A 144,179-nucleotide genomic window follows, 5' to 3' on the forward strand; every position below is an offset into this window, starting at 1 on the left:
GCCGCCTCCGCCGCCGCCGGATCACTATCCCTATGTCGAGCTTTCTGCGACAAAAGTCGCGGGCTCGACAAAAACTAAAAGATATAGAATTATAGAAACGATCTTTGATCTGAAACCCCTACCCTCACACACACACCATAACCATTACTGCAAATACTCGCATATATACATCCCTATACGAATATCAAAATTTGAACCTACCCCCCCCCCCCCCCCCAAACCCTCTAGACACCGAGGTTTTGGATCCGCCCCTGTTAAATGTGTCTAATTATATACATTTTGTACGGGTCTAGATAATAGCTAAAAGTACAATCATATAATTTGTTGGATACCTAATTATATTATATAATGTGTCACAAAATAAACTTGTATACCCCCCTTCCCAATGCAGTATTGAAAAGTAAATCATTTAAAAGTCCTGAAGATAAAATATGTTTTGAAATATGCCCTGCATACTTATTTATGCAAACTGAGACATATAGTAATTATTGAACTACTGTGGGGCTTGAAAAAAAATCTATTTAAGGGATTCGGAGACGAGAACAGTAAAAAAAAGCTCAGCAACGAATCCTAAATGTAAAATGGTTTGCAGCATAAGACATGAGAGCACATATTATAGATAGTATTAAATATGAAGTTCACGCCTCATATAGTGAAGTCCTATGTCATAGGACTATTGTTGTAACATGTTTTTGTAACTGGTTCCAATTTATCCTGAATTGTCCGCTTTATTAAAGAATTAGTTCCGGAGTATAACAGCTTGTGTCTCTACTTGTGGGTTTCTGGTTCTGCTGTCGTAATTAGGTATTTTTTTTTCTACATGTAGTAAAAAAGAGGGGGCTTAGTCCAAATAATTGTAACGTCCTGGATGCTTTTTATTCTTTTTTCATGTGTGCCTTCCTGCAACGTCTCTGAGGATCAAGAAAAGTAAAAAATGATATAGCACTAAAGAACGTCATGATTACATGTATCTGGACTTAGAAGGGGGAGGGGGGCTAGCTATGTATTTTTTTTTATTTCAATGTGTAGACTGTAGGAGAGTTTCTTCAGAAAAGGTTTTCATTGGAGGTGTTTTTGCCATGCACGCAGGCATCTGTTTCTATCCATGAACAAGTTGTGTGTCAAATTAATTATTATTACTTGTCACTCGCATTTTTTGCTCGTCCTGGCCATTATCGGCATTAACAGCCAGTGCACAAACTCGCACGAACGCCAAATTTAGTTAGAGGGGCGATATTCTGACGCGTTTTTTAATTCTTGGTCACTCAAGTTTAGAAAGAAAGGGGAGAAATCCAGACAATTACCGACCAATCACAAACGTTGTTGCAAATTTGACCTAATGACGTCAAAGAATTTCCCATAATGCAATTATTGCATATAAATAAAAAAAATTACTATACCAATTGAATAAAAAATATTGCATTCAAATGACATTTTATACCAATTGAATAAAAACTATTGCATTTGAATGAAAATTATACCATTTGAATGAAAAATTATACCATTTGAATGAAAAATTATACCATCTGAATAAAAAATATTGCATTTAAATGAAAAAATATACCATTCAAATAAAAAAATATTGCATTTAAATGAAGAAATATACCAATTACATAAGAAATATTGCATTTAAATGAAAAATATCAAATTTTTGCAACCAATACCATGCCATACTCGTAGTCGATTTTGGCAGAACATAAAAATCAACTTTTACAAGCTATTTTATAATACACATTCTATTCAATTGTCACCTCAATAAGTCTTAAGTTGTACTCCCCTTTCCTATTTTTCCCTGACTTATGCTTTACTGTGTTTTTTCACAATTAAATTGTGCATTTTCTGAAATTTGGTAAATAAGAATATAGATTTGTTTCAATGTTTGTGTTCAGATGTTTGTTCTAAGTACAGTTGTAAGGTTTAGTAACTTTTGATGTGTTTTTATTCTTGTTTGTTTTTTTTCAAATGTAATTTTAAACCACATTGGAACAGATCCGAATTAATCCGGAAGTGATGGGCAGTCCTGATTCCATTGTCATAGGTCCTGTTATAAAGCCTATACATGTACACATAGAATTGATTTTTCTAACATTTGAATTAGGGAAAAAACAATGCTCAACAGTGTGTGCAAAATGTTCCGCGGATGACAACTTGCGTTAAAACACGCTCCATGATATTACCATCAGACTGGTTCAAATGTTTATTATGCAGACAAAAGTCACTAAAATGAGATAAGCAATAAGGCATGTCTAGTCGATTGAGCGTGCCAATTATGGTTTAAATGCCACAAAGCACCAGTCCGACTAGCCAATGGTATGTTTATTCTCTATAGATTTCTCGAAGAACGAGGCGCTGAATCATTCAGCATGCATTGTTAACTACATGCTGAATTGAAATATTGAAATTGCTTCTGATGCTTCAAATTGTTTGAAAAGCAGTTTACGATCGTTCGAAATTTCAAATGATTACATCCACCTCTGACAGAAGTTTTTATTCCTACAACTTTAGAATTTACTCCTACCTCTCTGATAAATATTTTTGCCTGGTAAGTAGACAATTCTTTTCATATAGAGAATGATTACAATGCACTCTCATGTGATACTGTACGGAAATGTATAGCTTTAGCTGAGTGTGTTATATCTCTGCATTAAAAACCAACATACACCTGATCAGAGATAGTAGTGTATTGTACAAATTGGAATAGAGAATGGAAACGGGGAATGTGTCAAAGAGACAGTAACCCGACCAAAGAGCAGAAAACAGTCAAAGGCCACCAATGGATTTGCAACGCAGAGAGAAAATCCTGCGCCCGGATTGGTTCAGTTGACCCCTTAACAATAATGTTTACTAATTTTTAACACATAAAGTCTTTATGCAAGAAGGTACAACAGATTTGGAGATGTGGCCAAGGACAACTGTAAAACCGTAATAGCTTATTTTGAAAACTTTGAGTGTGCCGTGGACGTGTCTGATCGGTATTATGTGGAACATTCTACAAAATCAGCAGAAAGAATAATGAGGTCTATTTCAAACGGTGGTAGATCTAAGGTTATTTATGTCATTGAAGGCAGATTAATTAGAGATTGTGAGACACCCGGAAATAAAAAAAGGGTTGATAAAACTTTCAGGTGACTATGCACTCCCGCACTACAATGAATTTGATTTGCAAGACCAGGACAAATATTCCTAGCGGGATCTTTTTGAAAATCGAGAGACTGTGGGACAATTTTGTGCCGGAACTGTTAGTGACTGTAATCAGTTGTTCAGTATACACAGGAAGAGACAACTACATGAATTATTCTGCCGTCTATGTTTGCTAATGAACAGATGATAAAAAGTAATTCCAGGGGTATTAAAATTAACAGACACTTGTGAATTACTTTTTGTATAAGGTATTTTCCACAGATGTCAAACATAATGTTTTTTTGTGCTGTCAAACTGCATGCGTTTCTTTAACTATAAGGTGTCGAAATAAAACTCATGCATTGAATCAAAGTTTGTCAATCTGACTGGTTCTAATATTGACACTTCTGTTGTAATGGAAAGTCAATTCATCGTTGATCTTAATGACCACAGAGACAATGCTCAATCAGTTCTTGGTGATCTCAATAAACTCAAGAGTGAAGTCGGGCATCTAAGGATGCTTTCTTAGTCAGACTACCTCCCTCAGAGGCATCATTCAGACAATACGTTCTTCGAGTTTCACTCTAAGTTTACGTCTGGATGAATGCTTTAATCACCAAACCATCACCTAGATCACCTGGATGGAAAATGGGGAATAACTCCATAGTTCCAGTATATTTTGAAGGTCCGGTGTCCTCTGACTTTTTACAGGACCTTGTTTTTACATGCAAAGGCAAAACTATTTGTAGCAAATCTTGGAACAGGATGTGTCGTGCACAAGCATTTATTGTTGTCATGGCAGTGGTGATTGTAGAAACAAGCTTACTCGTCAGACTGTTTTAGGAGATTGCTACAATAAGGATGATGATTGACTTATGTATCTCGATGCCTAATATTTCATGCTTTTTTGCTGCTAGTGGCCTCCAACTTGACGTGGTTTGGAAAAATAAAAAAAAAATAACAAACAAACAGACCTGCCCTTGGTCTCTCCGGTCTTGACGCGGTTGGTGCGCTTTCAAAACAACTAGAGATATTTTTGTATCAAATATTTCGGAAGTAATACATACAATGACATCGACATATGTGTTTAGTAGTATTCCGTTCCCTTTTCAAATGTACGTGCATACTCATGTCTAATGTTAGTGTAATATATATTTAGACATCTTCCTTTAAATCGTAATCTCTGTGAATCGTGTTTATTTGTAAATCACATAAAATGTATATAGATGGCTCTAAAAGCGATTGAGTCAAGTCTGCTTTATTGCTTGTGTTGTTTTATAAAAAGGGGGGCACACGTTTTCAATATGCTATTACTCATGTACTGATTGACCTATTTGCATAAAAAACCTTCATATACTATCGTATTTATGCTGACATTTATGCATCAAGAACAGTTTTTTATAGATCCAACATTATTTTGGGTTTAAATAACCAATCCTGATTTTCATCATTTTTTTCATTGAATCATGAACCGGGTGTTAACTTTACAGTACTTATTTCTTCTATGTTCTTTATGGCATGTTAACAAAACTTTCCAAAAAATGTCTTTATATGTTGTCATATATTATTGCGTAGCTAAATATAAAATACAGATATTTTTTTCGATAATTTCCGTAGATAAAGATAATTTTTTCATTTTCTTACATGTTGAAAGCGGGGGTATTCATCACAAATCTCTGGCAATCAGGCATAAATATGACAAACTGAATTTGTTTAACATTTCCAGAGCATGACTGCATAGACATTTTTTTTCAGTTATCATGAGGGGTCACCGAGATATTGTCTAAAATGTCAAAAAATTGTGATTATTTAAAATCCACCTTCTGACCTTGCACCACAGTTTTAAAAAAATCTGCACCACTTTGACACTCTACGACAGGCCTTAATAAAAGAGCATTATATTTATCTTCAAAATAAGACCAAAATTAGCCGTGAGGTATTTTAGTCCATTATTTTTTTAATTTACCTTATTTGTCAGCGTACTTTATGCTGTTTATAAAATGTTATATATTCGATACACTAAGGTTTTACTACAGGTATAGATTGCCTAAGCCGAATTTGCACAATTTTTCGGAATTTACAGTTGTAATGATCTTTAACTTCGTTTTTGATTTAACCATCAACATATTATGATTCAAACGCCTCTGATGAGTCTTTTGTAGACGTAACGCTCGTCTGGCTTTACCAATTATAAGCCTTGTATCTTCAATGAGTTATTACAATCACATGGTTGATGAAACTGTTGGTGAACGTTTTATCCCGTAGGGTATCACCAGCCCAGTAGTCAGCACTCCTGTGTTGCTATGAAATATCATTGAAACTGTCATTTTCTGTAAATGTATTGTTTCGAAACACTTAGGCTTCTACCCAAGGCAGAGATGAACTTAGACAAATTTGGCACAACTTTTTGGCATATTTCGTTTTTGATTTGATTTGAGCACTGATGAGTCGTATGTATACGAAATGTCCATATGGCTTACCGAATCATAAGTCTGACATATATGATCAGTTTTACAATATTTTTTTATAATATCCGATCCCTACTTTAAGAGTTTATCAACTGATGAAAATAACACTAATAGTACATGTACTAGTATATAAATTTGATGCGTCCAAAGCCCTTTTCTGAAGTTACCCTCACCAGGAACGGGCAAACAAAAAACTTTGAAAGCCCCGGATGTATAAGAACTTGGATATGTGAGGAACTATAGGACCAAAAGGGAGGTAATAGAATAGCCTAATCCATTTTAGGTCAACTTTGCTCCAGGGAGTTTATATTCAATTAATTCTCCCTTTTACAGTTGTTATTTCACCATACGTTTTTTCCTACACCATTTGAAGACACGTTTAATATGATCTTACATGTGAAACCGTTATAATAAATAAAAAAAGACTTTGAAGAGAAAAAATTACAAATAATAGAAAATGAAAACTTTACTACAACTAAAGACGTGTAGCGAGAAATATTTCGATCATTTACAATACTATGTACGTTGATTTAGACATTGTCACCAGGACAATACAAGGAGGTCAGACAAAAATAATACTATGTAAGCTTATTGAATAAAGATTAGAAGTATGTACAAAAAACAACTTTGTGTGATCCGAAGTGTTTTATTTTCAAATTTCAAGATATTTCAGATGTGTATGCATAAGAGTAGGACTATGACACTTCTGTTGGATAATAATCATTATATCACAACAACAAAAAGAAATCTTGCATCATCAAGATCAAAATTTAGTCCATCCATTAATAGCTTATCAACAGATACAGATGAATTACATTCTATGTGATATTTATAAACCTTTTAATATTGTAAGACAGTTTGAAAATTGAGCATGCTGTAAAAAGTTTAATGGTGTTTGTGTTGATACTGGATGAAATAAGAATATCACAATGTAAGCTGAATTCAATATCACAGATTGATTGTAGAGTATTGGTATTAGGCAGATCGAGGTATAAATTTCAGCCTGAGTGGTCTGTCGGGTGTCATAACTGTGTTCAGAACTGGCTCGATATCCTCGTTGTCATATTCCAGTTTAAAATTCTGAACAATCTGGAAACAAACATTGAGAAATATTAAATATATGTTACCCAAACTTACTATTATATGTAAACTGGAAGCCTTCGAACAAATATGAGTGGTCTTTTTAAATCCTTTGAAAAACAAAACAAGAGTAACTGTATGTCGATAACGTATACATCTGTTCTGCTCAGTCTTTTTATATGTAGTGTTTTGTCTAAATATTCTGTATGTGTAAACGTATGATGTCTTTGTGTATTTTGTATGTATTTGTAGGGTTGTTCTCTAATTGCCTTGACGTTGACTTTTATCTCCTCTAATTCATAAGTAACACCTAACCACTGGTCTTAAACAATAACCGTAATCTCGCACCATACTATTATTAGCAAAGAACACAAAACAATATATATAACAATGGAACTGCATACTTAAACATATTGATCACAAAAATAATTATCTTTAAATACCAAAAAATATTAAAATAGGATGATGTGGTGTGGTTGTCAATCCAAAGACAAAGACATTCACTGGACTTCAGTATCTACACATAACAATCCCTAGACTAAATGTTCCTGAAATGACAATCATTGAACTACAAGTTCCTGACACAGCAATCATAATACTACAAGTTCAGGCATTGTGTGCCAATGCACTACAAGTTTCTGACAAAGGAAACAGCGTGACTACAAGTCCCTGGTGTTAGACTAGGCTTCTATACACGGTATTATCTAGAGTAGCATAGTTAAGGAAAAGTGAAACCTACAAAAGTAACTCTCTAAAGATACGATGCGTATAATTTTGTACGCCAGACGCACGTTTCGTCTACAAAAGACTCATCGGTGACGCACGAATGAAAAAAGCTCAAAGGCCAAATCAAGTACAAAATTGTAGAACATTGAGGACCCGAAAATTACGAAAGGTTTAGCTAAATACAGCTAAGGTAGACACCCCACCCTTCCTATCTTACAACAGTTGCAAAACATCTAATATAAAATTCTACATTATATCAACATTAATTACCTTCGTTAACATAATATGAATTTCCTGTTCCGCAAATCTCCTACCTAAAACGTGAGTAAATACAAAAAATATATATTGTATAGATAATAATTAATCACCCCATATTTATGCTTATTCTTTTTATGTATATCTTCAGAAAAAGTAGATATGCTTCAACCCTATTTTTTTTAATAGTAGATATGCTTCCATCCTCGTGGTTAAACAATAGTTAGCTTCAATCCTTCAGTTTAAACGGAACATATTATTCAGCCCTCTTGATTAAACAGTAGATATGCTTTAGCCCTCTTGTTTAAACTCTATATGCTTCAACCCTCGTGCTTAAACAGTAGATATGCTTCAATCAACTTGTTTATACAGTCAGTTGATTTCAATGTAATTTTCGAACATTTTATTTAATCTGTACTTCCATTTTTATCAAACATATATCTTTTGAACTTCACAAAACAACCATGATTTTTAATTTTTAGACTATTTTACACGGTGAACAATAGTGTTCTGTAATATATGTTATTTTTTTATGCAGACACTTGTGTAAATAATTAATACTTTTATTGTGCATTGTTATTGTACAATTTCTCTATTTGTTAATGGAGGATTAAACATGAGATTACATAACGCGTTCGAAAATAAAAAGCTTCCCTAAAATCATGTCTCTGAGCTAACCAGATGAAATTTATCATGTAAGTACTTCTTCACTGTCTTTACCCCTTTACTGCCGAAAGACATCTTGCACGTATTGGTATGCAGTAAACTGTTTTTTTCTAGATGCAACGGTATATAATAGAGATTGTAGAGACATGAGTCCCTTTCTGCGACTATGAATATTGTAACCAGTTGATATAAAATATAAATGTATTTGCTTCCCATAAATATGCTTACCTATACACATTCTAGCGCCATGACCCCAAACCAGATTTGACAGTGACTTTAGTGTTCTGTCCATTTCTCCCTGTAACCACCTCTCTGGTTTGAAACTCTCGGGGTCTGGGTACAGTTCAGGGTCATGGAACATCCCATATAAATTTGCTTGGACATGTGTCTACAATTAAAGGGTAAATAAAGGCAATAGTAGTATATCGCTGTTCAATAGTCATAAATCGATTTAACTGAAACAAATCCGGGTCACAAACCAAAACTGAGGGAAACACATCAACTATAAGAGGAAACAAAACCGAACAACAGAAACACTGAACTGCTACAAAAACAAACGCCAACATACATAAAAACGGACTATGTGATGACAATTGCCATATTCCTGACTTGGTATAGGATATTTTAAGAAAAAATGGTGGGTTGAACCTGGTTTTATGGCTAGCCAAACCTCCCGCTTATATAGCAAGTGAGTTGTCTCATTGGCACTCATACCACATCTTATATTTATGTTAAAAATACCGCTAAAATGACAACATTACGTGACAGGAATAAAGTACAAATAAATACAAGAACATTCAGGACAGAGAGATACATAAATAAATAATATAATAGTCCATTTCAACATGTAAACCACATAATGACAACGAACACCTAAAATTAATTTACGACAGAACACAAATACAGCACAATAGAATAATGAACTGTGCGTCACACGAATGTATCAACGCCACAAAAAATGACGTCACAGGTAAATTTCTAAAAATACAATATGAAATTGGGATTAAGTTTATAATGGTGTTATTTGATGTTTTATCTAACCATTACAAGAATATCAATATAGAATTGTGTTAGTAATGGTGTAATTATTTGTATTTTATAACTATGGTTTTTCCTCTAAATCAAACTGTGAAAAAACAAATGAATCCTGTGCATATAGTTGCTTTTAACCTAAAAATCTTATAAATGAACTAGGTGGTTAATATCTTTACTTTTACATACATAAAGAAAAAGAAAAATAGAATTCAAACCACAAACGATAAAACATAAAACAACATTCAACCAGAATTACAAATGGAACATCATAACTAAATACATGAATGTTGGATGTACAAATACCGAGACACGTCTAATAGCAATAATACGTATACGTAAATGACAAAAAAAACGAAAATAAATTTAAAAAAAAAACATTTCAGATTAATACAAATACAACAAAAGTCTCCAGCTTCTAATATTTTCAATGTACTGTATTTTCTAAGTATTCGTATATGTATGTATTTGCATTCATCGACTGTGATGTTCTGTTGAGAATTTCATGACAAAAGGGATTCTTTTTGTTCTATGTATACCCTAGGTGTATCCTACAACATTAACTGTATATAATCATCTTGGAGATATCATTTGAGACTACTAACCCCAGCTGGAAGCATATATCCACCAACTTCTAATTTGTCCTCTATATGTCTGCTAGTGGCAAATGTAATGGGATATAATCTGAATTGAAAGTTCAAAGTATGAATTTAAGTGGATTGGATACCACTGAACGGGGTTTCGTACTACATTACTTCTGTATTATTTGTTTTACAATTGGGTTGGTCGGTCGTGTCGACCTTTCAAAACTGTTATTTCAGTTAACGGTACCGGAAATTGGTCAATACAACTGATGATGGTTTTCATCTGTCTAGTAGTAATTTATTCGACGATTACTAAATATTAAAGACACCATATTTGAATTGTTATGTGTGTGTTTTCCGTTTGAACATCTTGTCTAGATAGAGGGTTAGGTTCCGTCAGTCTAATTCGAGCACATTTTTACCGTTTGTAAAATCGAGCATCTATGAATAAAAGAAGATGAAAGTTAAACGTCAATGATACAGCAACCTAACGATAAAAATAACGAAAAGACATCTAGAAGACAAGAGACTGGTATTTATATAATATGTCAACCTCTAAATCTATAAAAGTTGGGAATAAATTTTTCAGGAACAATAACAAATCTGGCAACAACACCAATTCTCAAAGTAACGAAAAACATTAAAATGTGACATACGAGACTACTGGTGAGGTTCCTGACTTTGGACATGCACAAACTAATGTGGCAGGGTTAAACTATTTTTTCGATATATCTACCCTTCTTCTTTTTAGCTTCGACCAATAGATTATTACTGAACATCTACCAAACATTTTCTCCTTTATTACTCATCTGCGTTGTATCATGTTTTTCTCTAAGACGTACTGGTTGTAAGGTTGGTTTATTTTGTAAGCGAAAAATATTTCTAGGAGTTTCCTTTATAAAAATGAGATTTGGTATGATGGCCAATGAGACAACTATCCACCACAGTTCAATGACGTGGATGTAAGCTATTATTGGTCACTGTAAGTCCTTCAAAAATGTGAAAAAACCCATATCGTATAGTCCGCTATAAATAGCCCCACCTGAAATATGTGAAACAATTCAAACGAAAAACTAACGACCTAATTAATATATCCATGAAATTTATAAAGTGTTGTTTTCATTCCTATAACAGTTCGATTAACGAAAAACAAATATGACAGACATGCATCAACGACGACCACTGAATTACAGACTCCTGACTTGGGACAGGCAAATAAAGAATGTGCCAGGGTTAATAGATATAAGAAGATGTGATATCAGTGCCAATGAGACAACTCTCCATCGAAGTCAAAATTTATAAAAGTAAACCATTATAGGTCAAAGTACGGTCCTCAACACGGAGCCTTGGCTCACACCGAACAGCAAGCTATAAAGGGCCCCAAAAATTACTAGTGTAAAACCATTCAAACGGGGAAACCAACGGTCTACTCTATATAAAAAACGAGAAACACTTATGAACCACATCAACAAACGACAACTACTGAACATCAGATTCATGACTTAGGACAGGTGCAAACAATTGCAGCGGGTTTAAACGTTGTAATGGTAATAAACCTTCACCCTTATCTGAAACAATAGTGTAACATCACAACATAGAAAGACACACTATAAAATATCAATTGAAATTAAACATGTTTATGAGCCCTCAATCCTCCCCGTAATCTGGAACTGTGGTGAAATAGCACAACATAAGAACAAACTTGAAAATAATTGTATTTTTTTCGAATACATTTATTAATTAAGCGTTTTTGAATTTCGGGTTCCCTTGTCCATAGATTGTTGAATATATTTCCAGTATTTTTAAAGGTTAAATCAAAACGGATTCTAAAGTCGAAAAAATACTGAAAAATTTGAATATTGCTAAAGCAATGGGCACACACAATATTGACAAAAGAGTGCTAAAATAGCTACAACTGAACTCTCGGAGGTCATGGCTTAAATTATTCAACAATCTATGGACAAGGGAACCATACCATTTGAGTAGAAAAGATCAAACATCTGCCATCTATACTAGTCAACAAAAGTAACGATACACAAGTTTGAACTCCAATTTATCATAAAATATTATAAATAGGAAAAACGGTTAAGTTATCCAATGAAAAACATTCATTTGCAAAGCAAATGCATTTGATTAAAAGAATCTGACCAAATTGGAAAGTGAGAAAATACCGTGTAATCGAACACAGGGGTCAAATTTATTTTGCGGAAAATGATGACAAAAGTCGGCACTTAATTTCGAAGATGAGAATTAAGTATACAAATATCTGCAAAGGCATTCTAAATTTTAAGCAGACCATGTTTAAGTTTAAAGTTTTAAGTTCTAATATCGTTTTTTGAATTTTTGGGTGAAAATACGATTTTTGAAATAACAAAAATTGCAAAAAGAAACAAAAATTCGCGTATTTGTCTTAAATCAATGGTTTTGATAAGAAAATAACACTCTGTAAATATTAGACCAATTGGGCAATTATTTATATTGGTACAGTGTATCCAATTTCATTATATATGGAAAATACATTGCGTTGTATCGTTTCTTTTGTTGACTAGTATATTTAAGAAAAATGATAGACCAATCCAAAGTTATTATAGACCGGTCTTCCTCCCGTGTATTTTATGGAAACTGTTGGAACATATCATTTGCTCAAAGATGCAATATTTCGAAAGGAACAAAAGACTAATTCGACTTATCATAGAATACGAGCACAGCATGGGATCCTTTTCAAATGTATTTATAGGTCAAACTAGAAAACGTTGAGAAAAGAGCAGCAATATCCATAACATGTAACTACTGTTACGAACCAGATAGTATGACTTCAATCCTAAACCAGATTAAACTAGAACCCCTGAAAGATAGGCGAAACAAACTTAACTGATTTTATTTTGAAAAGGCATACACTATCTAGCCGAATTATCAACAGAAAATCTTTGAAGAACAGCGAGCGAAGAACATGCATAGTCAACACTTTCTCCGAATTCCAGTCCAGACGGTCACTTTGAAATTCAGTATCCTACTTAATACAATTATAGATTGGAACCTCTACCTCCGGATATTACCACCAAAATCAATTCACGGAAAAATCAGCTAAGTTGTGGACAGAATTGTATTGGTGGTCCTAAATTGTAAGTAAGTTATTAACCTTGACTCACGCGCGATGTAGTAATGTCCAAGGACGTGACATCGTTTACAATCAAGATCAAGATCAAGATTGTGATTTTTAATTCCTTATTTATAATTTATGTCCATGATTTCAATTCCTATCACTTTTGCATTAGTATATGTGATTGGTGGTGGTCTAAACTAACCTGAATGTCTCTTTTACTACAGCCTTTACATAAGACAACTGACTAAGTTTTTCAGGCGTTATCGACTCGTTGTCCTGAAGTATATTTTTTGTTTCTCTGTAAAGTTTTTCTTGAACCTCTGGATTCTTTGCTAAGTTATATAAAACCCATAAAGAACCAGTTGTTGTCTGCAAGATATAAGAATGCATATGTCATATATAATAAAGCATATTTGTAATAAAAGGGAAGTATCCTCATTGTTTTATCCCTTTAATTTCTTAATTCGACTTATATATTTATAATTCTGTCATCCAATTCAAGTTCCATAACAATCCTACTTCGATCTTTCTTAGTGTTTTGTACCTTCGTGTGTATTAATTGTTTCTTTTGTTTCTCGTGTACGAATTTGTTTGAGATTATCTGCCTCATATCTTGACTTACATCTAGAAATTGACAATGCGGGTCGGTTGAAAACAAAACTTTACGCCAAAAGAGATGATCTCAGCTTCCCGATTGTGAACTTTCCATTTCTATGTAGCAACATTTCAGCAGCGCTTGTATACGGAGTATATCTCCCAGTTGATACGATACTCCAAGGCTTGCGTTTCCTATCATGATTTCATTAAAAGAGGGTTGCTGCTCACAAGGAAGCTATTAAACCAAGAGTTCCAAGTGGTGAAGTTGAAATCATCCCTTCGTAAATTTTACGGACGCCATCGCGAGTTGGTTGACCGTATTGGAATATATATGTTTGACAGATGACGACGGATATGTTCAATTTGTCGTAACCACAATCCCGTCCTCTTTTCCCCGAATGAGACCAACAGAATTAGACCTTAGCACCGGGTTTGTACTTACATGAGGAACAATGCGGATGCCACATGTGGAGCAGGATCTGCTCACTCTTTCCGGAGCACCTGAGATCACCACCGGATTTTGGTGGGGTTCGTGTTGCTCAGTCTTTAGTTTTCTATGTTGCGTTTTGTGTACTGTTGTTTGTTTTTTTATCTTTTTCTTTTTTTTTTGCCATGACGTTGTCAGTTTATTTCCGACATATGAGTTTGAATGTCCCTTTGGTATCTTTCGCCTCTCTTTTGTTAGAACTTGTAAATACCATCTGATAGAGGAGCTTAGTACATACAAGTATGTGCACTTGGAAAAGTTTTAAATCATGACAGGACCTAAAAGTGAATGCTACAGACAGGAGGGCAACAAACGCTCTCCACATATGCTACGGTCTAAAATTATTGATATCAAATTAAAGAGACTATAAACGATCTGCCGTCAACTTCACATTCTCCAATAAGTTAAAAAAAAATAGAAGAAGAAAACACAAGACAACCACTAATGAGCTTCTTGAATAAACACTTTATTTTAGTCCTCAAATTCAAAATAAGCCAACTCAGACAGTAAGTGATTGATAATTTTCACCTTTTTCTTGTTAAACAATAATTAGGAATACACTACTGAAAACGTTACATATTACTAAGATAAAGAATGAATGTTTGCGAATTTCCATACCGTTTCTGTTGCCCCGACTAGAAGATCGACTGCCGTTGATAAAGCCTCGTCTGGTGTGAGTGATTGCTGTGAAAGCAAATATGTCAGAAATGATACACGATCATCATCTTGTGTTCCTGCAGTCTGAAGCTGTGCAACTTTCTGAAAAATCAGGATTGTTGACTTATATATATATATCATGTTGTAAATAAATGTAAATCATACAATTTATCCATACATGACTTCATATGTAAAGGAAATGTCTTACTCACCTCCGAAACCTCATAATATTTGTCAACGTTTCCAAGAAAAACCAAACAAACAAGCATACACACAAAAACATATATTATTCTTTGACATTTAACAGTTGATTATCATTAGTTGTTCAACATCAATTTCCACGATCTAAAAAGCTGGCACCGCCAACTGAGGCTCCCGGAACTGCACATTTTATCTTAATTAAAAAAAAACATGTTTTTCAGTGGTTCCCATCCACTACGCTCAGAGGGACAAATAAACATGTACTGGTATTGCTATTGTTCAACTATACATATTGAAAAGTTAGTTGTGAGATAATCTTTAAAAGTTTGAAAACAATACAAGTTAATTTGATATACAGACGTCCCATATTTCAGAAAGATTCATTAAATCTTTTATCCATTATATGTATATAATTATTTTTTACCAGCATATATTTAAAAACTACCCTTTACTTAAAAAATCTCAATATTTCAATTTTCTAAAGAAAATTTTATTTCAACTGATATTTTTGGACATTCATTTGTATTTAAGAATATTACAATTATCGTATATGCCACTTTTTGTAAGCACCGTTTTGGTGGTATTGAGGTAGAGTGCTCATTTCGAGTTTTTTGTGGGAGCCCCGATAGCTCATAAAAACTGGTATTTGCTGATACTTCGCTAAACACGCAGAATTTAGAAGTTAGAGTAAAGACTGGACGGCTCGGAATCGTAATAATTTTGTCCAGAAAGGGTGACATATCTTCCGTCGTAGAGGGTCGGTCTGGTACAAAACAGGGTTTGCATTCATATCATAATATCGTATCCTCGTTCTATGTATATGCATGCTATAGTTGGCACTGGACATTCAACAACCATCCATAATTCTTTTTTGTTCATTAGAAAGTTTAATACTTATAACTTTATCTTAATTTATTCAAATTTTCTGGCTTCCACCACTTGGATTAACCGAACGGAAACAAACCAATAAACAGTAAAGCTAACAACGCTGAAAACTATATAAATATTTGTAATCGAAAAATTGATTTTAGTATGTATAGTTAGAGCATACCTTGTCAACAAATGAACGTCCTATTCTTAGAATATTGTCTGTATATTCTTCATATTGTCTCCATGTTTTGGTGGGGTATATTTTGTATAATGGAACATTATACATCAATGGTTGCATCAATTTAAAGAAACCTTGTAGATTAACGATGAAGTCCTGAGCTTGTTGAGGAGTTTTTTCTCCAAGACACCCAATTCGTTCTTCAAATAAAAAAGTGCCTATAGCTGAAACGGAAATAGGTTGCAACTATATAAAGAGAATAATTTTTAGTACATATCCTTAAATTTCTAAACGTATTTAAACTTAATATTATTGCTTCTATGCATATTACTGGTATTGAAATATCGTATGGCTAAGAGCAAGAACACATTTAATAAGTGAAAATAGGTTAAAATATCAAAGAACATTTACCAAAAAAAAAAAGAAATGAGGGGTCAATGCCCCAAGCGCCATAACTTCAAGACTTACTAAAGAAATCAATATCATTATACACGAAACAAATTTGGATACAGTACAACTAAACTGTACATAAAATTAAATAACTGACATATCCATTTATTTCTTTACATCGAATTTCAAATTTGCTTTGAATTTAGAAATAGTTATCAATTAAGCGTTTTGATAACTAGAAGAGAAATAGCATCAAATAGAAATTGATATGTGAGCAAAAAATCCTATACTCATACATTCCATGGCCCATTTGAAGATGTCTGTTTCAAGCCCTTGGATCTCGTACTGGTTATCTCGTCTCGACATAAGATGTTTCATGAAGTCGTCTGCTACAGTATCCATTTCGCCACAGTAGCTCAACACCTCTTTCATTTTCAACATTTTCTTACTTACTACTGTTCTATGTTTATGCCATTCTTCCCCTTGCCTGCAGAAAAAAAAGCCAGTTTTGTGGTTTTACTAGTACATGTTTTTGTATATGCATAGGTGTTTACTCGTTTTTCATTTTATTTCTATTCGAAAAGACTGTTAAAAAATTCTATGGTTATCATATAATACGGTGATGTTCCTATAGATAGATTGAAAATAGAATGGTTGGTCTGTAATTTTGCGATCTTTTCTATGAACGGTTACAAAAGGTTAGTGGTGGGTAATACAGCGATTCACTGTCTACAAGATAGTAGAAAAATTAAAAGATCAGATTATGACCATAAAAGGAATCGGTCAAAATGATAATCCACAAAACAATAAGTTAGCTGCTAAAAAGGTAGACTTAGCTTTTAAATAATATTAACGCATCCAGACAGATTTCAATATTTTACATTGATCACCATAACGAGTAATGTGTGACATTTTTTATAGCTAAAAGGTATACCTACGCATTTACTAGTCCTAAGCCCATGTTTCTTTTCCTTCTATAGTGTGCCATTGGTTCCATTTCTCTCCTGTTTGGGTACTTGCGTTCTGCACGAATGACCTTGTTATACTCCAAGGGATCACTTATAATTACTGATGATATTGGACCAATTTTCTCTTTATATATTGGCCCGTATTCTATAGCTCGTTGTTTGTATGCCTATAGATAAATACCCACCACAAAATATAAAAACTTATTTTCGAACTAACATTCAATAAACATATTATCTATATTTATACAACATGTTCAATGAATCTGCATTTGCGTCACAGTTTCTAAACACCAAAAGTTGTCATGTATAGGTGTCTATTTTGACTCATTCTAAACTCGAAATATTGGTATTAACCAGACAATTGATATTAACCAATTGGAATTAGATATGTTGCGTTCAAAGCTCTCTGATCTAACTTTACCGGAAACGTTCAGAAAAGTGTCATAAGTTGCTGAAACTATTGAACGAATGAATTATCAGTTCGAACTTTTATGAGACTCAAAGAAACCAGGGCGGACATATTGTCTGTTATAAAGAATTAACAACTTACCTCGAACATTTTATTGAACCTAGGTCCATCTTTCTTGAAGTAATCAAATAATGTTCCTACGATGGGTAACCCTTTTGGTCCTGGTACATTTTGAAACGATTGTATTTCACTCTTTGGGATTAAAGGTTTTATTTCTTCTGTTGGTCTCAAAACGCTTTCAATTTTGTCCAGTGACTTTCTGAATGGACACTAGAAAGGACAATCGATTGTTCTTTATGCATAACTGTTGATGTTTAGTTTAAACATATTTTACTTTGCAAAATATCATAAAAAGGAATAGACACAAGTTAGTCCAACTTAGATCGTCTTCTACTAAGATACACTATTAATCAATAGAACTGTTGATGTGATATGAAGTTTCTAAATAAAAATTAACACTAATCCTATTTGAATAAAAAATTCGAGTTTGGCTTAACTCAGATTTAATTTGTTTTTATATTTAATTCTAAAAGTGGAAGTTATTTTCCAAACGTGTTGTATACGTCAAGTCGGAATGCAAACGTAAAATAACTCTCGCAACATATGTTTGAGGTGACTAAAAATGATACGTTGCAAAGTTTTCCCACTCAACAAATTTGATGTACATGGTTATTCAAATTTGTCAATTCGTTTGACAAATTTTGCAGATTTATTTTATAATGGTATAAATTATCATCGCCCTAAATGCAGGAATTGTTTTCCTTGGTACAACAGTGAATCAAGGATCGAACATCTTCATCTGTCAGGTTTTCATATTAATTTTATATAAAAAATCAAATATATGCCAATTCCAAAAATATCTTATCGTCATTTAATACAGTTTAAAAAAAATATCACGTTCAAACAAGCCTGAAAACACTTTTTGTATGTGAGATATCTCATCATTTTGAATTATGTTGTTGAGAAAAACAAATTATTAACAACATGCTTAATATTTCTTTATTTTTTCCTTGACTGATTCGGAGGTTAAAAAAGAAGCTAATTTTCAAAATACTCTGTGTATATGACGTACAGTTTGTGCTGTTACTTCATCAATCGTTAGTACTTTTGTGCTTTGTTTGCTGGCTGTTGTTGTTGAGACTACCCGCTGTGAGTTCTTTGTAATAGCATGAATAAGGTTACTTCCGTTTCTCATTCTATAAAATATGCATTTAAAGAATTACGATCATGCTCAAATTTTGGCTAATGTATATATGTGTGTGTTTTATTTTTTATTTTGTACTGCTGTCATGATGATGTTGTTTTTATAAACTGTATGAACTGTAAAGTATTCTCTTTGAGTGTAATTTGAATAATTCTTATTAATTGTATGATCTGTAAAGTATCCTCTTTGAGCGTAATTTGAATTGTTCTTATAAATTGTATGTCCTGTAAAGTATCCTCTTTGAGTTTAATTTGAATTGTTCTTATAAATTGTATGAACTGTAAAGTATCCTCTTTGTGTGTAATTTGAACTGAATAAAGAATAGATTCTTTATATATACTCGGTGGCTATTGTTAAGCATTTGTAGAACAGATCTCCAATTTGACAAACCGGTTACTTAAAAAAATTATTAAATTAGGAAATTGGTTTTTACCTAATTTGAAACTTTTAAAATCTGAGTATGGTTCGTGTAGTTCAAACTTTTCTGTGTAGTGTTTTTTTTTTACTGTTGTTAGTCGGTTTGTTTTCCCTTGGCCATAGTGTTATCTGTCTTACTTTGACTAATGATGCATGATTGCACCATTGGTGTTTTCATCCCTGATACATGATTGCACCATTAGTGTTTTCATCCCTGATGTATGATTGCACCATTGGTGTTTTCATCCCTGATGCATGATTGCACCATTGGGTTTTCATCCCATTTATTTTTTAGTTTCAATATATTGATTAATGTCATTTTATAATGATAACTTTTTATATAATAAACTCAGTATAGATACCAGGATTAAACTGTACATGATACTCCTGAGCGAGGAATTTAGTATTGAGAATAAAGAGGTAGGGACACTGGAACTTTCTTTAAGTTTTGTTCTTTTGCAGCAAGACGCTAGCTTTATCAAAACCTTTTCGCCATAGAGGAGTGTTCCATTATCTCTATATGTTCATAACAGATATTTTATATTGAAAAAGCCTAAGAATACAACATCACAAACGTTTGAGATAGATGAAACCTTGCCAATCGGAATCATTTGAGATTTAGTTAACTTAAATCTTTGGAACTTGGTTTCTGGTAAAGCACGACCTGAAACTAATTGGTTTAAATACTGACTATTGTATCAGTGTAAATGAAAATAATAAATGTAAATGCATTGACAATGATGGGCGAAAAAAAATGATTTCAATATTTCCAATTTATCAATGAGAATTGGTCTGCGTAAGTAATATTTGTAGCACTATTTTAAAAATATAATCATTGTTCTGACAAAAATGGAGGAATTGGATATTCTTCTTTTATACAAGCAAACACATAACAATAGCCAATTCTCCGTCGAAGTCCTGCAATTTTTTCCTGATTAAATTTGGTTCCATATAAGGTATATTAAACGATAAAACTTTTAAAACAGTGCTATCAGTTGGGTTCACGCAATGAAATTGTGCCCGGCTGTATTGGCTTTTAATGATCCCTCTTAAACAATTAATTTTGATGAGTTATTGCACTAGTTTATTATTAAAACATTGACTTATAGTTGTTAATTTCTGTGTCATTTGGTCTCTTTTGGAGTGTTGTCTCATTGGCAATCATACCACATCTTCTTATTTTTATATTTAATACTGTATACACTTATTTCAATTTCTGTTGGTAATATTGTTGACCATAGTAAACGAAGCACCACAATTTAAGGGTTGGCGTAAATAAAATACAAATTCCGTACATGGACAAATATAGATTCTTAGTTTTACGGCATTCCTTCATGTGCAAAACAATGGTTTAATAAATAACAAAAAAATAAGTTAAGAAATGAAATAGGATTTAGCACTCCAAATCATTCATCGGTTAAATCTTTAATATAAGATACTCGTTGCCATTAAGCATTACAGATTCTTTAAATGTGTTATCTAAATCCGCTAATTTGTTCTGTGGGAGTAGCGGACGGAAACAAAGTGTGGACAGGTCGAAATAATAATAATAATAATAATAATAATAATAATGATAATAATAATAATAATAATAATAATAAATTATCCAAATAGCTCCTTAATACCAACAATTCTTAAGAAATGAATACAATTAATAAGTGATAATGAAAAAGAACATCTTCGCCGAAATTGCAAAAAAAGGAGGGGGTGGCAAAAAAAACATCATTTAAAATGCAAAAATTAGTTTGAAAGAGAGTTCCGTTGAAACTATAAAGGAAGCAAATAACAATGATATCATTATAAATTTACTTACATTGTTGTTTCAGTTTCTTCTTGTGTTTCCTTCTTTTTGTCTTTTTGTACAGCGGGTATCCAGCACACTTTGATGTTACTTTTTGTCGAGTACAGAGGCATCTTTCTAATGTTCATTTATATAACAAGCCAGTGAGATATATGTCCATTATTATTGGTCAATACCCACAGCTCCAATCTGAATGAAAACACCTGATCACCAAGTTCCATCACCTCCTGTGCAAATCGTGTAAGTAGATTTACCATTGCTTACGCCTTCGGAATGAATATCACACCTAACTGTCTAGAAATCACAGTTGGCTACTTGACGTCAATGAATAACTGATTATAAAATAACAGATTATAAACATCATATTTTTATTACTTTTTGTAGAAAAAAAAATATCAACAGTAATTCAGAGGATTTCTGGTTACATAAACAACAAAATGCAAAAGAAATATTTGTTCGTGCAGCCATAATCGTGTTCTTTTAAACCACACATATTTTGAGTTGCGAAGACGACCAAAGGGTCAGATCTTCAAAACCAATTTACTTTAAGAAATCCATGAATGTCGAATAAAGTGCAGCAGTATACTTTCCAGTGATATGTATAAACAGGACTCAGTGAATTGGGAAAAAATCAACCAGAATAAAAATTTTCTTATTTATAAGTGTTTGTAACATATGTACGTTATGCATCAAGGTAAAGATAATATCTGAGGAGTTTACATTATTAAATAAGACAGGCTCTCTTTTGCCAGATTTTATTACATACATGTATAAATACATAATATTTTATAATATTTAAATAAAATTTGCTTACTTACTCACATTAATTTAGTAAGAATATCATTTTGAATAAGCATTTTAGAATACATTTCATTTACGCATTAGATTCGAGACCATTGCAAAAATATGTATTACGTAGTCAAGAAAGTGATGTTGCTAAGAACTTCTGGGTTGCTTTCGTCGCTTTTTATAAAACAACGTATGTAATAGCTAATATTTAAATATTAACAATCAAGCAATATGAAAGGAAGCAAGGTATCAGTGTAACACAACTGTGTAAGATAAAAAAAAATCCACTAAAAGATTGAAGTACTACCAAGTGAACTAAAGACAATTAAACGAATCCCTGTGGATACTTAAATTGTGAAGTTTAAAGGTATTGAAAAATATATAGATTTTCCGAAATTGGAATAGGTTTATCAGTGAGGTTATGTGCGATTTTCATGGAATAGGCATAATTTTGTACTTTAAATATGTTAGAAATAAATCTTGGTTAGCCAAAAAGAAGGGTGTAAGTTCTGGTTCTAATACCTAGAACAATGGATACCAAATGGTTAGGACAGATGTGACTGATCCCAGAGAGACGACCAATACTACAAGTTTATTGAGTAACATGTACCTAGGGCTAGATACATTAACAACTTAATAGTGAAACTGTATTGTTAAACCATCACAACGTTGCCGACTGAACTAGCTAGCGAGAAAACACCCCTGTAAAAAACTGTGTATGAAAAAATCCAAAAGAAAGAATATGAACTGTGTATATAGAATTGTATTGCAAACTTTTAAAATTATGTGAACTGTATATTATAATGGTGGCGGAAGAATTATGACAAGAAACTATAGATATAAAAAACAAGGATTTGTATAGTATACAAATCCTTGTAAAAAAAGTATAACAAAAATACCGAATTACAAAGTAAATTCAAAAGGGGAAGTCCTTAAAAACGTTTTTAACCAACGGAACGAGTGAAAAATAAATGTCATATTCCTGCCTTGGTACAGGCATTTTCCGAAAAAATGGTGGATTAAACCTGGTTTTACATATAGCTAAACCTCCCACTTGTATGACAGGTTATTGACAAAATTTGGTGAACAACCCAAACAGGCATAATAGGCTAATGTGACAATAATTAGGATCCAGCAGTCAAAACTGTGAAAACATACATAACAGACATACAACACAACTGACTAAAAAATTAATACAAACATAAAAATAAATCTAACAAAGTCACCAACAAAAATGGTGTTGTAGCACTACAAACTGCTCAGAGTCTAAAAAGACCATATTTTGTGCTCGACCAGTAAGGTCGAGCACAGAAGTTACTTGATAAGACTCGACATAATCTCGACAGTACTTAACTGTACTCGACTTTGGTCTCGACTTTACTTAATAAGTCTGATTAAGTACTTGATAATTTTGGTATAGTCTGAATATGGTCCTGACCAGTCTCGACCAGTTTCGACTCAGTCTTGACCAGTCTCGACCTGTCTCGACCAGTCTTGACCTGTCTCGACCAGTCTTGACCTGTCTCGACTCAGTTTTGATCTTTAAATTGAGCCTAGACTGGTCTGAATCAGCCCATCTAACTCAATTTTAAATTGGTCTTACAAAATTCAAGATTATTTGGTAGTTTGTTGTATTGCTATCAAATTTAAGGATTTAATTAATAGGTAAAAAAAGCTATAATTTTCCGTTCAGACTAAATTCAGATAGTCACCTTTAAATTTTTTTATTACTTTTCCAAATCAACATGAATTTTATAAAACTTTGCAGTTATCTCAATTATAAATTGATCTTACAGAATGCCAGGTTGTTTGGTAGTTTGGTGTATTGCTGTCAATTTTAAGGATTTAATAAATAGGTAAAAAAAGCTAGCAATACACCAAACTACCAAACAACCTGGCATTCTGTAAGATCAATATTTAATTGAGATAGATGGATAGTTATATGAAAATCCAAGTTGATTTGCAAAAGTTATAAAAAAAATTAAAGGTGTCTATCTAAATTTAGTCCGAACTGAAAATTCAAGCTTTTTTTACCTACAAATTAAATCATAGAATTTAACAGAAATACACCAAACTGCCAAACAACCTAGCATTCTGTAAGAACAATTTATAATTGAGATAGCTGTTTAGTTTGATGAAAACCAAGTTGATTTGAAAAAGTTATAAAAAAATTTAAAGGTGAATATCTGAATTTAGTCTGAACGGAAAATTCTAGCTTTTTTTATCTATCAATTAAATCCTTAAATTTGACAGCAATACACCAAACTACCAAATAACCTTTAGCCATATCCTGCATGTAATGATTTTTTTTTATTAACAATTCGTTTCATCTGTATCGATTACTGTAGTCTATAACATTTTTAGCTTTGACACGCGAGACACGATATTACTTTGAAATCTTGGTGCAGATGCATAGCAAGAGATATATACCCAGTGGTTTCAGTCAGTAAGTAAACTAAGTTAATCAATGCTATACTGTGACAGCTGCGTTACTGATTAGACTTTGTCACCTGTTTTGTTCTTGACATCTATTTCCAGAATGGCACCTTTTTTCGTACTATCGTTTAACACTGTGAATCAAGATAACTAATACTATTACATATACTTTGTCTGAAATATTGCCAGACAATGCTAGATCTGCAAATTTTCAGTTTTTAAATTTTTGTTCTTCCCTAGACGGGATTTGAACTCATGCTTCTGTATATACATTATATTATATAAATTGCAAAAATTGCGGTTTGTATCCAACGCAATCATAGGTTTGAACGTTGTTTTCAATTTAGACTTGTTTATATTTTTTCGTTTGGGCTTGTATTATATTTTCTTTCGGGTTTATATGGTCCGTTCATCCTTTTTCGACTCTTTAAAATTCAAGAGTCTATCCTAAATTGAGGTAAATTTTATGGCCTTCCAAATACTGTTTCGATCCCTAACATCACTGAAGAGACATTGATTGTCGAAATCCGGATATGGTGTACTAATTTTTGCACCTTTTGTTTGCGGTATACCATCTTTACTGCAAGTTTATTGTTTTCTGTTTGGTATTAAATTCATATTAAAGATCCATTTTGTTACATCTTGTGATCCGTTTATTTGGCAATCGCCAATGGCAGTCAGCAGGGTTTAAGAACATCAGTTGTTCGACCTGTTAGTCAAATGCGTTTTGTTAAAATATACTTTTTCACTCTTTTGGTCATTTGGAAAATGTTGTTTGTGCTGTATTTCGACCCCTCTACCAAGAAATTTGTTTTGCATGCACACGTATAAAAATTGCGGTTTTTATCCAACGCAATCATAGGTTTGAACGTTGTTTTCAATTTAGACTTGTTTATATTTTTTCGTTTGGGCTTGTATTATATTTGCCTTCGGGTTTATATGATCCGTTCATCCTATTTTGACTCCTCAAAATTCAAGAGTCTATCCTAAATTGAGGTAAATTATGTGGCCTTCCAATAACCGTTTCGATTCCTAACATCACTGAAGAGACATTAATTGTCGAAATCCGGATATGGTGTACAAAAAATCTTTGCACCTTTGTTTGCGGTATACCATCTTCGCCGCAAGTTTATTGTTTTCTGTTTTGTATTAAATTTATAGTTAAGATCCATTTATTACACCTTGTGATCCGTTTATTTGGCAATCGCCAATGGCAGTCAGCAGGATTTAAGAACATTTGTTGTTCGACCTGTTAGTCAAATGCGTTTTGTTAAAATATACTTTTTCACTTTTTTGGTCTTTTGGAAAATGTTGTTTGTGCTGTATTTATACCCCTCTAACAAGAAATTTGTTTTGCATGCACATGTATAAAAATTGCGGTTTTTATCCAACGCAATCATAGGTTTGAACGTTGTTTTCAATTTAGACTTGTTTATATTTTTTCGTTTGGGCTTGTATTATATTTGCCTTCGGGTTTATATGATCCGTTCATCCTATTTTGACTCCTCAAAATTCAAGAGTCTGTCCTAAATTGAGGTAAATTATGTGGCCTTCCAATAACCGTTTCGATTCCTAACATCACTGAAGAGACATTAATTGTCGAAATCCGGATATGGTGTACAAAAAATCTTTGCACCTTTGTTTGCGGTATACCATCTTCGCCGCAAGTTTATTGTTTTCTGTTTTGTATTAAATTTATAGTTAAGATCCATTTATTACACCTTGTGATCCGTTTATTTGGCAATCGCCAATGGCAGTCAGCAGGATTTAAGAACATTTGTTGTTCGACCTGTTAGTCAAATGCGTTTTGTTAAAATATACCTTTTCACTTTTTTGGTCTTTTGGAAAATGTTGGTTGTGCTGTATTTAGACACCTCTAACAAGAAATTTGTTTTGCATGCACACGTATAAAAATTGCGGTTTTTATCCAACGCAATCATAGGTTTGAACGTTGTTTTCAATTTAGACTTGTTTATATATATATATATATATATATATATAACCCAAAGGTTTTATACCGACTTGATATTGCATGCAAATTTGGTTTTAGTTAAGAAAGTACTTTTTGTACATTTCTTTTTACAGTTACTCAAATTCAGCCAAAAAACTGGCAAAACTGAAGATATGTACTGGATTTAACTTAAAAATTAAAATGATTTGAATTATCTTGACAAACGAAAGTCTTAAAACTATTGATTGTGATCAGAAAAATAACAAGTCGTTTAATCTCAACGTGGATTCAAACTGATGTTTGATCAATATCTATCTGTTTGACGTTGTCTGAAAGTGGTATTAAGGTGGATGGGGGTCTTGATTAAAATCCATAGAATTTTTTAAAAATTTGTCAAAATGTGTTTTTATCATGCTTTTTTCCAAAATGTCTACAGGTTGTGCAAAATTGTCAGATTTTGTATAAATTATGCATGGAAAATTCAATTTTGTGTGATAAAAATTAAAACTACACCATAGAATTTGAAGATAAAATGTGAGAAGATAGCTCCTTTAACATGCTTTCAGATAAGAAAAAGAAAAAAATGGGGTCACCGGACTTGTTTTCTTGCTACATATTAAAATAGGTAAATTCACAACATTTTCTATAATAAAAATTACTTTATCTGAGTTATCTCCCCTTATGAGGCGAAGTTGAAAAAAAATGAATCAAACAAAATTAATGTGTTTTTTTTTAGATAAACAGCCGTAAATATGATAAAACACATAATTTTCTATATTAACATAAAAAGTCCTACACATGAATTACCTACTACTCTCGAAATTTGCACATTTTATTAAAGATCTAGACCAATTGTCATCTGCTACTTCAAAATCCAAGATGGAGGAAGACACCCCAGACGGCCCGAGAACACAGTTATTTCGTAGTGCATTTCTTTTAGACAATAAATTCAAATTAAAAAAATCGCACCTGCTCTATCTCAAAAAGATTTTTACAGTGTAGTGTACTACTATTGATACAAATAATATCAAAATTATAGAAACTTCTACCAGCTCTAACTCAAAATATTGACAATTCTGTGTTAAGGGGGGCTAAAATTCAGTTTGACAGCTTCAGACATTCTAATTTTTGACCTTTTTTAACTGGACCAAATCACTACTTAACATTAAGATTCAGCACCCAAATTTTTTTAACATGTAATTTCATCCCCTTACTTAATATTTCATGCATAAAATATCAAGAAATAAATTGGGAAAGTGTATCAAAAAAAAAAATGCAAGTTATACACTGTTCACACTAGGGACTATATTCGTAGACAACGAAAATCAAAGGACGATAACTGTGTCCTTGGACCAGACACCTTAAAGGCCAATTTCACTTGAATCAATTAAGTACTTTATCAAGTCCTTCAATCCTTACTACATTTACAGTATTATTTAAATGCATGTATACTATAAGGTTTTAACAACATATCGGCGTTTTTCAGAGCATGTCTTTTAATAGTGCATGCTCAATTAGTGTTATCTCTCAGAAAATAACCGTATAAAAACAAAAAGGAGATTATCAAATTGAATATCAACTTCTGTAAACTACATGGTTAAAGTAAAGTTATATAAACGACATAGATCTAACAGTAAATCAGGAACGAAGAAAAGTACAACTCGCGTTTTAAAAGGTTATATTTGACAAGACAGTTGAATAAGGTTTACCAATTTTTTAAGCCACCAACGTAGTAGCTTCATCTGGGAGAGATAATATAGAGAACTAATTTTTCCATGAAAGTCTATAGTAGCTCTTAATTCAGACACAGAAACACGGCGATCCATAGAGCAACTTATATGTCGTATAAAAACTTCGTCTATTGGGCTTACAATATTAGTTTTACAATAACCTTATTTGTAACCTTATTTATTGAATAAAACTTAACACTCAAAACATGTAATGATAAGGGTGGTTTTTAACGACCTTGACTACCCATGAGGGTCTTGCAAGGTCTTCTAAAACATGCATCATTTTAATCATGCCTTTACCCAAAATATTGGTTTCAATTTAGTTACATAGTTTTACTGACATGCTTAGACGTTTTTTAGTTGTTCTGTTTAAGTCCTTTTGGTTTTATGTGATAAATGCAAAGTTTTGGTGTCAAACTCGTGTTGTGCCCATGGAAATCGAATCATACTTTTTTACGGAGAAATTGTATTATAAATACTTCGCAGTTACCTTATATTCCTAATTTGCAACAGATATTTTTCCAGAGGAAATGGTTTGGTTGAATAAATTTACAGCATCATACAATTCACTATATAGCAACAGTTAAATGATGTTGTTTACTTGCATCTTTTTACACCCACTTATGGCGTACAAATTTACAAGACTGGTATCTTTGATGTGTTTTTTTTTTATTATGCAGAAGGTTAAAGGCAGTATATGTCTTTACATTTAATTACAATTGTTATATTATAATTTTGTCTTTACTATAACGTTGTTATAGTAAAATTTACGAATTGCCAAAGACAAATATTTTATGTAGCGTAATTAACGTTAGTCAAATATTTTTACTGAACAATTACATGAAATATCTGTTTTGGTTTCGTTAAAGATATAATTTGTCTGTTATATGCCAGAAATCAATTCTAATACAATATCTTGGCGAGAGAAAAATGTATATTATCTTGCAAATATTTTCTAGGTTTAAGTATATTTTTAAAATTCATTTTGTTTAGTTGTGAAATATTTCTGTTGTTTTGAAAGTACCATTCTTCTTTGGTTTTGCTTATTAGACAGTAATAACATTGTTACCATCAAAACTTGATCATAAAATTATAAATATGACGAAATGTATAACGGTTCATTGAATTTGTCATATCTCAGATTGTTTTCTCCACCAGAAATATACAAAAATCTTATTGTATAATCTGTGAAAATCTATAATAAACAAGTTTTCATATTGTGAAAAACTATTTTTTATTACAGGAACCATTTGATACTGTACAAAAATTTGAAGAAATTAGAAAAAAAAACTTTAAGATTTTAGTTTCTTTGGAAAGGGGATTAAAAATTGAGTTTTCCACAAATTATCTTTTTATTTATTAAACAAATTTCCCCTTTCCCTGTTCACCCTTATGTTGTACTTTGTTGCAGGTTATACAAGCTGTATGACTAGACATTTCTGACCTATCATGCAGAGATGTCTAAACCCTGATTAATTGTCCATCCATTCTAATCAAGGACAAATGAAATTTATCCGTCTGAATTCTGTTGTCAAGGTTGCTAATTAGTAGTTACAGAGAAGAATAAGCCAGCACTGACATACATTTTGATAACAGAAAAAAAAATTCCATTGATGCTATGAAGATGACTTGGAGTGGGGTTTGTTGTTCTATGCATACCCCCCATTCAATTTAATATGATTCGTTTAACCATTTGCTCTGACTGGTCCTAAAGGAGGTTTATACCCTAGAAATAGATTTAATGCGCTAATGGTACATCATGTAACTATGCATATTTTTTATAATTATAATTTTAATGTTCTAAAGATATATATATAAAGTTGCTGATGGGGTTACATAGGTATGACCAATTTCTCCTGAATTCTTTTCCTCTCAGGATAAAAAAAAATGTTAAAAGCTATTGGAGTTTCATTAATCGCAGATTAACGGCTAATGCGTGCAGTTAATTGTGAACAGGTACGAAAAAAAATTGAAATCATGTCTTGCACTGTCTTCATTCATCTTCGTATACAAAGAAAATAGATAGATTGACATTGTAAAGATATATTATTAAAATAAGTTAAATTACATAAATACCAAACTCCAAGGAAAATTCAAAACGGAAAGTTCCTAATCAAATGGGAAAATCAAAACTCAAACACATGAAACGAATGGAATACAACTGTCATATTCCTGACTTGGTACAGACATTTCCTTATGTAGAAAATGGTAGATTAAACCTGGTTTTATAGATAGTCAAACCTCTTACTTGTATGACAGTCGCATGGAATTCAATTATATTGACAACAATGTGTGATCAAATCACACAACTTACACTGTTATTGCATATCATTTTAACTTATATTTAAAGTATTGTCAGTGTATTGTATTATAATTGGTCTATATTGTATTATTCTCGGTATACGTTGTGTATTTATTTGGAAAGTAATTACATAACTAGTTGTGAAAAAGCATTATTGTGTTTAAATAGATTAAAAAATAGAGACTGTTTATTGTAAAATCCTTGGTAAAAGTAGACTACATGTATTTGGTTATGCATGTATGATGTATAGAAAAGGTCCGTTTAATTGTTTAGTTTTGTTTGGAATTCAAACCAGAGCTTAACTTAATTTTTATTAAAAGTTTGGAAACAGATGTGTTTATATTTTTGTATTTCTTTTTATTTAATGAAAGGAAAAAACGCTGTTCCTATTTTTTCTTTAAATTGATTTCCAATCATTGAAATTCATTATTTGAGCATATTCATTTCTCTAGAAATTTTATTAAACATTATTTGGAGTAATACTGTACTATCTTAAATGCGAAACTTTTTTTTTATTTTCTGTTTTGCATTGTGTCATATTATAATATTGTCTAAAATTGTTGTGTTATTGTAGATATGCATTGATATTCTTGCAATTGTTTAATACAGAAAAAAATGAATATAAGTGCAAATAAGCGAAAGCGAATCCCACTTAGCATTAGACGCGTTTTTTTTTTTTTATAAAGAATAACATCAGGTAAAAAGTACATTCTAGCATAACACTAGAAGTATAAGAAGTCGTATTATACATGTAGCACTATAGAATTTGAGATATCCATACACACCAGGTTAGAAATCAGTAAGCCATACCAAGTTGTTGTAGTTGTTCTTTGGTTTTATGTGTCCTTTTGTCAGTCAGATTGTTTTGAGTGCCATCAGTTACACTGAGTAAGTATATCAGTACAGTAACTGCATTTACTTGTGGAAGTATATAAGTGCGGGTGCGGGATTTTCTCGCTGTGTTGAAGACCCATTGGTGGCCTTCGGCTGTTTTCTGCTCTTTGGTCGGGTTGTTGTCTCTTTGACACATTCCCCGTTTCCATTCTCAATTTCATACATGACTTATAAAAGTTAATCCTACAGTCGAAATAGGTATTCACGATAGGAAAGTGTAACTTTAATTTATGAAGACAAGGATCAGTTGTGTTTATTAAACAGAAGTTGTAAGTACCATGTATTTATTGATTTGGTCTAGCTACTGTTATCTTTGGTTATTGTGACTGGTGTTTACGACTGAATTGTATAGTTGTACATCTTTGTAGTTGCACTTTCTTATTACTAAGTGTTACTTTGTCTTGTTTTATAGTGATGTTTTGTGACAACACATACGGTTAGATAACTAATGTGTGATTGGAGACACAGATGAATTACAAAAGTAAGGAAAGTAATCAGCTTTATGAATTTTGTAAATTAGATTACTTTATATTTGAGGATTAGTGGTTTTGTATAGAAGAGTTGATATATTAGGTTCACATTATTTAGTTTATAGTTAAACAAGCACTTTTTAATCAGGGTACTGTCATTGTTTTTACTATTCCTACTTCTTTCTTTTGGGTATACCCCAATGTTATTTTCAGATAGTATATATTACTTGTAGTTCATTTCTACTATAAACTTCAGATTATTAATACATAATTTATTTTAGTTTTGTCTTGAATTATAGGTACTTAATATTTAATAAAAAAAAATGATATTCATTATAGCATTGATTAGTATATAACTTTCAGAACATTTTTGTTCTTCTTACAATGAGTTTATTTCAGTTGTCTTTAACCATGAATATGTCAGTTAATTTAACAGAAGAGGAAGTTCGGAACATCATTGCTGCCTTTACAGATATGCATATGAAGCCAAATGCAGAATCTTCAGATGCATTTAAAGGTTGGATAAAGGTGTTATCAACACAGAAATTAGTATGCACTGGATACATCATAGTGATTTTTATATTCTCCGGAGATCATAAAGGAGACAAAACATATGTCTGAATGTATCAAATGTTATGGTTAATCATTGAGAACTACCGGCACTTTGGGTAATTGCTCAGGCCATTAAACGTTCACTTACTTGGCCTTTTAACGTTCTTGATTCTAACGTCACTAATGATTCTTTTGTAGAGGAAATGCGCATCAGGCTTAGAACATTATAAGCCTGGTATCTTTGATGAGTTTTTAAGAGGAGAACCAAGCAAAGTAGTCCTGTGACTATGCCCGAAAGCTACTCTCTATGATATCATCGACAAAATGAATAGCATTTATGGAAAAGGGAGAGTTATTGACACAATTCTACACAGCAAGACAACACAAGATGAAGATGTTTCTACCTGGTGATGCCGCCCAAAAGACATTTTCATTTTCAAGGAAGATGAAGAAGATATGCTACAATCAGAGTTTTAAAACGGATAAAAACCGGAACTCAAGAGAATTTCAGGATATAAATTTGATATCATCAAGGATTAAAACCATTTATTTTTAATGAGACGAGAATTGGAACACCAACAAAAATAACATACCAAAGAAAACAAATTTACATTAAAAAAAAATTATCGACTAAGCTAGCGAATGTACCAGAAAGCAAGGTGAATAACGACCTCGTGATCGTAGATAAGCGATTGATGTCACAAATTGATCGTCTAGAGTAACGAAAAGAGCCACCAGTCAACAACAGTACGCATAGCAGGACAGATCCGAAACACCGAACACCTGATGATTCTTTCTTTTTTTTCTTTTTTTTTTGAAAATTGAATATTTTAATGACATAGATTTTTTATTTTATTTTGGACAATGATCACAAATTCTATGATTTCAATTAATCAGCCTAATCAACAATCATGATTATTTAGTTAAAATTTGAAATTAATTATCACATTTTCTGCCGGCTCAGCAGTAAAACAGTTAATTCATAAGGTCTAACTTAATTTCATAATTATAAGGCAAAAAACAAATTCACAGTTATCATATACATATAATTTGTTTAACCAAAAAACAGCAACTACTTATATATGAAATTACAGACATTTTTCAAAGGAAATGTTGGGATAAACCTGGTTTTATAGCTAGTAAAACCTACCACTTGTATGACAGTTGTTTATAATTACGTAATATTACCCAAACAGACATAATTGGGTTGTTGGAAACCTCATGATCATCGGTTCTAACAATCAATCAGTCACTTTACAACAGACGATCTACACCGATTGAACCATTTACCCGTATATTGAAAAAGGACCAATATCTATTTGCGCCAAAAATGAATCAATTTGTGCCACTGATTATTTTCGCCAATGCTACTTCTGCGCCACTTCATTTTGAAAACCATACGTTTCATATGCGCCATTAATAATCATAAAATTGCACCAATTTTATCAATTTATTTATTTTTACATATTATTTATATATATCTACTAAATGATTGACTTCCCTCCTCCTGTATCATCCACATCCACATCTCCTGGTTTAAGAAACGCTAATCCGACAAAAATGGTGTAACCATTTATAATGTCAGTTCAATTTTTCTTGTATTCTTTTGCAAGACCTAAATTCTGTAGACGAATCTACAAGACTGAAGGACGACGTTTGGAAGCATGTCTTTTACTATTTTATGCATTCGTTCTGCAAATCTAGATGAATTGTGTTAAAGTTCATTAGTGACTGGGTAATAGAAATGACAGTTTTAGTCATAAAAGGAGTTGTTTCTATGAGAAAATGAATTGTCTGTTTCACCCAAGTGCAATCTTTAGATTCAGATTTCAGATTCAATATTTTATTATAGTCTCACTACTTGCAATACATAAATATACCATACATACAGAGTATATACACAATATAAATCAGACAATTTACAAATATAAAATACAAGTACCATTCTATTAAGAATTATGAGAGACTGTAAAATAGATTCTATATAAAACTATTTAGATGGTAATACTCTAATGATGCCATATCTAAAAGTTGATAATAGGGTTGTTATCCGTGATGGGTTTTTTTCTTTTGTTTGACAAGACTATCTGGTTCATTTTGCAATCACATGATTCGTCACATTTAAAAAGGTTAAAGATTTAGCAAAGAAAAATAATAAATAAACATTGTACATCATTTAGTCAATGCTTTCCGTAGTAACAATGTTTTCCCTAAGTATAATGTTGACAATTTTTCACTAAGAAACCCAAACAGACATAACTGAGTTGTTGGATACCTCATGATCATCGGTTCTAACAATCAATTAGTCACTTTACAACAGACGATCTACACCGATTGAACCATTTACCAGCATATTGAAAATAGGACCAATATCTATTTGCGCCAAAAATGAATCAATTTTCACCACTTCTAATTTTCGCCAATGCTACTTTTGTGCCCCTTCAATTTGAAAACCATACGTTTCATTTGCGCCATCAAATCAATCATACAATTGCACCAATTTTATAAATTTATTTATTTTTACATATTATTTATATATATCTACTAAATGATTGACTTCTCTCCTCCTGTATCATCCGCATCCACATCTCCTGGTTTAAGAAACGCTAATTCGACAAAAATGGTGTAACCATTTATAATGTCAGTTCAATTTTTCCTGTATTCTTTTGCAAGACCTAAATTCTGCAGACGAATCTACAAGACTTAAGGATGACGTTTGGAAACATGTATCTTACTGTTTTGTGCATTCGTTCTTCAAAATCTAGATGAATGGTGTTAATTTTCAAGGGTGATTGGGGAATAAAAATATGGTAACTTTTGGTCTTCTTCCGACCGGCAATAAAATCCTTGGAAAAGTGGGGAGTCCGTTTGGCTGTGCAGGATTTACAAGAACGCAATCACGTCCAGTCAGAATGGGGACTTTAAATCCGACGCCTCGTTTAAAGAGAGTGCCACACTCTCTACACGATAAGAACCCTTCGAGGGGTCCGTATGTGACCTGTTGAAAGCCCAAATGTCTGTCCCTATCCAATATGCCCTCATTTATCAGTGGTAGTCTAAATTTCCCCGAACTTCATCCCGGACGGCCTCTATTACAGGACATACCTATTGAATTTATTGTTAAATTGTTCTCGTCCTGAACATGCATGAAATATTTGCCACTGGACGTTAAACCTATAACAATCAATCAAGTTAATGTTCAAGGTCAGATTAATTTTGATTAATAGTCAGTTTAAAGTCGATATGTTTAATATCAGTACTTAGAATATAGCAAAGTACTCTCGTTAAAAAAATATACAGGTAAATGTGGGGCAAATTTATACCATCTATTGGCGCAATTAATACCATCAGAAAAATAGAGTGAGCGCAATTGATAGCTTTTTAAAAATGTAATTGGCGCAAATTGATTCTGGCCGAAAATAGAAAGTGTCATATATTGAAAATAGAAAGTGCTATATATTGAAAATAGAAAATACCATATATTGAGAATAGAGTGTGACATGTATTGAAAATAGAAAGTGTCATATATTGAAATAGAAAGTTAATGATAAACTACACTGTAAAAGTGGTGTTTAGATCCTAAACACAATTCTAAGCACATTTTTTGTGCAATTTTTTTTACAAGTTTTGGTCTAAACGTGTCTCAGTACAATGTGTTAAGAATTGTGTTTAGGATCGTGTTTAGCTTAGAAATAAGTGTTTTATTCCTAAACACTTTCATTCTAAAACATATTTTAAAGTGTTTAAATTCAAGACATGTTTACATTTAATGTGCTTACTGAGAAATGTGTTTAGAAATTAAACACAATCCTAAACACGTTTAGATTTAAACATGTAATCCAAGTGTTAAATTTCTAAGCACGATTTTTACAGTGTATAAATATAAAATCTTGTTCTATATAAAGGGTTATATTTGAGGACAACGAGAAAAATATATTTGAAAAGAAAAAGTATTAGGGCGATATATTTACATCGATCCATTGTTGATCTGTCTTTTATACATTAATATATGACTTAGTAATATATCCTAAACAAAGCTAAAAAATAAAAAGAAATAAAACTTATGCTCAAAATCTACATTGGACGTATTTACTTCAGTGGTTTTAATTGTATTACTTTAAAGTTATCAATTAATGGCAAATATAATTATGCATTTTAATGTTATTCTTGGGGTAAAATCATGACATAATTTCATAAAGAATTTAAAAATAAGATAACAAAAGAAGCATTGCTCTTTTGGATTATAAATTTTAAAAGTCATTCAGAATCATTGTTTTGACATCATAGTATTCACATATCTTTGTGTGGGTGTGTGTTTTGAATTTCTGTATGTCACTATCTAGAATGTATGTACCCATGAGTAATCTAGCTTTGTTTTGTTCCTTTTTTTTAAACTTCGTATGTAACTGATGGTAAGGAGTTCAATACTGGATGTATTTTGAGTTCTGTTCTGTACAAAATTTAACTGAGTTTTTTTCTTTCATTTCGGCTTTTAGCTTACTTGTCTATTTATTGGCAATGGTTCAGTTGATTTGTTTCTTCCATTATAATTTTGTTGGGACGCTTTTTCTCAGTTCGTGAATCGGCATTAAATTACTATATTGTAGAATGTCTTGTACTCTTGGAAAGAAGCTTTCTGGATTATCTGAGTTGGCAATCAGCTGTCTCTCTGGTTATCTAAAGTCTTAGTTTTGTATTTTCACTTCTTTGGATGGAGTAAAGTAAGCTAAGCTGTCTTTTATGAAGCTCTGCTTCGATTGGTGCCAATACTTTGTCCATGTACATATTTTTAATCACTTGTCTTTTTTTTTTCTTGCAAATATCACTTATCAAGTAATCTGCAAATTTAAAAAAAAATTGTTGTGTAACTATAATTTCAATATTTTTAACCACATACTCCGCGCATGCAACAGTTCGTAATCTTCACTTATATGAAGCCGATACAGTATATCTGAAGAAGAAGAAGAAGCTTTAACGTGAGAGTACCCAAATTGCACCTATTTTGACAGTTTTTTCACCTACGTTTAATTATGATCCAGACAAAAGTTTCCCGCATTCTGTGTTTATTTTGTAGATGTATTCTTATTTACTATATAGTTCCACCAATTTAATTTTGAATCCACATTGAATTATAGAAAAATGGGTTTGAACCGACCTCCAAACGATCCATGATTCTGTAATGAGGAGTACCCAAATTGCATCCATGCTTAAATTCACATTCTTAAAAATCGAATAACAGATATTTTGTTTTATATTTCCTCAAATATTTAGAACAATGTGACATTAGTCAATGCTTACTTTTTATTTTTTAAGAAATGGATGCTTGTAACATGTTTTATTTGCTAATTTTTAAAAGATGACTTTTAGTGAACGTCGCATGGCGACGTTTCCATAGATTTTACTTTTTCCAGTGAATTCTTCATCTGATGATATATACAGTGACAATTTTTTTTTTTGCTAAAAAGGTGCAATTTGGGTACTCGATGCAATTTGGGTACTGTGACGTTACATGAATCTGCTTCGTCTGTGGACATCAGTACAATATGTCATAGCATGACAGAATACTCTTATCCTTAAAAGCAAATGTGTACAGTAAAAAACAGTCACTGTGCATTTCACATATTACCAAATCAAATCAAATCAAATCAAATATTTTATTGTCTTATAAACTTTACAGTTTGTGACCAACATGTATTAACACAATAAACATATATACATATATATCAAACAAACACAATAAAAACAGCATCAAAATTTATAAAAACAAACAAGTTGTTAAGAGTCCCTTGCCCTCAGTTCTAATGACTTTTTCAAGAAGGATCCTAACTTATTTGTTTGTAAAGGCGTTGATGGATTTAGTAAATAATGAATTTTTTCTTCTTCATTTAAATTATTAAAGTTATTATTTTCAGTACATATGTGTTCAAAAAAGGCATTTCTTAGTGTTTTATTATAATCACAATAGAGTAAAAAATGTTTCTCATCCTCTAGTATTTTACATTTATGACAAAGTCGTTCCTCTCTTGGGATTTTAAAATATCTCCCCTTTTCAATTAAGAGGGAGTGATCACTTAGTCTAAATTTACCATTAGCGTTTCTCTCCCCATACTCGTTACTCCCTAAAATCATTAGAAACGACAAACGAGTTAGTGGTGTACAGGTATATCACAGACAAAAAATAAACAAATAATTATCATCAACATCATCATCAATCATATAAAATTGCGTATTGTCTACCCGGACAGCATCTGGGTGCAGCCCAGCTGGTCCACCCAAGGCATGCCTTAAAAATAATCCACTCACTCTTACAGAGTAACATTTGTGGTGAAAATACGTACATATTTGACTAAAGGTTATGAGGAACCTTAAATTGGTTTCAGTTGAAGAGTCCTAGTTATAGTAGTCTCAAGTTTCCAGTTTTATACAGAAAATACAAGGATAAACTTTTTATAATAATCTTTATTTTCTAACCATTTCTGTTTAACAGGTTGGGAACAACCCCTCAAACCCCTCAATGTAATGACTATCCCTTTTATGAGGGGTACATTTCAAGTGATAAAATTTTTTTTTTTGTAAAAACCACTTTTTAGTACAAATGAGCAAATATTTATATTATTTCAAGAAACTTTTCCCAAAGAACTATACATCTATCTGGTATTATATGGTCAAAACATGTCCAAGAATTCTGTAATATTCCAGGACTTATATCTTCCTTATTATTATAAATAAGTGGAACCCTCTTCTAGAAAAGTTGTTCCAAATATAATAAATTTTTCCCTTTTTAAGTTGAAAAATCGAAGTTTTTCTTTTTTACAATAGTAAAACAACCCCTTGTCTCAGGGACAGTCCCTCATTTTAAGGGATATCCCTCATTTTGGGGGGTTGTTCCCAACCTCTTAAAAGGGGCACTAGCTACGAGATGTATAAAAAATCTAAAGTATGATTTTTTTTTTGTTCAATCATTAATGAAAGTGAAATAGTGAAATAATAATCCGCTTTTAGCAGCCAATATGGTTCAATTTTGTCAAATTAAGCTAAGAAACATTCATGATGAATTATTCACTTGCAAGTGAATAATTCGACCTCATTAAATTCGTATTCATGTAAACTTCAATTTAACCCCTTAGCTAGAGATGGATAACGCATGAATTGTGCGTGTTCGGTTATTTAAAGGAAATGAATGTCAACATTGAAAGTGAAACAAAGGTAAATCATTTGATTGACTGATTCGATCCACAAAAAATCATTCTTATACAGGTAAAAACGATGATTAACATATATTTTTAATCTATAATATGAAATTAAACAGACCTAGAAAAATCCAATTGCACGAGTTCGCTTTCTATTTATATCTATATTTATGTTAATATCGCTTATATGACCATCGGAGGTCAACTCGATAGTTAATTAGATGGCGTCAAGAATAAAATACACACAAAACGTAGCTACATATTATCGAGCCCATGCCCTGTAAATTGTTTATTTTAGACTTTTTATAATTTGGATAAATGTTTTACATGGTTATAAATCAAATTTGAGTCAAATCGGTGAACATGAATTTGACAGCTAGTGCCCCTAGTGGCTAAAAAACCTAAAAATTTACTCGAGTACAGACAGTTAAATAAAATTCAAAAATATTTTCTGTTATAGAAAATTAAAAATTTAACAGGATTTTGCAGTGCACTTTTTTTCATTCCTCCAGAAAGTGCCAAAATAAACTAAGTTGGGAAAGAGCTAGGTTTGAGAACTTCCCCACAGGTAATAATTGAAGTGAACTGTATTGATTGACATGGACAATAGATACCTGAAAATAATTGGTGATTTAAACTGTGTACCTGAGTGGACCATATCAAGTGAAACTCAACTGTTTGTTAATTTTATCATCTTCTGCAGGGAAGAAGAAAAGTGCACTGCAAAATCCAGTTAAGATTAAAATTTTCTAAAACATACAATGCATTTGAAATTAATTTATCTAGGGTATGCTATGCCTTAAAACTTTTCCAGATGCACAGGTTTGTCTGTACTCGGAGTAAATTTTGAGGTGAAAACGCAGCCATTTAGGTCAAAGGGTCCACATAAACCTTAAAACTTGAAACTTTGAATATGATTTGAGGAAAAAAACAAGTGGCTTTCTTTAAAAAAAGAAAAGCAATATGTGAACCCAAGACCGCTGACTAGTCACCAAAAAATTGTTGTTGAAGTTTTGTTTGCTTTTGAATTGAAATAATTGGCTGTGAATAGAATAAGATAATGATGATGTTAAAACACCTATACTGTGGATTCATTTATTTTCGTGGGTATCAATTTTCGTGGATAGAGAAAAAAAGACGTTTCGTGGTATACGTAAATTCGTGGATTGCTGATTAAAAAAAAAAAATTCAGATACGTAATTCGTGGATTTCTTTTTGATTTAGGAGATCATATAACCTCCTTGGTTTGATCAATAATAAAACAAAGAAAAAAGAAGGAATTCATTGAAAAAGTTTTGAATTGTCAAAATCCTCGCTTGGTCATTCTAGGTTAAAGTGTTCATTGAAAACTTCTATTACAATAATGGACAGAGACAAATAATTATTTGTTTGTTTTTACAATTTATAAATTCTTGTCGGAATTTTATAAGGCATTCAAAACTCTATGATTGAAAGCTCATTTCCCTAATCAGATATAATAAACAGTCATATAAGTAAAAGGTGTGAAAATAAATGTTCATGTCATAAACAATATTACCTACGGGCAATATCCCCGTACTTAATCCTATTGATTTTTTAATCACCAGTAAACCAAACTATGACACGATAATTAAGAACTTGCAGTTATTTTCCATGAAAAGTTTTAATCAATTTTAAAATGTAAATTATCACTGGTATTCGATATATTTATTATTGATTTAACCAAAATACTTGTATCTTCTTTCAATAAAAACTCGTGTTATGTTACAATGTTTATCGCTAGTCAACACTATACTAGAACTACATAACATAACCGGAAATAAACATCCGACTCCATACACATTTCTCAAGATTATTCTTCGTTGAATTCTTAAATTCGTGGTTCGCTGTGACCCACGAAACCCACGAAAATTGGTATACCACGAATAAAAATGAATCCACAGTATTAAAAATGTGTAATTGTGTGTAAATTCTTGCACAAGTCAGTTGAGAGCAATGTTGGATAGTTGTGAATAGAAAAGTGTATATATACAGCTACCATTTCAATTTACATTTTAAGGCTCGACTATTTTAATTATTACTTGGGAGTGTACATCATTTTTTCATAATCCTATTGCAAATCCCAGTTTCTGCAAACCGGATGTCTAATGCAAATTGCACAAACCAATCGCAATATAGATTTAAGCACTCAGTTTGCTTTATAATCTGGATGCATTAATTTTATCTATCATGTTCATATTTTGTTTCCTGGATGCATTCAATTATTCTTAACTCGTTATTTAAGCTGTCTGTACTCATGGTAGATGTGCATAGATAAATTTAAAGTCCAATTTTCATGTGAAGTGAAACCCTGTGGCATGCAACTTATAAGAAGGTTTCATATATTTTTCCTGAGAGTAACACACAAGCTTTATTAGGACCTCTTATTTAGAGACTTATTTTGGTCTCATAAAACATCTCAAATTTTAAGGATTTCCTGATTTTACATAAATCAATCCAAATATTCTACAGGAAAACTTGGTTTTAAAGAATATCTTATTTTCAGAAGTTTTATGAATACCTGAACATACTCTCAAAAAACCAATTTATATAAAAAGATATGTAGATATAAAAAGATACCAGGATTAAAATGTTGTACGCCAGACGCGAGTTAAATCTACAAAGAAACATCAGTGACGCTCGAATAAAAAAAGGTAAAAAGGCCAAATAAAGTTCAAAGTTGAAAGGAATTCAGGACCCAAAATTTCGGAACAAAGGTTTTGCCAAATACATCTAAAGTAATCTATTCCTGGGGTAGAAAATCCTTAGCATTTCGAAAATGTCAAAGTTTATAATAGGACAGTGACTCAAAAAAGAAAAGAAAAGAGACACAGCTAGAGGTCAGAATACCGTAAGTAATGATGACCGTGCTTGAAAGTCACATGTCAAGCTCTTACTGCCATGTTCTGAATTTAGATAAGAAAAGCAAAAATTCACATTCGCGAGCGAAATTAATATTTATGCATACAAATGATATTTTTGCGCAAGAAATAGTAAATAGAAAGCATACGCACTGATACTTTGGATAAGAATACGCATTTGCGTCATCACATATCATGCATATATTAATCTAATAGTTGAATTTCGGATGTCACCTACCTACCTCAAGTGTTTTGACTCAGGATTCATTGCCATTTAATCTGGAATTTGTGTGAACACAAACCAATAGCATGCGTGTGAACAGGGGGATATATAATGTGAATGAACTAAGACGTGTAGGATAGCTGGTCAATACAATGAATACAATTTTCAAAATCGTACCATAGTGCAAATATTTAGATGCTATAAGGTTGAACTATTAAAACAAACAAACAAAAAAGGAAATTGAAATTTTATAATTAACATACATTCCTGTTAATGATTTTTTTCCAAAATTTAGAATATGATATTAATAAACACAAACATCAAGTATTTACGGAAGGACATTTTATTTATCAAATCAATCTCTTCTTAAAGTCTAACATTCCACTATATGAATATATTGCTATACAAAATATAAGCAGAGACTTATAAATCCATACTAAAACAGTATAAAATAATTAACATTATGATAGTAATTAAATTTTGTTATGATTATTGTAAAATATTAGTTACGTTTTTTGTGATATGCAAAGATTTAAAATCCTTGTGAATTGAAACCATGCAAGTATTTTTTCATTCACGACCGTTTAAAATTTAGATATTTAGCTAACTTTGGGTACGCATCCCTGCTCATTGATGCTCATACGTTGCATATAATTTTCATAAATGTAATGACTGTTCAAACCTGTGAGACATGATGCACGTATATATGACAATTTTAATTATATTCTATTAAGAATAAATTCAGTCTCAGTTTAAACTTAATAATGAATATTCTCTTGGTCTGGTAGTATCTATTAACGAAATTAGATATTTTGACAGAAAAATCCTTTTGTTTAATTATCTTTCTGCTTTCAGACCACTGTGTTTCCAACCTAAGATAAATATTTATAACAGAAATATCGTTTTCTTAATTTTATTCATGCTTTCCGACATTTTCCCATGCTATGATTGAAATACAAATTATCAAATGATAAACATTCAGGAGAAATAATCAGTTTATTCTGGGACATTATATATCAATAAACTATTCCAAGGTTTATTGTCACAATGCACAACAGCACACTGTATTAAATACTACACACACAACGCATACAAGGACCGTCTCAAAGCATGAATTAAATAATTGCGTTATTATTATACTTGATATTTAATTAGCATTCGCATTATCAAAAACACATATGTTTTGTCAAAAGGCAAATAGGTTCTAACATATAAATTATTTTTGACTGCAACCTAGTCTTTATTGTTTTACTATCCAATCTACAAATGAACTTTGATTGTTGAAATATACAATGTCACGTGGTAGCCTATCCATAGAGGGACCGTATCAAAGACATAGATAACAATACCTGTATAAATGATTGAAAATTTTCGAGACGTTCCAACAATCTTGATTCCGAGGATATCGAATGGTCCTTAGAAACTTCCAAAACTCACCAATATATAGGCGTGAATGAGGGGTTCACGCCTATATTCAAATCTTCATAGTAAAAGTGCAACAGTTTTAGTCATAAAAAGGAGTTTCTATGAGAAATTGAATTGTCTGTTTTACACAAGTGCAATCTTTAGATGGTAATACTCTAATGATGCCATATTTAAAAGTTGATAATAGGGTTGTTATCCTTGATGTTTTGTTTGTCAAGACTATCTAATTCATTTTGCAATAACATGACTCTCTTAAAAAAGGTTATACTGTTAATTAAAGTTCGTTACTTTAGATAACTATTTGTTAATAAAATTACGTCTTTTGGAGTGTGCCTGGACAATGTATTTGGTCAGTTTTCGGGTATGATTCAACATTAACAATTTAACTTTTTTGTTACTGTTCATACATATGAAAGAAGACGTTGTCAAAAGTTCACCAAACAAATGTTCTCAGATACCAGTATAGAATGAACAGTCCAATAAAAAATGAGTCTCGGATTCAGTCACTTCATCAGCGCAAAATCTACAGAGTCTTTCTGCTGGTCATTCACCGATATAACGTCCAGTTTCTATCCTCGAAGGCAATATTCCACATCTGAATTGTGCTAAATGTGAACGTTCTACTTTGTCCAAATTTAGCTTAACATATTGTTCTTGTTCAAAAAAAGTTTTGAAAGTTATATGATTATTTTGTAATTTCTAACTGCTTCTGAATAACTATTGTATTTGTATAAGAACTGAAGAATAAAGGATTGTTATATTTAAGTGAACAAATGTCACAATATAACTTTTTATTTTCCTATTTTCCAACTTGTCAAATGGAAAAATAAATACCAAGGCATATCTTATTTGTAAAATTGTCCAATTAAACACTGTTTACATGTATATTAAATTTCCCCCTCATCTTCTAATAAAACCACCCTTGTATAGATGGTTCTCATGAGTTTACATCTATTTATTTTACTCAAATGACTAAGTATTGAATAAATAGATGATACCAGGCACCTGTTAGTATTCGCAATATGATTTAAAATACAACAAGTTTAAATTTGAATTATTTATTTATTCAATTAAATCCCTATCTATGTGTTGTATGATTTAATACAGACACATTATACACAGAAAGGAGCATACACTTGTAAATTATCAAATGATAAGCAAGTACACTTAAAATGTAGCCAAACAAAAGATTTTACAATATGCAAGGATTTGTATGTGGTGGGATCGCTATAATACAAATCCTTGCAATATGTCAGCAATTATAATTTTATCAATGATAATAAAAATGGAAACTTACAAATAATTATTTAAAGATTAAATGTTGATTCCTATAAAAAAAGAATCGTGTTGTATTTAACATGACAACAAAAGTAGTTAGTTCATTCAGTGTTAACATTTAGAACATTCATCATCTTCCTTAAAATAATTTCTACTCACTACTATACAGGTTTGGGCAAATTTTTGGAGTACCACAGTTTTGCAGATCTATGTAATTTTGTCTTTGGCTATATTTGCCAATTATGTTTGCATCTAATTGGAATTATAATTAAACTGTGGATTTACTTGGCCCAAACCTGTATTTAGTTTTTATTCAGCCTCAAGTAAATGTAATGGTTTCTTCACTAGACTCTGAACTAGTTATTTGAATTGGTTCAGGACCTGGTTGAGACTCCTTATACAGAAGTTGCATACTCACATTTACACTAGGAAAATACAAGCAGAGATAACCAATAAATATACATGTAGGATTTTGTCTGAGAGGTGGTAGCAGCACAGCAAATCTTACCAGGGGGCAAAAAAGGGTGGGGTTAGGGGGGGGGGGGGTTAAGAGTTATGATTGGATTAATATAATTTTATCAATGATAATAAAAATGGAAACTTACAAATAATTATTTAAAGATTAAATGTTGATACCTATAAAAAAGAATCGTGTTGTATTTAACATGACAACAAAAGTAGTTAGTTCATTCAGTGTTAACATTTAGAACATTCAAGCCTCAGTTACTTGTTTTTTAATTCATGTTTACCTGTCACAGTTGATTGACTTACTTCATTCTATAAACCTTGATTTAAATACTCACATACTTATTTTTAGATTCCTTTGGGCGTGACAACCTTAAAGATTGGTGAAATATTTTCTTTGAATAGATATTGATGGATTTATAGCCTGTTTTCAAATTGGACGTTTGTTCTTGTGAAGGAAGCTGCAAATATTTCTACTGGTGTCTTGTACAAGTATGTAATTATGATGAATTATTTTGAGATATATCATTCTGTAGTTTATTGAACTATTTATAAATAAAATAAATAATACACAAAATCCAAACCAAATCAGGAGAACACAATTGATGTTTTGTTATAATTATATGTAAACTGAAACAACACAGAAGATAGAAAGTAATTAAAGAGAACATTGTATTATACTACTTTTCTTAAAGAATAATATAAAACTGAGGTTACAAAATGGATTGATTGTTGTTTGCTTAATGTTGATTGGCAAATATTTCATGCATACTCAGCACATATTAAAAAAAAATCCTTTATTTTCTAAAAAAAACAAACATGTCAATGGATCTCTACATTAATTACTCTTAATATTACCTTACAAAGAATGAAGACTTTGAACTGATTTTCTTCCAATTAGGAAACAAAGAAATGTCTGAATATTTACAAATAAAAACCAGCTCATACATTGTTAGTTATACAATAAATTTATTGTTGTTAAGAAACTTGTGTTTTCTTCAGATTAGACACATTACATGTTACGTTTTCAATTGATTTTTATAGTTTGTTCTTATGTTCTGTTACACCACTGTCTCAGGTTTGGATAGAGTTTGGTGCTAAAAGTTTTAAGATAAAATATAATTGAGGGAATAGTTCAAATGTTATTTTCAACCATTTTTAGCACTTTTTTTATCTACAGCAATTTTTTTGATTTTTCAAGTTAAATCTACCTTATTTGGAATTTTTTTTTTTACACTTGTAACAAACGTGGTGTAACTTTTCAGTTTGGCACCCTGTGGTGAAATTAATGGTTATTTCTAAATCCCCATGGCTTGTTAGATAAAAAACCTATTATAGGTCAAGAAGTTGTATATTAAAATGTAAAATCTTGTTGTTATTAGGGCACCCAGCTGCATAATTTACTGTCATCTCCAAATCCCCTATAGTTGAATATTAGCTACAATAAACTGAGACATTGTGGGAAATTCACATGACTTACCTTTTCTATCAAACTGAAATATTTCAGTTGTAGGTAATTTGGAGATTTATTCACATCAGCCATGATGTGATTTTTTAATGAAAATAATAATATTAATATTAAACAAAATTAACAAATATAATTAGATAAAAATAAAATCATTTGTTCTTTTTATACGACCGCAAAAAAATTTTTGTGGTCGTATATTGGTATGACGTTGGCGTCCGGCGGCGTCCGGCGTCGTCCTGCGTCGTCCAAAGACATATTGGTTTTCGCACTCTAACTTTAGTTTAAGTGAATGGATCTCTATGAAATTTTACCACAAGGTTCAATACCACAAAAGGAAGGTTGGGATTGATTTTGGGGGTTATGGTACCAACAGTAAAGGAATTAGGGGCCAAAAAGGGGCCAAAAATAAGCATTTTTGTAACTTCAAAGACATAACTTGTGTGTTAGTGTATGGATCTCTCTGACATTGTACCACAAGGTTCCATATCACAAAAGGAATGCTGGGATTGATTTTGGGGGTAATTGCCTCAAAATTTTAGGAATTAGGGGCCAAAAAAGGGGCAAAAAACAAGCATTTTTCTAGTTTCATGACAATAACTTGTGTGTCAGTGTATGGATCTTTCTGAAATTGTACTACAAGGTTCCATATCACAAAGGGAAAGCTGGAATTGAGTTTGGGGGTAATTGTCGAAACATTTAGGAATTGGGGGCCAAAAAGGGGCCAAAAATAAGCATTTTTCTAGCTTCCAGACAATAACTTGTGTTCAAGTGTATGGATCTCTCTGAAATTGTACTGCAAGGTACCATACCACAAAGGGAAGGCTGGGATTGATGACGGGGGTAATTGCCTCAATATTTTATGAATTAGGGGCCAAAAAGGGGCAAAAAACAAGTATTTTTCTAGTTTCAGGACAATAACTTGTGTGTTAGTGTATGGATCTTTCTGAAATTGTACTACAAGGTTCCATATCACAAAGGGAAAGCTGGAATTGAGTTTGGGGGTAATTGCCGAAACATTTAGGAATTGGGGGCCAAAAAGGGGCCAAAAATAAGCATTTTTCTAGCTTCCAGACAATAACTTGTGTTCAAGTGTATGGATCTCTCTGAAATTGTACTGCAAGGTACCATACCACAAAGGGAAGGCTGGGATTGATGATGGGGGTAATTGCCTCAATATTTTATGAATTAGGGGCCAAAAAGGGGCAAAAAACAAGTATTTTTCTAGTTTCAGGACAATAACTTGTGTGTTAGTGTATGGATCTTTCTGAAATTGTACTACAAGGTTCCATATCACAAAGGGAAAGCTGGGTTTGAGTTTGGGGGTAATTGCCCTAAACATTTAGGAATTTGGGGCCAAAAAGGGGCCAAAAAACACATTTTTCTAGTTTCCAGACAATAACTTGTGTTCAAGTGTATGGATCTCTCTGAAATTGTACTGCAAGGTACCATACCACAAAGGGAAGGCTGGGATTGAGTTTGGGGGTGATGAATCAAAAGGGGGTTCAAAAAATTTGGGGGGGGGGGGGATTTTTTTTTTTTTTTCATTTTTTTTCTTTTTTTCCTTTTTTTTATCTTTTAAAATTTTCCATTTTAAGTTGGTTATTTCTGATTTATATTTAAAAGCAAATAATAATGATATGATAGGAGATACACATCAAACAGGATGTGTAAATTATTATATAATAAGTATTGTGCAATAGCAAGAAATTTTCAATTGCACAGTATTGCACAATAGCAAGAAATCTTCAATTGCACAGTATTGCGCAATAGCAAGAAATCTTCAATTGCACAGTATTGCGCAATAGCAAGAAATATCCAATAGCACAATATTGCGCAATAGCAAGAAATTGTCAATTGTACAGTATTGCTCAATAGCAAGAAATATTTAATTGCACAGTATTGTGCAAAAGAAGATACTTCGTATAAATTGCTTATTTCTTGACCAATTTCAATGGGGTTTTATTCTTGAATTCTTGGGGTTCTTTAATATGCTGAATCTAACCGTGTATTTAGTTTTTGGATTTTGGGGCCCGTTTTTAAATTGGTCCACATTGAGGTCCAAAGGGTCCAAAATTTAAACTTTGTTTGATTTCATCAAAAATTGAATTATTGGGGTTCTTTGATATGCCGAATCTAACCGTGTATTTAGATTCTTAATTTTTGGTTCCGTTTTCAAATTGGTCTACATTAAGGTCCAAAAGGTCCAAAATTAAACTTAGTTTGATTTTAACAAAAATTGAATTCTTAGGGTTCTTTGATATGCTGAATCTAAACATGTATTTAGATTTTTGATTTTGAGCCCAGTTTTCAAGTTGGTCCAAATCGGGGTCCAAAATTAAACTTAGTTTGATTTTAACAAAAATTGAATTCTTAGGGTTCTTGGATATGCTGAATCTAACCATGTATTTAGATTTTTGATTTTTGGGCCCCGTTATCAACTTTGTCCACATTGAGGTCAAAAGGGTCCAAAATTAAACTTTGTTTGATTTCATCAAAAATTGAATTCTTGGGGTTCTTTGATATGCTGAATCTAACCACGTATTTAGATTTTGGATATTGGACCATAATAGGTGAATGTCCAATTTAAAATTTTTCAGTTCTTAGACCACATTCATTCTGTGTCAGAAACCTATGCTGTGTCAAATTTTTAATCACAATCCAAATGCAAAGCTGTATCAAGCTTGAATGTTGTGTCCATACTTGCCCCAACTGTTCAGGGTTCGACCTCTGCTGTCGTATCAAGCTGCGCCCTGCGGAGCATTTTATTCAACTTATTTTGATACGGTAATTAGTAATAATACCAGGTAATGATTAGCCACTTTAATAATAATTCCCAGCAATGATCATTTAAAAGCGGCTACATTGATAATTTATCATTTGCTACGGGCAAAAACAAAATTTGAAGTACCTAGCTAAACATTTGATAAGTCACGGTTTTGACATGATATCGCAAGTGACCAATCTCTGTGTTATAGTAATATTCAGTATAGAATAAGGAGATGTGGTTTGATTGCCAATGAGACAACTCTCCACCAGAGACCAAATGACATAGATGTTAGCAACTATAGGTGACTTGTCGCTGTTTGGCCTTCAACAATGAGCGAAACCCATACCACATAGTATGCTATATAAGGTCCTGACATAACAAAATGTAAAATAATTAAAATGAGAAAACCAACGGCCTGATTTATGTACAAAATAACAAATGAAAAACAAATATGATAAACAGTCACAAACAACAACCATTGAAATACAGGCTCCTGACTTGGTACAGTCACATACAGTCACAAAGGCAGAGTTAAATTTATGTTTTATAAGGTTGCATGGAAGTGTAGTGCAGAGAGTCAAAAATTTCAATTCTGTCATTATTGTCAATCTAATAGACCACTTTCGAGTTATGTCCTTCACTGGAAAAGTTCGTCAATTATAGGCGCCTTTATGACGTCATTTATCAGATAGAGGAGATCGCCTGTATCCATGCACTATTAAAGTTCATCAAGCGTCTTTGTGATCGTCATTATGCAGGATAAACTAGAAATAATGTTTGTTCTGTAGGTACTTAATAACAATTCCCTAATGACAGCAGTGCTGATTATCAATTATAAGAATTTAATTTGTCGAATAATTCGTGCAATATAGTATCATATTTTTTCAACCACTCGCTCAACATGGAAAGGAAGTGACGATGCCCCTCAATGCACGAATGATGTTCACTAAAACCAAAGTTTTTGACGGAATGCAACGAACTCGAAAGTGGTCTATTGAAAGAATGTCATTTATCTAAAACATTCAAAGATTTTTTTTACACCAAAAATGATTAAATTCCATATTTCACAAATCATTTTTTTTAAACTATTAAACTAATAAACTTTAGAAATAACAGTAGTATTATATTCATCAATAAAAGTAACATCAAGCTTTTCCACTAACTTTTACAGTTCAATCTAATGTGCTGTTACACCCTTGTCTCAGGTTTTGGTGAAAGTTTTTTTTTATGTCCCCGATAAAAAGCCAGACGCTTGTAGGAGTGGTTGATGTTGGTTTCTGTCTGTCATAATTGTTTTTATGCCCTGCTTATGATTGTAAGGGCATTATGTTATCTGGTCTGTTTGTTGATCCCTCCCTTCTTACAGTGTACATTTCTTACTGAAGGTCGTTGTTCTCTCCGGGCAATTCGGCTTCCTCCACCAATAAAAACTGACCGCCACGAAATAGCACAATAGTGTTGAAAGTGGCATTAAACACCAATCAATCAATCAATCAATCTTACAGTGTACATGTGCATTCCTTATCAGTTTAAAGTTTTGGTTGACGGTACATTAACCTTGTAGTATATATGCCTTTTAAGAGTACATCTTCAATTATTTTAGACCTTGGATGCATTCATTTTAAGTTAGCATAAAGGTTTTTCAAAGTATGAAACTGTGAAACTGTTAATTGACGGAATATGGAGAAGAACTGAGTTAAGCTGACAGGTTTTTCAAAGTTCTCATTCTTCGAAATAATTCTTTCCATATAATTAAACCATCCACGACCCAGATCCTCTGATGGATGTACACCATCCACTAGCTTAGAAAACATACACTTTATCTTATCACCCTTCTTCTTTTGTACATAAGTGTGTAGGAACGGAGTGATCATATTGTTTCTACAATTAAGCTCAGTAATGAACTTATTGATTTCCCGCAAGATCTCGTGTAATTTTTCTTGCATTTTCGGATAATCATCTTCATACAGAAGTTATTTTGTTTTATTCATTATGTTTGTGTGTGTGTGTGTAAAGAATTTGTCATTGCAATGTCTTATGGCAGATGATTTTACTTACCATTATGTTTTCCTTTTGAACTAGTCATGTTAGGAGATAAAATTTCAGGGACGAAATTTTCTCCATGGGCTGAGAATGTGTCACCGTAGCTATTTATCAGAAGAGTACAGCTATATACTAGTACTATACTATATGTTGTGTGTACTATGTTTACTACCATTTACACATTCATTCATACATTCATTCATTAGTTCATTCAATCGTTCATTGACAGACAGTTAGAAAAAGACTTTAGTCTATGTTCTACTCTGCACGAATTTATAATGCATGCAACCCCGCCACTTTATCTAGTACTATATATACAGTGTACTCGTACTAATGTGAGTTTCACACTTTAGCACGCACGAGCTACATATGGGACATATAACTTTTTTCCCTATTTTCAGGTAAGCACATTTACTTTTGTAGGCCTTATAATGCATGTACTTCTATCCAATTCACAGTTCATATTAAAAGGAAACCAAGTTAACATTTGAAATAAATGTTTATTACAATTATGTATTTTCAGTGTTTCAACTTTATTATCATCACTATAATCCATGCCCTAATAATAAGAACCAAGTGGCCATTTACCCTGTGACATTAAATTACAAATTATATCAATTATTTATGATTATACTTTATTATTGATTATCAATAGATGAATTCTCTCCACAGAACAATATTGATTACAACTTAATTGATTTTGAAATTTTGCTATGGATTATTAAATAGACAAATATCCATTACAATTTTTTTCATTGTCAAAGTTTACTTGGATTATTTGATGGATTCCTTTAACAGTCCACTATCTATTATAAAACTTGAGATTGATTGATGTTTGCTCAAGTGGCAAGTGTTAACACTTGAGGGTCATTAGAACATCACTAAAATATTCTTTCGAAAAATGTACATAATCATTGGTTAGGTACAAAAAAATGTTAAGTCTAGGTTGAACTTTTGTTCAAGTCCACTCTATAATATCTGTACAATTAAGAAGCCAACTTTGGTTTTACTGCATTTCAGATTAAATTAACTATGGAGGTCATGTGACAGCCATTGCTAGATTCAACTGAGACAAGTCCATAGCTTGAAAAGAGTTGTATTAAATCAATTTGATACATTGCATTGGTAGCAAGGAAATGCAATGATTTCCCAGTAAAATGAAAAGGGATAATTTCACATGTGAAATGAATTTGATAATTTTAGTCCTCTGTCATCAAACAACAATGGATGTTGGTCAAGACATCATCATGTTGTATCAAAAGAATGGAGAATGCATAGAAAAAGATATAGCCCCTTGCATTTTCTATTTTAATTCAATTGAAAAGTATTTGGTCAATGTAATAAAAAGAATAAGTTATCCAAGAACTCAAATATAAAAAAATATTATACTTGTGACCAAATAACACAGATTATTAACTCATGTGCTACACACAATTGTGAATTAATGTTTTCAGTCATTCATTTAATATTTTTCTGTATTTGAACTGTTAGATTTTTTATTCTATAATAAAACCAATATGTTTGTACACTACTTGAATTTCTAAAGAAATTTTTTTCTCAGGTTTTCATTCTATTAACTTTAAATATATTCTACATTAGAGGGTAGCAATAACAAGAACTTCTTAAGAGCTGGTTCTTTGTTAGAGGGTAGCAATAACAAGAACTTCTTCAGAGCTTGTTCTTTTTTAGAGGGTAGCAATAACAAGAACTTCTTCAGGCTTGTTCTTTGTTAGAGGGTAGCAATAACAAGAACTTCTTCAGAGCTTGTTCTACATTAGAGGGTAGCAATAACAAGAACTTCTTAAGAGCTGGTTCTACCTTAAAGGGTAGCAATAACAAGAACTTCTTAAGAGCTTGTTCTACGTTAGAGAGCAGCAATAACAAGAACTTCTTAAGAGCTTTTTCTACATTAGAGGTAGCAACAGCAAGAACTTCTTAAGAGCTTGTTCTACATTAGAGGGTAGCAATAACAAAAACTTCTTAAGAGCTTGTTCTACATTAGAGGGTAGCAATAACAAAAACTACTTAAGAGCTTGTTCTAAGTTAGAGGGTAGCAATAACAAGAACTTCTTAAGAGCTTGTTCTACGTTAGAGGGTAGCAATAACAAGAACTTCTTAAGAGCTGGTTCTACCTCAGTGGGTAGCAATAACAAGAACTTCTTAAGAGCTTGTTCTATGTTAGAGGGTAGCAATAACAAGAACTTCTTGAGAGCTTGTTCTACAAGTGTTTGCAGAAATGAACTTTTGTTTAATCAGTCAGATAGGATTGGTAAATTTGTACATGTAATTGGTATTTTTGAAGCAAAATGACGTTTTTCCAGACAGTTGATGAAGTCTTGTCTGTCTCATTTATCAGAATAAATAGAAATCACACGGTCAGTCACAAACTAAGCTAAAATTGTTTTCAGCTTATTTTTCACTTATAATTAACTGATATAAGCTGTTACATTTGTGGGCAGGAACTGACAATAAGCTTTAACAACTATTGGTATCAAGGTTATCGAGGCATTATTAAAGGTATATTAATTAGTCTGAACTTTGATTAAATAAATGGAGTGTGGGTAGAATCAGGTTATAATAAACTACAATAGTTAAAGGTTCATTTTATCAGTTGTTACTATTTTTAGCCCTATATTTAAATATGTTTTGACTAGTTAACACATACTGCATACTCTTTCAAACTTTCTCAAAAGCTACCCCACTGTCACCACTAGCACCATATTCTGCAATTTCTGTAATATTTTTTTTTTATGCAGTATGACAGTAAATGAGAAAATATATTTTACAAACATATATATGGCCATAATTGTTTCTGTCATTGTAAGCCTTTCAATTGGTCAATGTCTGAGATATCTTGATCACAATAGTACATTGTTCTCAAACAATTATTAAAGTCATTGAAAATAGTAGTGGCTTGGGCCAGAGGAGAGATATCACTGTGACCATGCATGTGTGTCAGGATCACTGTGACCATGCATGTGTGTCAGAATCACTGTGTTTTCAGTGGTTGTCTTATGTTATATCTTAATATTTTTTTTTTATATTTTGAGAATCCTTGTTGATGGCAGATATTTTATGGTTGTTTCTATTTAAGTTTTGCACAACTATTTTAAACTCAGAACAGTTTACAGCATAACATGCATGTTTGACCATACTGCTGTGACCATGCATTTATGACCATACCATTGTGACCATACATGTACATGTTTGACCATACTGCTGTGATTATGCATGTATGACCATACCACTCTGACCATGCATGTATGACCATACCATTGTGACCATACATGTACATGTTTGACCATACTGCTGTGACCATGCATGTATGACCATACCACTCTGACCATGCATGTATGACCATACCACTCTGACCATGCATGTATGACCATACCACTGTGACCATACATGTACATGTTTGACCATACTGCTGTGATTATGCATGTATGACCATACCACTCTGACCATGCATGTATGACCATACCATTGTGACCATACATGTACATGTTTGACCATACTGCTGTGATTATGCATGTATGACCATACCACTGTGACCATGCATGTATGACCATACCACTATGACCATACATGTACATGTTTGACCATACTGCTGTGATTATGCATGTATGACCATACCACTCTGACCATACATGTATGACCATGGTCACCATACCACTGTGACCATACATGTATAATCATATAGCTGTGACCATGCATGTTTGTCAATACCACTGTGTTGTCAATGGTTGTCTTATGTTTTTTTTTAGAATATGTTTTTTATATTTTGAGAATTGTTTTTGATGGCAGATATTTTATGGTTGTTTCTGTTTAAGTTTTGCACAACTTTTTTAGACTCAGACTGATTTACGGCATAACATATTGTAGACACCTATTGATAGTTAGAAGACTGTACAATGTTGTTGTCTTCTAGATTTCTTTAAAATATTTTAGATTTGATTGCTGTCTAATCCTATTTTATTCATATCCAGATTGTATTTTCCACTTTAAGAAATTACTATCAGTTAAATGTCATAGGTTGTTACTTTTAACAATTTGAATCATTCTAGATATACAGTATCAAAGGCTTTGTTTTTACTTGTCTATTTTTTCTTTGCTTGCAGCAGCCAAAAATTTGTACATTTAACCTTCAATATGATAATTATCTAGTAAAATTACAGAAGCACTGTCGTAACCAAGCATGTATAACCATACCTCTTGATATCATATTGCTGTGAGCTTTATGTTTCATATGAAAAAGAATTACAGGTTACATTACCACAAAGTGATAATCTTATTCATTTGGATATTTTCTTTATAATTTCAGGTATAAACAATGGGAAGATTTGTATATTACTTACTGGCATTTTGTATACTGAGTAAATCTTTAGTGAGTCTTGATTAATTTAGAGTTAAATACAATCAGAATGGACGCATTACATTTGCACCAATTTTTACAAAATCCAATCTTTCATTTGCACCACAAGGTTATGTTTCATTTGCGTAAAAAAATACAACTACATTTGCACCATTTTACAGGTAACATATAACGGAAAACTTTAAATATTCATTGCTGTATCGAGAATAAGATTTTTTTTACAACTTTGAACGAACACAACCATGGTTACTAGTGCAACTTATCGGTGTATAGGGCATTCATTATGGTTTTATAATGACTAATTTCTGCTAAAATATGTTTTATTATGCAAACAAAAACTGTGTTTTAAAGTTATTATTAAAAGTTTCTTTGGAATAAATCTAGTTTTATACTATTTATCTTTATTAACCTTTACTATTGGCGCAAATGAAATGTTTTATTTTTGGCGCAAATGAAATGTTTTATTTTTGGCGCAAATGCAATGTTGTATTTTTGGCGCAAATGAAATATGGTTTGTGGCACAAATGAAAGATTTTTTTGGCGCAAAAGCATAGCATCGATCAGAACACAATGGGGGGAGGTATATTATGACTATTTGCTATCATTAATGATTAAGAATTCATTAAAAAATCATTTCAATACTGAAAGCAGTTAACATATCAATTTTTGTCTTGCCTGTGATGACAGTCACGGAAAGCAAGACATAGCGATTGCTTTTCCAGCGACGACCATGGCTCTTGCTCCGGCGTCAACAATTGTTAAGTTTTCTGCTTAAGTTAGTTTGATAGGAACTACTTGTGATAGATCATTGATATTTACTACGAAGTTGCATTACTATCAGTACATATCAGTTTGACGATTATTTTGGGCCCTGCCCCTTAGGACATGGTTCAGTGACTTTGAATTAATTAGCAATTTTCAATGTTAAGTTTTCCGCTTAAGTAAGTTTGATAGGATCTACTGGTGATAGATCAATGATATTTTGTATGAAGTCGCATTACTATCAGTACATATCAGTTTGACGACTATTTTGAGGCCCTGCCCCCTAGGACATGGTCCAGTGACTTTGAATTAATTAGCAATTTTCAATGTTAAGTTTTTCTGCTTAAGTTATATTGAAAGGAACTATTTACAATAAACAACTATATTTTCTATAAAGTTACATTACTGTCTGTACATCTCAGTTTGTCGACCATTTTCAGGCCCTGCCCACTAGATCATGGTCCAGTGACTGAATTAATAAATAAGCAATGTTGCTGTCCATCAGATTGTCTTTCTGAATTTTATCGAGACATATCTCTGTTTCAACAGTTTATTAATGTTTTTTACTTATTTACATTTGCTTATTTCACCTTTACTCTTCAGAAGTTTTTAATTCTTTGCTGTTGTGGTTTGATTAAGTTTAATACAAAAAAGTGATACATGCATATGGTCATTCAAACTCACTGATTATGTCCTATTATTCTTTGGCCCCATGTCAATAAAAGTATTCTGTCCCTATCCAATATACCCTTATTTTCCAGTGGCATTCCAAATTTCCTGCCTCCATCCTGGTCAACCCCTTATTGCAGAACCTACATATTGTATTTATTGTTATTTTTTTCTTGTCCTGAACATGCATGATATTTTTGCCATTGAATGTATAGCAAACAACAATCAATCAATCAATAAAAGGAGATGTATGGGTATATGTCAATGTAACACAACCTAACGAAACAGAACCCAAAAGACATCTAAAGGTCAACATAAGGTCTAAGAGACAAGTGTCTAGATACAAGAGACATCTAAATATCAACATAAGGTCTAAGAGACAAGTGTCTAGATACAAAAGACATCTAAATATCAACATAAGGTCTAAGAGACAGGTGTCTAGATACAAAAGACATCTAAATATCAACATAAGGCCTAAGAGACAAATGTCTAGATACAAAAGACATCTAAATATCAACATAAGGCCTAAGAGACAAGTGTCTAGATACAAAAGACATATAAATGTCAACATAAGGTCTAAGAGACAGGTGTCTAGATACAAAAGACATCTAAATATCAACAGAAGGTCTAAGAGACAAGTGTCTAGATACAAAAGACATCTAAATATCAACAGAAGGTCTAAGAGACAAGTGTCTAGATACAAAAGACATCTAAAGGTCAACATAAGGTCTAAGAGACAAGTGTCTAGATACAAAAGACATCTAAATATCAACATAAGGTCTTAGAGACAGGTGTCTAGATACAAAAGACATCTAAAGGTCAACATAAGGTCTAAGAGACAAATGTCTAGATACAAAAGACATCTAAAGGTCAACATAAGGTCTAAGAGACAGGTTTCTAGATACAAAAGACATCTAAATATCAACATAAGGTCTAAGAGACAAATGTCTAGATACAAAAGACATCTAAAGGTCAACATAAGGTCTAAGAGACAGGTGTCTAGATACAAAAGACATCTAAAGGTCAACATAAGGTCTAAGAGACATGTGTCTAGAAACAAAATGTCAAGTACTAAATAATACTTAGTCAAGAAAACTTTTGAATATATATTGTATACAAATTAAAAATGACAGACTAGCTACATTTGAACAATACATAATAACTTCTACAAGTTTATTGAATGACCAATGTGTTCAAGAATTTAAACAAAGAGCATTATATTTGTTTCGAGAGATCCATGAAAGTCCTTGAAGGAGAGAGGAGCATTACTTCCTGTCACCAGAAACAATTGCAAATATTTGTTTGTTACACTTCCACTTAGGTTGACAAAAGTATGCATGGAGATGTGCTTATGAATAGACCTAATCACTTTACATTCAATGACACCCAATGGTCCAAATATTCAAATCCTTATAGATGTGAGAAATATATATTTGAGAATGTTAAATTACTGTCTGCAGTGATTAAAACAGCACTTTTATCATAGGTCGCATTTAAAAAGAATACAGACTGTGGATCAAGTGTAGGATGCTATAGTGATTGTTCAGGGGATTGTACATTTGAAGTTACATGGAGAGAGATAGGAACAAAGATCGAGATTAGCATGAAGGCTTCATTGGCTTCATTGTCTAGTGGTGGTGACTGGATTTCTGTGGCTTTGTCCAGTGATGACAAAATGGTAAAAGTTTATATCATGTAAACTAAACCTATCAATATGTATGTAAAAAGTTGAACATATACATGTATTTTAACTTCATTAAACATGGAACTCTTATATGCTGTACCATGGTAATGATAGTGGCATAGACCCTTGATCAGTTTCTAAAACACAACTTTGAAGAATGTAAAAATGGTAAAGTTTAATTACTCTCCAAGAGAGGAGTACAATCCATCTAAGATATTGGCATGAACCCTATTTCATTTCTAATTGACATTCATGGTAAGGTTAGCAGTCTGATTCTATTATCAAAAGAGAGTACAATCCTTCTAAGATAATGACATGAACCCCATTTAATTTCTAATTGACATTCATGGTGAGGTTAGCAGTCTGAGTCTATATTCAAGAGAGTACAATCCTTCTAAGATAATGACATGAACCCCATTTAATTTCTAATTGACATTCATGGTGAGGTTAGAAGTCTTGAGTCTATATTCAAGAGAGTACAATCCTTCTAAGATAATTACATGAACCCCATTTAATTTCTAATTGACATTCATGGTGAGGTTAACAGTCTGAGTCTATATCACCAACAAAAAAAACATCATTTTCATTGGCAATAATTTTATATGAATGTGTTTAATAAATCTGTATATTCCTAAGTTTATCATGCTAAATTTCAGTACTTGCGACGAATATGTCAAAACTGAGTAGTAACTTGTTACTACTTTTTACATGTATCAAAAATGTCATAATTTGGCATTCAATATAAATTATACTGGATAAGGGTATTTGGGTAAAATTGTGAAATTGTTTTTATCACCTTTAAAAGATGAACAAGAAATTGATTGTCAGTCAAATAACAAAGAACTAGCACTTGTAAGCTAATAAGCTAGTTCCTATTTTAGATAAGATATAGATGTTTTAATTTCTTACATAATTAATCCTTTAGTTTAACAGTGTTAGTGATAAAAAGGTTATCTAAGGGAACATAGCTCAATAAGTGAAATTAAAAGAATAACCCTTCCCTTTTCGGGAGTAATGTATATTGATTGGTTAGGTTGTTAATAATATAAAATGAATGATTTTTATTTGAAAGGGCAGTTAAGGGCTGAGAATAATAAGATAGCACTGAAAAAAGTGATATTCCAAAAAAATATTGCTATGAACTCTTTAGACGTGAAGTTTACGAGATTAAGGATTGTATCAAAATAAGGTGACTTAGAGTTGTTCAAGTCAAATACATGCTATGTACATGTGTATGATATATCTGTTGTGTGAATAATTAATATATGAACATCCAACTTAGTGTTTTATTGATTATTAATTGATTGCCAAAGAAAGCTGGACCTAATGCTCTACCAACCCAAAGCTCTGAGTTAGTTCCCCTGCAGAATAATATGATCAGAGCTGGGCCACAGAATGTCATCTAGCACCCCACCAATTGACATGTGGTCCAGCCTGGTCATATCTATATTCAAGAGAGTACAATCCTTCTAAGATAATGGCATGAACCCCATTTCATTTCTAATTGACATTCATGGTGAAGTTAACAGTCTTAGTCTTTATTCAAGAGAGTACAATCCTCCTAAGATAATAGAGGTGAGGTGGGTGGGAAAAAAAGGCCAAGTCCCCAGAACATGAAAAGTTAATTGTGGTAAAAATGCGTTGTAGAATAGATGGTGTAATGGGTAATTTCCTATTACTAACAGTGCCAAGTACCCTCTTAGCTCCTTGTAAAACAGAATCTCTTAATCGGCGCGAGGCTGTTTACATGTTACACATATCGGCAAAATAGCATTTGTGTTGCAAAATACTGTAAATTCAGAAATTATTGCGATGTTTTTATTATTGAGAAAAATGCGACAGGGTTATAATCGCAATAATTTAAACTCGCATTTTGAAATTTTTGATATGAATTTAACAGGATTTTTCTCAATATCGCAAAAATTTAAATCGCATTTTAGTCTAAAAAGACAAAATTACAATAATAAATGCACGCAATAATTTCTGAATTTACAGTATGCATCCCATGCAACAAGTGGCACAGTCTAGTTTTAAAGACCACAAAGCCCGAGAAAGATCGTTCTCTGTTTCGGTCAGGTAGTAATCCAATGATGAAATTTCTTCCTGGGACAGACGGAACCACTCTGGAATTCCCAATAAAAGTTTAAATTGTTCCAAAACAGCGGCCATAGTAGGAAAATGTTCTAGACTTACATATCATTTATGAATGCTTAAGATTCCTGTATGTTAAAATAACTCAAAAATAGTTTCTGCTGAAAACTTTGCTGCTTACAGCCACGCCAAATTGAAAGTGAAGTGAGCACACTTTGTTTCAAACAATTTCTTAAAAAGTCATGTGACTGGTCAACATGAGAACCACCTTCCCATTGGTTTCAGTCAGTCTCTTGACCAAATATGGACTGACATCCGAGAGGCAGACATGCCCCAGCTGTAATCCAACACCACCTTTGTATGTTGTGGAGTTTCCCTTATCAGTGCCCCATAGGATGCATACGTCTGATAGTGATTTTATTTTGATTAATAATATATTTAACTAAATACCCCGTCGAACATATACTGGTACATAGTTCAAAGAGGTGAAAGGTTTTGATAACAGTATGGCACTATATACTGTATTGCATTGTTTACTTTTTCATCTGTGTATATGATTAATTTTTGGTGTATTTTCTCTCTTATCCACCGTATAATTTTGAATTAAAAGAATAAGTCAGGGTCTGCTTCAACTTATCAAGGACCTTTCTATAACTATAAATATTAACTATATAGTTCTTGTGTCCATAAGAAATCCTCATGGATCAATAAGTGAAAGAAAATATTCAATGAAGTCTTAAGTGGAATTTCTTAATATATATATTTACCAATTGTTAACATGCATGTTTTTATTATTCAGGGATCAGACACTGTGTTTGATTGTATAACTGATGGTAGTCAGGTCTTTGTACAAAGGTCCACAAACCCAGGCAAATACAATACTCAAATATCTCCAGTAAGTAGAATTGAGGGTTGGACAGGGGTAAGGGAAGATGGGAATGAGGGGGCGGTAAGTGCGATTTAGGGGCTGGAACCAGGGAAGAGGGTGAGTAAAAATGGGTATATTCTGAAAAAAATTTTGAACGATTTTCATCTGGGAGCAAGGGGGAGGGAAGTGGAAGTAAGGTGGGAGGGAATTGGTAGTAGAGTGGGAAGGGAAATGGGAACTGGGGGTAGAGAAGTGGAAATCAGAGACCCCTATCCGTCCCCTAACCTCATAAATATCTAATTGTGTAACTATAGGTAGTCCAGTCTTTGTAAAAAGGTCCTCAAACAATGGGAAAAGCAATAGTGCAATAGCTCATGTAAGTAGAAATATCTAATTGTGTAACTATAGGTAGTCCGGTCTTTGTAAAAAGGTACTCAAACAATGGGAAAAGCAATAGTGCAATAGCTCATGTAAGTAGAAATATCTAATTGTGTAACTATAGGTAGTCCGGTCTTTGTAAAAAGGTCCTCAAACAATGGGAAAAGCAATAGCGCAATAACTCATGTAAGTAGAAATATCTAGTTGTGTAACTATAGGTAGTCTGGTCTTTGTACAAAGGTCCACAAACAATGGGTAAAAGCAATAGTGCAATAGCTAATGTAAGTATAATTATCATTTGACACTGAAACTTTATATAATAAAACACCCAGATAAAATGGTTTTAACTATATTTGATAATTATAGTGAGAAGAAGAGAATTTTTTAATATGCATTCAACTTTTCCTGCATCTTTTTACTTTCTCAATTTTGTAGTAGGGACCCTCTTTAAATGAATGTTATAACATCTTGTTTTGCAATTGGTATTCAACACCTAAAATTTTTTGTTATATATAATATTTCATATAAAACTATGTTTTCCCAAAAAATATTGTGAGGTCATTTTCAATTAAATGTATTCTACTTGTTCCCAATAGAAGCAGAATTGTTTTATTATATTTGGTTATATTTTTCTCGTGAAGCAATCTCATTTTTGAATAATATAAACACAAGTACTATTAAAAGTCCAGATTTGTGTTATAGATTATACCATTAGAATTGAATTGGTTATTTGTCCGATTGAAATTTAAGAGTAAAGCCACAGATTATTTCAAGGACGACACCTCGAAACCATCAGTTATTTTTGTAAAGTTTAAGACGAAACCAGTATTGTTTTGGTCAAGTTTTTATTAGTAGATTCTGATATTCATTGAAAAATAGAACAATTTTGTTTTTGAACTAGAATTCATTTTTCCAGTTAGATCCCTGGATTACAGTAAAAGCAAATAGTTACTCTGCAGGGATTCTGATGTGTTCATTTGATGCTGAGAAGAGTAATGCAGCAGGAATTAATTTTGAAAAAGACTGGTATATGTTCTTTGGAAAAGGAAAGTGGGATCAAAGTAGTAGTAAGTAAAATTTACCTTTTAACTCCATGGACTCACTAAGAAAAATGATATATGAAGGGTAGCACTATAAGCTTACTTATACTTTTTATCCTTCTATTTATTAATGAAATATAGATTACTAGTGTCTTGATTGTGACATGATATTTGATGGGTACCAGGACCAGTTACCGTGAACTATCCACTAGATTATACAAATTTTAACTTACACTTAAATTCAATGTCATAATTATTCTATGGTGAAGCAAGAAGAGAAGAAGATTTGTCAGTTTAACGAAAAGGATGATCAATTTCCTCATAAATTGTGAAGCTCTCCTGTTTTGTTTTAAATCTGATTTTGTCTAGAATTAATATCACTTGAAAGCAACTAAAATGTATCCAGTACCTCTTGATAATGTTTTGTGTTACTTGCTACTGGAACATATTTCTATAAGAGTTATTATTCACACACTGTTACATTCAATATTCTCAAGCTATTGGTAAAATGCCTGATACTTGTAAAATTCACTATAGCAGGTTTAGTAACCTCTCGACACTAACTGTCCATCTGTTGGTCTGTCTGAAAAGAGGGTATTTACGTTGTGGCATTCCAACTCCAACCATTTTCTTTCAACATAGATTAGTAGATTGAAGATGTTTATATCTTATTTTGACTTATTAGAATTTATTTCTCCAGTTTCCCTTGTGTGGACCTGAAGTCAATTTTGTCATTGAATGCTAAAGAGGGCACTATGTTTAGGTCATCTGTAATACTCGTAATAAATAACTTTAAAATAAAATGAACCCTTATTTATAAGATAAAAAACAGTATTTTGTCATCTGTGTTTAGAACAAAAACTTTGTTCTTGACTTTCTCAATTATAACTATATAGAATTTCATATACCTACCAATATGAGAGACAAAACCTACACAACATGCAAATCACAATATAATTAGATATATTTAGCTTCAGTGCTATAAAAATAAAACCACTTTTTAATATGAGAATTTTTTAACTACCATATTCTTGCATTTTTATTGGTTGGACCAATTGAACAAATTCTTACACTCAAGGATTTTCCAATCTTTATGGCTCTAAAGGCTATTCTTTGAAACAGAACCATGCAAAATAGGTCCAGATATATATTTGTTTTGTTTAAGGTGGAACTTTAAACAGAAAAGGTGAACCCATAAAACACTATAAATGAATCCAGATTTAATTGAAAGAATATCCGATATATCAACAACAAAAAAGAAGAAGAAATTCAAGAAAAGTAAAGTAAGATGATCATGGTTGTTTTACAGACTTTGATATAGAGATAATACTTTCTATTTATCATTCTTTATTTTTTCAGATTCTAAATTTAAGCATGAAATCACACCCAAGATATCTGCAGAGAAAGTTGACCTTCAGAAGTATGATGTAATAGGTGGATCACCAATGAATATTATGTTGAAACTTCATGGTAAGAAACTTACAGCGGAATTGTTAACATGATATAATAGATTAGGTCAAATTAGAAATCTGAAAGAGAGAAACTGTATCATCAATCTCAATCCCTAAATATCATTTAAAAAAAACAATAAATAACAAGAATATGTGCCCATAGAATATAATGCCCTGCTCTTACTTTCACATTTCCATGTTGGGGCCTCCGTGGCCGAAGTATTCGAACTACTGTATCACTATCCTGTCAACACTGAGGTTGTGAGTTGGAATCCTGACTTGGAAGGTTCACTCGACTCCAATCTTAATTGACTAGGATTGTCAGTTTTCCTCCTGAAGGTTGGTGGTTCTCTCAGGGCACTCCAGCTTCCTTCACCAATAAAAACTGACAGCCAAGAAATAGCACAATAGTGCTGAAAGTGACGTTTAATACCAATCAATCAATCAATCAACCATTTCCATGTTTAGAGAACTGTGAAATTTTGATCTAAACTCCTTTTTTTTTTTAAAGTTCACATCATAATGAACAAGTTTCAAGTTGTAACCACAAATTCATGCTGAACTACTTAAAACCAAATATAATATCTGATATTGGATGGATAAAAGGATCCAGACATTTTTAACATAACTATGGTAGGTAGGTAGGGCAAAAAATTAATCAATATGCATGTAGTGTTTGACACTGGATGTCAGCTATCAATGAACTAATCTCTGTAACTACAACTTGTGTGGAAAACTGTTCATAAAATTACTGAAATTTACATATTTTCAAGTGAAATGGTTGGTTACATACTTGTCAAGTCTATTGTCAGAAAATCGACATCTTCAACATCTTCTTAGAACACACCAACGAGAACCAACATTTACAGTCATAATTTATGGATTGTCCAATAAAATTCCCTCATTTTGTTGAAATTGGATAAAAAATTGATGTCAAAGGCAATCTTTAATTCTGAATGCCCAAATTTTGAAAAAGAAATTCATCTGATACAAGGTGAAATTTTAAAGGAAATAAGATTTGAAAAACCTCAAAAAACCATCTTTATTTAATATTGATTACAAGACAAAAGTGGTAGCATCATTTCCATTTGGTTCCCATGGAAATGCTATGAAAAATCACATGTTATTGTTGGGATTGATATAAGGAAGCTTCCTTTTGATTTTTAAATTTCTGTGTATCTGTTCCAGAGTTACAGGACTTTAATTGTCAGATATAATTAAATTTTTCACATGTTGTACTATAACATGTGTTTGTTTGGATTGATTTACTGACAATTGTACATTATTGTTAGAATTGGTGAACATAATAAAATTGAGAATGGAAATGGGGAATGTGTCAAAGAGACAACAGCCCGACCAAAGAGCAGACAACAGCCGAAGGCCACCAATAGGTCTTCAACGCAGCGAGAAAATCCAGCACCCGGAGATATAACACACCATTTGATTTTAAAAAAATCTGATATGTCTTTTCAGAGTTATAAGACCTTGACAGTCAGATAAATTTAGGGCGTTTTTAAATGTCATGCTTGGATCACATTACTACAAACTTTACACTGTTGTTGGGATTGGTTGGGATTGGAAAAATGTTCTGCTTTGTCTTTCCAGAGTTTTAACAGTCATAATTGATACAATACTTATATGCCTATAGATATCCTCATGCATGTTTTTCTACAGAGCCATTTTATTTTCTTCTGATTAGATACCTTTTAATTATCCCATTTTATTTTTGCAACAATTTCAATATGCACATAAAGGGGGTATCATGCACATAATGTGCTCTTGGCACAGCTGTTTTTTGTTGTCAGACTACCACCAATTAATAATTAGATTGAAAATTGTTTGTCTGCAAGTTCAGGCTCAAATACCGTGGTATATGAAAATGAAAATAAGGAGGAAGTATAAGTTTTTAACTGGGTTTTTGGAAGAAAACATCTGGTTATTAAAAATGTCAAGTGTAGGGGGAGCTGTCGACAGTTTGCCTGTAATAACTTATGAAACATTTAACCAATGCTTTCCAATTTCTCAAGGACCGCAACACATGAATGGAAAAAGTGAAAATCATCAATATCAATCTTGACCTCCATATTTCCATTAGTAATAACACATTAAAATTTGGAAAATGGCACTTTATTTTGTTTTTGTGCAATAATTGATTTATGAACAGTTCAACCAATGCTTTTCAAATTTGATATGTTGTTACTGACAACAACGAAGGTCAAGTTTGATATTAATCATTTTCACTTTTGCACTTCAGGAGTTATGGTCCTTGATAGATTGGAAAAAAAGTCATATCCATGCAATAACTTATAAACAGTTCAACTAATGCTTTTCAAATTTAAATATGTTGTAACTGATGACAAAATGGAGGTTAATTTTGATATTGACGAAATTCACTTAACGGTTCAGGAGTGGTTCTTGATAGATTGGAAAATATCACTTTATGATTGGACAGACACAAAGAGATTCTGTCAAGTCAACAAGCCTTAAAGCCCTATACATTGGAATATGTCAATTCATTCGTTCTAGCTGCCCTTTTAAATTCAACAATAGTTACCTTCAAATACAGGAAACCTGGTTTGCTGTCAATTTTACAGCTCATTTCTTGTCTAAAACTTTTCTTGTTGACCTTTAGTCTTAAATTAATCCTAGGGCAAATATGTTTGATATGGTTTATCCCCGATTGTCCCACTTTTTAAAAGTTTAGTTCTGATTGTTCCACATCAAAAGTTCTAATTGTCCAACATTATTTTAATGGTGTTTTAAAAATGTTCTTACATAAACTATGTGTAATTGTTTGTTTTACAATATAAAATTAGAATTATTTATTTCATGAGCATACTAGTAGTTGTTATCAAATTTATAAATGTAAATACACATGTGCAGTCATTCCCAAGTCACCGTACATTGTGCAAAGTCTAGTAAAAATTGGTTTGGTCCAGTTAAATGATATGCATTACTGGACCAAATTACCTGTAAAACTTTTAATTTTGTCCAAATCATATGTGTAAATGTCCTGTAAAAAAAGAGTCTGGTCCAGTTAAGGAGAACGGTTTACTGGAGCAAATGTCCAGTTGAGTTCTCAAAGCCTTGGGAACCACTGTAAATATGAAATGTTAAATAAATCATCAGTAAAACTGCACTTTTGATCTAATAAAAAAACATTTTGAAGTTATAAAAGATATCTACAATGTTAGGATTATTTTTAAAACAAATACCATTAACTTAGTTTTCAATTTCAATATTTTTTTTAATATTTTCAAGTTTTCTTTTCTTCTTTCTATTTTCATAAGCACCCAAGGGTTTATTTGAAAGAAAAAACCATTTAAATACACAATGCAAAATATAAGATATTTGATCAAACATAAAGTGGTAATATAACTTACAAGTAATAATTAACACAAGCAGGAATTTTTAAGTATCAAATGCAAACCTCTGTATAAAACGTTAATAGTGAGAAGTTTTTATAGTGTGTCATATAAGTATGCACAGAAAGAAAATTAAACTGTTAACACATGAGAATAAATATAAGTATAAGATATTTTGTTAACTATAATTAGTACATGTATTTACTAAATTTAAATAATAAGAAGGTGAGGTCTCAAACCAAACGAATTAATATTTTACTTAAAGTTGCCAAACTGAACATGCAAATAAATTGATGGTTGGGAAAAGTTCACAAGGTATCTTAAAAACAAAATTTATTTCTCATACAAATGAGTTTTGATATTTTATTTTTAATCTTATGAATTCATTAATATTTTCTCTAGAGAATTGTAGTTTGGAAAGACTAAAATAGCATTTAGTGGAGAAATTATTATAATTTTGTCTCTATTAGGAAGAGCGTTATGTTTTATTTCTTTTGTTTTACGAATAATTCATCTCAATATCAGCTCAAACTCGTCAATTCGAATTAAGTGACCAAAATGTTGTAACATGTGAGCTGCGTTGGATAGAAATCGACTGTATACAAATGAATATCAATACATCTGTTAACTTATTTCGGGTTGTAAAGTCTCTATGCAAAGTCTGCAACTGTTTAAAAATTGAGTTAATATAAGAACCCTACAAAACAGACCAAATTTATCTTTTGTTTCTATTTGAATGTTCCAAAATCAATCAAAGTCTTATACATGTACATGTATACATGCACTTGCATAAGGTTGATTTCTAATCGATGCAGCTCACGTGAAATTATTATCTTTATGTATTTCTCTAAACACATTTTTTTTAAGATATCTTTGATACTTCTGAATTTTTAGTTACATATTGTTTCATTTATAACTTATGTTATTGGAGTCTATTTGACCTTCTATGAAGTTAAAGTCTGCAGCTAGAATCTATCTTTTTATGTATTATATTGTTTCTAATTTGAATAATAGTTAAACAAAATATCACAAAACAAAATAAAATATGTAAATACCAACTTATTATGTTTATTTCAAAATTTATAAGGCATAAATTAATGACGTGTAATTATCTGCTATACACTTACACAAATATGTTAATATCAATACAAGTGGGGACACAAATGCATAGTGGCAGTTGGGCAAAGGTTGATACAGATGCATAGAAGGCTAGACTGCAAATGTGATTTGACAAAATCAGTTCATGTTTAGTTAAAGAAATGGTATCCTAGTTATGAAACAGACAGGCAATTTGTAGTATTTTATTTATAACTAAAGAACTTTTGTGAGCAGGACTGACGAACTGGTCAAACACATTATAACTTTGGTGCATGGGTTATAATAATTGACAAAGGGTATTAGACAACAGGCAAAGCCTTTATATACACCCTACATAGACAGGTAATTGTAAGATACCTAATCAGTCTTTTATAGAGGTGGAAGTAAAAAGAAAAATCTTGAATGTATAGATATTGATGGCACAGTATTGTAATATGAATGTGTGAATGCCTGCCCGTCATCCCCGGATGGTGAAAATTTCTTCAAATAAAAATGTGATAGCGTCTTAAGAAAAGGTAGTCTGCCTAGATCCCCAAGGCCAGGTTGACAAATTTCTAAATGGTAAAAAGTTATTTTGAAAATTTTTGTCGAGCCTGCGACTTTTATCGCAGAAAGCTCGACATAGGCACAGTGATCCGGTGTCCAATTTCCTTGACCTCATTTTCATGGTTCAGTGACTACTTGAAAAAAAAGTTAACATTTTTTGTAATGTTAAATTCTCTCTTATTATAAGTAGTAGGATAACTATATTTGGTATGTGCGTACCTTGCAACGTCCTCATGCCCGTCAGACAGTTTTCACTTGACCTCGACCTCATTTCATGGATCAGTGAACAAGGTTAAGTTTTGGTGGTCAAGTCCATATCTCAGATACTATAAGCAATAGGTCTAGTATATTCGGTGTATGGAAGGACTGTAAGGTGTACATGTCCAACTGGCAGGTGTCATCTGACCTTGACCTCATTTTCATGGTTCAGTGGTTATAGTTAAGTTTTTGTGTTTTGGTCTGTTTTTCTTATACTGTATGCAATAGGTCTACTATATTTGGTGTATGGAATGATTGTAAGGTGTACATATCTAGCTGGCAGGTGTCATCTGACCTTGACCTCGTTTTCATGGTTCAGTGGTCAAAGTTAAGTTTTTAAGTTTTGGTCTTTTTTTCTAATACTATATGCAATAGGTCAACTATATTTGGTGTATGGAAATATTTTATGATCTATATGTCAGTCACGCAGGTTTTATATGACCTTGACCTCATTTTCACGGTTCATTGCTCAGTGTGAAGTTTTTGTGTTTTGGTCTGTTTTTCTTGAACTATAAGCAATAGGTCAACTATATTTGTTATATGGAAGAATTGTTAACTGTACATGTCTGCCTGGCATGGTTCATCTGACCTTGACCTCATTTTCATGGTTCATTGGTCAATGTTTAGTTTTCTTGGTTAATGTTAAGTTTATGTGACAGTTGTAATAAAGCTTTATATTTAGGACTATCAACATAATATCAATGATTAGTAAAGAAGGCGAGACATTTCAGCGTGTGCACTCTTGTTTCTAATATTAAAAAAACATAAAGATTTCATTCAACATTTCATTCTGAAGAAATTTAATTTGATTTGTCGGTTTGGCCTTGTGAGTTCCTTAAGTACATCTTTTCTGGTAACATTTAGAAAATCTTGTAGGGTTGAAATGTATTGATGGCTCAGATAGTTAGTTATTAGCTTTACAAAAATTTGTAAGGGGTTCCATGGAACCCTAGGTCTTGCCTGCGATACCTGCTGTCAGTGTAAAAGTGTAATGTTGACTTGAAAAGTGAGTCAATTCATCAGTAAAATACAGAATTTAAAAAAAAAATCAAATCTGTCTTTAGATGCTATTTCTTGGTCTTGAAGATTAGCTTCTGTCCAAGTTTCATAACAATTCATGAAGATATACAAATTTATCATGTCAAAACAATTTAATCCCAGACTGTCTGTAAATGTTAACTGTAACAAGCATTCTGTGAGTATTGCATGGCAATACATAGTCCCCTACCAGTTAAAAATTCATTGTACTGGAACAAAATGCTAACTTGATCTATAACTTATCTTGGTGTAAATTTTATAACAAATATCAAGTCAATATCTTCAAGCATGACAAAAAAAGTGTGGAAAAATGATTTTTTGAGTGAATTTTCTAAGCCCAAGGACCATAACTCTGCACAAAATAATCAGACCGGAACAAAATTCGAACTTGATCTGTAACTTGTCATGACAAAACTATATACCAATTATCAAATCAATATCTTCAAGCATGACGAAAAAGGTGTGGAAAACTGATTATTTTAGTGAATTTTTTTAAGTCCAAGGACCATAACTCTGCACAAAAACATCGGACCAGAACAAAATTTGAACTTGATCTGTAACTTGTCATGATAAAACTATAAACCAATTGTCAAATCAATATCTTCAAGCACGAAGGAAAAAAGTGTGGAAAACTGATTTGCCAGACTGACGGATGGACAGACAGACAGACGGACGGACAGAATGCAAACCTAAAGTCCCCTTCGACTTCGTCGTCGGTAGGGGACTAAAAAACAAAGTCCATCTATCAGGAAAATACTAAAAAGGAAAAAAATATTTTGAAGACATTATTTCTTAATCATCTTAAAAGCTTCTGCCAAATTTTCATAAAACTCTATGAAGGTTTGACAAAGCAATTGATGTGTAACAAACTTTAACCCAAGACTGTATCTACTTGTTAACTTTAAAAAAGTCCATTAATGAGTAAAATACGGAAAAATGAAAATAGATATTTTCAAATTTTGCTCTGGATACTGTATTTTGGTCATAAATAAGCTTCTATCCAAATTTCATAAAATTCCATGTAGGTTTTACAAAGTTATTGCTGTCTAAAAAAATTTAACCACAGACTGAACCTAAATGTTGACGCTGCTGCCTCCGCGGACGACAGAATGTAGGATCGCTATGTCTAGCTTTTGCATAATAAATTTCGTATGCTCAACAAAAATGTGGTTTGTAAATAAGTATGAAATGAAAAATCAATTGAAACAGTTTAATTGGATAATTTATATTGTTATCTGTAAATCATTAACAAAAATAGGGTTTTTTCAAAGTAATAAGAAATTATGTGGAACAAAATGAATGAATTATTTGATTGAAATTATTCAAACTTTTAAAGTAGAAATAATATTGATAGATGAACAAAAGGAAATGATATTTATTTTTTCCAAAAGAATCAGTGCAGGTATATATATATATATAAATAGTAGGTCTATTGGGAGACAATATAGAAATTTACTACAATATTGATTACATAATCAAATATGAAAGACTTTAAAGGTCTTTGATTTTTTAATGGTTATAATTTGCCATGTTTGATTTAGTTGTGTTCCTAGTAATTTATTAAATTTGTTAAATAAATGAATGGATTTCATCATAATATTAGTAACATTATAAGCATTTATTATTTAATGTGTTTGTTAATGTATAATTCAAGTTGAAAAGCATTTGTATAAAAATAAGTTAAATTTCTGATACGTACATATTCTTGTCTTTTATTTATAGCCAATATTTGTATAGTGCCTGATTTGTTACTGTAAAAAACAATATTTTGAGAAAATACAGTACTTAATCGATCTAAACAATTTGGTAAGAATGCAAGTGGCTCAGGGCTTCCAAAAAATATTTGAGAGCCAGCTGGACATTTTTTGTCTTATCCCGATTTCAATCCCTTAAGACTTAGTAACAAAAGGCAAGTATTTTAATCAGTTGGGCTTCAGATAAACAATGATTGACACAAAAACGATTTTAAACTTTTGATATAAATTGGATGTTCTGACGTAAATTTAGTGGCTTTAATTTTGGGGTGTTGTAGTTGGACTTAATTTTTTTTTTAGGGGAAGTGTTATTGTTCAACGCTGATATGATTATTAAAAAAAAATATATATTATGAGTGTGTTTGAAAAATAGTGGGAAAGTTAACTCCTTTAATTTTCAGAAACTTAATGTATTGTTTAATTATTTATAAACGTAGTCTAGACTTACCTTCTATATAAAGTTTTACAATTAACTTCCAACTACTGAACTGTTACACCTACCAAGAAACAAAAAAGTAACATCAAATAGCGTATTATTATAAGATGGATTGCACTATATAATTACATTTTGTTAAAATTGGGGTAAAAATTTTGTAAATAGTCCACGTATGCGGACAATATGTAATCATCGGATGTCAATGGAATATTGTATACCAAAAGAAGAAGACGTGTTATGTTGAGTACCCGATTGTTTACAAATAATAATGTCACGTGATTAGTCAATGACGTCAGATTCTATAGTGTTCATCGTCCGCCATCTTTTTATACTTTATGTTCTTACAGACATGCATAAAGCCATTTATCTTGCATAATCTTAAACAGAAATTATGACATGCAAAATATATGTGCACGATTACACATTTAATACCAAGATATTGCATATACAGTTAATTCAGAAATTATGGTCATCAGATAAATCAGATTAACACCTGTGACTCAAATTGACTGTCCATTATTGGCATTAACATTGTTTATATGATCTATAAAATGGGATTAAATTGACTTCAAGAAGGTCTATAGAACCTAAATACAATACAAATCAATCATAAATAATGCTTACCGAAATTTATAAAAACTAAAACGTTATATTCTCTATTAAAGTCATGATGATCATTGAAATGTCAAAGATTATTTTTTCAATTTTGGCGAGAGAGATTCTTACACACTATTGCTTTTCATAACAAAATTTGTATAGAATTTCATTAAACTATATCTCAGCGTTAATAAATATGCATATGCAGACGCATGACATACGTTTATGACATATCTTTCGTATATATCTTTGTAAAAGAATAGTATATTACATTAACAGTATACTTCACTCAGAATTACATTTGAGCGCAGGAAAATTTCTGTTTGTGAGGCGGCTGAATCTTTGGGGTTGAAGTTCAACCAATCAGCGGAATTTTTGTGTTACATAACAAGATTTGTATCGAATTTCATTAAAACTATATTTCAGCGTAAATAAATATAAACATGCAAAAGCATGACATACGTTTTGTATATATCTTTGTAAAAGATAAAGCTATTACTTATTAAATCCGCCTCTGCTTAAACACTTTAACAGTATACTTTACCTAGAACTACATTTAGGTGGATGAAATATTTTTGTGAGAGGCGGCTGAATCTTTGGGATCGTTACAGTAGTTCAACCAATCAGCAGAATTTTTTAATTTTCGACATATCTATTTTTAATGCAGTTTGGAAAGAATAGAAAATTTTATTTTAAGTCGGGTTTACATGAAACATTACAAACATAAGCTCTGTAGAGCTTTTTGCCGACATGAATAACAATAACAACACATACAATATTAAGACATATAAAACATGCACAAAAGCAGAGACATATATATGTATATATATGTCTCTGTACAAAGTAAGACAGCTATATTGCATAAGCAAACTGTTCATATATAATAGCATAGCACAAACTAGCAAAGCACTAAACTAGATTATAAACGCATGCATATATATTTGAACCGAAATTATAGAAAAATGGAATGCTGTAGAAAGATATAAGACAGTGAATGATAAACTCTTTTAGCAAAAGATGGATTGAATTGGGGTTCTGTGTATTCACATTATTTGTATAACTCTCCTTACTCTTGGAAATTATGGAGGGATTTTGCGACCCAAATGGTTCACCACAATTAATATTTTTATATATTATAAGTTTAATAACAATTCTAGATTCTTCAACATTTTAACTTCTTGATTGTCCCACATATTTTTTTAACTTTTTTACCTGTGATTTTAAACAGTGGGACAATCTTGAAGACACAGTTGAATTAGTGGCACAAAGTTCCTATTAAAATCTAATTGAAATCACATTATCATGTTTTTCTCTGCTATTACTGGAAAATTGTAACTAAACTTTGTTATGGAGGGTTGTCCACAACTGATTCTTATTTGGTATTAATGATCAAAGAAAATCAGTGCAACAAAAGGCACTCTTTTGTTCTGATTTGTCATATTTTCAAAAAATCTTATCCCTGAATCAACATGGCAAAATATTTTAAAACTTTTAAATAGGTGTTTAATGAAAAAAAGTCACCCAAGGCTTATGCTAGAATTTATATTCTCTTGTTAAAATGAAAATCTTTCAAGAGCATTAGTCAATATTAAATATAGATACCTTGTGACTGAGTAAACCAGGTTCCTTGAAGCCAGTATGTCAAATTTATAATATAAACATTTTGATGCTAAAAACCTATCCTTTTAGAATAGAATATAGTGAAAATAAATCTAGACAGCTACCCAGTATGATTAGAAATGTCTCTGTCACTTTGGCAATGATAAACGTGTAATATATTTTAATTTCAGGGATTATGATGATTAGTGCCTGGATATTATGTGCCAGTATTGGCGTTGTTGTAGCAAGATATTATAAACCAGTCTGGTTAGAGGAAAAGTTACTTGGGGAAAAGGTTTGGTTCACGGTAAGATAGAAACGTACCAATAGAATAAATATGCCAACTCATCATCTTATAATGAATGTATAACATAGAACATTCCATCAATATTATCATAGATAGAAATCACATGTGAGGTGATTTTAATTTTGCATTGTAATGATTTAAATTTACATATATTTCTCGGTTTGCATTTTAAATCATTTTGCAGCCTGTTAATTATCAAAATGTAACAGTTAAGGCAATTACTCACAGTAATCTCCGTAATAGGTAGTTTTAAGATATAAGTCAATGATCAGCTAGATAGAGGTAATAATTAAAATGAATATCAGTCTCATTATTCCTGAAATTTATCAAGGCTGTGATTTAATCATGGTATAATGTGCAGCTTCTTGAATCTTGTATTTTAATATTTTGTTTCCATTTCTTTGGAACATGAAGTTATTTCTTAATGTCAGTCTTAGGTATTGGGGTGAATGTTGAGGTTCAGGGCCAGGAATTATTAATAAATGTTCAGTGACCATCAGAGAAACAGCTTGGGGCATTTAAACATTTTTTTGTGAGGCATACCATCTGCCTGTGTGGTTTTTAAAATTAAAATGGGAGTTTTGTAGTGAATAACATAGCAATTAACATGAATTGAACTAGAATTTCACCATACTGATCTGTAATTGTGTATGTCCTGCTAGTCAATTCACCATACAGACCTGTAATGGTGTATGTCAATTCACCATACAGACCTGTAATGGTGTATATCCTGCTAGTCAATTCACCATACAGACCTGTAATGGTGTATGTCCTGATAGTCAATTCACCATACAGACCTGTAATTGTGTATATCCTGATAGTCAATTCACCATACAGACCTGTAATTGTGTATGTCCTGCTAGTCAGCTCACCATACAGACCTGTAATTGTGTATGTCCTGATAGTCAATTCACCATACAGACCTGTAATGGTGTATGTCAATTCACCATACAGACCTGTAATGGTGTATATCCTGCTAGTCAATTCACCATACAGACCTGTAATGGTGTATGTCCTGCTAGTCAATTCACCATACAGACCTGTAATAGTGTATGTCCTGCTAGTCAGTTCACCATACAGACATGTAATGGTGTATGTCCTGCTAGTCAATTCACCATACAGACCTGTGATTGTGTATATCCTGTTAGTCAATTCACCATACAGACCTGTAATTGTGTATGTCCTGCTAGTCAATTCACCATACAGACCTGTGATTGTGTATATCCTGTTAGTCAATTCACCATACAGACCTGTTATTGTGTATGTCCTGCTAGTCAATTCACCATACAGACCTGTAATTGTGTATATCCTGTTAGTCAATTCACCATACAGACCTATAATTGTGTATATCCTGTTAGTCAATTCACCATACAGACCTTTAATTGTGTATATCCTGTTAGTCAATTCACCATACAGACCTTTAATTGTGTATATCCTGCTATTCATTTTATCTAATGTTATATTGTTTTCAGTTACACAGGGGTGTAATGGTTTTAGCTGTATTATTCTGTATTGCTGGATTTACCATCATTTTTGTGGATAGAGGAACATTCCAGGAGGTATTCATTCATTTATTTTTAAGAAAACTATCTATGAATAAAGTTGTTATATGTGCTGTAGAAAAATTTGCTGCATGAATCATAAATCATAAATATGCAGGCCAGTAATAATTACAATGTAATAGTAAAAAAAAAGTCAAATTTTTTCATATAAAGTATGATGATGATTTAAATTTTTATGGCCCCGCAACAAAGTTGCCTTCACATATTGAGCTGATTTTTAGTATGTGAGTTAACTATAATGAGTTACAGATCAAGTCTACATTTGATTCCACTCTGCTGATTTTTGCTGAAATTACAGGCTTTGGACTTTGAAAATTTCATGAAAATAGCAGTTATACAGACTTTTTTTCTTAACACCCTCACATATTGAGCTGATTTTTAGTATGATAAGAAACAGATTGAGTTTACGTCTGGTTCCACTCCACTGATTTGTGCCGAAATATCAGGTTTTGGACTTTAAAAATTAAATGAAGAAAATAACAGTTGTACAGACTTTCATTCTCAAATTTCCACTCCTGAAAATGGTTTCAAGTTTTTTTTTACGAGCTGGGTCATTCGTGTTGTTCCGACACATCTAGTTTTTATTTTTTTTAATTCATATACAAACATTTTGATCCAAAATATAGCTAGAAGCTGCATCTTTAGCAACTTATGTATGGATAATATCTATTTTCAGATAGAGTCTGATTCAGATTTCAAGAAAGCTCATCCATTCATTGGTATTATAGTCATGTGTTTGGCAGTGATTCAGGTATATCATTAGAGTAAAGCTACATTTATATACCAGTAATATAAACATATGCATTTTTTTTTATGTAAATTGTACCTTAAACTAAATACAAAACATAATAGTTTAAAAAAAAATCAGTTAACCTGTTTCAGAAATTATATCAGTAGCTCAGAAGCAGTAAATAGTCTTATGCTTATGCAGTAAAAAAGAAGAACACAATATAATATTAGAGAAAATCCTACTGAACTTGCATAAAAATTAGTTTACAAATTTACATAAACAGATTATCATATTTACATATTACATAATAACCTAAATATTGTTATTTCTGTTTTTCAGCCTGTGATGGCGGTTTTTCGACCACACCCAGGAGATAACAACAGATTTATATTTAATTGGGCTCATTGGGGAGTAGGCATTGTCTCACATTTTCTGGGAGGTAATACATATTCTAATACAATCTTTATGTAACAATTTTTCAGTGGCTAAATATTACCGTCAAATACACAATTGACATGTCTGGAGCTGCCATATTAAATTGATGGAATCCACAAATGTTTGATAATATAACATAACATAATCGAAAGTATAACTTCACCTACCTTAAAAACACTGTTTTAATGAGATATTATCCAAATTGGAATGACATTAAGTTTTGCCATGACATTTATGCTCCAAAATCATTCATGAAGTTTTGCAAATTTTATTTTATCTTAAATTTTTACATTTTTACAAGCTCTAATGTATGATTTCTTTTTGTAATTCATTAGAATGGGAATAACAGTACTATTGTCTTCTCTACAGGTCTCCAGTCAAACTGCATTTGTAACCATCAAATTGCTAATTGACAGAGGCAGCTCTTGAACTACAGAACTGTTATTCCCATTCTAATGCATTACAAAAAGAACTGTTATTCCTTAATTTACATATATCGAAAATCATTGGGCAGTTGTTATTGTCTTACATCTGTTTGCAGGTTACACATATTTACATATTTCTGAAGTCATTGGTTGTGACTTGTGAGAGTTTATGTTCAACATAAAAAACTTATCTTGTTTTTAGCTCACATGACCTGATCCAAAGGGTCAAGTGAGCTATTCTCATCACTTGGTATTATTGTCTGTGGTTTCTTCATTGTCCGTTAACTATTACAAAAATATTCTCCGTTGAAACTACTGGGTCAATTGGGCCCAAACTTAGTCACAGTCATCATTGGGTATGTAGTTTTAAAAATGTGTCTGATGATCCTGCCTTCCGACCAGCATGGGAGACATGGCTAAAAATAGAATATGGGGGGCAAAGAAAGAAAGAAATAATCATATGAGGGAAATTCTGATAGTGGCAGAAGTGTTGACAATGTTTAGATCAATCTGCTGTCCATTTACATCAAAACTGTCAGATTATTCCTTATAGGAGTTTTTGCCCTTAAATGAAGATTTTTTTACCAACTTTTTAGTATATTTGCTTATTATCTTGAAAACTATAATAGATAGAGAAAAACTTTTAATTACAACAATGGTCAGCAGGACAAGATCTTCAAACTTATTTATATCGCTGATATCGTCAGTGTAATCTTTATAGGAGTTTTTGCCCCTAAATGACAATTTTTACCAATTTTTGCATTTTAGACCAAAAAATATAGAAGATAAAGAAAACCTGTATACATGAAAAATGATCAACATAACAAGATCTACAAATTTGGCAAGAAGCCGAAATTGTAATTTGACTACTTGTAGAAATTATTGCCCTTTAATGATGATTTTTACCCATTTTTTCATATCACGCAAGGACTATAATAGATAAACTGTAAATAGCAAAAGTTATGATCAAGACAAGATGTACAAATTAGTCAACACTGAAAAAATTATAATTTGACTCCTTTTACAATTTACTGACCTTAAATGACGATTTTTACCCTTTTTTATCAGTTTGGCAAAATTTTTAGAAGATAAAGAGAAACTGTTAACAGCAAATATGATCAGCTAGACTTGATCTACAAATAGGTCAACAAAGCCAAAGCTCAAAGTCTATGTCTTGTAAAAGTTATTGCCCTTGATTGACTATTTTTAACCCTTTTTATTTTGGGCAAAAATTCTAGTAAATAGAGAAAATGAAAACAGAAATATCATCAGCTAAACCAGATCAACAAAAAAGAGATTTTAGTCACAAATTATATTCTTGTCTTGAATATTGGAGAGTGGCCATTGTTGAAAGTGAACATAGATCCAGGAGACCAACACAAGCTCTTTAGAGTCTTTTGTTTCTAAGTTTTAAAGCTAAAATTGTGGCACACAGAATGAAAAAACTTTATTATTGTAACTTCATGCTTTATTTGATATTTTTTTCAGTACTGAACATTTTAATTGGAGTATTATTAGATGCAATGCAGATGCCGATATGGGTGGTATATGTTGTGGTAGCTTATGCTGTTTACCAATTTGTCATAGAATTTTTCCTGGAAATTTATGACTGTATGTCAAGAAAAAAAAGTAAGTATAAGTTGTTTTAGATTTTCTATGCTCAAAATGTAAATGCTTTGGAATATGAATACACAAAAAGTTTTACTTTAGATGAACATTAAGTTTTCAGTTGACTATATTTTTGGTGTATTTCATGTGATAACTTTATGTTAATTGCTCTGAATATATCAGTTATAAACTATGAATGACCGTAATAGAAGTTGAGGTTTAACTGTAAAATCTTGTTTTATCTTGTTCTTAAAAAACGACACTAATGTGGTATTAACCTATTGACCTTGTAGAAATCTAGATAAATTCCTTTGATTGATTGGAATGAGTGACAAAAACTGTTTACCCTAGTCATATAAATTTTCTGCAATTACTATCTCACAGCCAATTGATAAAACATTAAACTTCTATTGTAATCCTTTCAGGTGCCTCTGAAGCATATGAGATGCGAGAAAATGACAGTCTTGCAAAACAAGATACAAAGCAAGATTCTGTAAGTTTATAACATTTTCCTTCAGTTATATGAAACTGGATCACCAGGATAAGAAATCATTGAATTTTATAAGCATTTCACTATTTCTGTTTCTCAGGTCCATGTTTTCTTTTTCAAGTACGTTTAACCTGGGGAAAAAAGACAATGAATGAAAGGAGAATTATATTATGCATGATATGTGCTAAGATTACTCTGAATTTACTCTAATCTGTCTCAATACGTAATATACACTGGGAGTAGAATTCATCATTCTCAGTTAATGGTTTAAAGGCTATCAGAAAACATTATCTATACAGGGATAGATGTCCCATGCACCATTAAGTAAGTAAGACATTATTCACTTAAACATATTGGCTGACTATATCTTTTTCTTAAATGATAGTTTAAATTAAGGATGTCAACGAGTACTCGAGTACTCGAGGATCGCTCAGTAGTACCGAGTATCGAATACCAAAATGATACTCGAATAATCGTTTTTTTTTTTTTTTGGTTAGAATGTTGTTGCCTTCTTAAAGAACTTTTTTTTTATTAAGAGCGCCTCCCGGGAAATTAAATATCAATCAAAATAATAATACGCTTCGAATGTTTGCGTTTAATTGTCATTTAAAATTCCCTCATGCGCTATGAACAAGAGCACCTTTCCAAGGCCTGCACCTTTAGCTAATCATGTCCTAGTCATTCTACCAAGGTGACCTCTGTACCGCCAGAGCAAATATTTTCATCAGCAGGACTGTTAGTTAAGTAAACAAGGTGGAAAAATTGAATTGTCCCAGAAAAAGTTGACAAGATAATATTTCTAAATAAGAACAAATTCGTTGCCCCCTGTGTCGACCCTCAGAGAATGGGTAAAGTCCTAATCATCACCGCTTTGTTGATCATAAATATGTTTCTTTACGATTCCCAAATACTGTTGTTTTAGTAATCAATTTTCTATAGATATTTATTAATAAATTGATTAGATTATTGCCTGTTTACATAATTAGTACATGTAGTAAATGAGCTATTAATTATGGTATAAAATTCCTGGGACTAATAGTCCAAGGTATTAATGTTGAAGGTTTTATGTCCATAAGACAACTCCCCACAATCCGTAAATTGGGTTTAATTTTGTGTTTCCATATTGTATATGTTTTTCCGAGCGAGTACTCAAGTATCGCTCGGTAAATCCAAAGAGTACTCGATTAGTAAATCTTCACCGAGTTGACATCCCTAGTTTGAATGTTAACTTGGAAGCTTTTTCATTTTATAGATTTGGAACCATGATTGCGGTTATCAGATGTTTATAATTGTGTTGTACAACACAAGTCTGTGTCCACACTTTTAGTGTTGTACCAAATAACTGTAATTAAAAATTGTTTTTTTAACTTTTTCAGCAGTACAATGTCAAGAAGATTATACTTGGAATCCACATTACCATAATCTGTCTGTTTACCATAGCCCTGGTCATACTGGTTTCTATGGATCTCTCTATGTATATCTAATGGTCCGTATAAACAGTAGAAGAAAATGTAGATTATAGATATACTTTTATCATTAGGAGTATTTTACCTATGTTTGAACTCACTACATGTTAAGTTGCAATTATACAAAAAAAAAATTCTTTTAGAAATGTTCTCAAGTACTCATACTTATACATTATATTTTCATAGTCTTTAAATGAACTGCTACTGGGAAAAACAAAATTGTGGTAAATATTTATTTTTTTACAATTGTTTTCTTTAGAGTTTTTACTCACCATTGCAAAGCCTGTGTGTGCTGACATTGTTTTGAACTGGTATCAATCAATGAGTTTCAGAATGATGTGGATAAGTTCCCTTGATTATAAGCTAAACAAGTTTTTGTCAAAACTTTATTTTATTTCAAAAGTTTAAACCTAAGTTGAAGAAAAATGTTTTTAGAGTTCCATCATCTAGATAAATAATATCATGGTGTACAAAATGTAAATTTGATAATTCAATAGTTGATGTTTCAAATAGATACACTTTAAGTATAAATTTTCTGAATGAAATTATATACAATAGACTACATTCCAGCTATCATTTATGCTCACCAAACTCCTGCAAGGCACCAAGCCGACCATGTAAGGGCTTTCTATCCAATCAAGGTTGTTAAACACTCCCATAGTACCAGTTATCATCATCTGATGTTATACAGTGTAAGTAACTTAAATTACATCTTGTGGAATCAAGCACTTTACAAGAATGTATTAGTTTGTAATTTGACTGATAAGCACATGTTGTTTTTATGAGGTTTTTTTTATCTCTACATTTTTTAAGAGTTTGCATGTAGTTTTGATTATATTTAATATGTTTTTTAAATGTTGTTCTTTATAGAGACAACTTTGGGCATACATGAAAGTGTACATCCTGTAGCAAAACTTGTACAAAATACTGCTGGTTTTAAATTGTATGACCTTATATGAAATGCAGGCTTGGTTTCAGTTTAAGGTAATAGATAACCTATGTACTATTTTGAGAAAATACTACTGGTTTTAAATTGTATGACCTTATATGAAATGCAGGCTTGGTTTCAGTTTAAGGTAATAGATAACCTATGTACTATTTTGAGAAAATACTACTGGTTTTAAATTGTATGACCTTATATGAAATGCAGGCTTGGTTTCAGTTTAAGGTAATAGATAACCTATGTAATATTTTGAGCAAGGAAGAACTAGGGAAAGAAACAGTAAGATTTATGGTTGAAATATTCCATATATTTTTCCTTACTTAAAGGGACTATATATAAAAACTCAAGAAGATATTTTGTGTTGAAGATTTTATTTTTATAAAAGCTTAATATTGGTGAAAGGGAAATTAGATCTGTGTACGCCAAAGGTGCTGGTCACCAGTGTTTTGTTATATATATATGGGTTTTACATGTTATTTACTTTTTTATCCATACTTTTAATATTAATACAAAGTTATACAACAATATATTTTATATTATTTTTGGAAAAAATCCTTTTGAGTCCCTCTGTTAATGAAATAAGCATGCATATACATGAAGGGGGTTGTATAGAAAGTGCTGATTGATTTTATACATGTCTTACAGCTTTTTTAACATAATTATATTAAGTGTTACCCTTGTCTGTCCATATGTACGTACGTCCATACCTATGTACGTCCCAAAATTGGTTTCTGTTCTCTAACTTTAGTTTGCATCAACCAAATGTTATGAAACTTATACACAATGCTTATTACCATAAATCACAGATCAAGATCGAATTTGGGTGGCAACACTTTTACAGTTCTCTAGTTATGTCCCTTTCAAACGTTATATGCCAGCGGGGGCATCATCTGTGTCCCATGGACACATATCCATTTATTATTTAATAGTTTACTGTATTGTATCTGTAGAAATCTAAAATATATATTGATGTTCTAATTAAATTTTATAGTATATAAATATATTTTGTCCAGCACTGATGAAAGGATATAGATGTAGTGTTCATTCTTCTGTCCATGCCTTTATCTTTCTATATATAATATCACCTTAGGTTCTTAGATGAATTAAAAAAATTACCAAACAAAATAATATTTCAGACAACTTGTCACAAGTGGAAAAAGACATGAACTGATTTGGTCTTCAATTACACAATTTCACTTGTGTTTTTAAATTAATCTTTTTTCCATACTAATATAAAAGAATGTCAATAAATTTTCACATTTTTTTTCCCTTTTGGGGTGTAGTACTTGGTCTTAAAAGTGAATTTTAAAAGGTAAGTCTTTGGATTGAACCCACTACCTCTCGCACTCTAGGCCAGCAGACTTTCTCCAGACCACCAAGGCAGTTACTGCTTTACAAGTAACAAGATGTTTCACATAAAATGAAATCCTTTTGTTCAAACAATTTACCAGACTTATTGCTCTGTTTTTACTTTATCATATATAAATGAAATCTGATGTTTGTAGCCTCTAAGTAGTTTTGAAACAGAAAACTGTAAAACTCTTTTGAATGTTTTTATTTTTTATGCATAAGATGATGAATTCACATTTATTTTGTAACAGCAATTTATGTCGAAAGTTTGTATCCCAGATAACCACAAAAAACAGTCTTTTTTGTGTGTAGATTTTTTAAATTAAATGAATTAAAAATAAAAGTGTTACTGTGCATATTTCTGGGATAACTTTTTGTGGATACTGTTGGTAGATGAAACAATGTAACTAGGTACCGGTGATACATAAGTATGGTAGTTGATTATTATTGTGAAAATATGTATATTTTTGGCAAAAAAATACAGACCTTTTTTCTTAATTGTTGATGGATTCTCAGTTAAAGGTGAACTATACAGTTGTTTTATATTAAGGTTTTATCTATTTCTAAATTGTATTTTGGGAAATAAACTTTCTGTTTATTCAATTTATTTTAAGAAGTAGGATTATAGTGATTGCAACAACCAATGAAATATATGCATGGCCATATGATCCTTGTGGCTTGATAGTTCTTAATGATCCTAACCAATGAAATATATGCATGGCCATATGATCCTTGTGACTTGATAGTTCTTAATGATCCTAACCAATGAAATATATGATGAACATATGATCCTTGTGCCTTGATAGATCCTAATGATCCTAACCAATGAAATATATGCATGGCCATATGATCCTTGTGGCTTGATAGATCCTAATGATCCTAACCAATGAAATATATGCATGGTCATATGATCCTTGTGGCTTGATAGATCCTAATGATCCTAACTGCATTTTAGTAATTCAAGTCAGTTTATGACGTGATGAATGCCAAGTGATTGCAGTAACCCTAATTTACAAGGAGGACTTTTCTTTCACCTTTCTCCTCTCCGTGTTAATTCAATCTTGCTTTCTCATTGTATTGTATACACTTATACGCCATCACGAGTTGGTTGACCGTTATGGAATAAGCGTTTCACAGATGATATCGAATATGTTCCTTATGTCGTAACTACAATACCCTTCCCTTTTCACCTACTGAATTAGACTATTTACCGGATTTGTAATAACATAAGCAACATGACGGATGCCACATGTGGAGCAGGATCTGCTTACCCTTCCGGAGCACCTGAGATCACCCCCAATTTTTGGTGGGGTTCGTGTTGCTTAGTCTTTAGTTTTCTATGTTGTGTCATCTGTACTATTATTTGTCTGTTTGTCTTTTTATTTTTGGCCATGGCGTTGTCAGTTTGTTTTCGATCTGTGAGTTTGACTGTCCCTCTGGTATCTTTCGTCCCTCTTTTATATTCATTTGTATCTTAGTTCTTTGGGTTTTTTTTAATGTTTAATTGAAATGTGTCATTTTTTGTATGTTAATGTCCTAGTGATCCAACTCTTCATTGATAGACCATACTGACATATTTCAGTTATGTTGCCCCCTCTTTATATTGGAGTCAATCTTTAGTTAACCACAAGATGCCAGTAAGAAATCTAATACAAGCCCTGAGACAACAACAATGAAGACTATGAACTATTCATCTAGATTCAAATCACAAACCCTTTCCTCTGCACTAAAGTGGGCTTCCAAATTTCAATCATATTCTCCAATTATCCTTGAGAGACCACATAGACTACCTTAATGGCAATGATTGCTGTTGATAACAAAGGTATGAAGTTTACATCTTTATTAATCAAAATCAAATATCTATAATTTGGCACTTGGGAGTCAGATTCTCAGCTGTGGGAAATTAAGCTCCAGGCCCTGTCGACAACCTTGGTGAAAACCAAATGGCCATGGACAGGACACTCCGTCAACCGGAAGGATGTTCCTAAGAGATGATGAAGCGATGCATCATCTCGCAGCAGGAGGCTACGATAAGAGGGGGTTGAATTGATGGTGGAGAAAGAACTATATGAATTTAATTACTTGGGGACATGAGAAATTAGACCAGTGGTCAATTTCCCTTGAGCTGACAAAGAAAACCACTGGTTTGATAAGGCTGCTCCCACACGTCAGAACAGAAGTTGAAGGTGTTTGATGGGGATGGTGGGTGGGTAAATTTAAAGTTTCAGCATTAGCAATACAAAACTATGACCTTTGCTATCAACAGCTAAACATAAACTGATGGAGTTCCCCAGCAGCCTGGGGAAATATGAGAAAGGTAGAACTACAGCTTATCTCTTAACCAAATAAGGACAGCACACAAGTGCCTGAAGAAAAGGAACACCTCTACACATAGATAATCTCTTGAATAAACAATGCTTGTATACATTATAAGCTTTTAATAAACACAACATTTTTTCCATTGACTGGATGTTAAAAAAAAGTTTCATTGTAAGATTCTTTCAAGTACCAAGCTGTTATGATAGCTGATAGACACAGTAGTCACAGTAGTCAACTTTTTGATATTGGTATCATATTCCAGGTAATCAATACAGGCTCCTTGAAGTGTGAATTTTTCTTATTGACTGAGTTCAAAGAATTGCAAAGCTCATAGTATGGTGATGTAGGGCGTGAGTGGGTACTTATTTGGATAGTCAACTTCTACAGTTTTTCAACCCAGATCAAGAAAAATGTGCACACCAATTTAAGTTTTGCATCTGCTATATTGGTTTTGTTTTTAAAAGAGGCTTAAGATACCAAAGGGAGAATCAGAGCTTACAAGTCTAAGAGAGGCAGACAAAATCATGACAAAAATCGAAAAAAAGAACAACTCAAAATAACAAACAAGAGTCTACAAAAAACTGCATAAAAAACTAAAGACTGAGCACATGAACTCTACCAAAAACTAAAATCTCAGGTGCTTCGGAAGGGTAAGCAGATACTGCTCCACATTTGGCACCCATTGTGTTGCTCACAATTAAGCAAAAGAGAAAAGGATGATAGCTATGATAATTGGAACATAGAGTCCACAATAGTCAAACAACTTATGATGGTGCCCGTAAAACTTTCAAAGTGATGACTTAGACTATCTCTAGTGTCCCTTTCTTCAATGGCTTCCTTGTAAATATGAACCCTTTATCAAGAAAATCATGATAGAAAACGCATGCACTTGAATATTGTATCAAATAGACACATACAGGCATGGTTCATTAGTCAATGTTAAGTTTTCATGGTTATGTCTCGGTTTCTCAGATACTATAAGCAATAGGTCAACTATGTTTTGTGTATGGAATGATTGCATAATGTTCATGTTGTCTGATAGGGTTCATCTGACCTTGACCTTATTTTTATGGTTCATTAGTCCATGTTAAAGTTTCGTAATTGGGTCTGTTTCTCAAATACTATAAATAATAGGCTTATTATATTTGGGGTATGGTATGATTGTAAGGAGTACATGTCTTTCTGGCTGTGTTCATCTGACCTTGATCTTATTTACCTGGATCATTGATATAATGTAAAGTTTACGTGAAACCTGGGACTGTCAATATATTATGTCCCAGATGAAACTTGAAGTAAAAGCTTCATATAACAGACTTTCGTGATAAATTCAATTATGATAAGAAAAGCAGACATTTTAACGTGTGAATTCTTGTTTTCCATAGGAAAGCCAATTGTTTGTTGAAAAACCTGTGCTCCACAACAACATCTTGATGATGTTAGTTTCCGATAGATATTTTTGTTTGAAATCCGAGTGGGCATTTTTAATCAAAAGTAAGATTTATCCCTTTCTAAACCAGATATTTGTATCTACGTGTGTCATTCTTTTTTGTGAAATAACGGTTGTATGAATTATTTCTATCTATTCCGAATGAGTAACTCTAGTGTAAAGGATAGGGAAGTTAAACTATCGTATAGTATAACAAGAGGAAAGCGACTTAGATGGTACGTATTCTAACAAATCTTCAAAGATTTTTAGTATCTCGATTTGATTCACAATGCCCTTAGAGTATATGGTTCACAGTAACTTTAAAGCCCGGCTTTGCTTGCTTAAACAAATGTTACTAATTTGGATCGAGGCTTCGTGGAGCATTTGGCAGACCCAGCAATATAAAGTTGTTTGTAAGGACAATTTATATGCAATTATGGTATCCAGTACATTGAAATTGGCAATATCTTATTCCTTAATCAAACAGTTGTTTATGTATAAGTGTAACAGTAAATTTGGTCCGGTAGTAAAATTTGTCCGCCAGACTTTTTTTCCTAGTTAATCAAGTCCATGACCATTATTTTACTAGGAATTTAAGTCCCAGGACAAATTTTCCTAGGAAAATAAGTCCATAGCTAGTAAAATATGTCTGGCACTTATTTTCCTAGGAAAAATTGTCCCAAGACATGTTTTTCAGGTAATTTTTATTATATTTTAAAAATTATTGAAAATAAAAAAAACATTTTCTTAGTTAAGATTGGAAAGTTTCATTAATTTTTCCTATTAAAATAAAAGGACATTGCCGGACGTTATAACCTAGGCATGTTAATGACATGGACATGATGTCCTAAGAAAATTAGTCTGGGAACATAAATTTTATCAAAATATTAATACACAACTCTTAAACAATATTAAAACATAACATTTAAATTTAACTTTCAAAATAAAGGGAATGGACGTTTTCACCTAGGAATATTAATGACATGGACATGATTTCCTAGGAAAATTAGTCTGGGGACATGAATTTTATTAAAATATTAATGCACAACTCTTAAACAATATTAAAACATAAAAATTGAATTTCCATTGTTAACATGTAAATAATTTGTTTCATTAAAATTTTCCTTTTAAAATAAATGGCATGGACGTTTTTACCTAGGAATATTAATGACATGGACATGATTTCCTAGGAAAATTAGTCTGGGGACAAACATTATATTAAGAAAATTGATACACAACTCTTAAACAATATTAAAACATAACATTTATATTTACCTTTTAAAATAATATTAAAACTTAATATTTAAATTTCCAATATTGTTTAAATGTAAATGATTTGATTCATTAATATTTTTTCCTATAAAAAAAGGACATGGATGTTTTTACCTAGGAATATTGATGACATGGACTTGAATTCCTAGGAAAATTAGTCTGGGGACATAAATTACTAACATCGGACTAAAAATACTAGTAAATTCTGTAACCTTGGACTTTTTATACTAGTAATATGTGTCCGCCCGGACATATTTTACCAGGACAAATTTATCTCTTACATAAGAACAAGGATGTTCTGGGCTTTGTCTGCGGGGACAACAAAATACTTGTAATGGGTCTTTGAAGTTGAATGTAGCATGAGTGTTCTTGGACCGATTAAGGTTTTTAATTCTCATTTGTATCAACGACTTTAACAAGTAAGATAGAGTATCTATCTCTTTTTTCATATGTATCATACTGCCTGGCAAATTGAAAGATTGTTTCCCATTTTTTTAAATTTTATATTATCATATATTCAACTTGAATGGTCGTTATAGACCATACTCCATTGTTTAAAAAACACTGCACAACCCTTCATTGAACAATCATTGGAGTCTGTGATTCTGATTCATTTTTTATTGAGACTTTTAATTGGCATCACTGAAGTGGTTTATTATTTATGATTTTAAATAGGAACCAATATTTACTTATGTATTTTTGGCGGGGGAGTCTGAAGTGTTAAACTGGCTTATTGTATATATGGTGATGTTGGACATCATCAAGAACGTTCAAATCGGGAAACGTGGGTAAGTATTGTGTGTAATCAATCACCCTTCAGTTTTCAACTCGAGTTCCTTAAACTTCACAGAAAGATAACGCATATGTTGAAGTTTTGCACCTACTATCATGGAATTGTTTAAGGGGTCGCAGTTTTATCCAATTTTACCAGACTCTGGAACTGAGAAGTTTTTCAGCAAACATTTTTAAAAGACAATGACAATTTTATGTTATCGTCTCCACTCTACAGTTTCAAGTCAGCCTAAATACTTGAAACTTAACAGGAAGATTCCACAAAGGTTGAAGTTATGCACCTGCTTTATGATTGACTTCTTTGAGGGTTTCCTTCCGTTTTCCAGACTTTGGAACTTAGTCATTTGTGTTAGCAATATTTTCAAAAGACGGTACAAATTTCTTGTACCCAATATACTTCACACCTCCTACAGTTTCCGCCCATATCCTTAATTAAACCTTCATGAACAAATTGCAAAATATCAAAATTGTGCACCTGCTATTTCTGAATTGTTTGAGAAACTTTCCCCATTTTGCAGACTTGCCAGTGAAATAATAATCTTTTTTCGGCAACATTTTCAACAGACGTCACGGTACCAATATTCGTCACGGTAATCAGCGCCTTAAATTGGAGTCTGGTTTAGTTTTGTTGCTTTAAACAAGGAATTGTATACAATTCCTTGCTTTAAACAAGCATTTCGCGTATAGATATAGACTAAAATTTGTTGTCTTTATGTTTTTTCGGTACTTTGTACTTTAACTTTTGATATTCTTTTGAGGTGCTTGACTTTAAGACACGCTTTCATTGTATGGCCTTGTTAATTAAAATAATTGACTGAAAAAGATCATTATCAATAAAATAACGCAGTATAAACACTATTGTATTGTTAATAGCTCAAATAAACCAATTTTAGGCCTCCCGACTCTACCAGACTAACAGATTTCTACAGACTCCACATGCTCAGTAGTACTCCCTCCTGCAGTTTTCAATCCAGATCCTTGAAACTTCACAGAATGTTTCCACACCTATTTTTTGAACCTCCCATCATAAAGTGGTTTTAAGGATTTTCCTCCACTTTTATAATTTCATTTATTAAAATGTTTTATTTTTACCGTTCTCCATTGTTTACGAAACATTCTGTGCAATCCGGTGGTCCATTTTACGGAACGAATGCTACACTGGCACTTAAGAATTTGTTGATAGCAAATTATGTATCTAAGGAGACAAGTTGAACCTTCATCATGGTCGATGTTCCTTTAATTGATTATGAACTCTATTGAACATATGAAACTCATAATTCCAGTATGATTCATGTACTCGACATCAACCCATAGGTGCTTGAGGACAGAACACTGTATTGAGCCCCCATAGTCCATCCCTTCATTATCGTGAATACTATGCCATATTTTTACTCTGAATATACATGTTTACTATCAACGTGCCACTCGACTATAGAGCGAGTGACACGTTGATAGTAAAGAAGTATACTCAGAGAACGAGGTATAGTATGCGATACATGCAACAAATGGTACCACATTAGTTGCTAGGCTATGCAAACCAAGTCGTACCTAGAACATGTGAATGAATCCGCCATTGCATGGGATTGCATCATGTGTAATAGTCCAAATTACTTCACCTTCTGCTATTCTTTGGTATTCAGCACTTCAAATTAATTTAGTATACTACCAAATATATCCATCAGCAGTCCAACATCTGGCGTCATAAAACCATTGCATACTTCAACACCAGAACGGAAAACACAAAAGAAAAAGGAGCAAGACGATTCAAATCCTAAGACTTTTCGAGTATTAAATGTCAACTTCCAGTCAACAAGAAACAAACAAGGCGAACTAATAAATCTTATTGAAAGCACAAAGCCAGATATAATTTTTGGAACTGAAACCTGGCTTGACTCAACAATAAAAGACTCATTATTTTTTCCAGATGGTTATAATATTTACAGAAATGACATAAACTTAAGTGGAGGAGGAGTACTCATTGCCGTCAATGACCCATACATAACTTCATCAGTACCAGAACTTCAAACTGATTGCGAGATTGTTTGGTGCAAAATGGAAATTGTTGGACATAAACCCGTCTATCTATCCAGTTACTACAACCCCATAAAATCAAATGAAAAGGGATATAATGAATATGGAATAAGCATTGAAAGAGCCAGTAAAATACGAAATGCTTTCATTATATCAGCTGGTGATTTCAACCTACCAGGCTGGGATTGGACTACCAAAGAGATTAAGCTGCACACTCAATTTGTAACAAATCATGAAAAGTTTGCGAACATATTGGATGATAATGGGATGGCACAACATGTAAACAAACCAACCAGAGGACCCAATACTCTTGATCTTGTGGTAAAAAATCATCCAGATAGCTTCATGAGAGTTGAAACCTTACCTGGGCTCTCAGACCATGAAATCGTTTTCACAGAAGTTAATCTAAACCCCCGGAAATCTATTCAAAAACCAAGGATTATACCGTTATATAGAAAAGCAAATTGGGAAAATATGAAACTGGATCTAAATAATTTACACCAAGATATCACCTTAATGAATGAACAGAAGGCAGGAGTAAATACACTGTGGACACACTTCCAAACCAAACTTGAAGAGAGCATAGGGAAAATTGTACCGAAAAAGACAGCTAGAAAAAAGGATGGTAATCCCTGGATCACAACCGACATCAAACGTCTCATACGAAAAAGAGACCGATGGTTCAAAAGAATGAAAAAATCTGGTAATGGAGGAGATAAAGACAAATTTAAAGAACTTAAGCGTCGTACACAGAGAGAAATCAGGAAAGCTTACTGGAATTACATCGACAGTATAGTTTCACCACCAGACCTAATTAAACCTCAAGATAGACCAAACTGTTTGAAAAGGTTCTGGACCTTTGTAAAACACAAAAGGTCAGATGGGAGTAAAATACCACCTCTAAAATCAAATGGAACTTTACATTCAGAGCCAACAGATAAAGCAGACATACTCAATGGCCAATTTCAGAAAGTCTTTTCAGACAAAACTACCATAACAGAGAAAGAATTTCAAGAACAATGTAACATGTCCGGAAACTATGAAAAAATCTTGGACATCAATATAACAGAAAATGGTGTGTACAAACTATTAAAAAACCTTAATCCAAACAAGGAAGGTGGGCCAGATAATATTACACCACGAGTCTTAAAGGAACTTGCATTACATATGGCACCAATCCTAACTACAATATTCCGCTGCTCATATCATACAAGCGAAGAGCCAAGTATTTGGAAATCAGCAAACATCTGTCCAGTGTATAAGAAAGGGAAGAAATAAGATCCGATAAATTATAGGCCAGTCTCTCTCACTTGCATAGCATGTAAACTAATGGAGCATATTATAACTAGCCATATTATGTCTCATGCTGATACACACAACATCATGTATCCACTTCAACATGGATTTCAAAGGGGATTATCATGTGAATCTCAACTAATTGAATTTATTGATGATGTCAATAACAACTTAGATCTAGGAAAACAAACAGATTGTCTCAAAATGAACTTCTCCAAGGCATTTGATAAGGTTAGTCATAGCCTCCTCATCCATAAACTGAAGCATTATGGGATAACCGGTAAAACAAATGAGTGGATAAACAAATTCCTCAGTGATAGAACACAGTCCGTAGTAGTAGAGGGTGAAACATCAACTTCCATACCTGTAGAGTCCGGCGTGCCACAAGGATCCGTCCGGGGACCTAGCCTATTTTTGTTTTATATAAACGACATGCCCCAGGGGATTCAATCAACCGTACGACTGTTTGCTGGTGACACTATTGATTATGTCACAATCTCATCCAATGCAGATGCCGCAAACTTACAAAAGGACCTTGACCAACTGGCTGTATGGGAAACAACATGGCTTATGAAGTTCCATCCTGACAAATGTAATGTACTCACCATCTCCAAGAAGCGAACTCCATCTAAGTACAATTACACACTACATGGCCATAACCTCGAACATGTAACACCAGCTAAATACCTGGGATGCACCATTTCATCAGATCTTAAATGGGGGAAACACATAAGCACCATGTGCTCCAAAACTAACAACACCATCAGCTTCTTAAAAAGGAATGTAAACATCTCCAACAAGTCAATTAAAGAAAAAGCATACATGTCCCTCGTCAGGCCTACTTTAGAATATGCTAGTGCAGTATGGGACCCATACCAATAAAATGACATCCAAAGATTGGATATGGTTCAAAGAAGGGCAACAAGGTATGTTACTAACAGATACCACAACACCTCATCTGTTAGTAACATGCTTGGACATCTTGAATGGTCTACCCTACAAGAACGAAGGAAACACAACTGCTTCAAAATGATGTATAAGCTACAGAACAACTATGTCAAAATCGATACATCCAGTAAGCTAATACCAAATGAACGCCCTTCCAGAAATAACAACGAAAAGGCATTTAGAATTCTATCATGTAAAACAACTGTACGGAAGGAGTCGTTCTATTCTAGAACAATCAGCGAATGGAACACCTTGCCCAACTGTACTGTCTCCGCCCCGAATTCTGAATCTTTCAAGGCTCAGCTCCGTCATTAAATTTAAATGACATGTTTTTAATTGCACCTGTATATATAGTTAAATTGCACCTATTTTTGTTTATTAAATTTCAAAAAATTTCATGCGCTCACTCCATAATGTGGCAGAATAGTCAACCAGTTGACGGTGGCCGCTTACCGGAAGAAGAGAGTAAAAATATGGCATATCAGTATTAAATGGAACAAATAACTGATATATATGTTGTAAAATCGGGGATTTATGATAATGAAGGGGAGGGACTATTGGGAAAGGGGGCTCAACACAGGGTCCTGTCCTCAAGCACCTATGCATCAACCATATATACATTGTATAATACAAAAAGGCAAAGGAAACATTTAAATTGGTTATAATACCTCATATCGTTGTTGTGTTTTTGTTATATTTGTCCCGTTTGATTTTTTGTTCGATTGGAAAGCGCAGTTCTGCTGTTGTCACGGTAAAACATTTTTTTGGAAATTCCAAGATATTAGAATGTGATTGCAGTCAGGATTCTACTTCGTCAAAATTATCTCCCCATTACGCAAGCTAATTTTTACAATCGTAAAAATGAAGCCATTGTCGGGGTGACGCGCTGCCAATTTAGCTCTTGAAAACCGATAAATTTATCCACACAGCACCATTACGATCCTTATATGCCATTTGTATTTTAAAACACAATGTATCTACTAGCTATTGAGCATCATTTAATGTACTTTTCTGCAGTTAGTCAACTTAAAACTATTGTCTGGTCGGTTGTTAGGTGGAATTTTCGAAAGTTCAAAAACATTAAAAAAAAAATCTAATTAAATATTTCGTGGAAGGGCAGACTAAATATTTTCAGAGGTTGAAGACTAATAACCCTTACGGAAGCCCATTTAGGACCTTCCAAAAATATAATTTGAATTCGAAATCACGAATTTAAATCGTTATCACGAATTGTATAATTTGTTATAACAGATTAAATTTGTGATAACGAATTGTTGGAAATCGTTATAACAGATTTTATAATTCGTAATTACGAATTAAATTCGAAATCACGAATTTAAATCGTTATCACGAATTGTATAATTTGTTATAACAGATGAAATTTGTGATAACGAATTGTTGGAAATCGTTATAACAGATTTTATAATTCGTAATAACGAATTAAAAACGTTATAACGAATTGTATAATTTGTTATAACGGATTATATTCGTGATTACGAATTTGTGGAATTCGTTATCACAGTTTGTTTTGTAATTTGTGATTTCGGATTAAAATTCATTATCACAGATTTTTAGCTCACCTGACCCACAGGCTTAAGTGAGATTTTCTCCTCACTTTGCGCCCGTCGTTGTTCATTAAATTTTACAAAAATCTTCTTTTTTTAAACCTTTTGGCCAAAGTGAAACAAACTTGGCCACAATCAATTTCGTTTTAACGAATTTTATTTGCAAATTTAGAAAAAGGGATTGGACACTTAATTAGAATTAGGGATATTGTTTGTTTTTTGTTTTTGTAAAGGGGCATAACTCAAGAACGGTAAAAGTGATGCCAACCAATTTCAAACTTGATCTGTGTTTTGAAGTTATAAACATTGTGTAGTAGTTTAATATCATTTGGTTGAGGCAAACTAAATGTAGAGAACGGGAACCAATTTTGGGAACGTACGCAACGGACGAACTGGACTGACAGACAAGGATTAGACTTAATGCCCCCATCGCCTAACGGCGGGGACATACAAAATGTGTTTAATACTCATAATTCGTAACCGATACATTTTTATTCATTATTTTTTATTTAAAGTCTTTTTAGACCGGTGATTTCCTTCGTGTGTATCGCCCATGAATATATTTTACACAGAGGCAACAGAAGTAGTTTTGGCAACATGGTTTATCGAAGTGTAAAACCCAGGAAAGAAAATCGGACAGACTAATCATATTCAAGTTTTTTTGATATGCTAATAATTTAAGAATTATTTGATAATGACGAAAACATAATAGGAGTGCATGCAATTCAAAAACAAACAACAGATATAAGGAAGAAGAAAATGGAATATAATGTGCAAAAGTATATATAAGATAAGGTTAGCCTGGAGTGTAGTGAAGTGAGAGAAATAAATAAGGCTATAAAGAATGTGTGCGATGAGCCCGCCTGCGGAACAACATGGCCAACATGGCCAAAAATAGAACATAAGGGTAAAAAAGGGTCAATTGCCGCTTTCAGTCATGTGGAATTATTTGTAGATCTTTGCTTTCTCAGTGATCATTTTCGCTATAATAATTGATTGAAAGATTCTCTCTATCTATTATAATTTTCAAAATAATAGACAAAACACAAAATAAAAAAAAAACGTCAATAAAGGAAAATTATTCCTATAAATAGTCATCTTACAATTTTGATGTAAATAGACAGTACGTAAATCTTGTGATTCCAACAATTCTCTTTCTATAGCGGTTTTCAAGATAAAAGAAAAAAACTAGCATTTTACCCTTGTGTTCTATTTTAGGCCATGTCGTCCATTTCGTTACGCTTGCGGGCTCATTGCACACATTCTTCAAACTAGAAACCATGATTTATTGCTCTCACTTCACTTCACTCCAGGCTAGCCTTATCTACTTGTGCACTTATATTCTATTTTCTTTCTCTTTATATCTTGTGTTTGTTTTTGAATTACATGCACTCCTATTATGTTTTCGTCATTATTAAATAATTGTTATATTATTAGCATATCAATAAATGTGATTGGTCTGTTAGATTTTCTTTCCTAGGTTTACACTTCGATAAACCATGTTGGCGAAACTACTTTCGTTGCCTCTGTGTAAAATGTATCCATGCGCGATACACACTAATGATAATCGCCGGTCTAAAAAGACTTTAAATGAAAAATAAGGAATAAAACTATATCGGTCAAGAAATATGAGGATTAGACACATTTTTTTTCTGGAGATTTTTGGTGTGTAAACTGGGTCGCTGACTAATAAACTTACATATCAGTTTGTGAGTTAATCCACCCGTTTTACACGACAAAAACTCCTAGGTACAGTGTTTTTGTGTTTATATTTGTACATGGAGAAGACGTCACTAATTTTGTTTCAGTTTGTGTTCAATCCTTTTTGCTAATTTTGCAAATAAAATGCGTTAAAACTAAATCGCCCCGGATTGTGGTCAAGTTTGTTTCACTTTGGCAAAAAGTTTTCAGTGAAAAAGTTTTTCGTAAAAGTAATGAACAGCGACGGGCGTAAAGTGAGGAGAAAAGCTCACTTAACCCTGTGGGTCAGGTGAGCTAAAAATCTGTGATAATGAATTTTAATCCGAAATCACAAATTACAAAAAAAACTGTGATAACGAATTCCACAAATTCTTTACCACGAATATAATCCGTTATAACAAATTATACAATTCGTTATCACAAATTACAAAAAATTGTGATAACGAATTTAATTCGTAATTACGAATTATAAAATCTGTTATAACGATTTCAAACAATTCTTTATCACAAATTTAATCTGTTATAACAAATTATACAATTCGTGATAACGATTTAAATTCGTGATTTCGAATTCAAATTATATTTTTGGAAGGTCCTGATTGTACGGAAGCCCTTTTAGGACCTCCAGAAAATATAGTTTGAATTCGATATCACGAATTTAAATTGTTATCACAAATTCTAGAATTCGTTATCACAGATTAAATTCGTTATCACGAATTTATGGAATTAGTTATAACAGTTTTTTGTAATTCGTTATAACTCGTTATCACAATTTTTTGTAATTCGTGATAACGAACTTTATAATAAATATTACGGATTAAAATCGTTCTCACGAATTTGTGTAATTTGTTATCACAATTTTTTTTGTAATTCGTGATTACTGATTAAATTCGTTATCACAGATTATTGTAATTCGTGATTACGGTTGAAAATCGTTATAACAAATTGTAGAATTCGTGATAACGGATTTAATTCGTTATAACTGTTTCTACGAATTTGTGATAACGAATTTAATCCATTATTACTATTTATGAAATTCATTATAACGATTTTAATCCGTTATCACGAATTACCAAAAAAATGTGATAACAAATTCTACGAATTCGTGATAACGATTACAATCCGTTATAACGATTTATATAATTCGTTATCACGATTTATAAAATTCGTTATTACCTTTTTTATCCGTTATCTCGAATTACATAAAATTGTGATAACGAATTTAATTCGTTATTTCGAATTACAAAATCTGTTATAACTAATTCCGGAAATTCGTTATCACGAATTTAATCTGTTATAACGAATTCTTCAATTCGTGATAACGATTTGAATTCGTGATTACGAATTCAAATATATATTTTTAGGAGGTCCTAAATGGGCTTCCGTTTAACCCTAGATAACACACACACAAAATAAAGTTTTTTTGAAGTTATGCATTTTTAAGATCCACTTGTATTTGCACCTACCACAATCGACTGTTTTATGCAAATTTGTCTAAAATTTAAAAGTTTAAATATCTCGAAGCTCCATTCTATAATTTAAGTAAAAACACGTATATAAGATGCATAAAATCCTAAATTATGCACCTTTAAATTATTAAACTTTTAAAGCCCATAGGAATAGATGTAAACAATTCAAATATACCAATTTGGCTTTTTCACCTTCTCTAACAAAGAGTTCCATTTCTTTTGTTTAATTTCAACTGGGTATCCGCCTGATTGGGCTATTCGAAAAATTAAATCCTGGTTCAAATAAGTGATTATGTCAGAAATCAAACCATAATATGTTATCGTGCCTTTTCTATGATCAGTGACGTTAGTATCTATGAAGAAGAAGAAAATAACCATGCGTCTCCCCCACGTTTCCTTTTACTCAGATCTCATACATTACATAGAAGTTTCATATCATTCCAAAAGTAATATTTTATTTCCGTATAAAATGCAACATTTATGACTACAAGTGCTCTCCGTGACAACGTAAAAACAATACATTGAAAAAAAGACAAAATGATTGATTTAAACTTTTAAAATTATTGGTTGTGACATAAAAATGTAATTCTAAGAATTGAATCCTTGTTTTGTAATTTTATATGGTAGTAAAAGTATAGAACGTGTGCACATGTGTCGTATGAAGCGAAGCGCTTTGTGCTTCATACACAATGAGCTTCAGTCAACGATTTTACACCCCCAATGAAATTACAAAAAAATCAATCAATTTTAATGTTTACTTTTGGAAGTAGGTCAGCATTCAAGCAAAAGTAGGTTTATTAAACATACTTTTCGTATTTCCCTATTATAATTTCATTTTTCAAGTATGTATCATATCTGAAAGCCAGACTCACTTTCAGGAGTGGTAAAGCCTTTAGGCAGGTTCATTATAAGGGGTATAGTTGACGCATTGAGTAAACCGTAAGTCAGTATGATGTACTTTTCATGCTCGTATGATGTTGTTAATTGAACCAGCGAATGTTCTATGGTTTGTTCTTCGTAAAGGCGGATCCAGGAATTAGGAGTAGATGGCAGGTCAAGGTCTATCACATAGAGAATTTTCTAAAAATTGGACAACCCATTTTGGAGTTATTGCCCCTCAAATGTCATTTTTTTGCAAATTTTGCAGTATAAGTTATCATCTTAAAAACGATAACAGATAGAGAGAAGTTCTAAACAGAAAAAAATTACCAGAATAAGAAGATCTATAAGGTAGTCATTTGACAAATGACACCTTATAGGAGTTATTGTCTTTAAAGTTGATGTTTACCGTTTTCGGATTTTTTTTTAGGGAAACTATAGACGATAGAGAGAATATTTGGACAGTAAAAATGTTCAACAAAATATGATCTACACTTAAGTTACCATGGACGAATCGTCAATTGACCCCTTATAGAAGTTATTTCCCTTGAGAAACTAGTTTAACTATTGTTTCGCGATTTTTGCAGAAACTATAATAGATGGAGAGAAATTGTAAACAGCAAGTGTTCAGCAAAATGAGATATACAAATAAGTAAAATATGGTCGAAATCGTCAATTGACTGAGAGATGATATTTTCCATTTTTACAGTTTTTACACAAGCTATAATATAAAGAGAGAAACAATAAAAATGCAAAATTGTTCAGCACAATGAGATCTACAAATCAGTCATCATGGCCGAAATTGTCAACCGAAGCCTTCTAGAAGTTATTTCCCGTGAATGATGATTTATATCATTTTTGCATTTTTGTCAAAACTATAGGCGTTAGAAATAAACTTTAAAAAGATAAAAAAATAAATCAGCAAAACAAGATCTACAAGTTAGTCAACACGACCAAATTATTACACTAGTTATAGAATTTATTGCCATTAAATGGATTTTTTTATATCAAAAACTTAAAGAGATATGTAATAACTTTAAACAGTACAAATGATAATCAATAGAATAGAATAGAATATAGAATAGAATATTTTTATTTCCCAAATTACAGGGCCGATAGAGGGCATAAAATCAGATACAATTGATTTACATAATTGGTAACAACAACAATAATAGTCACTTGTAAATATATATTTAGTATATTAGCATTGGTCAGAATCAGAGCCAAAAACCACATATATATTGTGAATAAAAGAATAAAATTACATTATCTGCTTTCATTCTCAAATCATTTACTTGACTTAGTGTCAATATTCATACATGATCTCCTTAATTCAGAACAGTCACAAATATAACAGCCCAGTTTTTCCATAAGAGTTACATTTTCTTGGGTCAAGAGCCATAAAAATTTAGAAGATTTATTTAAATTTTTAAAATTATAACAATTGTTAGAAATGTATTGAAAAAAATCTTCCCTTTGAATATCATAAAGAGGGCATTCTAACAAAAAATGAAGCTCATCTTCAACTTTACCAAGTGAGCAATTTGAACAGAGACGATCAGATCTATCTATATATTTTTTTTTAATATCTGTCTGTCTCAATTTTTAAAGAGTGAGCTCTTATTCTTAATTTACAAATTAACTGTCTTTTTTAAAACAATTTTTCAATACAAGATCTGCAAAATTGCCATATAATAATATCTACAAATAAGCAAACAAAATTACTGATTGCATTTAATGAAAAAAATATATCAAATTGGCATATTTTTCACCAGGTGAGCGATTCGGCTCTTGGGAGCATAAAACCGTTCAATAAATCTATACAGTAAGTTTTCTGAAATTAACCCGCTTTCAAAAATCCGGGTACAGTAACTCACATGCAGACATATTTCAGACTGGAGGTCTTTTGTACAAAAACATATTGTTTCTGCCGAATTGATGAAAAATAATAACATTCTTTAAATATCGATAACATAAAGATCATCTAAAACCGTATCTGTGTATAAAACTGTGCAGAAATTTGATTCATAAACCCAATTCAATAGCGTTTCTATAAGCCATTGATTGAATTATAAATATCAATTCCAACAGATTCTATATACCTGACATTTGGGAGAATCTGTATAGAAAACAACACAAGCAATTTCCATTTTATTACGCGTCGAAAGGAATAACTGTAACTTTCGTTATACTAGCCAAGACTGCAAATAGAGCAGCTGGAAAATAAAGATCAGAATGAAGAAAATCTTGTCAATTGATCTCTATTTTGTAAGAATTTGTTTCTATTGTGAAGTTTGTATCACGGTATGGAGTATGAATAATTTAAATCGTGTATAAGTTCTTGATTTCCATGCCGTATCGACCTGACTATTATCATGTAGACAAGGTACCGAAGCTTAAATTTCTATCTGTTAAATTATATGCACAAGGTAGGCACACAATCTTTTTTTCCACTTTTGTCTTGATCTTGATATTAGTAAGTATACGGCATGTTAACTTCAAAGTTAATGTTACACAGATAAGAATGTTCCAAAATTGCGCTAATTTCCTGTTACCATTATTTTGTATTTAGACGTTATCATACTAGTATGTTCATCTTTTTATAAGTACGTTTTGAGCTTTTTTGTTTAGTTAATATTAGAAAAAAAACCAGTCAAATTTGAAATAATGCATTTTATAAAAGGAATAGATTGTTAGCGAGGATCATATATTTATTTTTTCTTTCTTTTTCAATTATCTGATGTATATAACTTATGAATAGTAGATAAATATATCGTAAAAACAAACGGTACAAAACCCGTTATAATTGGCAATATTAATATTGAAATCTATCTAACTTAGCATATGAATATAATATGTATATTTGTTCAATTACTTTTAAGAGTGACATACCAATGGCTAGCAACAGTGATTCCAAAATGCAATTAGGTATTGATCAAAAACTTTGTTCGTTATGTTTGCTTTTATTTGATATTGTAAGTTTTGTTGTTGAGTTATAACTTGTTTTTCCTTATTTTATTTCTACAAATCTGTTTACTGAATTTGTTAAAATATGTAAACTAGGATTAAGTGTCCTCATTTTCATAAAGAAGATAAGGGTGGGAAGATTTACAAATCAATTACAGTAAAACTACAAAACTGAAAAGCCGGCAAAAATGACATAGTTGTATTTTACAAGTATCATGGAAAGCATAACTCATTCTCGACATTAGTGTTTAGTGAAAAAAGGTAACAGTGTCGATCTTCCCATAATTATTTTTTCAAGGAAATATTAACGATTTCCCCCACCTGTAATCTCTTTATATTGCTATTTTTTCAGCAGTTGCTCCAGAAACTTTTCCTTTGACTCTAAAAAATATCTTTTGACACTTTGATCGAGAAACTTTCAAGTCTCTTCTGTAATATTCTACGTCTTGGAAATTCTGTGTGTTTGTATTGTTTTTGCATTTAATGAATTAAGATTGTCTTTAGAACACATTTACCGCTGTACTTTTTCATTCAGATATATATTATGTTTGTGCATTCATGATTATCGTGATTGATAATTGGTCATATAAGCCGAGGTTGATCTCAGGTGCTCCGGAAGGGTTAGCAGATTATGTTCCATATGTGGCACAATCTACAACAAGTACACAAAACAAATACAAAACAAACACAACAAAGATAACTTGATTCCTGACTTTTTTAACACGTACAATGAAATATGGTTGAACTATTCTAAGGTTTGAAAAAAAACAAATGCACCCGAAATAAGTTTTCCCAATATTCATGAAGACCGACTCTTTCTCAAAAGAAAGGACTAAACTGTTAATATGTAAATGTAAAATTATTTATGAAAATCTGGTCAAGTAAAAGAATGCTTCCGAAGAACAATGAGGAGAGTGTTGATATTTATATCTGTAATTATCGCTTTAGAATAAACTGGTTGATTGCTGTTATTTGTTCGCACATGCAATAGAACATAGACCCGATAATGATAGGATAAAATCGACGGATGAATAAACGTTAAACGTCCAATTAGTTATTTATTCAACAGAAATGATGTTGACGAAATACAATTATGATATGAAAAATATAATAAGTTGCTAACTTATACGTCATTTGGTCTCTGGTGGAGAGTTATCTCATTGGCAATCATACCACATCTTATTTTTATAAGCTCTAAATCGCCTTGAGTATTTAACAATAAACTGTCAGGATTAAGCTCTAAATCGCCTTGAGTATTTAAAAATAAACTGCCAGGATTAAGCTCTAAATCTCCTTGAGTATTTAACTTAAAACTGCCAGGATTAAGCTCTAAATCGCCTTGATTCTTCAGCAAAGTCTAGACAAAGTTCAGCACTAATTTAATTGAATCTTCTTCTTCCATTCAACAATAAACTTTTAAAATTAAGCATAAAATCGCCTCGAATAAAGAAAAGTTTGGAGAAGTAGTTTATTCTAATCGGAGGTCCATGGTATATGCTAGTACATGGGCCATACGAGACCACCGAGACTTTTTTCGTAGAAGTATACAAGAGCGAGGCGTAGAGTTGACATTGTTTCATTCTTGTCACGTGATTTTATGCACGGAGGTGTAAATAACAAGGAAGTCATAACAGGCAGATTTTTAGATAGTCATTGATCTGTTGAACAGTTTCTTCAAATGACATACCCGAGATTTAACTTATTGACAGATAGTAATTGTTCTTGTTCATAATCAATACAATGCAACCAGGTATTGTTTGCTAGATAAATATTTTATCTATGTCGCAAAAAGGGTTTAAATAAATTTATTGAATTATTTTACAGAAATGGGCAACAAGCACGGTGGAGAAAGGCTTAAGCGTACTCTGAAAAAGAAAGCTAGCTTAAGCAGTGAAAATGAATATCTCAAGATACAGTTCAAAATAACAGATGAACAATTAAAAGAGTATAGATCACTTTTCAAAGATCATTCCGATAACAACAAGGTGATTACAAGAAGCGAATTCAGGAATGTATACCAACTTATATATAAAAGTGGCGATGCTACTGAATTTGCCGATCGTGTTTTTGACGTGTTTGACAGTGATAAGAGTGGAACTGTAGATTTTATAGAGTTTGCAGCAGGACTTACAATGATGGATAGTGAGAAGCTGGAACAGAAAATATCCATTGCCTTCAGTATGTATGACGAGGATGGCAGCAATACCTTGTCCAAACAGGAAGTCATTAACATGATACAGGTAGGTTCATGTCAATAAAAGTCCCCTTCAGTATGTATGACGAGGATGGCAGCAATACCTTGTCCAAACAGGAAGTCATTAACATGATACAGGTAGGTTCGTGTCAGTTAAAGTCCCCTTCAGTGTGTATGACGAGGATTTCAGCAATACCTTGTCAAAACAGGAAGTCATTAACATGATACAGGTAGGTTCGTGTCAGTTCAAGTCCCCTTCAGTATGTATGACGAGGATTGCAGCAATACCTTGTCAAAACAGGAAGTCATTAACATGATACAGGTAGGTTCGTGTCAGTTAAAGTCCACTTCAGTATGTATGACGAGGATTGCAGCAATACCTTGTCAAAACAGGAAGTCATTAACATGATACAGGTAGGTTCGTGTCAGTTAAAGTCCTCTTCAGTATGAATGACGAGAATTGCAGCAATACCTTGTCCAAACAGGAAGTAATTAACATGATACAGGTAGGTTCGTGTCAGTTAAAGTCCCCTTCAGTGTGTATGACGAGGATTTCAGCAATACCTTGTCAAAACAGGAAGTCATTAACATGATACAGGTAGGTTCGTGTCAGTTCAAGTCCCCTTCAGTATGTATGACGAGGATTGCAGCAATACCTTGTCAAAACAGGAAGTCATTAACATGATACAGGTAGGTTCGTGTCAGTTACAGTCCACTTCAGTATGTATGACGAAGATTGCAGCAAGACCTTGTCAAAACAGGAAGTCATTAACATGATACAGGTAAGAACATGTCAATAAAAGTCCCCTTCAGTATGTATGACGAGAATTGCTGCAATACCTTGTCAAAACAGGAAGTCATTAACATGATACAGGTAGGTTCATGTCAATAAAAGTCCCCTTCAGTATGTATGACGAGGATGGCAGCAATACCTTGTCCAAACAGGAAGTCATTAACATGATACAGGTAGGTTCGTGTCAGTTAAAGTCCCCTTCAGTATGTATGACGAAGATTGCAGCAAGACCTTGTCAAAACAGGAAGTCATTAACATGATACAGGTAGGTTCGGGTCAGTTTAAGTTCTCTTCAGTATGTATGACGAGGATGGCAGCAATACCTTGTCAAAACAGGAAGTAATAAACATGATACAGTTAGGTTCGTGTCAGTTAAAGTCTCATACAGTATGTATGACGAGGATAGCAGTAATACCTTGTCAAAACAGGAAGTCATTAACATGATACAGGTAAGAACATGTCAATAAAAGTCCCTTTCAGTATGTATGACGAGGATGGCAGCAATACCTTGTCAAAACAGTCGATCACTAAAAAAATAGAAAAACATGCATTTAAAAGTCAAGGAAATGTTGAGGTAATAAAATATACATCCGAAGCATCTGAATCTCAGTTAAATCCTTTATATACTAAAACATAAACAACTACTAGAATCTATTTAAAACTATGATCAATAGAGGCAGCTACCTTGATTCTCTAACAAACAAAAATAACAATTGAGAAAGGAGTGTTTGATAATAATATGAATTTCAAATGGTATTGCCATAGACTCCTAGGTAAATATAATTATGTTCAGTGGCAATGATAATATCAATAGATATCTATAAATTTATACAATTTTATAAAGCTTACGAGATTAGGAATTGTCATTTAAATCGTCCTTTTTGGCTGAATGGACTTATTGATAATGATTATGGTTATACTGTTGTTATTCAATCCTAGCGTCTGGTATATTTAGAATGAAAGTTTGAAGCAGAATACAGATGATTGCGTTTGGTTGTATGAATCAAAATTCTGAAAATATTTGTTCTTGATGTTATGTCAAAGCTGTGAAATTCACTGTGTTTTCGCTTCCTGTACTGTTATGATGATGCTGAATGAAATCTACTGTGAAATACAGCCACCGATATTAGATTATAGGGCGGTTTCATATTTCATATCAGCAGGTAATGTACTTTGAGATTGCTTTCATAGACTGTTTGCATTGTTTTTGGTTTTTTTTTCGACGATTGGATTTTTTTTGTTATTTATTTTATACAATAAATCTTTTTTCTGTACCGAGTTTTATTGTGTGTTATTTCATGAACCTGTTACTAGTCCCTGACCGAGATTAAAATGGGGGGTTTGAGGTCTCTTAGACTAGTTTTGCTACGCCACATGTTCATGTACATGTCCCAAGCTAGGCCAATGGTTGTTTTTTGTCATATCTTTTTTTTTATGTCATTTGGAGAATTGTGTGTTGATGACCTTTGATTGAAATTCTCTGTAATGTCTTCACAGCTGTTTTAGGTCTGGGTGTTTAAGGGGGTTGTTGTATCATTAACCCATAATCAACATCTCATTTTATTCATATTTACCCAGCCGTTTTCAAGGGAAGCTACTTCTTTATTTTCCACATGTTAAACTAAGTTCAATTTAGAGATCATCTTGTGTATTAATTGGAAACAAAATCATAAATTTGTCTAGAATGACCATTCATTCATTGCTGTCTGAGGCTATTGCGAATCGGAAAGGAAGTCACAAATTCTTGTAGGTGTATTCAAATGAACATTCCTGTCATTTTGGTGATGTCTATTCCAGCGCTTTTTGATAGGAGGCAGTACATATATACATTTCTAATAGGATGCATTGTGAACTTTGTCCCGCGGTGATTGGTATTTTAAATTTCAGATCTTATCAAAATTGCTTAAAATATGTAGGACTATAATATCGTTCTCCATTATTCATGTTAACAGATACATCTGTGAAAGAAGAAGACGTTTTTGTGTTTCAAATAAGGTCCACGTTTGAATATACCGATGAAGAGAACTCGTGAAAAATACCAACCTGCTTTAATTTCACTTTGCTATGTTTTCTTTGTCAATTGTTAGCATACAAAAATTCTGCTATCGACACAGCTTTGAGGAAAACTCGAATGGTTTCTCTGAAGCAGAGAAGTAACAAAAGAAGTTTAAATGTACATTCAGCTTTAAACTAGTTTAAAGTTTCTTTAAATATCACAAAAGTTTTATTTGCAGGCTTATTACAGACTACTGGGACCTGACGTTAGCAGATCACCAGTAGAGATAGCCAATGACCTATTTAAAAAAATGGACCTTGATAAAGATGATTCAGTCACATATGAGGAATTTGCTAGCGTAGCAAAACGGGATCCAACTGTGCTGGAAATTCTTAATCCGAAAGCTTGAAAACTTCAAAGTACTAGTTGGATATAATGCAGCATTTACATCGTGTACTGCTTGAAAGTGCACACAGTGTTATATAGCATTATTTGTATCTTTGTTGTATCCCATTTTATGGCTTAATACGAAAATTGGCTTAAAGACTCGTGTTTATTTTGTCTCTCTGCAACAGACGCAATGATAATGGATGTCTAGAGACGCAATGCTTATGGATGAGTCATGGATGTTTAGAGAGTGACAACAGACGTAATATTGGAAACCAATAAAGATGTCATTACATGTCAAATGAACATTCCGAGTTAAGAAGAAAAAGTACTTACACAGATTTGTTTTAAACATAAAGGGTCCAGTCATGTAAAATAAACATATGAAATCATATATATTAGTTTAAACAATTCCAATTTGGAAAAGCGCTTGACCAATGATAAACCATATTCATTTTTATAATTGTTGATCAATGCTTTGGTTAAGGGCATACGATACAGTTTTGATCCCACGGTATTTTTTTACGAAATTTTGCATACAAAATATTTTTCACTTAGTTAATTCAAATATGTAATAAAAAATATACCTTAATGTGCTAAATTTAGAGATAAATGGGGTCGAAATTTTAGACATTTTCTTAAAATTTCGGTTCCTTGTACATTTTGATCCTTTGGACAGACATGCTCAACATTTTTGTTTCAAAAGACAAACACATGCGGATTTTTGTAAAACGATTTGGAATATCTTCTTTACAAAAGTATGCTCTTAACTTATGTAAAAATTCTTTAAAAATAATTATTTTTTATTAAAATATCATTATTTTAGTGAAAAACAGCATTTTTTGCTGCATATTTATCTAATTTAAAAAAAAATCAGGTGATTTTTTCATAAAAATTAGAACAAATAATCTTCATATAGTATCATGTCTCGAAAAATGCATCTTTTCCCGATAAGTCGCAGTTTGACGTCGCAAAAATAACATATATTACGTTAGCAACGCCATTACCTCCCCTGTAACTGTATCGTGTGTCCTTAAAAAGAACCAAAGGTAAAAAATTAGGACTAGATAGTAGCCTCTATATTTATTTTCTTTATATTTTTTCTAAGCATGTGCTCTTGATTTTTCTGTCTCATTCACATTATATTTCCTTTAAATCATTATCAATTAAATTAATAAAATTTAATGTTAATATCGTTTAAAATTACATAACGGAACAGAAAATATACTTTAAAAATAATTGTCAAGAAGCTGATTCACATCAAAGAATAGTGTAAGTTTCTTGTAGATCTATAAACAGCAAAAGTTATATTGCATCCAAAAAGTTTATCGTGAAGGCAATGCCATGGATGCAAATATCCCTTTGGTACATCTATCAGATGAGAATACAAGTAAACCTATTGTCGCGCTTCAGGAATATCTTTGGAGATTTTGATTATCTATAACAATACTGTATAACATCCTCGCTTTTTGAAGCGGACGGTAAATAGTCTGTCTGTCCGTCTGTCTGTCTTTAACAATACTGTATTATTACATCCTCGCTTTTTGAAGCGGACGGTGAAAAGTATGTCTGTCTGTCTGTCCTTCCTTCCTTGTTTTCTCCTTTGTATCCAAACAAATGCTTGACATAATTTTGTGAAACTTTCACAGACTCATAATCACATGATGTACTTTAACATCCTTCGTCTTGATTTATATGGTTTACTCTGGCATAACATGGACTAAAAATGTCATATTCGCACACTATATTACACATTAGTTTCCGCTTCTTTTCCTAAATCCCAATCAGAATTTAATGAATCGGAATCTTTTCACTATAATGCCATTGTACACATCATATTTTGATAACAGATTCTCCATTCACGAGTAGTTCAACTTAAAATCTTTCTTCCAAACGAAAGACAGCGGGCTAAACAAATAAATGAGCAGTCACAGTTACGATCATCAACAGAAAAGCAAATTTCGTTATTCAAAATGTCAAAAAACCTGATCTTTGAATCCTTTCTATGCATACACGCATCGTCGAAAAATACACCACAAAACTAACAATCATCACGTACAACTCCTCAAAAGTATTACGGTATAAGGGAATTGAAAACAGCGACACCTTATGGTTGTAATTGATGCTATAGGTACTTTATCAAGACTTCGTACAGCTTGATAATATTAATGGATAGTTTCAACTCTGCTCTTCATGTTCATCGTCATTATACATATAATGTTTCAATTAAATACCTGCTATCATTTCAATAGAATTCGCACGAAACTATGTTCGCTGCTCCTTTCGAAACTGAATTCTTTATACTATCATGCTCAGAAACCCAGTTACAATTTTCAACAATACAAACTTATAGCTATCTGATGTTCAGTAGTTGTCGTTTGTTGATGTGGTTCATAAGTGTTTCTCGTTTTTTATATAGATTAGACCGTTGGTTTTCCCGTTTGAATGGTTTTACACTAGTAATTTTGGGGGCCCTTTATAGCTTGCAGTTCGGTGTGAGCCAAGGCTCCGTGTTGAAGACCGTACTTTGACCTATAATGGTTTACTTTTATTAATTTTGACTTGGATGGAGAGTTGTCTCATTGGCACTCATACCACATCTTCTTATATCTATCACATCAGATATTGCCATCACAGACCTTTGAGACCCTCTGGCAACGGAAGAGATGAAAAAACCTAATCTTAAGGGATACGATACAGTTACAAGAGGAGATAATGACGTTGCTAACGTAAAATGTTATTTTCGCGACGTCAAACTGTGACATCTCTGAAAAAGATGCCTTTTTTTTACTGATTTTAACCATTAGCTTGAAAACGAGTTTATGCACCCCTCTTTTTAAAAATGACATTTGGCTTGATTATATATGAAGATTATTTGTACCAATTTTTATGAAAAAATCACCGATGATTTTTTTTAAATTAGATAAATATACGGTAAAAATGCCGTTTTTTTCTAAAATCATGATAATCTAATAAAATTAAAGAAGATATTCCAAATGCTTTTACAAAAATCCGATTGTGTTTATCTTTTGAACAAAAAAGTTAGGTATGTCTCTCCAAGGGATAGAAGTTTCCAAGAAATCGAAATTTTGAGTAAATATCTAAAATTTTGACCCCATTTATCTCTAACTGTATCGTCAAAAATTCACCGTGGGATCAAAACTGTATCGTATGCCCTTAAACTTTCCTTTAGCGACTAAGGTCATGATGCCATACATCTAGTTAATGTCCTTTACAAAAATTTCAAATCTAAAATACCTCATTGCTTCAGAGGTCAGTCTGTTTCAATCTTTTTACGCCTATTGCAACTAATATTTTCAAATTGAAGCGTGTTGTTGCAGGATCTCATTATTGATGGCTTCAGGTATTACTTCCCGATTGCACCTGGTGAAGTTCTGCATTCAAATGAATCAACGTTAAAATAGGTGACCTTAACAGTTATTCTCAAAAATATCTACAACACTTCTTTCCGAAATGTGTTAGCCAAAAGACCGAAATATCGTTAATCTAAATCTGTTAACTGGAAACACAACTTTAAAAAAATCTAATAGTTTATGTCGATCATTATGATAGACAATGGGCAAAACTTGATACGAATGGGTTAAAACTGTGAGCTCGTTGGAACAAATCAGAATTTAAAATCTTAAATGGTATATGAAACACACACACTTCATCTATCTTTATACTTCTTCTTCTGTGTATAAGCCTCCTGTAAGAAGGAGTACCTCCATATATACACCGAAATGTTGATTTTGTTTCTGGTAAACTGGAGATAATTCAATTTGGACAATGTTCTAACGCCCATACGTTCGATAATTACGTTAAATATTCCTTATCGTAAGGTGCTTATGTATAAGTAATGTCGCTTCTCCGAACGTCTCCTTCGATTATATGGTATTGACACTATGATTTACTTTGAAAACCAACATAAACTCTAAAGATTCTTTCTTAAGAAGAATCCTGGATAATCATAGATTGTCTTGATCTTTTGAATTTCAACCTAAGATCTTCCTTCACTGACAGGTTACCCAAATCTTATGAGTGATTCTACCAAATGCTCGCTCCACGAAAGTTATATAAAAATGATATGACAGAAAATGCTTGATATATTATATTGAAAAGACATGTGTTACGTTTTGGGGGAGTGTATTTAAGTCGACATTCCCCGCCAACATGTTCCTCTCTTCTTGAATGCTATTGTATATACTAAAGATTCTGAACTGTCGAAGTCAATTCTTTGAAAAATTAACGGCTGTCGGTATGATTCGGTATACTTTTTTTAAAGGAATATACGTGTCCGGGTGATCACGGACCTTTCCTCATTTATGACATTACCGAAAGCGACTTGTGACCAGATTTTTATTTGTTATAAGAAACCTTAACATGCCGAATAATACAAGTGCATCAGTAGCTACAAATGGGAGGTTAAGCTAGCTAGAAAGCCAGGTTTAATCCACTAATTTCTTTAGAAAATGCCTGTACCAAATCAGGAATATGACAGTTGTTCCCATTCGTTCCGTTGGTTGATATAGTCGAGTGTTTGATTTTGCCGGTTTTATGGACTCCCCCTTTTTAATTTGCCTTGGACTTTGGTATTTTTGTTAATCATTTTTTTTATTCTGGATGTTAGGTTTAATCAATAAAACATATAAGATTTAAAGACAGTATGTCTAAGGATTCCAGCAAAGTTGTGGTTCTGTTTGAAAGACGAATTTCAAAAGGGATAATTAATGCTAATTATATATTTTTAAAGTAATAACCAAAATGTTTGGTCTATAATACTGGTCTAAATAGTATCGTTCTAATTAATTTAAATCATACTGAATAATAGACCGGCTATCGAATATGGCTGAGTAAAAGATATCCTAAGATCAATCTATATAAATATTTTTTTTTAATTTTTCGTAGATTTCTCATTTTTGGTCTTTGATATGATGTTCTTTTCTAACATTCTATCAATTCTAGATATTGTTATATGTTGAAATTAAACAGTCAACTTCTTTATTTTCTGGAATAGCCGAATAATTATCTGTTTAAGTCCCAATGTCCATCATTCACTCTGCATTAGGGAGACGGACTTATATAAGTTCTTCTTGTTTCCGAATCCCCGTTTTTCTACTGTACAATTGTAATGTGTGCACTTTTGAAAAAAAAACATTGTTTAAACTTTCTCTCCGTTCCGTTAAATGATTTCCTTTTATTTACTGGCAAGTCCTCGATGTAAGGAGAGATTTTGCCGAATGTTTCCAATGTAAACTCCACTCGGAATCATAGAAAAATATGCAAAAACTCTTTTCCCGCTTTGTGTAAGAAACACATTCTTAACGTGTTAATGAAAAATTGTGAATTTTGAAACTCTAAAATGAAAAGGTAGTACATCAATATTTATCAAATCTTATAAGTGCAAGTATCAGTAGACAAAAATGGGAAAGAAAACAATCGGAAAGGCATGAACTCAAAATGGGATGAAAGGAAGTGTGTTGGCAGGGTAGGCATATCCTGCTCTTCTACAGTACAAAAAAATCACCAAAGATTTTGTACAATTTTTCAAATCAAGTATGAAGTTGAAGAGCATTGAGAACCAAAAACTCCAGAAACTTGAGCCAAATACGGCTAAGGTAATATATGCCGTGGAGTAGAAAATAATTCAACAGTTAGTAAACAGTAAAATTTATAACTAGAGGCTCTCAAGAGCCTGTGTCGCTCACCTGAATCTACTGTGGTTTTTGGAAATCATGTAAAATAAGGTTAAAATCATAATAAATAGTATTAGATACCCCAATAATGATTGAGACCAAGTTTGGTTTAATTTGGCCCAGTAGTTAAATTAAAAGCAGGTCATCCCATTGTAGTCTTACAATAGTTACTGAAGACCCCTTATCATTATTTAAATTAGTATTCAAGTTGTGACCACTTGAAATTGTTTTTTTACAATTTTCCCATAGACTTCTATAGTAAACCCCTATGTTCTATTTTTAGCCATGGTGGCCATTTTGGTTGATGGAGAAGATTTTTGTAAAAGATTACAAAAATTTAAGAAAATTAGTGAAAAATTGACTTTAAAGGGCAATAACTCCTTATGGGATCAATTGACAATTTTAATCCTGTTAACTTATTTGTAGATCTTACTTTGCTGAACAATTTTGCTGTTTACAGTTTATCTCTATCTATAATAGTATTCAAGATAATAACCAAAAACTGCAAAATTTCCTTAAAATTACCAATTCAGGGAAAGAAACCCAACAATGGGTTGTCTGATGCGTCTGAAAATTTCAAGGCTGATAGATCTTGAATCTGATGAACATTTTTATTCCTTGTCAGATTTGCTCTAAATGCTTTAGTTTCAGAGATACACAATGTATAAGCCAAAAACTGCATTTTACCCCCCATGTTCTATTTTTAGCCATGGCGGCCATCTTGGTTGATGGGCGGGGTCATCGGATATATTTTTTAAACTAGATACCCTAAGGATGATTTAGGCAAAGTTTTGGTTTTATTTGGCCCAGTAGTTTCAGAGGAGAAGATTTTTGTGAAAGTTAACGGACGACGACGACGGACGACGGATGACAAGTGATGAGAAAAGCTCACTTGGCCCTTTTGGGTCAGGTGAGCTAAAAATGATTGTACTAATGATGTACAGGTGCGATTAAGGACACAGTTTGTGTGTCACTCGGAAATTGAAAAAATTTAAATATTTGAGATATTTGAAAGAACGACCAATTCTTGATCAGAATTTATGAAGTGGTAGATTTATTCGTTCCTCTTCATTATATTGTTGGTGTAGTTTTTTACTCGAGTTTCTAAAATATTTTAACATTTGGTACTCATCGTACCTCTTAGTTTATGGGTTCTTTTTTTGACTGATTTGTTAAAGTGTCTAAAATCCGTTCTGTCACTACACACATGCATTAACATTTATTTATACTGTACACGTAGGAGAATATACTTCCACAAGACTCACGATAAATAATACATCACTCCTAGCAAAAAAAATCACGAAAAGTTATAATTTCTAATTGATATTCTGCGACATTCAAAAAACAATAAGTCACAGCTAAGTATTGATTTCTATAAAATATTCTCAAATCATTCACGTCTATACATTTCAGTCCATTTAATATATATGAATAAAAGCGTAACGGACATAAGCCTCATACGAACTAATGTGTAGATCATATGTGCTAATTAACAATGTCCTTCCTTCCGCACGTTGGACCTTCTTTGGCTTATAATCATTATCACCGGGGTTTTATCACTTCAACAAGAGCTTCTCATGTTCTGAACAATCCATTATACATTTTGGCCTTGTAACTGAACTTGTTCTTAAAGGTTAATGTTTACTTCGCCATAACAACAACAGCCTCACAACATATAAGTATATGTTTCACATCCTTAAAATATGAACTTTTTGCATTAAAATATAAACTTTTCTAAACACTAACTAAAAAGGTTATTTTTTTAATTACCAGACTTATACAATACACACAGTTTGAGTTGTAATAATTTTTAAATCACCTTTGTCACAAACAAATGAATTGAAGTAATTATTGATTTTATTCATTAAATATCGGTCGATCATTAATACCAGTTTGTTGACAACACTCTTCTACAGTGATGTGTGTCGTTTGATTCTCAGAGACAATTTCGAAGTTACATAAGACTCGCGATGGGTGGAAAAGTATGCACGGGTCGTGGGACAACACCCGATGATTTTGATCAACAAGTGGAATATCTAAGGTCGAAGTTCAAACTTACAGATCAGCAAATCGTTCAATATAAAGCATTTTTCAATGACTTCTCGGAACATAAAAAAACAATTGAAAGAGAGAACTTCCGTAAAGTGTATCAAATATTGTACAGGAATGAAGACGCTGCTGAATTTGCAGATAGAGTTTTCGATGCCTTTGATACTAATCAAAGCGGAAGTGTAGATTTTGTGGAATTCGCAGCAGGTTTAACAATGATGGACAGCAAACAAACAGAACAGAAAATATCAATAGCCTTTAATATGTTTGACAAAGATGGCAGCAATGCACTAAGTGAAGAAGAAGTTACTGATATGATCACGGTCAGTATTATACATACATATATATAAATTACTCAGGTACTTCAGAAAATTATTTCTTCTTCTTCTTCTTCTTCTTCTTCTTCTTCTTCTTCTTCCAAGTATAGAACTGAATTCAATCATGAATGTATATGGTCCCGCGGAAACATTGCGCAGTGTCGGGCTACACTGCTATTCTTATCAAAGCTATTTACAATTAAAACAGTATCCAATGTATAATTAAAACTATACAGGCTGTGCTGACTACTTCCTTTCAGATCATGCTTTCAGAGCAGTTATGAATCTCTCTATTGTGTTAGCTGAGGAGACTTTAAGGGAAAGTTGATTCCAATTACCCATGGTCTTTGGTAAGGAGGATTGTCGATATGTGTCAGTGTTCAAAATCTGTTGGGGTTTCTTTCGTTCTTTGAGGCTTTTACTTTCCCACTGTAGTTGTTTTACCATGTGTGTTACGCAGCCAGGTGTTCGACTTATTTTACCATGTGTGTTACACAGCCAGGTGTTCGACTTATTTTCATATAAGACGTGTATCACGATGTAATAATACAGTAGATTAGAACGGCTTTGTTGTAATGTGGTTATGTTCAGGAGCCTATCAGTGTTCAAGCACTGTTGTATGTTGTTTATTACATTGAAGTTTGTACATATAAAATTAAGCCGTGAAACAAAATGTTTGACACGTTTTTATTGGTTTTATTGTTGTTGATTTTATTTGAGGGGGGAGGTGAGGTTTGCAGAGCAATCATGTCGATACCTACAGTGTCTTAACTATGGCAATGGGTGGATTTTTACGGGCAAATAATTAATATAGTAACTTAAGTGGCTCTTAAAAACATTTGGCTAAAAACTGTCTGGACAGAATAATAGTATATAAGATAACGATTAAAAAGAGATTAGATATCAATGACAACCAAAACCCATGCGTCTAAAATAAACAAAAACTAAATGGCCAAACAAACAAAAAAACCGAACAAACACCAATAAAAAAAATTGTATAGAAAACTTAGATTGAGCAACACGAATACCACTTCTCGAACCTAAGACATTAAACAGTTTATAACTTTCTAACCTTTTTTTCACGAATGAAAGAGAAATTTTGAAATGTAACAAAATAAACTAAGTTTATAACCTCAAGATGTTTTCAAATTTATTAACTAAAAATCGAAACATGTAAATTCTCTGACCTTTTGTCAATTTTCAAAAATTGAACAATTTATAATCATTCAAATATAAAAAATTGTAAAATGGTTTAAAAACAGTAATGTGGATCCGAACGCGAGGCTATTGATATGATTCCAGTTCCAAAATTAAAAACAATAGGCTATAAATGACCAAATCCGCCACTAGTGAATTTCTGGAAACTGTAGGTGTGATTTGTCATTAAATTAGGTTTGTGATTGGTGATTTATTGTAGAGACCCTGTTCATGACGAGGTTGGCTGTGTTTTAAGTATGGAATTTTTCTTATGATTAAGATTTCCATCAAATGGAGGATATAAAATAAACAAAAAATAATATGAAGAATTGGATGGGGACACACAAATATTGCCTTTGCTTTTTTGGACGGAATAATAACCAGAAAAGGGAAACACTTTAACTGTCTTCCAGTTTTATATTGGGACAAATGCAATGTTTTTGGATTGTGTCTTCTGATCTTTTTTCACTAATGGCTGAGCTATGCACGTTCATTTGAGGATCGGGAACAAAAAAGGTTATTTTACAGTCAATGTTTCACATGATTTTTTAATTGTTATGAAAACAATCAGGGAATGAGCTGAAATTGCTGTAAATGTCAGATGTTAAGTGTCACATTCAAATGCTTGTATCACAAATTCAAAAATATAAATATATATATCTAAATATTGAACAGAAAATAATTATATTATGCTTAAAATTATTTTCGTTTCAATTTTCAGGCATATTATAAGCTACTTGGACCTCATATTTCAATATCACCAGTTGAAGTAGCGCACGAACTATTCGAGAAAATGGACCTAAACAGTGACCAGAAAGTGACTTACGATGAATTTACAACAACAGCAAAAAATGATCCCAAAGTATTGGCAATTCTAGATCCACAGGTGTAAATCTGACTGACAATCGTACAGCAATATAAGTAAACTCGCGTACTTGATATGTAGAATTATGAAATTACAGTTGCTTGTATACATCCACGTCATTTTGACTCTGGTGGATATGTGTCTCATTGGCACATCTCCTTGTTTTTATATTGAATATATATGTATACGTGTTTGCACGCAAGTACTGCTTATGCATGCACCACTTATAAAGTAAAACGTTTTATAGACTTGAAAATAAAAGATCGAATATAAATTTTCGTTTACGTACATAGTAATTGGGTAAATTAACAAGGAAAAGAGAGTCCATGTACTAAATTCAGCCACCGAATGGAAAAGTTTTGATAGCTTTTCAAGCTTGTAGACGCAATGAACGACAACACAAGACTATTCCAATGCGCATTGTTCTTAGCAGTGTTCCTTTAGATATTTTAAACGGAAAATATCCAATAGTATTGCCAGTTTGAATGCTGCCCGGCTGATACCCTTTAAACAAGATGTTCAACTTTAAAAGAGAGACGAAAGAAACCAATTGACATTCAAACTCATAAGTCGAAAATAAACTGACAACACCATCATGGCGAAAAAAACGAATAAAAAGACCAAAAGACAACAGTATACAAAACACAACATAGAAAACTAAAGACTGAGCAACACGAACACCACCAAAAAACGGGGGTAATTTCATGCGCTCCGAAAGGGTACGAAGATCCTGCTGCACATGTGGCAACCGTTGTGTTGCTCTTGAAGTACAAACCCGGAGATAAGTATAATTCGGTAGCTCACATTCGGGGAAAAGAGGACAGGATGGCGTCCGTAAAATTTTCGAAGGAATGATTTCAACTTCACCACTTGGAACTTTCTGTTAGCTCACCTGGCCCTTTGAGGGCCATGTGAGCTTAGGCCATCACTTGGCGTCCGTCGTCGTCCATCGTCTGTCGTAAACTATTTCAAGAATCTTTTCCTCTGAAACTACTGGGCCAAATACCTTCAAACTTTAACTGAATGTTCCTTAGGGTATCTAGTTTATAAATTGTATCCAAATTTTGATCCATCAACAAACATGGCCGCCATAGCTAAAAATATAACATAGGGGATCAAATACAGTTTTTGGCTTATATCTCAAAAACTAGAGCATTTATCTAGCAAATCTGACATGTGGTAAAAATTTTCAATAGGTCAAGATCTATCAGCCCTGAAATTTTCAGACGAACCGAACAACCCATTGTTGGGTTGCTGCCACTTAATTGGTAATTTTAAGGAAATTTTGCAGTTTTTGGTTCTTATCTTGAATATTATTGAAGATAAAGATAAACAGCAAAAATGTTCAACAAAGTAAGATCTACAAAAAAGTTAATATGTCCAAAATTGTCAATTGACCCCTTAAGGAGTTATTGCCCTTTAAAGAAAATTTTACACAATTTGTTCATCATGTTTGCTTACATTTAAAAATCTTCCCCTCTGAAACTACTGGGCATAATACTTATAAATGCAGTATTTGGCTTTCATCTAAAAACGATAGCAGTTAGAGCAAAGTGACATTGGAGTTAAAGTGATGAATAAGTCAAAATTTATCTGCTATGGAATTTTCAGACCAATTGGATCACCCATTGTAGGGTTACTGTCTGAAATAGTTTATTTTTATGAAATTTTAATGTTTTTGGTTATTATCTTTAATATTATAATAGATAGAGAGAAAGTGTAAATGGCAAAAATGTTCAGCTAAGTAGGGTCTACAAATAAATCAAATGATCAAAATTGTCAATTGACTCATTAAGGAGTAATTGCCCTTGAATGTTTATTTTTTACATTCAAGTTTTCGTGCGTCTATTACTTTTTCAAAAATCTTCTTCTATGAAACTACTGGTCCAAATACTTCCAAACTTTAACTGAATGTTCCTTAGGGTATCTAGTTTATAAAATGTATCCAAATTTTGATCCATCAACAAACATGGCCCAGGCCGCCATGGCTAAAAATAGAACATAGGGGACAAAAGCAGTTTTTGGCTTATATCTCAAAAACTACAGCAGTTAGAGCAAAAGTGAAAGGGAGTTAAAGTGATAAATGGGTCATGATCTATCTGTAATGAAATTTTCAGACAAAGTTCGACAACCCATTGATTGGTTACTGTAGGGAATAGTTTATTTTTTATTAAATTTTACTGTTTTTGGTATTTTTCTTTAATATTATAATAGATAAGAGAGAAAGTATAAATGGCAATTAATGTTCAGCTAAGTAAGATCTACAAATAAGTCAACATGATAAAAATAGTCAAATGACCCCTTAAAAAAAGTTATTGCCCTTTTTTTACATTTTTTGTGATAGTCTAATGACTTTTTCAAAAATCTTCTTCTCTGAAACTACTTGGCCAAATACTTAAAAACTTTAATTGAATGTTCTTTAGGGTATCTATGGGCTTTGATCCATTCAAAAACATGGCGGCAGTTTCAAAAACTAAAGCAGTAAGAGCAAAACTGGCATAGGTAAAAGTGTTAAACAGGTTTAGATCTACCTGTCAGGTAATCTTCAGACCAATAGGACAACTTATTGTTGGGTTACTGCTCAGAAATAGTTAATTTTTAGGAAATTTACAGTTTTGGGTTATGTATTATCTTTAATATTATTATGTAAATGACAAAATTGTTCAGCAAAGTAAGATCTACAAATAAGTCAAATGCTTGAAACTGAAATTACAGGTGAGCGATATCAGGCTCTCATGAGTCTCTTGTTTAATAGCTTCCTTGTGAGCAGCTACATTCTATGAAGGAAACCATGATAGGAATGGCAACTTACTTGACTTAGTCCTCTTCATTCCATGTGAAACATAGGGCTGCCACAGTCGCTTCCTACCTTACTCTATTTTAGGCTATTCTTTTTGCGTCGCTCCAGGAATATCCAATCTCCTCCAGCTCCTTCAACCTTGATCTTCTCCAGCTGTGAAAAGTCTTCCCTGTCTCCTATGTCCTTGAGGGTTCTTCCATTCTAAAGCCTGTCTGTCTAGTGATGGTATCAACAGGGTTCCTCAAGGTGTGGCCAATCCATTTCCATGTTCTTCTCTTTAGCTGTTTAATTACTTGTTCCTGGTTGGTACGTTCCCATAAGCTTTTATTACTAATTGTTTTCGGCCACCAAAATTTACAAATTTGTCGTTGGCATTTGTCGATGAAAAGGAATGGGAATGGCAACCCCTGAAATATTGTATCATAGATTTATAAACCCATCTATGATTGTATCAACTGGGAGATATTTAGTCCATATGCAGGCGCAGCTGGGATGTTACTAAGTACAATTTAATTGTTATGTTCAGCGATGCAGCTCGGGTTCACATCAAAATCATTATCATTGAATATTTATACCGTTATAAATAACTTAATAATTTATTTTTGAAGAATACGAATAAACAACTGTGTTCAAGTAGTTGCTCAACTGCAAAAGACACATAGGAACAGTGCAGGCGCTTCTGTAAAAAAAATAAATGAAGGTTTTAAATTCAAGAAATGCGCATCGAACGTAATATAAACTTTCATTTATATTTTACTTTGGTTTATAGCGAAATACTTAAACGATAATAATATTATCAGCTGCTATCTTTCATTCTTATATACAATACATGCAAACCTCAAAATAATTGCAAAAAACTCCATATGCTTCAAAATTCTTGTTTCCAGGTTGGGTTACCTCCCGTTAAACCGGAGAAAAATCTGAAACAAAAACACTAAAAATGCTTAATATGTTTCCTTACCTATTAAAATGCATGACACGTATGTCTAATAGGTCCGATACTTGAGAAAGGTATTACTTATGCCGCTTCTCCGGACACCAATATACGTCTAGATTAAATAAAGATATTTGCCAATTTTGGAAAATGAATCATAATGTTTGTGATAACATATATTTTCGAACCAGTTCCATACAGAAACGGGAAGGAAGTTAACTTATTTCATTACACAAAATCCGTACATAACCTTGACAAAACCAAAATAAACGAAGGTGTTCTTCATCTCAAAGTCAAAATTGACCTTCAACATGAAACACAAGCTCACGTCTCACTGTAAGTAATGTATGAATTTATTTTAAAATTTAAATTTTGGAATACAAAATAGAGTACTTATTTCATTACCAAGACAGCATGATATAAAGAAATTAAGAAAATTGTAGTGAATCTTACCCTAAAAATCGGAATTAAAATAACTTTTTGAAGAACTAGGTATGATGCAATAGCAATTTTCAAGAAAGGAAACAAATTGCAAAAAGGAAAAACAAGTCGTTATTTGAAGAAAGACTGACATAGTCATAGACAAGATGACAATCAAAACACATTAAATATGAAGCAAAAAAGCATGACTGACTATTGGTGTTACACTCAAAAGGCGTATATCCGAGGATTAGTCGTAAACGAGAGAAAAATTGAAAACAACACTTTATAAATTGTATGCGTCCGAGGCGCTTTTCAAAAAGAGGACAGAACTGTGACTAAAAATCAATTCAGATAAGTTTTATTTTAAGTCGGCAAGTCAAATAACAAAACAACATAAGCTCTGAGCGAACAACTACGTCCATTGTTATTTTGGAAATGACACGTCAATAAAGTCGTGATTTCGATGATTAAATTTTCCAAGTGATGACTTGAACTATATTATTTGAGACCATTCCTACAGTTACTTTCTTTATTAACAACAAAGATCTGTAATGAAAATATTTGAGAAACATGATCTGGAATAAACTCTAGATACAAGTGCTTTGACAACCCTTATTGAATATTGATGCAATCAAAAATAGCCATCAATCCTTGTCTACGTAGCGGAACGTGGTAGTGCAAGCTTGTTGATTTTCATATCTTGGAATTCAGGAACAAATTGTAATATATATTTCACGAAAGACTTCAATTGTTTGCATACTGAATTTAGTACTCATTTCATTACCAAAAAAAAAAAAAAAAAAGAAAAATGCAAACGAATATAGAAAACTGTGTGAGGGAATCTTACCACACAATCAGAATGAATACAACTCTTTGAACCAGTATGACGAAATACTAAGTTTGGAGCAAGGAGCAAAGAAATATCAAATGGAAAATTAAAAGAAATAATTTAAGAAAGACAGACAACACCATAGGCAAAGCCAAAAAGACGACAATCAAAACAATAGATCACATACTCAATCCCCTTCAACTTTTTTTTTATTCGAACGTCACTGAAGAGTTATAGAGACAAAACGCCCAAAATTTAAAGCCACACATCTATGATGAGTTTATTCACAACCACTGGGTCGATGCCACTGCTGGTTGAGGGTATCACCACCCCAGTAGTTTGCACTTCTATGTTGACATGAGTTAGAATTGATATGGTCATAATTATAAATTAACTGTTTACATAACTTTGAAGTTTTCGAAATACCACAGGAAAAGATTACCTTAGCTGTATTTAGCAAAACCTTTCTGAATGTTGGGTCCTCATTTCCATTCAATTTCGTACTTTATTTGTGTTTCTAATGAGTCTTTTGTAGACGAAACAAAATTGTATGCCTGGTATCTATGATGATTTTAATAACATAGCACAGAAAACTACTCCGCAGATAAACCGAATGCTTAGAAAAGCTGATCCTGTTCCACTATTGGTACCTCAATAATTCAGTGAATCTACATTATCTAAACGTTTTGGATTGGAGCGTCACTGATGAGTCTTTTGTAGACGAAACACGCGTTTGACGTACAAAATTATAAGCCTGGTAATTTTGATGAGTTTTATCTATACATAGCGAAATGTGAAGCTTAAAGATAGTGCAAGCTTGTGGTTTTTCATATTATGATATGCAGGGACAAGTTGATCTATATCTTTGTAAAAATTGTACTAAAAATACATTAAAGTTATATCTTAATTTTGAAACTGATTTTTCTCAAATACAAAAAAACACCCGCGTATTTCAGAAAATATAAATGATAAGTATACATATATTTAATATTCATCAAAAAAGGCAAATATATGTCTTGTTATATGCTTTATACGGGTATTTAGAAAAGGAATTCTTTTACATCCGATGATAATTTCCTGTCATTTCGAATAGTCAAAATAATCCATTCGAAAATTGAAATAAACTGAGAAATGTTTTTCAAATGGTATATTGCAAATTCGATACTAGTTCGTGTACAGCTGTATGTCAAAAAAAAATCTAGTCTACAAATTGAAGGAAGGTATTTGGTATAATTGATATATATGTAGGACTTAGAGGTGCAATGGGTACGCTGAAGTGCGATGTCCTCGCTGAAGTGCTATGGTTCGTTCGCTGATGTGCGATGGTCTCTATTACGCGTGATTGCTAGTTTTAAATCTTCAGATGTTCAAATATTAGACCTTTGAAAAGTAGATTATTTTAATAGTCAGTATATAAATTTTCATTCGTCATTGTCTATGTCTGTTCTTAGTTACAGATGCATACTAAATGAGAGATCGTCTTGTTTGATTTTCTACATGTAAACATAATTCAGCGCTAACATTTTATCTTTACTTGGTTCCTCTCATGAATTCCTCGTTTACCGTAATATAATACGGAGAGTCTGTTAGCGGACCTGTATGTATTTAGAGAATGCCACGCTCCATTGTACCTGGGAACAGTATATATGTCAATATATATGTTCCTGATTATACGTAAAAAAATATGTTTTTGTAGATTTCGAAAAAAATCCGCTACAGAAGGTTAACTTTCCCTCTCCGCCAACAACTTTCTAATTCCCGTAGTATCAGAAGTTTATAAGTCCCTTATTTACTTAAAAATCCGAAAAAAAATTGCTTCTAACAATCTTCTACATAGAAATGAACAGCATTGAAAATATAGTTTATGTAGTCCTTTGTACTTCAGCGTTACCACCATCGCACTTCGGCGTATCTATCAACAAGATAGCGTCATAATGCCACCATCGCACTTCAGCGTGACCAAAAATACAATTCAGCGTCAAACCATCGCACATCAGCGTGGCCATATATTATATTGTCATTGTATTTATAGACTTATGACAGTATCTCTTGTTATTTTCAACGCAACAGGTTTACATCCTCGTTCCTTGGTCTATGTTGAATTGTTGTCTCATTGGCAATCATATTACATTTATTAGTGTTTATATTTTTTGCAAATAAACGAAATTTCTTGATAGAGTTGAAAGAACCTTGTCTTCTGTTGTAATTTGAATGACTGGATTTGATTAAAGTAACTATACAAAATGTATTTTAAATTCTGAGCTAGAAATGTTCGATTTTGTAAAGATTAAAGATTATAGACGTCTAGTTGAAAAGGATGGAAGGGTTGAAAACGAGCGTGACTATATAAACAAATCATTTAAACAAAGAATTGTTGTCCATTTTGCCGAGTCCGTTCCAAGTTATTTTTTTATATATGTTGAATATATTTTTCTTCAGTTTAAGAAAAAAAAAAGAATCCAATAGTCAGTTTCTGCATTGTTTTGTTATGTGTTTTGTGATTATTTTGTCTTGTTTCGTTTTGTTTGTATATTTGAGTTTTTCTGTACTATAATTATAAAACTCTTACGACATTTTGGATCAAATGACGATTTTTATTTTTGATATTTCTATTTCGTGTGTCAAATCTGTTGAACAAATGTAAAATTACTTATCTGAGATACAGATTGGTAATGGAGGTGAACACTTTGTTGAAATTGAGAAAACTATGCCAACGTATTGCAATAGATGTCTTCACGATATTGTTTAAATATGTCCATTCCTTAATTCCCCAAGTTGCATTAGCGAATTGACAACCCATCTTATATGAAAAATAGAATTAAAATAATCGCTCTTTTAACAATTTTCCTTAACTAAACCACTTTTACGTTTTCCTTTTTTTTTCATTTGTGTTCCGCTATCTAATAAATTTTATCTCAACGGTTTTTTTTTTCGTGGCCACTAATACTTAGTTCCTTGACGTGAATGTCCGGTTTCCGAGCCTTAATATTTGGTCACAAGCAACCATTATTAATAATTTGTAATCAAAATACGTATATTGAGCTTTTGATTTTGTCATTTGATAAAAGACTTTCTGTTTTGAATTTTCCTTGGAGTTCGGTATTTTTGTTTTTTTACTTTTTTCTTAATGAGCAGAGTAAATTGTTCGTTTATCGTTTATTGTTTCATTTCACAAAATAGTGTATTGTATATGTATTAGAATATATGTAAATACGTTGATAACTAATCTACTGTCATTTGCATCCTCAGTTGTCATCTGTTTTTCACCTTTCTTCATGAAGTATGGCATTTCTGCTTGGATGCTAAGCTTTTGCTGCTAGGACTTCAATTGAGTCAAGAAATCCTCTGTCTACAAAACATATGTTATTTTTTTCCTTCCCATTCATGTCTTACGTCTCTATATTCATCTTGATTATGTGTTTCATATTGATATATCGTTACTTATGCATCAGCAAAGCATGGACCACAAATTGACAAAAAAGTATCAATCCGTTGTACCAATAACCATCAATCTCCCCCAGAAGACTGTATAATATCATAAACGGTATCAATTTTTTAATGCTTCAGATGCTTCAATAATGTCTCTTCAGTGATTCTCGAGGCCCAATTATTTGAAAATTCAAAATCTTATACAAAAGTTGAAGAGCTGATAAAAACCAAAAAGGACGAAAATAAAGTCAAACACGGAGAAGGAATTCGAGTGCCACTGAGATGTACCCGACTGGAAAGAGGAAAAGCGGAAGACAAAATATATACGGAGAAGGAATGAGAGTGTCACTGAGATGTAACCGACTGGAAAGAGGAAAAGCGGAAGACAAAATATATACGGAGAAGGAATTAGAGTGTCACTGAGATGTACCCGACTGGAAAGAGGAAAAGCGGAAGACAAAATATATACGGAGAAGGAATTAGAGTGCCACTGAGATGTACCCGACTGGAAAGAGGAAAAGCGGAAGACAAAATATATACGGAGAAAGAATTAGAGTGTCACTGAGATGTACCCGACTGGAAAGAGGAAAAGCGGATGACAAAATATATACGGAGAAGGAATTAGAGTGTCACTGAGATGTACCCGACTGGAAAGAGGAAAAGCGGAAGACAAAATATATACGGACAAGGAATTAGAGTGTCACTGAGATGTACCCGACTGGAAAGAGGAAAAGGAGATGTACACGACTGGAAAGAGGAAAAGCGGAAGACAAAAAGAAATACGGAGAAGAACAGTGGAAAGTGAGATGAAGATTGTGATGTCTTGATTAGAGAGAGAAGAAAGGTTATTGAGAGAGCTTGTGTTGGTCTCATGTGCATCAACGCACGAAGAGAATTAAGTAAGTAAGTAATACTATCAATAATGATCTCGGACGTAAAATTTAGTATAAGTAGTGACGTTTGAAAACTGTATCAAAGTCACAGATCTTGAGATAATGTGGCCTTTATCTAATGGCCGATCTCTCCAAGGTGCATCTGCAACCCTTACTTTATGGTTTCCTAGAAGTAGATGAGGTCGCCTATGTAGGCGTTGACGTCGAAAGTGCTCCAAGTCGCCAGACGTCGTTCAATCGAACTAAATACTACTCACGAAAGAAATGTATTATTTCTCTGTCACAATTACGACTAACCAGATGATGTCAACTAAGTCGTTAGTCACATGTTATTCTGTCTTAAACAACGATCACTGAAATCAGCAGAACCTATGGAAATAATTCAGTATAATTTCGCATAGAATTTAGTTCGGAAAAAAAGATACTTCATGGCTGTAATGGAAAACCCCAGTTTATACAGTTTGTGGGAATACAATCTTTGCAGTCATACACCCTGGATCTCTTAACATATTTTGCATATAAACTTATCATAGATACCAGGCTTAAAATTGTGTATGCCAGACGCTCGTTTCGTCTCTAAAAGACATCGGTGACGCTCGAATAAAAAAAGTTAAAAAAAGGCCAAATACTGTACGATGTTGAAGAGCATTGAGACCCAAACTTCCGAAAGGTTTTGCAAAATACAGCTAAGGTAATCTATTTATTGGCTAGAAAATCCTTAATATTTCGAAAAATTCGAAGTTTGTTAACAGTTAATTTATAACTGTGACCATATCAATGATAATTCATGTCAACACAGAAGTGCTGACTACTGGGCTGGTAGTACCTCATGGGAAGAAACCTCCACCTGCAGTGGCATCGACCAACTGGTTGTAAATAAACGAATCATAGATAACAGTATTAAAATTGTGTACACAAGAAAAGAGGACAGAACTGTCAATTAAATAAATATCTAGAAGAATTTACTAGGAAAATAAATAATTTTTGTAAACAGTTAATTTATAATTTTGACCATATCAATGAGTGCACATGTATACATTAGAATAAAATCATCTACTTGAGTCCGAACTTTCAAAAATATAAAATTGGAAAACTTTGTAATCGGAGTAAATGCAACAAATCAGTAAACTTATTTTAAATAGATATTTATTTTTTTTAAATGGAAATAAAACAAATATGCAAAACAATAATAAAAGAGTTAACAAAAACATATGTTATTTTTTTAATGTAAAAGAAGAGATACAATTATATGCTAGAGGACAAATATCGTCGAAACAAAGTAATTTATTCAATGACAAGTACAAACAATTTCTTAAATTCAATCTTTACCTCCCTTCTACTGTCTAAATAGTTTAAGTCCAGCATTGTCATAAATCTAGAAACGTTGTACGGGAGAAATCTCAAATAATTTAATGAAAAATTGTGGGTCCACAGGATTAAACATCTGACGCAATGCTTTGACTACTAGTCGTGTGGTGCCATACAGAATTCTCTGCATTTGAAGCACGGGTTAGTCTTTATCACTGATTGACAGATATGCATCAGGAAAGTTTACAAGTCTAAAGATATATAGAAATAAAGTAATGAAAAGAAACCCGTTATGTGATGCCCACAAAAGGCCAATTAATAAATAAAATCAGTATAGAAAGAACCAAGTACTATTAATTCTATTGGCATCAATGTTATCAATTCTGTTATATTTGGTTTTTTTTATTTTTAAAAAGTAGTTTTCTGACTTTATTAGGTTAATTTTATCCAGTTTCTATTAAATGTGTTCATTTAATAAATTTAATCTGGCATTTTCAGGGATCGTTTGCTGATCGTAACATGCAGTCAAATGTTTTACAAAAGAGTGGTGAAAGATACCAAACGGACATTCAAACTCATAAGTCGAAAACAAGCAGACAACGCCATGGCAATAAACGAAAAACGACCAAAAGACAAACAACAGTACACAATACACAACATAGAAAAACTAACGACTGAGCAACACGAACCCCGCCAAAAACCGGGGGTCATCTTATATGCTCCGGAAGGGGTAAGCAGATCCTGCTCCACATGTGGCACCCGTTGTGTTGCTCATGTAAGTACAAACCCGATGATAAAATTTGGTTGTTCACATTTGAGGAAAAGAGAACGGGACTGTGGTAACGACAATTGGAACACATCTGTTGTCATCTGTGAAATAGATATTCCATAACTCGTGATGGCGTCTGTAAAACTTTCGAAGGAATGATTTCAACTTGATTATTTGGAACTCTTGGTTCAATAGCTCTCATATGAGCAGCAACCCTCTATCAAAGAAATCATACTGGGTTATGCGAGCTTTGGAATTTTGTTTCAACTGAGAAATATATATACTCCAGGAATGTTGCTACATAGAAATGGGAATTTTACAATTGGGAAGCTGAAATCATCTCTTTTGTCGTAAATTTTTGTTCTCGACCTACCCTCATTGTCAATTTCTAGATGTAAGTCAAGATATGAGGCAGCCTTATTTGTATCTGTTGTATCCTTTATTTTGAGTTATATGGGATAGATGCTTTTAACATAATCACCAAAAATTTAGAATTATTTAGTGTACGAACATCATCTATATAGCAGAAAGTGAAGTTAAAGGAAAACGCTATATAAAAATAAGGAGATGAGGTATGATTGCCAATGGGACACCTATCCACCAAAGTTCAAATAAAGTTGATGTAAGCAATTATAGGCAACCGTACGGCCTTCAACAATGAGAGAATCCATACCGTATAGTCGGTTAGCTTCTTTTCATTCTTCATAAGAAGCTCTTTTAAGAAGTCAGCCTCATATGATTAAAGGAACAAGTCGTCAAGAAGAGGAGCACAGTTGGTTCCCATGTGAATGCCGATTGTTTGTTAAAAAAGTCGTCCTCCAAACGTAATAAATATGTTGTCAATCAAAAAATCAAGCATCTAGATAATGTCAGTTTCAGAGAATTTTTTGTTTCAATCCGAGTGATTTTTGTACAAAGTACGATTTAACTCTCCCTAAGACAAGATACTTGTATCTATGTTGACCATTCTTTTTTATGAAACAAAGCAGGACAAATTTTTTCAATTTGTCTTTTGGGTTTGGAATGGAATGGGGAATACTTGTGTATAGGGAAGGAATGGAATGGGGAATATTTGTGTACAGGGAAGAAAAGTCAAATGTTTTGGTTATACTAATGCAAAGAGAAAATACTTATATTGTATGTACTCTAACAGATCTTTGGATTTTTTTAGTATCCACATTGGATTCATTCCGCACCAAGAATAGTTAGTTTAAAATAACTTTGAAGCACGGTTTTGATTGCTGATTAAATTGATGTTAATAAATTAGAAAGATATTTCGTGAGCACTTGGAAGACTCTGCATTATAACGTTGTTTGAAAGGACACTGCTTGGGTATCCAATACAATGAAGGAAGATCCAGTTCTTCAACTTTGGTTGAATGCAAAAGGAACAAAGAACAGACTGGTGATCATTCAGGATGTTCTCCTTGGTTAGTGTCGTTGGGGTAAATGTTGTTTCCAAGTGAATTGCCAATACCTAATTCATTTATCAAGGAGTTCATGTAATGTGATTTACACACAAAAACGATGTTGTGTGAAGCTTTATCTGCGGGGACAACAACATATTTGTCATGGAGGTAGGACAGGTTATTTGCAACATTATGGTCTTCTTAGATCGATTAAGCAAGTGTTTTCATGGAACCATTCAGCTTTTTAATTCTTTTCACATTTGGCCCATTGCCTAGCATATTCCTCGACTGAAAACATCAGAATTTTGAAGTTGTGTTTCCAATTGATGGATTTAGGCTCACGATATTTCGGGCTTTTGGATAACACATTTCGCAGATAAGTATTATTGACAATTTTCAGGTCACCAGTAATAACGTGGCCAGTCGGATTATATATGAATGGGGAACTAGCACAGGTGCAATCAGGAGGTTTAGACTTGAAGTCGTCAATATTGAGATTCTACAACACGGGTTTGTATTGAAAATTTTAGTTGCAATTCGTTTGGTATTGGTATAAGAAATGCTAGGTACAGACAGATCTTTATAGTACGGAGATATTTTTGAGTAAACTGAATTATGATGAAGGATATTGCCCAAGTTGAGGGCATCGAGATTTATTTTTGGTAAGAAAAAGATTCAGAAAGGATCTTTTCTCCTTTTCAACTTTTACGATGCGATCTGGTTTGAAAAGTCTGTGACTGGCAATTTCCGAGATGATACGCTGTAAGCTTTTATTGGCTATTATCACAAGGTGTATTTAAGAAAGCGGAATGTGTATTTGATGTTTTAAATATAATGTAATAAAAAAGGCCAGAATACTTTAAATCTTTTAAACCTATAATTGAAAATTTATTGTTTGTTTTCGTTCACCTTGAAATAAAAACAGAGCCCATAACACCATAAACGTTATGTAATGGCTATGTTAAGGGTATGAACAGGTAGGAAAAGATATTAATATTCTTAGTTTGAAGTAGATTAAAACAAGTGCTTTTCTCGTTGGACCATGAAGAGTGTTTGATTTTAATTTGCTGTTCAATGTTAATCGTATAAATAAATGAAAGATTTAGAAGAGGCATAATCAGCTAAAATAAAACCATTTAATCATAGAGTAAAATATGTAAACAACTATGTACGTTTAATTCAGCATATCAGTATTGTGATCCTTTAAATTTAAAAACATTCCTTGGTATTGTTTAAGGTATTGTACCGAATGAATAGGTCCAATGAATGAATAGTAAAGCGTTGCCAACATTGGAAGATTTACCGTTATTGTGCAAACTTCCTCTTTCAGGTGTCGCATGTCAAAGTTAAGGACGGATTAGAAACAAAAAGGTAAGGTCAATCTGACAATAATTAATAAGTTTTAATATGTAGCACATAGCACATAATAAATGTGCAGATAGCATATTATTCTCAATGCTCATCAACTTCGTACTTTATTTGGTCTTTTTAACTTTTTTGATTCGAGCGTACTGATGAGTCTTTTGTAGACGAAACGCGCGTCTGGCGTACACAATTGTAATCCTGGTATCTATGATGAGTTTAATTATTAAATGAATTTCATGTGAACATTTTTATGGAATAGAAAATTAAAGAAATATGGACAATATACAGCAATGAAAGTGTTGTGCAAGAAAGGAAACGTAAGAACAAAAGAGACATAGAAAGAGGAAAACTATATTCAATCGTGAAGGTATTCTGACAAAATGTATAGCGACTATAGATCCTATAAGATGCAACCGATAAGACAGGATAAGGCCACAACATAAATTAACACCATTAATCGGCAGTGTGCACGGATTGTATTTTGATGTTCCCTTCTTTGGTCAGGAAAATTATAAATATTCTCTCTTTAAAAGGAAATAAAGACTTTACGTATTAACTCGATCAAATAAAAGATAGAAACCTTTCAATTTTGATTTATGATCATGTTAAAAAAAATTAATGAAAAAGAAAACAAGTTTAGGTTTGTGTCAATGACAACCAAACAAGGAAACTGGAAAATGTATCCAAATACTTGTCAGTCCTTGAAATTAATCATCAATTTGGCTAAACACTTCATAAGAAGACAAGAATTTTTATTTACTTTAGTTTTTTTTTCAATCTAATTAAAATACAGATCTCTGATTTCGTTATGCTCATATAAGTACACGAGTTACAATAAATCTGAATTTTTATCAGATTGGGGTTTTCGAGTTCCCATGTGAAAAGAAACCGAAACGATATGAATGAAAAGGATAACATTTGATAGTATATGTTATATCATACATAGTTATGCTCATTCCTTGTCCCTTTCTTACGCCCGAGTTCGTTAAATGTGTACATTTACCCCTTTCTTACGCCTGGGTCCGTTAAATGTGAACATTTACCCCTTTCTTACGCCTGAGTCCGTTAAATGTGTACATTTACTCTATAGCTTTTTGGGGTTTTATTTTTAAATCAAATATCAAAATCAGTTTTCCGATCATTCCACAGAAAGGATTATTTCTGGTTTTTTTATTTTTCTTCTAATAAGTCGGTAGAGGGCGAACACATTAAATAGTGTACAAACAAGTTCAAACGTCTGTTTGTTATGCATTTATTCATTAGCAGTCAAAATATTTCCTTCTACACTTTCTGCGGAAAGTCTGAATTCAGGGTTACGATCACCCCTGATTTAAGTGGAATATGCGAAACACGAATTCGATATCAACTTTTTAGTATAACCTGCTTTTACATGAATTATGTTTACAGAGTCTGTTCGGTCTAAACAATGTAGTTTTTCACGCGGCATAATATCGGGTAAAAATCATAAATGGCTAAGATACTACTGATAATAGTTTTCTTAGTTTTGCTCATATCATATATAAATAAGAAGATGTGGTATGAGTGCCAATGAGGCAACTATCCATCCAAGTCACAATGTGTAAAAAGTAAACAATTATAGGATGCTTATTTGTTTGAACTGATCTACAAATATGTTTAGGTGTTAACTATCTGCCTACTACTCATCATACCTCTCGCTTTTTCTTTGATACCGACTTACTCCTTAGTACCCCCTAGTACACTTGCATCCAGGAAAATATAACACTAAACATTACAGACTGAAAAGTATGACAAATTTGACTTGCTTTTCCGTTAATGTTAATCTAATCTGAAGCGCACTTGTTAGGACGTTAGATTTTATGTTGTTTATAGTACTCGAGATACAAACTTTGATTTTACGTCAACCTACATCAAGAAAACATGCAAATGAGGTCAACTAAAATATTTGCATTGTTGCCCACTTACACATGCAAGCAGAAGTATGCGATCTTAACTTGCAGTACCAAAGAAATGAGTTTTTGTGTCAACTATTAAAAGTCAAAACCTTAGGAGCAGACTGGTCAACATTTAACTAGATGCTGAATTAGTTTACCCCACTCGATTCTGAGATACCAACTTTGAATATTCACATTAAAGTAACTTAAGCTTGAAATGTAAGTCACCTTCATTACAAGAAACTGGCGTATAATAATTGAAGGCCTTTTTTTACTGTTTCTGACATACGTTTTCGAGTGCATACGCACCCACAATGTACTATGTGCAATAGTTTCTTCCACTTCGTTCATAAGGGGAAAAAACATAAAAAACACGCTGTTACGGTTTTCTTTGTTACATTACAATACTATTTTTTTTCTTAAAGCTTGTTTCTATCTCCCATTATTCATGGAACAAACTTGATTTCATATCTCTTTGCTTACGGAGTTGTATTACGACCTTAACTGCACACGAGAGTCTCGCAAACCGACCGTGAAAAACACTCTTGTGTATCCAAGGTCGTTAAACACCCCCGTAGTCGGTACACATACCTCGAAGTTTGATTTGTTTTGTTAGTCATAGTTTTTTTCACGGCTTTATTGTTTTAATACAATAGATATTTTCACATTTGCCCTTTATTGAATTTCATGAATCTTTTTGTCATGTAATCATTCGAAATTTCAAACTGTTAAGATTCGGTGAAACGTGTAATTGGATTTTAAAAAACCACTCTCTTCCAAGAAAAAATATTTTTCGTTTCTGCGATATTAAGACCTTTTTTGTTAAAATCTGTTAATGTTTACATATGTTATTGCCTTTCCAGACATGAAGCACAAATCAAAAAATAAATGTCACAGGGATGTGTGCGTAACCAGTTAAATATTTGGTCATCAGTCTGTTTACTGTCCATAATTGTTTAACAAACAAGTTAAAATGTTTGGCCTTTAATCTGTTTACTGTACATTGTTTAATATGTTAATCGTTGATAATATTAAGAAAAACATAAAAAATATCCCAAGTACTTTTAAATGCAACTTTTATGACGTATATCCAGAATAATTCACAGAAGCCACAATTAGAAATAGAATATGCCAGAAATCAAAAATACAAAGCGAGTCAATTATAAACAGTACAAGACATTTGAAAGACTCTCACCTCAAAGTAGTTGAATGCTACCAATATATAATGTGAGTGCAGCTTACACTTAATAGTTTCTGGCATACTCTCTTTAATAGAAAACTCACTGCGAAATATAATAACTATATACACGTAACGTTATAAAGAAAAAGAAACTTTACTATTGGGAAATTGAAATCATTAGGTGTGTCGTGAAGCCTTGTCTCACTCTCCCTCTGTTATCAACTGATAGGTAAGCAATTGTCTATGGTATCCTTACTTTATACCTCATTGGGTTAGACTTGATATATGTTATCTTTAAACCAGTCAATACTTACAGAAAAAAATAAACTGTTAACACAGAGATATGTCTCGCCTTTTTGTAATTTTGATAATGCAAATGTTGAAATTAAAATAGCAATACTTTAACATGTAAGTTATGCAAATATTCAAAGTTAATGGACCATGACTGAAGGTACATGGCTAAACAATCTCCATTAAAATAAGATGTGCCAATGCTAATAATACTGCATACCAAATACCATTGACTTATCATAAGTCGTTCCCTTTAAACAAACCTAAACACAAACATTAACTTGTAAACTATGTAAAAGTTTCAAAGTCAATGAACCATAATGAGGGGGTGGGGCTATATAATCTCCATGGAAATGAGACTTGTAAATGCCAATTAATTTGCATACCAAATATCATTGACTTAACATTAGCGGTTCATCTAAAACTGATCTAATCACAAACTAATACACATAAACAAGCAAAAAGTTCAAAGTAAATAGACCATTATTGAGGGGGCGGGGCCAAATATTCTCCCTGGAAATGAGATGTGCTAATGTAACAAAAAAGATTTTCCGGCGTGACAATTGTTCCGCCGGAACAAATTTCATAGGAAATATGTTCCACCGGAATTTATATCACAGAAAATATGTTCCAGCACTGTAAAATTTGTTCCGGAACTATTTTTATGCCCAAATGTGAAATAAGTTCCGGAACAAAAATCATAGCTCCATGCATTTTGTTCCAATTAATATTACATGTATTTAGAGTTTTAAATAAGTTAAATAAGTTTCTGTGATATTATTTTTAAACGAACATGTACATATTTCATAGAAATCAATTAATAAGTTCCGCTCAAACATATTTTCACAGAAAATAAGTACCTTTGCAACATATTGCACAGTGAAACATTTTCTTGTTACACTTAAATTATAATGCAAGCTAAATGCTGTACTGAGTGTGCGTGCATGGGATACATTTGCAATTGAAGGCATGTCTGTAACTATAGGATGATGATAAGAAATAAAAGCCATTGTAATGTATCATAATTTGTATTTATGTTTTATGTAGTATTCCTCCTTGGTTCCTTTTAACTGTCATGGCCCCGTGTTCTAGTCATACATGTACTGAGGTCATGACAACGTTTCAAAAGAGTGTGTCTTTTGAAACTACATGTCTTTTGATATAATTGATCAGTCAGTATGTCCTTTTCAAATTAGTACATATGTTCATCTTTAAATATACTTTTTTTCTGGATGATTTTTTTTATTCTACTCTTTTCTGGCTCAAAAGTTTCATTTTTATATTTTTTACAGAGTATATAATTAAACATTTGCTATACTCCACAGGATCCGAATTGGATGATTTATACTTTTTACTTATATTATTAATATAATAATTATTTTTATAATGCACATGAATGATAACTTTAAACTCACTGATGACAAATGCTCAGTATATAAGATAACTTGTTTAACCAGTGGAACATATTTCACAGACAAGGAACTTATTTCACCAGGTGAAGAACAAATCTCACAGACCCAGAACTTATTTCACCAGGTAAGGAACAAATCTCATAAACCCGGAACTTATTTCACTAGGTAGGGAACAAATTTCACCAGACCGGTACTTATTTCACCAGGTAGAGTGTGGAAATTATTTTATAGAGATGGAACAAATTATATAGAAATCATCTGTGAAAAAAGTTCTCCCAGAACATATTTCCTGTGATATTAGTTCCACTGGAACTTTTTTCACAGGAACAAATTTTGGCTCACACTAATGCTTATACAACTGCATACCAATTAACATTGGCCTACCACTAATGGTTATCCTTGAACTGACCTAATCACAAACTAATACATGTAAACTAAGCAAATGTTTCAAAGTCAATAGACTATGACTTAGTGGGCAGGGCCAAATAATCTCCATGGAAATGAGATGTGCCATTGCTAATACAACTGCATACCAAATATCATAGACCTACCAGTAGTGGTTCACCATAAACTAGACCTAATCACAAACTAATACATTGTTGACGCCGCCGCCGGAAACAGCATACCTATGTCTCGCTTTTTGACTCCGTCAAGGCGAGACAAAAAATAATATAAGGAGATTGAAGAAAACGTCAATGTGACAGCAACCCAACGACACAAAAGAGACGCAATGCTAAAACTACAACAGTATACTTAATAGTTTTATTATTTTAATAGAAAATTAAAGGATAAGTCTTAGACTTGATTTGTTAGCGTTATAAATGATAATTCCTGAAAAGACTGGGTGTTATTTATCACATTTTATTAAATTCCTTTGGGTGGAATCATACTTCCATAATAAATATAATGATAATATATAATTTGGTTCATCATATATATATATATATATCTGATTGCGAAATTTAACTACGAGGCTTCTTTCCTTTCGTATCAGCGATTGAACGTATATGCCTACTAATATTTTTATTATCTTGTCTGTGTCTAGACTTATAATCACATTTCCTCTCATCACTGTCTGAATTTTTTTCGACCAAATTTAAGGAGAGTTTTCTGTACGTTGCAACTACTCTTATGAGGTATCTGTAGATGAACAACTGTAAGGAAAAAATTCTGACCTGACCAAATATACGATCTTTTCCTGTTGCAGTCCAATTTCTACCCCGTTATCATGGTAGACCAACTCTGAATGATTTTGCAGAACATAACTAACTTATTTATTGTTAATAAATGTTCATAAAGTATTTGTCACCATAAGTTAAGTGAAAACAATCAACCATCCAACCAATAATTACGTAGCATTCTTAAAATATGTACCTTGTTTTTTAATCAGTGCTTTTATGAAAAAAAATAAAGTGTTCTTCTTCACGTAAAACTAAAAGGAGAAATTTCTGGTCTTATATCTTTTTTGACAAAAAGGCGGTCTTCCAATCTATCAGAGGGAAGTGTAAATTCTAGTCATATGAAGAAGAATTGGTGTGTTTATATAAATTTTAATCATGGAGACTTGTTGTCATGCATTTATATAACTACATGCTTATTATCGTCCCATTATGATTTGTAATTCATAAATATGAGATGACATCATTTATATTCAAAGACATTCGATATGGATATATATTAAGTCTTTTAAAAAATCGTCCTTCATCAAGGTCAGCCTTTATGGGGAAATAATAAGACATTCAAAAATATGATTGTAATTGATGTATTAAATATATGTGTATTTTGAAATAATGTAAGTGTTCTGGTGTACGGGATAGTTTTTCTGCATAGGTAAATTATTTTTCCTTTGATTAACCAAATTTTACTCCTAATAGTTTGTTTTCTAATGCTAAAATATTTCCAGACCACATTTGTTATTAACATTTTCGATCAATATTTCGTGTTGCTTGTTCAATGAGGATCTCTCTTCTTCGAGTCATCTGTGTTTCGGCATATTAGATTTGGGCCGAAGCAAGACTCTCTCATCTGAGAAATGCGACTTGCACACCTCTATGGTTTCAAGTCCTCAATTTTATGTTATTTGAACGTTCAAGACCTGTGAAGTGTAGTTTGCAAGATAATATGTACACAAACACTTGCACATTCACATTGTTTTTTTAAATAAAAGTAAAAATCTGTTTAAACCTATTTCATTTTTCTGCAAAAAAACAATCAATTGAAAATATAGTATTTCATACAAATGCGTTGACTAATGCAGATAGAGTTATTTTTGGCAATGAGCAAACGTCATTTAAATAATCTAACTCTGCCGGTAAGACAGAACGATGATTCAATTTTATTTCACATTTAACAAATCTTTCAGAAAAATTCGAACAAGCGGCCATTTTTTGGCAGTTCTTGTAAAAACAGGCCGAAACATTAATTATAATAAAAATAAGAAGATGCGGTATGCTTGCCAATGAGACAACTCTCCACAAGAGACCAAATGACACAGAAATTAACAACTATAGGTCACCGTACGGCCTTCAACAACGAACAAAGCCCATACCACATAGTCAGCTATAAAAGGACCCGAAATGAAAAATGTAAAACAATTTAAACGAGAAAACTAACGGCCTAATTTACGTACAAAATAATGAACGAAAAACAAATATGTTACATAGCAACAAACGACAACCACTGAATTACAGGCTCCTGACTAGGGACAGGCACATACAGGATGTGGCGGGGTTAAACATGTTTGAAGGCGCTAACCCTCTATGTATTAGGATAATACATTCAAGTTATACTAATGCCAACTATTATTTTTGTGATACTCAAAAGATCATTAAATGAACTTGGAATTAAAAGATTGAAAAGAGAGGACATGGTGTTCATAAGAAAACAACAATTAACATAATTTCATCCAAACTAGGATCGGATCGAGTTCACTTGCCAGTAGTTTCTTCGTCAAAAGGTTCAATAAGAAAAAGCCTTCATATTATAGATTTCAAATTTCTGATCTCTACAATGATTTTCCTTTATAGGTTTTACCTGTTTTTATATATTTAACGTGTTTTACTAAAATCTAGTCGATCTTATGACAACACCTATGAGTTTGTGATGACCCTCCATTCTTATTCTTCATCAAGCAACAACCAATAGAAAGAGGGTACTATTTCCATGTCCCAAGCACCTCAGGAGTATCAGTTGATCTTCAAATGACGTATGTCAATTGTTGATAGATAGAGACACTTGATTTTTTAACAGTTATAAAATATTTAAATGGGTATTGTGTGGGAATTGTTAAGATATTTAAATGGGTGTTGTGTGGGAATTGTTAAGATATTTAAATGGGTGTTGTGTGGGAATTGTATAGATATTTAAATGGGTGTTGTGTGGGAATTGTTAAGAGGCACATACACATAGACTGTACATAAAAAGAGAAAGAAAAGCCATCGATCAAAAGAAATAGGCAAAGAAGTTCTGTATATAGATATAAGAAGATGTGGTGTGAGTGCCAATGAGACAACTCTCCATCCAAGTCAAAATTTATAAAAGTAAACCAATATAGGTCAAAGCACGGTCTTCAACACGGAGCCTTGGCTCACACCGAACAGTAAGCTATAAAGGGCCCCAAAAATAACTAGTGTAAAACCATTCAAACGGGAAAACCACTTGAACGGTCTAATCTATATAAAAAACGAGAAACGAGTCACACCTTCGAATAATCCATGTGGCGAAAATCTTTGAATATCACTCACATAAGACGGTATTGTTCAGAAGAGACCCGGGTGCCTTATCACATGTCTAAAGTTAAAAAGGAAATGTGGGTATACGTCACAGTCTGATTTAGGCGTCAATAAGACAGCACCCGAACGCCACAACTAAGCACAAAACAGCAGTTTGGATAGGTGAAAGGGTACATGAAACGATAAAAAGGAGTACATTCAGTTGTCCGTGCCATTTCAATTTACATGGTGGTCGGTGGGGTACACGAAACGATAATAAGGAGTACATTCAGTTGTCCGTGCCATTTCAATTTACATGGTGGTCGGTAGACATAAACGGATTCGTAAACAAAAGTAAAAGTGAACAAGTTTCTATGGAATATGATTTACATTTTTGCAAATTTTTGTCATACTTATAAGGAAAATAGGTCCGTTATAAGAGAATTCCGATGCCAAACTGACCAATTTTACTACTTTCTCCGTACCACATATTTATCATTAACTGCAAGGTAGTAATTTATTTTATATTATCAATAAGATTTTTTTTATACAATTAGCATATAATTTTAAATAAGCAATCTATATTGAGATCGTAAAGGTAGAATTGAAAGTAACTTTTCATTCATTGTCTATTCATGTGAATTGCATTTGCTTTTCGAACTGTTAAAATTGAAATACAAAACGGTATTAACTCGCACGTTTTGACTTTATTGTTGCGTTTGATTTCATAAATCATTACATCTGATTCAAGCTACAAATGGTAAAATGATCGAGCACAGGAAAAGGAAAATAATTAAAATGCAATTTAAATGAATAGAACCTATTTCAGATGATAAATATCTTGTTCTGCTTTGGTGTTTCATTTTAAGTTTCTCTATTTTCTATTCACAAAAAGATTACACTAATGAAAAGGCAAGAATGGGAGGCAAACCGAGTACTATTCCAAAGAAGGAGCTCCAGGATAGATTTCATCTGACAAACCAACAATATGATGATTTAAAACAAATTTTCAAAGAAAACTCCAAAGGCAAAAGTGAATTATCTAAAAAGGAATTTCGACGTGTCTATAGTGGACGTTTTCCTGGGAACGCCACTAAGTTTGCAGATAAGATGTTTGACTGCTTTGATACGGACGGCAGTGGAACTGTAGATTTTACTGAATTTGTGATTGGAATATGTATGATGGACAGTGATAAAGTCGAAGATAAAATCAATATTGCATTTTCTTTATTCGATTCCGATAAAAGTGGATCTATAGACAGAGTCGAAGTCAGAGATCTACTACGGGTAGGTATTGCTACGTATTTTTCTGATATTTATCCTTTTAAGGTACATTATATAATAAAATGTAGACCATTTTATATACCGAACTAGTCCGTGATTGCTCTGACGTCTGACGGCCTTTCTATGACTGGCTGGGGTCGTTGGACCAACCATTCATAAAAGGCCGTCAGATATCTGAGCAAACGTACCAAATTTGATTTTATATTATACCATTCTACTTACACCATTGCTTCATTAAATGTAGTAAATAGTATTTATCATGCTATATTTCTAATAAGGTCACAATTCCTTAAAAAAAAAACTCCGCCTATATTATTAAAAGTAATCATTTCGCATTGATATCATATAAGGGGTATATCTAAAACATAAAATTAAATAATGTGAAATGATGTTCTCTTGTTTGTACGGGAAGGGGTACATGTTAAATAAGAAAATTCGTAAGGGTTCCGCGGAACCCAGTGTCTCGCCTACTTTTGCTGTTATCTATGTTTTCAGTGTGATAGGGGAATGCACATAATAGATTTACAGTTAATGAATTAAAACGTTTGAAATGTATGAAAAAAGTTATGCTTGTAAAAATGAATACAGTATGCAATCAAATCTATAGATTTATA

At 32.4% G+C, this 144,179-nt stretch overlaps 5 protein-coding genes across 15 annotated transcripts in view; 4 read left to right on the forward strand and 1 right to left on the reverse strand.

Annotated features, from left to right (window-relative positions):
• Positions 1-6,162: 6,162 nt before the first annotated feature.
• Positions 6,163-21,515, reverse strand: LOC127733990 (cytochrome P450 10-like). The gene is made up of 12 exons (XM_052243485.1): positions 21,286-21,515; positions 18,924-19,047; positions 17,933-18,121; positions 17,353-17,549; positions 16,711-16,901; positions 16,028-16,248; positions 14,737-14,877; positions 13,237-13,403; positions 9,953-10,031; positions 8,544-8,703; positions 7,665-7,708; positions 6,163-6,677 (listed from the first exon to the last, which is right to left on the reverse strand). Exons 1-12 carry the CDS (start codon positions 21,399-21,401, stop codon positions 6,564-6,566), a joined length of 1,743 nt encoding a protein of 580 aa, XP_052099445.1. The 5' UTR covers positions 21,402-21,515; the 3' UTR covers positions 6,163-6,563.
• Positions 21,516-38,516: 17,001 nt separating this feature from the next.
• LOC127734001 (putative ferric-chelate reductase 1) lies at positions 38,517-86,064 on the forward strand. Of its 2 annotated transcripts, XR_007997337.1 has the most exons (15): positions 38,517-38,557; positions 46,210-46,349; positions 56,457-56,519; positions 59,425-59,616; positions 62,513-62,608; positions 63,876-64,026; positions 65,359-65,469; positions 76,333-76,448; positions 77,921-78,007; positions 78,687-78,761; positions 79,080-79,179; positions 81,089-81,229; positions 81,634-81,701; positions 83,075-84,148; positions 84,333-86,064. XR_007997337.1 is itself a non-coding variant. In XM_052243541.1 (14 exons), exons 3-14 carry the CDS (start codon positions 56,466-56,468, stop codon positions 83,180-83,182), a joined length of 1,299 nt encoding a protein of 432 aa, XP_052099501.1. In that variant the 5' UTR covers positions 38,517-38,557; positions 46,210-46,349; positions 56,457-56,465; the 3' UTR covers positions 83,183-86,064. The 2 variants fall into 2 exon arrangements, 1 of the variants encoding a protein (XP_052099501.1); XM_052243541.1 differs by having other exon boundaries at positions 83,075-86,064.
• A 17,468-nt stretch (positions 86,065-103,532) lies between these two features.
• On the forward strand, positions 103,533-110,683 carry LOC127734026 (neurocalcin homolog). Of its 2 annotated transcripts, XM_052243583.1 has the most exons (3): positions 103,533-103,584; positions 105,947-106,362; positions 109,344-110,683. In XM_052243583.1, exons 2-3 carry the CDS (start codon positions 105,949-105,951, stop codon positions 109,512-109,514), a joined length of 585 nt encoding a protein of 194 aa, XP_052099543.1. In that variant the 5' UTR covers positions 103,533-103,584; positions 105,947-105,948; the 3' UTR covers positions 109,515-110,683. The 2 variants fall into 2 exon arrangements, with proteins under 2 accessions (XP_052099543.1, XP_052099549.1); XM_052243589.1 differs by lacking the exon at positions 103,533-103,584 and having other exon boundaries at positions 105,875-106,362.
• A 6,317-nt stretch (positions 110,684-117,000) lies between these two features.
• On the forward strand, positions 117,001-119,890 carry LOC127734048 (neuronal calcium sensor 2-like). Its single transcript, XM_052243600.1, has 2 exons — positions 117,001-117,560; positions 119,473-119,890. The coding sequence occupies exons 1-2, from the start codon at positions 117,159-117,161 to the stop codon at positions 119,641-119,643; spliced, it is 573 nt and encodes a 190-aa protein (XP_052099560.1). The 5' UTR covers positions 117,001-117,158; the 3' UTR covers positions 119,644-119,890.
• Positions 119,891-133,348: 13,458 nt separating this feature from the next.
• The window catches only part of LOC127734052 (neurocalcin-like), a 15,161-nt gene continuing 4,330 nt past the window's right edge, over positions 133,349-144,179 (forward strand). The window contains exons 1-3 of one of the 9 annotated variants that reach the window (XM_052243645.1): positions 133,349-133,387; positions 133,741-133,781; positions 143,177-143,568. In XM_052243645.1, the coding sequence (XP_052099605.1) occupies positions 143,200-143,568 (369 nt within the window). In that variant the 5' untranslated portion in view covers positions 133,349-133,387; positions 133,741-133,781; positions 143,177-143,199. Of the gene's footprint in view, positions 133,388-133,629; positions 133,782-138,644; positions 138,696-138,769; positions 138,778-140,250; positions 140,402-141,702; positions 141,777-142,400; positions 142,791-143,176; positions 143,569-144,179 lie in introns of those variants that run through there. The other 8 variants (XM_052243633.1, XM_052243616.1, XM_052243685.1 and 5 more) reach the window with 8 other exon arrangements.

This window comes from Mytilus californianus, unplaced genomic scaffold, assembly GCF_021869535.1.
Source record: "Mytilus californianus isolate M0D057914Y unplaced genomic scaffold, xbMytCali1.0.p SCAF_1, whole genome shotgun sequence".
Lineage (NCBI taxonomy): Eukaryota > Metazoa > Mollusca > Bivalvia > Mytilida > Mytilidae > Mytilus > Mytilus californianus.

Coding starts and splice junctions, on each gene's coding strand:
- LOC127733990 (XM_052243485.1), bottom strand. CDS start 21,401: ATGAACATTAGAAAGATGCCTCTGTACTCGACAAAAAGTAACATCAAA. Junction 10,032..13,236: donor GTAGTAAAAGAGACATTCAG/GTTAGTTTAGAC, acceptor CTTTCAATTCAG/ATTATATCCCATTACATTTG. Junction 7,709..8,543: donor TGGCGCTAGAATGTGTATAG/GTAAGCATATTT, acceptor CTCACGTTTTAG/GTAGGAGATTTGCGGAACAG.
- LOC127734001 (XM_052243541.1), top strand. CDS start 56,466: ATGGGAAGATTTGTATATTACTTACTGGCATTTTGTATACTGAGTAAA. Junction 76,449..77,920: donor GGGAAAAGGTTTGGTTCACG/GTAAGATAGAAA, acceptor TATTGTTTTCAG/TTACACAGGGGTGTAATGGT. Junction 81,230..81,633: donor CTGTATGTCAAGAAAAAAAA/GTAAGTATAAGT, acceptor TAATCCTTTCAG/GTGCCTCTGAAGCATATGAG.
- LOC127734026 (XM_052243583.1), top strand. CDS start 105,949: ATGGGCAACAAGCACGGTGGAGAAAGGCTTAAGCGTACTCTGAAAAAG. Junction 106,363..109,343: donor AAGTCATTAACATGATACAG/GTAGGTTCATGT, acceptor TTTTATTTGCAG/GCTTATTACAGACTACTGGG.
- LOC127734048 (XM_052243600.1), top strand. CDS start 117,159: ATGGGTGGAAAAGTATGCACGGGTCGTGGGACAACACCCGATGATTTT. Junction 117,561..119,472: donor AAGTTACTGATATGATCACG/GTCAGTATTATA, acceptor TTCAATTTTCAG/GCATATTATAAGCTACTTGG.